General features: G+C 39.7%; 4 protein-coding genes across 9 annotated transcripts; 3 read left to right on the top strand and 1 right to left on the bottom strand.

Annotated features, from left to right (window-relative positions):
* Positions 1 to 21,125: 21,125 nt before the first annotated feature.
* Positions 21,126 to 43,929, bottom strand: OSTF1 (osteoclast stimulating factor 1). The gene is made up of 10 exons (XM_072359716.1): positions 43,595 to 43,929; positions 35,640 to 35,686; positions 35,079 to 35,129; positions 34,927 to 34,990; positions 29,119 to 29,172; positions 27,641 to 27,748; positions 27,154 to 27,203; positions 26,968 to 27,046; positions 26,391 to 26,489; positions 21,126 to 23,886 (listed from the first exon to the last, which is right to left on the bottom strand). The coding sequence occupies exons 1-10, from the start codon at positions 43,626 to 43,628 to the stop codon at positions 23,828 to 23,830; spliced, it is 645 nt and encodes a 214-aa protein (XP_072215817.1). The 5' UTR covers positions 43,629 to 43,929; the 3' UTR covers positions 21,126 to 23,827.
* On the top strand, positions 43,083 to 52,259 carry NMRK1 (nicotinamide riboside kinase 1). 6 transcript variants are annotated; one of them, XM_072359713.1, is made up of 10 exons: positions 43,923 to 43,985; positions 44,617 to 44,755; positions 44,964 to 45,023; positions 45,391 to 45,481; positions 46,125 to 46,173; positions 47,538 to 47,709; positions 48,398 to 48,469; positions 49,494 to 49,600; positions 50,552 to 50,641; positions 51,023 to 52,259. In XM_072359713.1, the coding sequence occupies exons 3-10, from the start codon at positions 44,995 to 44,997 to the stop codon at positions 51,040 to 51,042; spliced, it is 630 nt and encodes a 209-aa protein (XP_072215814.1). In that variant the 5' UTR covers positions 43,923 to 43,985; positions 44,617 to 44,755; positions 44,964 to 44,994; the 3' UTR covers positions 51,043 to 52,259. The 6 variants fall into 6 exon arrangements, with proteins under 6 accessions (XP_072215812.1, XP_072215811.1, XP_072215815.1 ...); XM_072359711.1 differs by lacking the exons at positions 43,923 to 43,985; positions 44,617 to 44,755 and adding an exon at positions 43,083 to 43,198 and having other exon boundaries at positions 51,965 to 52,214; XM_072359710.1 differs by lacking the exons at positions 43,923 to 43,985; positions 44,617 to 44,755 and adding an exon at positions 43,097 to 43,198.
* Positions 52,260 to 52,750: 491 nt separating this feature from the next.
* On the top strand, positions 52,751 to 75,886 carry CARNMT1 (carnosine N-methyltransferase 1). Its single transcript, XM_072359304.1, has 8 exons — positions 52,751 to 53,138; positions 58,381 to 58,576; positions 59,564 to 59,727; positions 65,738 to 65,878; positions 70,315 to 70,493; positions 72,080 to 72,193; positions 72,950 to 73,053; positions 73,338 to 75,886. The coding sequence occupies exons 1-8, from the start codon at positions 52,801 to 52,803 to the stop codon at positions 73,452 to 73,454; spliced, it is 1,353 nt and encodes a 450-aa protein (XP_072215405.1). The 5' UTR covers positions 52,751 to 52,800; the 3' UTR covers positions 73,455 to 75,886.
* Positions 75,887 to 76,044: 158 nt separating this feature from the next.
* Positions 76,045 to 79,985, top strand: CZH9orf40 (chromosome Z C9orf40 homolog). The gene is made up of 2 exons (XM_072359828.1): positions 76,045 to 76,465; positions 78,254 to 79,985. Exons 1-2 carry the CDS (start codon positions 76,142 to 76,144, stop codon positions 78,407 to 78,409), a joined length of 480 nt encoding a protein of 159 aa, XP_072215929.1. The 5' UTR covers positions 76,045 to 76,141; the 3' UTR covers positions 78,410 to 79,985.
* Positions 79,986 to 105,470: the final 25,485 nt, after the last annotated feature.

Here is a 105,470-nt window from a genome sequence, read left to right as displayed (position 1 = left end):
AAAAGTCCTGTTGGTGTCATTGCACCCTCTGACGCATGGACACTTCTCTTGGCTCCCTGTGACGGGAGGCAGCTGACTTGTCATGAGAAGGAAATTAAAACACTCCACGAAGTTACACCTTTCAATTTGTCCATATTTTTCCTTTCTGCTGAACACAGTCACCTTGTTACATTTAGTACTGCTCTCGATCTAAGTGGTATTTCACTTGTCTTGAATTTTATCTGACCAGAGATCTGTTTTGTGGTGACTTATTGCCTGCAACGAACGAACTAGACTTGAGAGGGAAATTTGTCCCTAACGAATGACTTAGATGTTATATTCAATTCACAGTTGTTTGCTTTTCCAAGGTTTTTCATTTGTTGCATTGCAATGGCCCAGGCAGACAGCTCTTCCACAGTATAGCTTTTTGCTTAACAGTTCAATACAGAATTGGTGACACATGGCTTGCAGGTAAGGATTTAAATCAGTTTATGGAAGCACTAAAAAAAGAAAAAAAAAAAAATTAATTTTCTTGACTGTCTTGACTAACACAGAGAGGTTTCTTCTGAAATTACAAAGAGAGGATTTTAGTTAAATTATGGCTGACTTGAGTCAAACTCAAAATTTACATAGCCAAAGATAAAACCACTGCTAGGAATCTTTGTATAAGCAGGCTCCTATGCCCTTGCTGTCCTTATGCTAAGCTTACACAAATTTCAAGCCTATAGGGAAAATATTGATCAGTCATCCTTTAACAGTTACAAATAAAATGCTCCCACAAACCTAAAACTGCTAAATGTCTCAGTACCTTTCAGTACTCAGGTTGTCTGCACAAATGGCTGTATTCCAGCAAAGATAGAACGATGCACAGACCATGGGCATGGGAAAGATCCAAGGGCATAAACTGGAAAGTAAATGTTAGCCTTTTACAGACAGTTCACTTGTGCAGAGACACCAGACGCCATGACACTCATCAAGACAGGTCTCCTGTAATATTAAAGTACTGCATTTTTCTTTTTAAGGAGAGTAAAGGTATTACAAAAACTCTTGTATTAGAATCTCTGAAAAACTAAGATGTGAATCACTTTGAATTGAATATTTTCCAGCATAATGTGAAATCTAACTGCTAGATATGAAGCAGTTGGCATAAGTGCCTTCTCACAGTTTGACAGAAGACTGAAACCATGGATACTTCTGAAATTCCCAGATTGCAAAGATGGAGATGGTTAGGTTGCTTTACCTAACTCAAAAACAATAATCATGATGGTGATGCATACTGGAAATACGCTGGTTAGTCTTACCTCAAGAATGTGTGAATGACCATAACAAAAACAATATGAGTGATATTGCAATTTACCCTATAGTAATCAGCAGTATACTGAGACTCACTGTAGACTAAAATGGGTTCCAAGGTCAATCCCCTTGTCATACTATTGAAGTACCTGTTTGATCACTCTGGAGCAAGATGCTATGATCATGAAGGGATCAAATCTGCACTGATGATTTCCAGGGAATAATGGATCTACAAGTCCCTGGTTCAGTCAAACAGAAAATGCATTACAACCTCTGTCTGATTCTGACTAGGTGTTATGGAAAATATGCTGAAGAGGATATCTTACTCACAAATTCACCAGAGGATTCTGGAGAACTCATATGTTTTAATAGTAATATTTTAAGATTAACCTTAATAAGGGTTACTGTTATATTTAAAAATTAGTAAGATCATTTTTAAGCATAAAAGAAATCAGATTTAGAAAGGTATAGCGGGTTAAGGTAGCATTTTTGTCCACCATCCCATGGCATGGAAACTTTAAGCTCTCTTCAAACTCAAACTTCAGATCCCTAGTATGTCTGCATCTTAAGCACCTCCATTAATTTCAGTGTATGTCCAGTGGAAGGAGAGGCCCTTTGTGATGTATGGTACAATTACTACCTTGAGATTGAAATATGTCTTATTACAGAAAGGAAATTATCTGCCAATTCCATAACTTGCTGTTTCTCAGAATTTAGGTTACTAGGCTTTTTCATGTAAAAAGAATATCGTCACCTTAAATGAAAACAAAACTCTTTTCTTTCTCCCAAAGATCAGTGATAGACTGATGGCATTTTAAGTCAGTTTTGCCATACAATAAGGATATCTCTCACTGATTGTGATTTATATTTTCAGTATTGTGTTTTAGAAAATGAATATATTCATTGGTCTTATTATTTGGCAGATGAGCTTTTGCAATAAATTTGTGGTTGATACACGTACAAGAAATGTACACACAATCTGTGCTGTCTTACATTCTGTAACACGTAATGTTCCAGCTTTTAAAGAGGATGATTATATCCTAAAGATCTAGAAGCGCTATTCCATTTTTCCTCTTCTTCTTTTTTCCCTTTAGGGAAAGGAGAATTGAGTGTTATTTCTTAATCAGAAGAAAAAGCTATTCAGGCATACTCTGAGACTAAATCTCATGTAAATCTGCACATAAGGAATGAAATGCATGGAACATGTTAGAGTTAAAATAGGAACAGCAGATCAAGTGACTTGTTTCTTCCAAAACACTATTGTGTTCTTGGCACTGGCCAAAGCCTCATTTTTCATAAAATGATCAACTGATGTCCCATAAAAACCACTGATACCACATTTGGTTAGCTGCACAGTGTCAGATATTAAGCCTTGAGAGGAGGACCAGATGCTTCCTAAGCTCCACAATTATTGATATATCCCCAGATAAATGGTGTTCACATTTCGTCTTCAATCTTAGATCTGCTTCATACATGACATCCAATATGTTGGTTTCTTTTTGTCTGGCTTTTAATGTAGGTTTAAGTCTGTACAAGCTGAAAGAGTTCGAGTGCGCTGGTAGAAATAACACAGTAAAATGGCAAAAAGCATATAAAAACAAGGAATAGAAGATTAGCATCAGGATTATATAAGGGGGTTTTGTTTTGTTTTGTTTTCTGTTTTCTGTTTTTTAATAAAACTTCTACAGTTCAGAGGAAGACCAAAATAAAGATGGCTTATAAGTGAAGTGACAATCTATCCATGTCAAGTGTTGCATAATTATGTAAAATAGAGATTCTCTTTGTATCATAGTCATGTATCATGCTGCTTCCACAGGATTATTACTTGTAGTGCATGTATTTTAGCCAGAAATGTATTTAGTAGAAAAAAGTAAAAATTTTTACAAGACAAATAATAATTTTATTGTTGCAAAGCTCCTTTTAATTCATGAAGCTAATCCAGAAATCTGTAGAAATCTGATTTGTGCTTCACTTACTAATGTGGATTTCTGCCGTAAGTGAAGAAAAAAAAAATTAGAATAGAAGCAGTTTTAAAATCGTATTCTTAGGATGCCGTGTCAATCAGCATTTTTCTCTCTGAGGGAGAAAACTTTCAGCTGTTGTCGATGATTAACGTTGCTTCATCGTTGCCTGCAGTTGATGTGTACTGTGCAAAATGCCCGCATCAGAAAGCTTGCTGCTCAGTGTCAGTATGTTTCCAAGGCAACTCATGATGCTTCCATGTTAAAGGAAGAAAGGTGCTACAAGAAGAAGAAAAACAAAAATAAAAAAAAAAACAATCTTCCTTCTTAATTATCTACAGAATTCATGGTCTTTACATAGCCTAGCTTTCTTCTTCAGATTGTGTCTGTGGAGTGAAATGAGCCTGATACTGGAGTAGTAAAATTCCAGGCACTATAAAATGCATTCACATGTGACTTAGTATGTAGATGTAGAGGTAAATCAAGACACACTTCAGCTGACACATAACAGCACAATAGTTTATAATTTACAGAGCTCATCTTTGCAGTTCATACTTACATTTTCACCTTTTGCCAGACTTATTTGCAAAGAAAAGTTAGATATAGGGTTAGAGGTTTCAAGATGACACCCTATCCAAGAACAGATCATAAACAGAATTGGCATCTTAGCACTGTGAAAGAAAACTGTTCTAATGAGATTCTGTTAAGAATACCCGGTGCCTACCAGTAGTGGGGTTTGCTTCTAATTCCTACACTGAAACAAATCAGCTAGCTGGGAAATATCTTTGCTTTTTTTCCCAGTTTTTGAATAGAAATAACAACATTTCTCTGCAATTCTCTCCCAGCAATAAGAACTCATGTCTGGTGAGCAGGAACAGCAGGGACAGATAAGACTAGACATTAGTCTGCACAAAACATCAAAGATTCAAAACACAGAGTAATTGCTGTGGAACAAGTAGCAAGGAGAAGATAATGCACAGCTGATGGCCATAAATACTCACTTGTAGTGAAATATACTCAAATAAAGCTGATTTAAAAGCAAGACAGTCTAATGTATAGGACGGAACAGGGAAGTTTTGTTTAGAGAGCTGTTAGGGAGGAAATACCTCCTTTCATGTCCTGTGAATATGAGGCAGAGTGTTCGGTTTAAGTGCTTCCAATAGCAAAATATACTGACAAAGAATAAAGCGCTTGAGTATAACACACTTCTTATACAAATGCCTTGAAAATAAGGAAGCAGCCAAAGCACTACAACCTTTTTGTCTCTGCTGTACCAAACCACTGCAGCAAACCACTGCTGCAAAGTGTTTTGCAGTTCCCATGTTTTGAGACATCAGTGGTCACTGGACAAAGAAGTTGTTAGTGACAATGTCTTATCTATATGGAGAAAGAGATAGCGATATGGCCTGCTGCTGCAACCCTTCATAGAAGACACCTCATGCTTTATTAAGCCTTCAAATTCATTTGGAAGGATATTTCAGTAAAGATAGTCTGGGCAGCTGTAGAACTTCTCTCTTCAGCAAACTGATCTCCATCTGACATGTTGCAATAGTTTCTGAGGAACATCTTTTGCATTAAACATAGCAGTTAGGATAATAACTACTGTCATGATTATGTGCTCAAATGCACTCATCACTGCAGGAATGCAAATTCATTTTAGATGGAAGTTATTGCTACAGCTAGTGTCATGGTGCATTCCCACACATAGAGATGGCAGCAACAGCATTAGGCAACAGAGCCCACAGAACCTTGTTGTAGCTGCATTTCCTTTAGCTAGAATTGAGCAGGTCTGGATTTGAAATATACTTAGCCAGATGGGAGGTATTTTACTTTTTTTTAATTTAACCTTGGTCAGGAGAACAATGTCTGTACCTTTAAAGCCTACAAAATGGCATGACAATTTGGAAGTAAAAGACTTGTATAAAAAATAAACTGAGATGGTGAGTAATAAGAGAAAACAATTCAGGAAAACAGTATTTGCTCTCCAGGAAATGGGGCAAGTGCAGAGGGAATGTGAGGAAGAAGAGAAAGCTGAGGGGAATGTGAAAGCTCTTCTGTGTGTTCAGGTCAAGTTCCAAAATTATTCTTTTTCCACCATCTTCAGCTCACTCCTTCAGTCTCTCTGGCACTTGCAATATGCCAGCAACCTTAGGAGAGGGAAGTCCTCCTTCAGCTGGGGGGCACTCAGAGTACAGACAGAAATAGTGTGAGAATGTTAGACCCATGTTTCATATTGGTACCTGCCAAACAGAACTCACCACATCTTTGCAGTATGTACACTGAATACTCATCTTTGCCAGATCATTTGCTGTACCATTTAAGAAAATGTTTCAGAGTATTATTTCCTGTAATCCAATATTCTTATCCTGGTTGCAAAGTTAAAAGACCAAGTAATGTATTTGAACAGGTGAAATTACAAACATAATGATGCAGCCCTGATTTATTGTAGTTGCTTAGTTTTGCAATTTTTTACCCCTCCAGCTCCACCTCTCCCCTGCGCCCCTCCACCCCCACTCCAAAAAAGTTAAAAAAAAGTCACTTGTATTTCTTTCTGTGTTGTTTGTTAAAACACATTTTCAGGCAGGTTTTTCACTGAAACTAATATATAATCAAAATTTATATTCCTTAATGTGGCTTTGCAAAACGTTTATTTCTTCTGCTTTCTCATTCATGTAAGTTAAAAAATGCAATACAGATGTTCTTTAACATAGGAGATGATGAGCTTTCACAGTAACGTAGTATCAATATTTCATGCATTCTTTACAGAGAAATTTTAAGAGGAGATAGAAAATCAGGACCCATTAAAAATCTGAGACACAAAAGAATATCCTCTCTCACTGCACTTAAGCTTTACTGAGCATTCCTCAAGTATTCAGAAAATAATTCTGAAGCTACTTTAAAGTGTTGCAGGTAGTGAGCTTTAATCTTACAAGGGCATCCGGTAGGTTACACACATCAGAAAGGAAACTTGACTTGGCTTCCAGATTGTTCATCTTCAAGTTCCCAAGCACTCCAGAAGCACAGCAGCTATTGCAAGAAGGTATAAGTTGATACTATTTTTCCTGTCTTGCCTTTCTTTGTTTAGAATTAGTTCTTCAAACTGATGAATATTTGAACTCCCCTCTGTAACACTGGGAAGCTTAGGGGTTTTATTACCAAGGCACTTTTATTTTGTTTGTTTGTTTGTTTAATTATTGTTATTTTTAAAATAGCTACTTCGCAATAAGCATGGAGAAAAATGAGAATTTTATAGATGTTTGGAGCTGCCATACTACACTAACTAAAAAGTCAGGCTACTAAAGGAAGATTTAGATTTAGAAGATGTAGATTTTGAAGAAAATATAGGTAAGCATAGTTCAGGCATTTTTCTAAGCAGCTCTTCTTTTCAATGACCATTGTTGATCTCTAAATAGATTGAAAACTTAGCATCAAAATGATTGCTGATATTGTGTGAGTCTTTGATTTTTGCCTGTCTGCTGTATGATGAGAGAAAAAGGTAGGCCTGTTCTACCATTACCCCTAAGGATGCTAGCAACACGTGCTCAGGAGATAAATCCTAGAAAAAATATGAAGTGTCCAAGTGTCCACACAAACACCAGCAGCGCAAAGAGCTCTAGAAAAAGGGATGAAACTGAGGTGTGCAAGGGTACTTACTGTCTCCTTTATCTCTGCTGGAATTTTGCTCAAGCTTTGCCAAAGAAAGGTTACTTCCAGAAGTCTGTTTTCCTCCTGAATGGCTGTATTTGTAAGGCTTTTCAGACTCCAGGCAGCTGTTAGTATAGGAGCTTCAAACACACTTGGAAACAATAGAGTTAGTCTTTCCTGGGAGGGAAAAGTTATTCTAAAAATGTGTACTGTAACATTAGATGCTGGGAAACATTTAATTAATAGTACATTTGAATAACTTAATTAACATTAAATGCTGAGGAAATCAAAAGAACAACAAAGAATTCAAAAATGAAAGAATCCAAGTCTTTCAGTGGAGGCAGGAAGCTTCTTAGCACCTGTACTGAAAAAGAGAAGCAGGTGATGAGTAGTGAAACAGAGGCAGGAGTGAGGAATGCCCATCTAGGTATAAATGAGTATGCTGGAGACCTAAGCATATGAAAATCAGGAATCTAGCAGAACTGCCTCTGCTGGATGGCCAGCAGATTAAAAGACTATGAAAATTCAACAGGAAAATGAGAGGAATTGCAATTTCCTTCCTCCTTGCTGACCACGGTGAGTGTAAGCAGAGCTGTGGTTCATCTTGAAAGGAAGTCAAACATTAAGTCGCTGGTGTGAAGTGAAACATGCAAGTTCTGTGTGCCAGAGCCCTGTCAGGAAGATGGGTCATTTGGCTGTACTTCTTGTCAGAAAGCCTCAGAGTGTCAGAGCAGTGAAAAGCAGAAGCTCCAGCAGAAATTTTGCCATTGACAGAAGGCAAATGCTGGCTGTGTCACCAGGGGGCCTTCAGGTTTTTTAGCAGGGCAGCACCATGTCTCTGGCTCTGCCATCACTTGTGGTGACTTCAGCCTGGGTTCATCTGGGCTTCCACAGCACTGTGAACGTAGGGAAGGTCTGGCTGACTATGCCCACTGCCTTCAGGCAGTACCATGGGGGTACACATGCATCAGCTGGGAAGCAGCGTTGCCCCCAGGGGCTTCTTTTGACCAAAAAAGGCTCCTCATAGCAGCTGTCAAACTGTATGAAATGCAGAGGCAAGGCCATTTTCCCCAGTCCTCCAGGCCCCCCTTTCCACCAGCACAGGTGCAAATACTGTGTATTAAAACTATTTATCTATCTTGTGTGAGAAGGATATGGGAACGTAAGTATAAATTCACTCATCATAGTCATCTGCAGGTAAGGTGAATTGATTTTCCATTTGCTGTCTCTCAGAGCTTATTTCCTTGAAAAGAGACAAGTCTGGATGCAACCTTGGTGAAGAGTAAATCAAAAAGACCTTTATTTCTTGCCATGGAGTTGGATCAGTTTCAGTGACCGTAGCTCTCACTTTTCCTCATATTTTTAATATTCTTCATAAAAGTATGTAGCCTAATGTCACCCCAGGGATGCTGGGAAAAGCCAGCAAGGTTAAGAGCCCTGATATTCATTGAATAAGATCATGTTCTATAGCTTAGACTTCACTTTTGACCAAAAGTACCTTTTTATTACTTTTAATAGTCCATAAATTCTCCTGATTCTGAAAGCTAGGCTCTTTAAGGACTCTTTATCAGGTTGATTTAAAAAAAAAAAAAAATAAAATCCAAAGTGTTTAGAAATTGTAGCCAGTGCAATAAAAGTCCAATTATCATTTCCTGCTTTACATTGTACCTCACTAGTCACACAGCATCAAGTTCTGACTCAAGCTGTTTATGGCCTAGCCCACACTGAGCAAAGATGGATTACAGGGAACAGCAGAATTAAAAGATCCCAGGTTGCACCAAAGTGCATATCAAAGCATATTTAATTCACTTTTGCTTGAGAGCAGTGTTTCCTACATATATGAGCTCTGAGTAAAGAAGAAGACAGTAACAACACCAGTAAAGCAGACACTGGTAAAGGATAGGAGTTGGGGTCACACAGAAGGACCAGTAGACTGACATCTGATTTGCTAAAAACTTGCAGCAGCTCTGCTGCTCATCCAGAGATCTCAGAAGTTTGAATGCAGACAGACAGGGGACGTGATCCAGGAAATGTATGAGGACACCACAACGTGCCTGCTGGCCAGCACTGCTCCAAAACAAAGACTTAGGGTGTGCAGTTCCTCAGACCCTGTGACATCTAACCTGACTCAGCTACCAAGCAGTCACAGTCCTCTCAAATAAAGCTCTGTCTGTTAGTGACAATGAAATGTTGCATGGCATGGGGTACCCTTAACATTCCTGAATCTTCTTTTATTCCTCCTAAACTTTGCTCCTACACACTGAAATGCTGTCAGCCACTTGGAGATGCAGTCATGTGCAATGCTGAGAGAGACAGGAGAAGCAGCTTGCTGCTATGTGCCTAGTGCTCTTTCTTCAGAGCAGTTACCTTATTCTCATATGGCTTACAGTATAAAGACAGAGGGAAGAGTTGTTATTTCTTTTCTTTTTTCTTTATTTTTCCATTTTAAAAAGATGTTTATTTTCCACATGCATCTATTACTGGCGCTTTGTTAAGTTCATACTTTCGCTGGTCTCCCAGGAGAATGTGATATGTTGCCATACTACAGGTGTTGCAGTAAGAGAAATGACAAAACAAGGGCCGTTATAATTGCAGTGAACTAAATCTGTTCACCATATTATCTAGGATGCTTGTGACTTTTTTTCTGTGATGTGTTAGTGACCGAATCACGAGAAATAAGTATCTTTCCCAAAAGCGTTTGAACAGTCGGGCTTATTTAATAAGATGGGGGCATTCTTGCCAGAAGATTAATATAAACTGTAGATTGTAAAATGGAGTGTAGTGAAAATAGAATGCTATATGCAAATCAGAATATTTCTTGAAGACAAATCAGTTTTGACAAGCTCATGCCCACTCATTACAAGTGTGTGGGTGCTTCTGGTGATGTCAGGATGGTTAGAAAATCAGTCCTCGAAAAGCAGTCACCTGTCATTTTAGGAATAGCAGCTATTTACCAAGCACATTGGGGCAGCGGAGTTTCAGATTACAAGTACCTGACATTAACTGTCCTCCCAGTACACTCCTTAGAAGAATGAGATGGAGTTCTTGACACTCCTTCTCATTCATTTCCTGTTTTGTTCTTCTGGTGCAGAGGCCTTGGACCACATCACAAGGCCTTGGAGTAGTGTAAGAAGGCAAGAATGTGATCTGAAAAATCTGTGCAAAAGAAGTACACTAAAAAAAAAGTGATTTGCACCTTATGAAGCTGGAAAAGTAGGTAGAACAACAGATACACATGGATATGTGTGTGCCTCCGGTGGCGCAGTGGTATAAGTTGCTGCTTGCAACACCAGAGGCCCAGGGTTCGAATCCCCCCTGTGGCATAAGTGGCAGAAATGCCGCTCTGCTACACAGAGGGCTCGAATCCCGGGAGTTGGACTCGATGATCTCTAAGGTCCCTTCCAACTCGCACGATACTGTGATACTATGATGATACTATGATATGATATCTTATAGCTGTAACTTCTCAGCGGTGGTTCAGTCTATTCAGAGCTTTGTCCAAGGACAGAGTGGTTGCTGTAACCCTTTACAAAATGGTGAGAAACATTTATAGCATCAGGCAGCTGGGTCAGTCAGTTATGATTCCAACAGGAAATTGTATGTGAAATATGTTGAAAGTTATGTCAGAAGAAAATATTTGACATCTAGCACTGACTTTACTCCCTGAATCAAACACAGAAATGTCCGCCAGATCAAAACAAATGCACAATGCAGAAAACATGAAGCTTGAAACTGGCATCTGATCTTTGCTTAGATTTGTTTCCATTGGACATTTTTATCAAGTCGTCAAGTTACTGACACTGGTTATCACATGCTGAAAAGCTGAGTACCATACTGGAACAAAAGATAAAATCAATTTTTGTGCTTGGTTCCATTTTCTTCAGGGATCTACAGCTCAAGTCCAAAACATGCAGCATGCTTAGTTTGTACACTTCCCTGGGAGGCTCACAGGAAATGTTGCTTGAATAACTTAGAAATTTCTACAGGAAGGTACACAGAAGTCTATCTCAACTACTAATCTCCAGGTGTGCAAAAGCTTGCTAGAAGATGACATCCCTAGGACATCTGGTGAGGGAAATGCAAACACTGAATTTTTCCAGGAGTATAAAATCTTCAGTTCCATTTGCACAGAAAGGACTGATTTAAGGAAACAAATAAATAAGCAAATGAGGAGATAAACTAGGAGAACCTCAAAATGTGTCTTAGTTCACTTTTATGCCTCTGTGAATTTTCTTATCTCAGAATGAGCAGTAACAATAATAGAGTTGCTACAGCAGAAACAGGTATATCAGAGCAGGTCTGCAAGCTCTAATTCCATAGAAGAAATGAGAAGAACAATTCCTGCTGTAAATGAGTAGAAAATTGTACCTGGAAAAACAATAACACATCACCATAGAAAAATGTCATCTCATTATAAAATGCGAGCAGGAGAGTTTTTTTCTCCAAGGATTTATTTTTGTGCTAGCATTAAACCCTCCATCAAACTGGCCAAATAGGGATTGATTTAAGAGTGTCACTTATCGAGTAGGACTAAGTCACATTTAGTCTTATGGCCTTACAAACCAGGAAGAAAAATGTCAAAAGTTTAGGGTTGTTTTTGACTTGCTTTTTCCCATTTTTATTTATTTATTCATTTGTTTATAACTCTTAAGATTCCCCTTTCTTTTCTCTTTCCACATCTGTTTTCTTTCAGTGCAGATCAACCAGAATAACACAAAATCTGGTTGCTTGGGCTGCAACTGTAACTTTTACCACCATATAAAGAGAGCTCATCACAATGCCTTTGCAGTAATGTTGCTCTTTATATTCTGTAACAAATCATTATATAATTTAGTGGAAACAGAATAAAAACTCATACACCCCTGAACAAAAACTAAGTCACTACAAATTTACCACCCTAGATTGCTGTGTGACAGGAGGTTTCTGGGAGTGACTGATTTATCTGTCTGAATACAGAAAAGATTGGCAAGTAAAAGGCAGAAAGTATTTTTCAATTTCTGCCTTAGAAGAGGAAATTGATTTTAGGGATAGATTATGGCCTGAGCGAACTCACAATTGCCTGCTCTGTAACAACATTCCCTTCATTCCTTCTTCCTAGGGGCATAACTTTGCATCTGGCTTACTTAGAAGTACTTCATGGGAATAGATCCCCATAAATGAAACCTCTATTTTTATTTACTGCTTCACAAGTCGTTATTACATCTGCAGATCTGGTCAACAGTGATTTTAAAGTTTGATGTGATAGATGAGAATGGGAAATAATTCTTAGCATTTAATGGACTTTTTTTCCAGAATATAGATGTTTTGCCAGAACATTGATGTTTTGAGCTGATAGATAGGTAGCAGGAATACCTTGCGTTCTAACTGTATTTGAATTGAGAATATAGTGCAGCATTAATTTTTATATTGTATGTATTTCTGAAGACTGGTTATCTTTGCAGTGGCATCATCAGATCTGTTTGCTCTATAAATCTCTGTGAATTTATGCAGGCTTACTCCTGCTGTGCTGCATTGCTTCCTGTGTATGGGCACGAGTTCTCTTCTGTCTGCCCAAGGTCTTCTAGTATTCAGGATTGTGTTACAGCTTTAAATGCTGATCCGTAACAACATTACTAACCTTTCAGTGCTAAAGAACTGAAAAACATTTTGTTGTGGTGTAGGCATATTATCCTTTTTCACATTTTAACTCCATTTTTTCCTACATCTTGTGCTATGGATGCTCTAAAATGGCCGGCCTCCATACGGTCCCTTGGAAAAAGTCATATTGGCCTCATCCTGCTTGCTCTCATGAAAGATGTCCAGATGAAGATTAAAATACTGAAATCACCATAAAAGAGAAGCAGGTGGGAATGTTGTTTTTTTTTTAGAGCTCCGATACAGCACACCTGTATTTAACATCATAAGATGGGGACAGCTGTGTGCACGGTCCTGACAGTGGGTAAGCAGAAGAGCCTACAGAGACCTCTGAGGTCTGCCCTCATCAGATTTGTGAAAAATGAGCAAAATTAGCCAAACACACCCCTCATCTGCTCCTGCTAAAATCTGTTTACTCTCCAGTGCAGAATTCTCCAGTGCAAAACTGAACTTCTTAAGAATCTGTGACACTAGTTATTTTGTCAAATGGCTGCATTTGAAATGGGCAACAAAATTAATGTCGCTGGGAATGTAATGACCTGTCTTGCCTGCAAACTATATCTGTTCTGCCTTTAAAAACAACAGTTAAGTCTTCTTTCTGAGTAACAGTTAGAAGGCTAGGGAATAAAATTAGTAGGGAAAATATTTTTAATGAAGCGTAGGAGGGGTACAGTATAGTGTATCTTGAAGCACAGGGAAGCTGGAAATTGCTAATCATAAAACTATATTTAAATGCAAACAACACATGTCTTGGTGCTTCCCTGACAGTTTTCTATTTTCTCCTTCATCCTCTGGGCTAAGAAGAAAGTCATTTATATATAATGTTGTATACTTCATGAAAAAGTAGAGAAAGGACTGCAAATTTAGCTGGGCTTTAGTCCACTCGCTACAAGCTGCTTCAAATACACATTCATATTTCAACAGAGAAACCATCCTGAAGCAGGAGTTTCTTGCACAATGTCCATTCATCTTTTCTCTTTTAACAATAATCTAGTATGTTATGCTAATTCAGGCATAAAATTTCCTTCAGATGATCTCTCAGACTCCCAGACTGACCTCATCCTAATTTCTGGATGTAGTTCCATGGTAAACTATTTGAAGAACAAAATGCTACAACTGAATTCAGATCACATCTAGATTTCTGTTTTGATCCTGGAAGCCTCATGATAGTTAATACACTGAGTTATACTTCCTGCTCTGTATCCACTTATGGTTTATAGATATACTCAAGTAGGCCAAAGCAACATTTATTTCATTAGTGAAATGAAAATAAACTACTGAACCAGTTTTACCTCAAACGAAGGCTACACATTCATGTAAGCTGAGATGATTATGTTTAATAAACTGATCAGCACTGAAAAATAGTCTCTGTATTTTTATCATGGGAAAAAAAGTCAGAATGTTCTTTTACAAACTAGACATTTTTCCTTAACATGTAAGTGTAACATTCCTTTTTGCAGAAGAGAATTATGCAAAATTCAAGACAAGAATTTAGTTTAAAGTGAGGAAATATTATTTTGTGCTATCTTAGTCTGCATCACTTAACCATAAACAGAAAAAGTAGGCAAAACACTTCAGCTTCAATTTTCTTGAGTGTGCAAACAGATGGATTTTGTAAAGTCTGTTTGCATAGCTACCTTGTGCAGACAGTAAATTCATCAGCATAGTATAATGATTAGGATCTGGTCAACACTGAAAACAAAATTGCATAGAGCATGTAGTGAAGTCTATACAGGTTTTACTTATGAAATGGAAAGCCAAAAAGAATTCAGCTCTGCTCTTTGAACCGAGGAAGGAAAACCACAATGTTCATGAGAAAAGCCTACTTGGTGTGGAAGTGAAATCAATGCGCTTGGGTCCACCAAGCTGTGTGAAAGATCAGTTTTCAGAACACAGTGTGCAGGAAATCATCAGTTTATATAGCTGCATCTAAAATAAAATTAAAATGATTAAAAAAAAAAAAAAAGAAAGAAAGAAAAAAAAATCACATACATGGGAGCAAACTTAGCAGCATCTGTGACAAACTGTCTTTCACAGAAGTGACAGCTTCTTTGAAAGATACTCTAAATGGCTTCTTCTAGTCATTCAGTGCTTAGCTGATATTAATTTCTTTGCAAAAGGCAGCTTTTGTCCTAATATAGAAGTCAGTGTGACAAATATTGTTGTTAACAAAAGTCATGACAGTTTTGGGTATGTAAAACACCAAATGTGCAGAAAACATTTTTCACTTCTTTCACGTGAGACTCTGAAATTCCGCTTTCTTAAGTAAAGCCAAAGCAAATGTTTCCTGGAAACCAAGAAATAGGTTTTGACAAATAACGGCTTCATTTTAAGGCTCCATATCAAGCCATAAATATGAACATGCTTAAATTATACAGCCACTTACTTATACACTACTTTTATGTTGCTGACATGGACTTACATAAAAATAATGTTATTACACTAGTAATAACGCTGAAGTATCTACCATTCACTGCCCTCGTTCAGATAGGACAGAGTTGCTTTACTTCATTGTAGATGATGCAGTGCTAGTTTGGATTTACAATGGAAACAGTGGTGACAATATGTGGATGTTTCAGTTGTTGTTTCTCAGTTCCTCACACTGTCAGCAAAGGGCTGACGGTGCCCTGGGAGCTGGGAGGGGACACAGCCAGTACAGCTGACCCAAGCTGACCAAAGGGTTTTTCTTTACCATATGGCACCACACTCAGCAATAAAAGCTGGAGAAGAAAAGGCAAGGGGGAGGAGGGGGCAAGAGTTGAGAATGTTTGGAGTGACAGTGTTTGTCTTCCCAAGAAAGTGTAATGCACAGTGAGTCCTGCTTCCCCAGAAGTGGTGAACATCTGCCTGCTGATAGGAAGTTGCAAATTGTTTTCTTATTTTGCTTTGTTTGCACAAGCAGATTTTGCCTTTCCAGTTGAAGTATTTTTATCTCCACTCATGAGTTATCTCACTTTTACCCTTCTGATTCTCTCCCCCCCAAACCACCTGGGGAAAGTGAGCTCTGTGGTACTCAGCTGCCTGCTCAGTTGAACCTCAGTGCGTATGCAGAAAGATACCCTACTGTACAAACTCTTTCCTTTTTTACATTTAGGAAGACAGGTGAGTTTCTACTAAACCACAGTTCATCAGAAAGATTAGATTTATAAAGTACATAAGCTACAGGGTTTGTATTTTGGTTTTTTTTTTTTTTTTTTTTTTTTTTTTCCATTTAAATTTATTAAATTTCAAGATACTGCTGGCATATATATATCAGTCTCTTTATTGTTGAAGAATGCCAAATTGGTTGAGGCTGGCAGGGCCTTTTGAGTCCTCTTGTCCAAACCCTGAAGCAGGAACATCCAAAACCAGGTATCCAGGCCCATATTTAGGTAAATTCTGAAGATCTCCAAGGAGGAGAAACCCTGTCCTTTGAGCAGCCTGTGCCAGTGCTCTGTCATCCTAGCAGTACAGAAGTACTTCCCGGTGCTGAGAAAGAGCCTCCTGTTTTCCAGTTTGTGCCCACATCCTCTTGTGCTGGTACTGAGCACCACAGAAGAGAGCTTTGCTCTATCCTCTTCACATCATCTCATCAGACAGTTACAGACATTGATACGGGGGGAGCCTCCTCTTCTCCAACTCCAGCTTCTTGTTCATAGTAAAGATGTTCCAGTCTTGTCATAATCTCTTTGGCCCTTCAAACTACTCTCTCCAGCACATTATTGTCTCTCTTGTACTGTGGAGCCTAGAAGAGGAACCAGCACTCCAGCCATTCTCTCACCCAGCACTGAGGGAAGAATCACCTTCCTTGGCCTGCTGGCAAGACTCTTCCTGAGGCAGCCAAGAATATCAGCCTTTTAGGCTGGAAGAGCATATTCCTGGCTTATATTAGTCTGGTCACAGAGATAAGGTTACAGTGTTCTTCAGCAGGTTGTCCAGTTCAGACAGCTGGAAAGCTAAAACCAGCACAAGAATATCGCATCTGATTTAAATTTTAAAGTACTAGAGCGAAATGCAAAGAATAACAACAGTCAGGTTCTAGGAAATTGGTGTCACTAGGAAGACTTCGAAGTAACAAAGATTAGCTAATTAGCAGCTAAGCTTAAAATGCAGCATCTCTTAAAATGGTAACAGGATGCTGAACTAGAATTTCCCTAATATAATACAAGTAATACTGGAACAATGGAATTAAAGAAGCCTTGCTGAAGATCTATCTGTCTAATACAACCTGGGAATTTCAATGGAAAGGACTCCTCCTTAAGGAGTAAAGGACTCCATGCTACAGAGTGGAATTGACTCCTTGATAATTCTGTAATTCTGTGATAAGCATCACCAGAGCTTTGCTATCTACTTTCTCTTGTATAAAAACCTTCTTGAGTCAGACAGTAATTATTTAAAAACTCAAACCATTGCAAAGTCTGAACAAATGCAAATAGTTTCTCATCAGTAGAAAGATCTCTGAGGACTGACAGTTTACATCCTCTCCTTCAAACCGATGCTGGAAATGTTTGAATTACTTCAGCAGACATGGCAAGATAATTCAAGATAAGTGAACTTGAAAAGGAAGTTGTTTAGCTGCATGAAATTTGGCTCCATGTAGAGTTTCTTTCTTAAGAGTACTTAAAGAACTGAAACTGAATTGGCCACCTTCTCTGATTAGATGCAGTCCTCTAAGCCCAAGCAATCTCTGCAAGTTTCCAACATACGTAATACCTGCTATTCAACCTTTTCATTAACAAAATGTTTGCAATAATGTTGCTTTTAGCATAACTGCAAGTAGTCCTGACATAATTTTTGTTCCTTTGTTCCTTTTCTGTTTTAAGCCTACAGCTAGGCAGCAGGACGTTAGATCTCTGTGGGTTTTTCTACAAAAATAGCTAGAAATAGAAATCCTGGGGAAAAAACCTAAGTTAACTTCTGTAGAGAAGTTAAAAATTGATAGACTGAGAAAGAAACGTACTATTCCTCATGAGTTTCTGATTATGTGAAATGTGCCATGACTTTACCTACATGAGGGAAATTACCTGAAAAGATAGATACAGTGTTTATGGGTTAGGGTTAAAGTCAGGGAAGGAGACTTTGTAGTGGGAGTCTGCTATAGGCCACATGGTCAGGAAGGCCAAGCAGATAGGGCCAGCTATAAACGCATAGGAGCAGCTTCACAGGCACAAAATGTGGCCCTCATGGTGGAAGTCAGACACCTTGATATCTGTTGGAGGGACAACACAGCAGTGAACCAGAAATAAAAGAGATTCCTAGACTGTGTTGATGATAGCTTCCTCTTCCACATGGTACAGGAACCCATGAGAAAAGGTGCTATGCTGGACCTCATCCCCACCAACAAGGCTGGTTAATAATGTGAGGCTCAAGGGCAGCCGTGGCTGCAGTGATCAAGAAATTGTGGAGTTCAAAATTCTTAGGTTGTCAAAGAGAATGTGCAACAAGCTTGCTACTCTGCACTTCAGGAGAACAAACTTCTGTCTCTTCTGAGTGTTATGGGATAAAGCCCTGAACGGAAGAAAGGCCCAAGAAAGTTGGTCTCCAAGACCAGAAACAGAGCATCCTGAGAAAAACAAAGGCATGCCAGGAGGCCTCCATGAATCAACAAGTAGCTCCTGGACTTACTTAAGCTCAAAAAGAAAGTCTATGGGGAGTGGAAGCAGGAAAGGGTTACCTGAAAGGACTACAAGGCTGTTCAAGAAGCCAGGAATAAAATTAGCAAAACTAAAACCCAGACAGAATTAAATCTAGACAGGGACATAAAAGGCAATAGGAAGAAATTCTGTAAGTGTATCAGTGACAGAAGGAAGACCAGGGGAGCTCTGAGCCCTCTCCAGAAGAAAACTGGAGACCTAGTCACAAGGGATGTGGAAAAAACTTCAGTGCTCAGTGACTTCCTTGTCTCAGTCTTCACTGTCAAGGGCTCTAGCCACACTGCTGAAGCTGCAGAAAGAGAACTCAGAGACTGAAAATCTAACTGCTGTAAGTGAAAATCAGGTTTGTGATCATCTACAGAATGTGAAGGTGCACAACTCCTTACTTATGAGATTCATCCATGTATTGTGAGAGAACTGGCAGTTGAAACTGCCAAGCTGCTATCCATCATATTTGAAGGGTCATGGTAGTGTGGTGAAGTTCCCATTGACTGGAAAAAGGGAAACACAATCTTAGTTTTCAGGAAGGGAAAAAAAAGAAGGCATAGCAAACCTCAGGCCAGTCAGTCTTGCTTCTGTGCCTGGCAAGATCATGTAGCAGATCACCCTGAAAGCCCTACATGGAATTTCCCATGGGCACATGGAAAGTAAATACAAGGTGACTGGTGGGAGTCAATATGGTGTCACCAAGGGAAAGTCATGCCTAACAAACTCATTGGCCTTTCATAATGAAGTTACAGCATCAGTGGATAAAGGAAGAGCAACTAATGTCCTCTACCTGGACTGGTGCAAACCATTTGATACTGTCCTGCACAACATCTCAATGGCTTGAGAGCAGCCCTGAGGAGAAGTATTTGAGAGTGTTGGTTGATGAAAGATTCAGCATGAGCCAGCAATGTGTGTTTGCAGCCCAGAAGGCCAACCGTATTCTGGGTTGCATCAAGAGAAGTGAGACCAGCAGGTTGAGGGAGGTGTTTCTGCCCCTCTATTCTGCTTTCATGAGATCCTACCTGGAGTACTGCATCCAGTTCTGGGGCCCCCAACACAAGAAGAACATAGAGTTGTTGGAGCAGGTCCAGAGGAGAGTCTCAAAGATGATCAGAGGGCTGGAGCACCTCCTCTACAAGGACTCTTCAGCTTAGAGAAGGCTGTGGGGGGACCTTATAGTGGCCTTCCAGTGTCTGAAGAGAGCCTACAGGAAAGCTGGGGAGGGACTTATAAGGGCATGTAGCAACACGACAAGAAGAAATGGTTTTAAACTGGAAGAGAGTAGAAGACAGATAACAGGAAGACATTTTGTACTTTGAGAGTGATGAGACACTGGAACGGGTTGCTCACAGAGGTTGTGAATGATCCCACCCTGGAAATATGGAAGGCCAGGTTTGATGGTGCTTTGCGCAACCTGGTCTGGAGGGAGGTGCCACTACCTATAGCTGGGGGGTTGGAACCAAATCATCTTAAAGGTTCCTTCCAACCCAAACCATTCTATGACTATAATTCTACGACAAAGTGAAAATCTTCAGTAAATAGTCTCAAGTAGATAACTGACACTGTGTACCTGTGCTAAAGGAGTCTGCTGAACACAGAATATACTTGAAAAGTAATTGTAAATTTCGAGAATATAATTTATGTTGAACATCTCCAGAAAACGCTGAGGATTAATATCAGTTTAAGATCTTGTTGTAGACACGAAGTCAAGTAGAGGTGACTGTAACAAAACTGTGAACAAAGATATGTAGTACACAAATCAAGAAGACAAAAATAGTTCTGTTTTGAGCTTCAAGCCTTCTACTTCCGATGTATCTTCACTCATTTACAAACACTCAATTCAGATGATCAATCAGATCAACAACCAGAAATATGATTAACTTTTAAATGTCCAGTTTCCTCGTGGTACTCTAAAATCTTCAAGCCAGCTTCATGTTAAAACTCATTACACTCCTTTAAGTTAAGCCTTCAGAGAGAAGAAGAAATACCAATTTTCATGCTAAGGAATATAAGACATTCCAAACAAACAATAAGAAAAAAGCTCCCAGGTGACGGCAGAGAACAGATACAGATTATTTTTCCAATACACCCATAGTTGTAAGTAGAGAAATGGCTTGATAATTGCTATTAAGAAAAAATCCTCCCAAGTTTTCTTCAGGGCTTTGTTGAAAACTTCCCCACAAGGCAGTGGGGTAAGTTATAGACTCTTTCATAACTACATGAACTCCATGAATGTAGAAGAGCTAAGTTTGAAGACTTTTGCCACAGGCTCCCTCAGCCTACGATATTTAAGTTGCTTGGGACAATAGGAAACCACCCACCTTCTGTAACGGAGAGGATTGGTTTTAGCTGGACCACAGCTTTTTACGTTCACCTGTCATTTGAAGGCTGTCTCACAAAGTGTGTCTTCTAGCAGAGTTCAGACTTGTGTGAGCTCACCCAAAGGAAGACCGCTGAGATTCATATGTGGGTAGAGTAGCAGCTTTCCTGGAGAGGTTGCACTATGGTACCTCATAAAGTTGTTCCTGTCACAGATTTCAATGGCTTCATTAGAAAACAACTGAAATCTTTAACTTGTGGACATAGGCTGCATGCTCAAAAATATCTGACCGAATATCATGTAACCAAATGACTGGGAGGCCACTTTACTTCAAGCAGTCTTTTTCCCTTGGTATAAAACTTAAGCACAGGAAGCATCAAGCTGTCTTCACAAACTGGAATTCAAGAAAGAGGGAAGGTCCTAAACTGCAGACGGTGTTAAGACAGTGGACTAATTAAGTTTAAACATTTCATGTCACCTCAGTTCTTTTAACCAAATTACATTTCAGGCAAATGGTCATTTCAGTGTTAAAGTGGGTTTTGTCACAGTAAAATACTGTAGTAACTTGAAAATTATCCGCATGGAGTGATTGTGTAAGAACTAGTAAAGGACAGTTTAAATAACTACAGAAAACAGGGCATATGGAAAAACAGGATCAAGCATTTGATTGTTGGTGAAAATTTATGGGTTTAAAGAAGCCCCACATAAATCAGAAATCCCTATCCCTGGACAGCACAGCATTTCAAACTGAGACTCAGCCACTTTTCAACAGAAAGGCATGCGCAATTTACAGGAAAGCATTCGAATGTGGAACTAGGAGCTTGGCAACTATCATTTTGCCACTATTATTTTACAGACCTGCAGCTGGCCCTCCTCAGAAAGACTCTTATACTTATCCGTGTACCTGCAGTGACACTTCGGAGAAAACTAAGGGCAGAAAGTAGGTTTGTATAAATGGTACGACACTGTAGCATTTCACTCTGGCTGTAACTTCTAACTATATCAGTTTTTCTTTTTAAAATATATCTTTATATATATGAAAACTGCTATGTAGACAAGAAATCATTTATTTTCACAGTGAGTTTTATTTCACAAGATGAGCAGACAGTTGCATGAGAAAAATGAAGTTCTAAAAAAATTAGCAGGAACTTTAGTTGAAAAAATGTGTTACAGCATTAACTGCCTTTGGACCTATCTCTCCCTCAGGACACTCCAGTAAGGACTTTACAAAGGCAGCATTTGGGCAGATCCACCTTGTATTTCTGACATCAGCCTTCCCCTGCAGCACCCAGATATTGCTGCAGGTGAACAAGCCAGTCTTCCGGCAGTAGTTAAATCTAAAGACATGAGTACAACACACAAACTTGAAATCAAATCCCACAGTTAACTTTCAGGATGAAAAGTAAAAGAAGACATCAGATTTAAGTTAACATAAAATGCCACCCTCTCCATGACGCAGGAATTTTAACCTCGTGAACTTCATTTATGCAGAAAGAAGACACATTATACAGACACAGGAAACTTCTTCCTTCTCCCTCTTTACATGTCTCTGCTTGCATTGTGCCATTGTATGTCAATCAACAGCATCCAGCCAAACAGGAGGCCTGTGCTGCAAATGAGCTAGCAAAAATTACCAAATGAGCTAGCAAAAATTACCAGCTGATAAAATGTGAACCAGGACAGTTTCTGCCTATCGAGTCCTACTCAATAATTATTCTAATGAAAGCTGAGATAGGAAAGCTTGGTGGCTTTTTCTTCTTCTCCTCTAGAATTTTCAATTCCAAGATCACAAAAAAATGAAGTATTGCTTTTCAGATGAACCACAGTATTTCCCATGGCTGGAACATGTTTTAACACTTCAACAGTTTAGAACTGAAACGCTTTAACTCTTCTGCAGAGGAAACTATTCATAGATCACTATTTGAACAATGTCTCAGCCTTACAGTGTTCTGGTCAGTCTAATGCAGCTTTCTTTGGCATGTGTTCATTTGAAAACCCTTACCTGTATTTTTTTCGTTCTAGGATAATGATATGAATATCTGCTTCAATATATCTTAGAACAGTAATTTTAGTGCTCTAGACTACTTTTAAAATCTAAAATACAGTGATTTTCTTTTATCCCCCATCTTTCACTCCTTTTGTTGTTGCCTCGAAGTGACACAGACTCTGTGGTCTTGGAATGAATCTGTCAAAGCTGCTAACAGGGAAGTTAGCAGCAAATTTTCAAAGCTAGGCTGTATTGCAAATACATGCCACACTCCCTTCCCATCAGGGCAAAGAAATACCCCTCAGTATGGTGCAGTCTTTGACTGCAGCTATTTGAACAATCTTAAATTAGTATTTATTAAATTCTACAGAAAATCTTGAAAGTGGCTCAATCCTGGCCCTCTTTTAATTCACAGGAAGAAACCATACTTTTAAAAAAAATGTTTATTCAGATACCTCTCAGGAAGATACCTGTAGTATATTCAATATACATCTTCCCTCATTCCTTCAAAAACACTTAAGCTTTGAGGTAATTTAGGACAAAATATATATAAGAACACTTAAAAAATAAAAGCAAGAGATCAGTAAACAAATTGTAGGCAGGATAAATAGAAAAAATATTCAGTCTTCCTTTCATTACAAACAGTTTCAACAAAATGCACTTCAAACAGCAAAACAGTCACGTCACTAAGTTGAAAATTAAGTGTATTTCTCAAGCAAAACTGACGTAAGCAATTATTACACCTGAGTTTACATTTCAGGAATAGGGCCCATAACAGTACAAAGGAAAGAGCATCCAGGGGCAGATCTTGATCTTCCTACCCCTTATATTTAGAGGGACAGGAAAAAAAATAAAAATATTCAAACCTATAAAATTGTATGCTGTCTTGCTGGCTCCATTTGGGCAGAATACGGTCACTCTGTACAGCAGCATCTCCATTCATGCCTGATGGACTCTGTTTTATCTGCACAAAGGAACCTATTCCTGCATTAGCTTTGGGGAATGTTAGCACGGGTGTTCTGCTGTCCCAGAGGGAACTTTTAAGTTTGAAGAGTATTATTCCAGAGATGCAAGGCACTTGCTGGGAAGGTCTGAGATGAAAACTGTGCATTTGGAAGACTGTTCCTCTGTCCATTCAACAGATAAGAGAGGTAAGGCTATGCCACACATCCCCTGTCAGATAATTCCAAAGGAACTCTGATCTAAAATGTGGCACCTTCTGATATGCATGAAGCTTATTACTTTGGAAAGCATTATTTTGTTCTCATTTATATGCTAAATTGGAAGACTGCAATACTCTAAGTAAGATAATTTTACAGCTGTAAAGATACGCTTTGGGAATGAAATAAGAACATAAGTTGTAGTTCTCTAGGCTGAATGAAGAAAGCTAATCAGAATCTTCATCATCAAGGTATTCCTCTGCATTACTTAATGTTCGAGCTGTACCTGGAAAGAAACAAAGCTTTCTTTTAGTCTGAGACAAAAATTAGACAAAGCCTCGAAGACAACTACAAAACAAAACAACCCCCCCACCAATTTGCAGTGCTTGACAGTTAGTATATGAGAAAACTGATCCCTGTGTCATTTAGTCATGTTAGCTCTGTGGGAATACAAGAAGGACTGTACAGAGCAGCAGCTGTGGAGCAAGACAAACAGCATAAAAACCAAGGACACCTCTAGAAAGAAGAATGGCTCATGGCTCTGACTGGCATGAATGGTTGAAGAGTGTTTGCGGAATGCTCTGCTGACATGTAAAAGTGGATGGGAGAGTTGTACGAGTGAATGGGAAAGCTAGAGAACTTGAGAAGGTATATAAGAGCTGTAAAAACTTGTAACAAATTATTTGGATCATTCACATCTGAGTCCATGCAAACATTATATGGATGTTGAGGCTGAAGATCTGGATCTCAAACACGGAGTAATTCAGCAAGGCCTGCAGTGACGCCCCAGTTCTACATCCAGTGACTAAGCCAGGCCTCACATCTCTTAGATTTAGTCTGCTCTCAGTGACTCTCAGGAGCCATCTTCTGGCTCCTTAGGAGATGTACAGCAGAGCTGCCACTAATTTTATATTCTGAATGTATTGTCTTCAAAGTGCAAACAAAAGGATGCCCAAGTAGACAGATGAGCCCCCACAGTTTTCTTCCAAATGCTTAGTTGGCTGCCATTTTCAACTCAAAACTGAACACACTGCATCTATTGTCTCCTCCTTCCACATTTTTTTTTTTCCTGTTTGTTATTTCTAAGTGTATCTTAGATCTCATTTCTTAGAATATACTTCAACAGTTATGACACAGGAATGTGTGTGTTTATACACAAAACACAAAACTGTACATTTGAGTGGTGGTAAAATAGCCTTTCAAAGAGCAAGCAAAATATTTTCAGACGGACTGCGATATAAGCTGTATCTGAACAGGGAAAGATTTGAAAATGGGGACATGTAAAGTACTACTACAGATCCTTTTCCAAACTGACAGATGCTTGAAATGCTGAAATGTAGAATCAAGAGTCACAGAAAAAAAAATAATTAATACAAATGGCTACGATAATATAAAATAAAAGAAAAATACATGGATCAGTGGTGTCAGATTACAAAAGCCTAAACTAAGAGAGAGAGAAAAGTAAGGAAGCTAAACTGGAACTGCAGTTAAACCTGACATCAGCTCTCACAATAAGGCAATTTTGAAAACACAGTGTGAGAGCATCAGAGATGCCAGCAGAAGTACAAAGGATTAAAAACTAGTCAGCTATGAAACAAAAATAACTAAAGAGTGATGCAAATGCAACAGAAGTAGGTAGTATTTCTACAGCCAGGAAACAAAACATTAATACAATAATTTTGGACATTTGAACTGAGAATACTCCCATGTCAGACGTGTTTCTAACAAACAGGAAAAAATGAAGTCAGTGCTCCTAACAGGATTAGCTATCATTAGAAAAAATATTTGTATCAAAACTGAGGAAAACTTGCTCCTAGTTACAATTGCTCTCTTTCAACTCAAAACTGATGTCAATTTTGTCAGCATTTTCTAGTAAATCCTGGTATTACCTCTTGCTATAAAAAAAAAAAAATGGTTGCTATTTTCACCGCAACTCATCATCAGCCTTCTAAAGCTCCCTTCAGCTGTTCCATCATTTACACACAAGTTAGTATACCTTAAGTTATCATTCCTTCCATACAGTGGTACAGTATCCCCCTGGATATGTGTTGTTAGGTTATTTTTCATCTCAGTTCACCTAGGATTTCCAACCCTATTTCAGTCTTCTGAAAGACATATGTAACATCGCTTATATGACACTAAACAATTCAGACCTTGTTCAGCTTTTTAAAGTGGCCTTGTATCTCCTAAAAGTTTTTTGGGCTTTGTTGTTGTTTCCTGTTTGTTTATTTGTTTTTAAACTATTAAAAGGGATTAGGTGTGCTATTAGAAATGATGAACACAAGTGGGAGACAGTGAGACTATTCTGATAAATAAACCATAAGCATTCTTTCCTTATCTCTCTATTGGAGAGTCAACTTGGTGAAATACGGGAATATGAAATTTAAGGAGCAAAAAGAAAACAAAAGACAAATTTCTGTTGACATTGGCTTAGTTTGGAGTAACAGGTGTGATTAAGAAGGCACATTCCATACTGTTTCACTCTCATACCCTGTTTCTTATGGCATAGTGCTCTTAAAGGAAGCTAGTTTGTTTCCATCCTTGCTTTTCTTCTGAATAGCCCTTACTGTTTCTACAACAAACTCTGACTCTTGCTGACAAAAGGTGGCATTTTGCAGGCCTCTATCATAGCTCTGCTGAACTATCCCATTCAGATAAACCCTGCCAAACCAACTCTTATCCCGTGTATCTCCAAAGCAGATATTACAACTATCAACATATTGATATTTAGTTTAAATTGTAAGTGTCCTATAAAGATGAAAAACTTATTGGAAGAAAAATCAGAAATACCTGCAGTCTGTTTCTTCTTAAGAAGTGAAGCACAAGCTGCATTGGTTGCCATGTCTAAAGCCAGTTTCTTCTCATTGTTCTTCAGATCTGTTCTTGCCCCTTTATAACAGAAAATTCCCATCGTGACTTATCATCCAGGTACATCTTAAGCAATGGTATAATGAGAAGATTTTCTGTAGCGTGGGTAAAACAGCTTAGAGTAATGGACAAGGAAATATCATCTTTGGACTGATCTGAAGCATTCTAAAAGCTAAGGATGTTCTTCCATAAGCTACTTTTGGTTGGGGAAATTGTTGGCTGTTGTTACTTCTGTTTCAGGAAGTAAATGGAACTGCTGTTCTGGGTTAAGTTCCTAATTTTGTCTATAAAGCAGAATAAAATTTATCTGGAGCAGATGCAATGTCTATTTCTCAAAACAGCTGCCAGAATTTTCTGCAAAGCTTATAAAATCAGGCAGGTAAGCTGGCTAGGGACTGTACTTGAGTTACAGGAAAGGAGTTTAAAGGACACACATTTATAAACAATCAGGAAGCTAGTCTGCCATAGAGATTGTTGAAATCTTGGTGAAGATCTTTACCCTTTGCCAGCAGCATCTCTACAATATCTGCATAACCTTTCCATGCAGCAGCATGCAAAGCTGTGTCTCCCAATTTGTTCTGTGGAGTTAGAGGGAAAAGCAACAGGATTAAAACACAGCAAAAAAAAAATCTTCTGGCTTGTACCACAGATGAATAGCAACACATCTTTAGTGTAAGCGTCCTACCTGCTGGTTCAGCTCTAGGTTTGCTTGGGTAAACAGAACATCCACTATATCTGCAGAAAACACAGAAGAATATGAGTTTGGTGGAAACAAATTGTGCTTATTTGCATACAGGATATAGATCTTAGTTAAGACTCAATGAAAGAAAGATTCAATCAGCTAATGAAAATATCTAGCAGCCAGAAAACAATGAAAAAAACAACCATTAGTCACCATGAAACACTACAACAAAATATACAGCACTCTTTTTTGGTCTGTTCTTACCACTCTGCTTCTAACAGTTACAGTGATTGGAATGACCCCTTCAATAGCAGTAACAATATACATAGAATTTGACAGATCTGAACTTCACTTTAACTCTTAAAAAAAACCCACAAAGTAGCATAAGAAAATCCTGGCTTTATTATTCAGTACAGTGGCTTTAGCAATGCGTCTAGCAAACAAATCAAGAAAATCAGGGCTCAGTTGTTTTAAACTAATTATTTCATACCTTTGTGGCCTCCATGGCATGCCCAATAGAGAGCTGTATTTCCAGCTTTGTCTAAGCCATTGACTCCAACTCGGTTATCCAGACACTCTCTCAACCAACTTAGGTTGCCTGAAAAAACAATTCCATTCTACTTATTTCTGTTCTTTAAAAAGTTAACAGAATAGTTGAAAGCACTCAGTTCTCTCTGTTCTATGAACAAACAAGGTGAAAAAATTATCAGCAACAGTTGCAATTTGCAAAGCAATCAGTTTAGTTCCTAACAAACATTTCTTCTTCCATTCTCAAGAGATCTTCAGGTACCTGTATCATTAAATGGATAACATCAGCCATTTTTGCTGTGCATACAATCATACCTTATTTAATGGCAATTCTATCAGGCTGTAAACCAGCTTCTGAAAGCTGCATTGCTTCACTAATTAATTAGGTAAAAACGCCAGGCAAAAAGAACAGACAAAATATCCTCATCCAAAATATCACAGAATCACAAGGTTGGAAAGGACCTATAAAATCATCTAGCCCAACGATCCTCCCTCCACCATACCTACAGAAAACCCCTGAACCATATCTCCTAGCTCCCTATCCAGATGCTTCTTGAACACTGCCAGTGATGGTGACTCCACCGCCTCCCTGGGCAGGCTATTCCAATGCCTGACCACTCTCTGAGAGAAAAAGTTCCTTCTTATGTCCAGTCTAAACCTCATCTGATACAACTTGTGGCCATTTCCTCCAGTCCTGTCTGTTGCCTGGCAGAAGAGACCAAGCTCCTCCTCATCGCAACCTCCCCTCAGGAAGTTGTAAAGTGCAATGAGGTCTCCCCCGAGCTCCTCTTCTCCAGGCTAAACAATCCCAGCTCTCTGAGCCGCTCCTCATAAGACCTGTGCTCCATACCCCTCACAAATTTTGTTGCCCTTCTCTGAACACGTTCCAGGGCCTCAATGTCTTTCTTGTAGTGAGGAGCCCAAAACTGAACACAATACTAGAGATGCGGCCTCACCAGAGCTGAGTACAGAGGGATGATCATTTCTCTGCTCCTGCTGGCCATACTATTTCTTATATAGGCCAGGATGCTGTTGGCCTTCTTGGCCACCTGGACACACTGTCGGCTAATGTTCAGCCGAGCATCGACCAACACCCCCAGGTCCCTTTCCTCTTCATAATCATCCAGCCACTCAGCTCCAAGCCTATAGTGCTGCATGGGGTATTGTGGCCAAAGTGCAGGACCCGGCACTTGGCCTTGCTGAACCGCATCCCATTAACCTCAGCCCAGCAATTCAGCCTACCCAGATCCTTTTGGAGGGCCTCCCTACCCTTGGGCAGATCAACACCACCTCCCAACTTGGTGTCATCTGCAAACTTACTTAGCTTGCACTCAATTGCACTCATTCAGGTCGTCAATTATTTTATATTTATTATTTTAGCGCGAAATGAACTGCCTTTCATCATTAGCATTACACAACTGAAATCCAAATCATGCTTACCTCGCTTGGCAGCTTCATGCAGGGGGTTATCAATAGACTCAGCTTGTTCTGCCACTGAAATGAAACAGATAACAAATTCTACTAAGTCTGAAATAGGGCTTTTTCTTATTTTTGCAATAGCCAATAATGCATATTCAATGTGAATGTGAACAGAGACTTGTGAGTGATAAGTCTAGTCCATGGGTGTCCAAGCCTTTGGCTTGTCCAGGCTGCACTGAGTGAAGAGGAACTTGGCCACATACAAACCATTTAACAGAACTAACGTACATAAATAACAAAACTTTATATATATATATTTGTATTATTCTATTATATTTTTCTATTATTCTATTATTCTATAATAGAATAATACATATATATCTAAAGTTTTGTTATTTATGTATGTTAGTACATAAATATACGCTATTAAAACAAAAAACAACAACAAAAACATGAAACTAGTGAGACATTTGACCTTGCTTTCATGAAACTAAAGCATCAGTGTCTGGTTCAATGGAAGTGGTTGCAGTTCTCAGTGAGCTCTTGCGACATTCATCAGATAGTTCTGAAGAAATATTACTCTTCCCGCAATTCATCCTTGAAAACAGTTGTTCACAAACGAATACATTGCCAAGAAGTGATGATGTGAACAAGGTGAGATTGTGAAGCACAAGACATTTTTCTCTATTAAGGCAGGTCTTATAGAAGTCTAGTAAAGAGACATGTTCAAATTTTTCTTTAACTTGAATGTCTGACTGCAACTATATGCATTCCATTTGAAAATGCGCAGGCAACGTATTTATATCAACTGAAAATGGAGTTGCAAATATTCAAGAAAATTTATCTTGAAAATCTTGAAATACTTATCTTGAATCTTATCTTGAACTTGATCTTGAAGCTTATGCTAAAATCGCTTTATCAAAACTGAAAGCAAGGCTGCATATTTTTCACTGTTCATGGGCCCATGTTTAACCAACACATCAAAATGCATGAATTTATTTGCCATAATCTGATTTTGCCATAATTTATGTTTCATTTTGAACACTGTAACCATTAGAAACAGGTAAGGTGATTTTCACATTGAAAATGCATGTTGAATTTGTTTAAATGAGTGGTCAAATCCATCAAAAATGCCAACTCAATGAGACCTTCTTCATCTTCAAGTTCAGGCACAAGATTTCCTTTTGATTCCATAAATGACTTCATTTCATTTTCCAAATCACAAAATGTTCCAGAATTTTACCCCAACTTAGCCACCTTCCTTCAGAAAGGTAAATGATATCCTGACAATCAGCATCCATACTTCTATCCTGAAGTGACCACACTTCAGTCCACTGGACTTTATGAAATCCACAGGTTTGAAGATGATATGTAAGGCATTATCCATTTTTAAAGCTTTCAAACAAATCCTCTAGACGTGTGACGTGATGACATTTCATCCAACCTGAGCTGCCAGTGGCAACTGCATCATCTACTATTAATCTACTAAATTACTACTTTTCTGCCAACCACTGTCAAGGCAATATTGGTAGCTATACTAGCCCTGTTAACAAGGGTTCAAGAAAATTGCTTTAATGTAGTTTTTACTGCTTCATACAAATAAGGAGATTTAGTTGAGTCTTTTAATGGCACCAAAGAAACCATTTATTCAGTGACATTATATTCATCAACAACGCCTCTAACGAAAACAGCAAGTTCAGCCACATATGTAGCACCAGCGCTTTTACCTATCACCAAAACGCAGAATTCAAAATTAGCAGTTTTGCTCTTTGAATTTTCATAGATGTTCCTATTTCTTCAGTCCACCTGGCTACTGGTAAATCAAACTGATTTTAGAAAAATCTGGTTCTATTTCTGGACACATTGTATCTGACACACTTTTCCAAACATTGCTCAATAAAACTCACCATCAGTGAGGTTTTCATTGTTTTGCAGCCAGATTTGGTACCATGTAAATAGCTTTTGTAACAGTCTTAATTTTCTTAAAAAGCTACTGTTGAGATGGCAGCCACTTCCTGTTCCACCACTTCTTTACAACGCATTCCTCAATATGCATTGAATTTGGCAGCAGGTTTCTGCAGATAATGTCTTTCCAAATTGTAATCTTTGAAAGCCAACAGTTTCCTTACAAAATAAGCATAGTGCTATAGCATTTGTCTTGACAAAAAAGTACTCAACAAAGTATGGACTGACAAACACTCTTCCTTCATTCAAAATGTTTATTTTACTGGGTTTTGCTTTCTTCTGAGATGCAATGAGGCAATTGAAATCACAGCATTTTTCCCAACAAGAAATGCATGTAGCACAAGCACGTGCCATGCATAATACACGTGATGTGGCTCACTGCATGTGGTGGGAACAAGAGACAGATTCAGCACTCTGCCCTCTCTGTGTCTTGGTTCCAAACCTGGCAGGGCTGACCACACATCAGTGGTTTGACTGTTTCCAAGCAATGCGTGTGCACTTGGGGCAGCCTGTCAAGACAAAGCATGATAGCTGCACTGTGAGCTGTACCAAGCCACATGCAGCTTGCAAGCTGGATGGGCCTAGACTAGTCAGATAAAATTCAATTTATTGTGTATGGAAAAGCAATTCAAAGAATAGCCTGTAAAAACTTCAAACAGCAGCTGCAGGTCACTGGGAATTTGGTAATATTCTGCCTCAGCTGTTACATGCCTTTCTACAGTTATAAGATGTTCTTAAGCAGCTGCATGCAGCTAGGCTTTCAACCTATAGATTGCCATCTGTAGTTGTGAGATAATTATTTGCAAGCATTATCTAGAGGGTAGCTAAGAAAACCCATTGTCAATAGCATTACAATTTATTTTACAGAGGTTTTTATTTTCTCTGGAAAACTTACAGGAGATCTGAGGATCAAAACTGCTTCAACAAGGAATACAGTGGAAGTTTGGGTTTCAGTAGATTTTTCCTTCATCTCCAAAGCACCCACTAGTTTCACATTTTCCACATTTGGAAGTCAGGCTGTGATTTGGTAACTCCATTTTACAAATCTTTAAATCTTTTTAGGTAGAAATGTCTGTAATTAGCAAGGGCTCAAGCAAGTATGACTGTAGAATCTGAGATGAATAGGCTCTCCAAACTCCTGCTCTACAGTTTATTAAATAGGGACAACATGAGAGCAGGTTTCTCAGACCAAACTGCTATTACAACCAGGTGCAAAGCAGGCAAACAAAACATACTTTAACTACCAAAAACAGAACACTAAGGACAATCATGACCTATCCAGACCTTTTCTTGCAATTACATTTCACATTTCTGCCTCTAGCTGCAAGTAAAATAAAATATACGTTAGATTCCAATATTTCAGATTTGCGCTAACAGCGAACAGAATCATAATACACAGAATCACAGAATCACCAAGGTTGGAAAAGACCTCCAAGATCATCCAATCCAACCATCCACCTATCATCAGTATTCCCCACTAAACCATGTCCCTAAGTACAACATTCTTGAATACCTCCAGGAACAGCGACTCCACCACCTCTCTGGGCAGCTCACTGCAGCACACAGCCACTCTTTCAGAGATTTTTCCTAATGTACAACCTGTATCCCCTCCTGGCATGACCTGAGGCCATTCCCTCTAGTTAATACACAGCCAAAGAAGCTGGTTCCAGAAAAGACAGCCATCAAACAAGTAAAATGCACCAGTGACACTGAATAGTGCTTGTACCACAAAACATTAGTACTAGTAGCCTTGCAGAAATCTAGAAACAATTCTGTTCTTATAAAACCATTGAAAGTAGAGTAATAAATATTTTAAAGGCAGATAATATTTGATTCTGGCTTCACCTGCTTTTGTATTCAGTGTCTTAAAACATGTTCCTTCAAGCCCAGCAGATGGAGCACAAGACCCCAGAAGAGCCTAAGTACTTCCATGTTTGTCTCCACTTTTCTCAAAAAGATTGCAGAGGAACACAGAATTTCACCAAGAAGGTAGCAATGTTTAATTAAGACTAAATCTAGGCTGTCTTACTGCCATAGCCAATGAAGGAGTCTTTTGTTTAAAGAAGACGTATTCCTGGTATTTTTCATTTTTAGTTTTTGCACAGACTTCTTACACGTTACATTTTTGCAAATGCACACACACCTCTCTGGCCTGAAAAATCACTGATTGCTTGAGGTTGGAACCAGCCTCTGTAAGTCACTTGGTTCAACCTTCCAGCTCAAGCTGGGTGACTCAGAGCAGGGTGCCCAGGCCCATGTTCAAGCAGCTGTTGAAGATTTCCAAGGAAGAGACTACAACCTTGTAGGGCAACCTGTACCAATGCTATTACCCACGCACTAAAGAAGTGCTTCCTGATGTTCAAAGGGAACCTCATGTCTGTGCCCTGGCACTAGGCACCACTGTAAAATACCCAGTTCCATCTTCTTTGCACCCTGATTCCAGGTCTTCATATATATTAATAAGGTCCTACCTGAACCTTCTCTAAGTGAAGTCTTTGCTCCTTAAGCCCTTCCCCATTGTGTGGAGTCCATTAATTGTTTTCATGGCCCTTAACTGGACACTTGCCAGCATGTCCATGTCACTCTTGTATGGCAAAGCCCAGAACCACAGACAGTATTCCAGATACAGTCTCACCGATGCTGACAGAAGCTAAATGTTGCTCAGATAATTTTTCAGCACAAGTTTTCCAAAATGATCACAGTAGAAACACAGATAGAAATAGCAGTTGGTTTAAATATAGCACACATCCAAAGGAAAAATGAACACAGGTAAGCATATTTAAATAATTATCTTATATAACAGCAACTGCTCTAGCAGATGGCAAGAGCACAGCCAGTTGGTCCAGAACATAACAATGTTTTTCTAAAAATGAAATTGCATGCCAGGGTCAAAGCAATTGCACTATGGGCCACCACTCATATCTCTAAGTATTTCTCCTTCAGGGCAGGGAAAAATAGCGCTGCTACCATTATGTCTCCTGGTGAAGAAAGGGAAAGACAAAGAAACCACACTGTTACCAAAATACTAACAGTTATGATGCAATCCGTCTCATGGACATGGCTACTCTGCCCACATTTCCGTGGAGGGCTTTAAAGAATTGTGTTAACTGCACTGGTGGCTTTTCAAAGTGATTTTAGTTAGATGTGAAAAAGCAATTACAATTCTGTCAAAGCAGAATTTTCTGAGGCTGAAAAACAAAGCAACAAATGATGGCAAACAGAACAGTGAGGAGAAAAAACAAACAAACAACAACAACACAACAACTTCCAGAGCATATCTACAAAGTTGCTTACAATCTGCTTTAGCTCCCTGTCCATATACACAGCTTACTTAACAATTTGAGCATCGATTTATTGATTAGCTTGGTAAGAAGCCACCCCATGCTGCATCAGACTTCTTGATCTCCAAGCCACTGAAGGCTCTGCATGACTATCATTACATTTACTTAGAATAAAACAACATACAGGCTGAACAAATATGATACTGCTGATGAGAAAAATCTTAAAAATAAGAATCCAATCATTACAGATACAAAGAATGTAAAGCTATGAGCTTTGTGTGCACCCTGTAGAACTCTCCTCTATATTTAACTGTTTTTCCTCTCCCAGCTAAGAGTGTCTGTTCTCACAAGCACATCCAGAAAAAAAAAACAAAAAAAAAACACATGGAAAACTCTCAGCTTGTATGCTGCTGATGCTTGGTGTTAAGTGATACTGTAGAAATAATCTGAAATACTCTGGTAGAGTACTGTTAAATGCCAGCATTTTTATCAGTTTCTGAAAGTAAACATATCAGTAATCTTCATATAACCACTCCCTTTGACTGTAAATAATCTTACCAAAGGAAAATATTCTAGACATTACCATAGTTGCTTGGAATTAATCCAGTTCTCCCTTTGCAAGTTCCTTTCCACCAATTTGTATCACTCTGGAGAGAAAGGGGAGAAGAGTTTAAAAGGGATATACTGCATCTCAGAAGCATTTAGCTGTATGTGTATGGGATATGTCAGACTCACCATGTCTGAGATGTAAATGATGTCACCTTCTTCAAAGTACAGTTCATCTGGCTTAAAAATAAATAAATAAAGGTAAATAGAAATACGAATACGTGTACTTAGACAAAATAAGCACCTATAAAAAGTAGAGCATATTGACACCTCTAATTTCTTTTAAATTATTAACACCTCTGATTCTACAGAAATGGGATAACTGTCTAACAGTCTGTACTTCGACTTAAGACTGTAGTTTGAGTTGCCTGCAGCTAACCTTTTATATTTTTGATCTTCCTGAATGCTTAAGACAGGCTGTAGCTTTTCCAACTGAGCACTGTGCAACAAAAGCAGTGAAATATATCCTATGTTTGTTAACTTCTTCCCCTTTCTTGGCTGGTCCCAGTTTAACAGCACAGTTCAAAATTAACCTTGTGGCCTCTGGAAGAAAAGTCATATTTAAGAATGAGTATCCATCAAAGACTTTTTCATTGAAACAACAAATCTGATAGTTCAACCTTGTCATAATTACGTAAGCATTATGGATAAGTTTAAAAATAAGTCTCCCCAGCCCCTAGATATACTTACCGTTCTGGGCTCAAATGTATATAGGGCCCTGAACACTTTAACCTGTCCTGAAAAACAAAACAAAAAAGGAAAATATGATTAACATTCTCTAAACATACTGCACCCATACACAGAACCCACACACAAGTAAATTCCTTTCCTTAAGTCTTAAAACTGCTTGGAGAATGAGTCTGTGGCATGCCCACAGCAATGAAAGTGATGATGAAAGCAGTCAAGCAGGAAGCATAGGTTCTGAAAGAAATGTGTCAACTGATCACACAAGTGTTTGTTGTCTGTTCTGGACATCTTACACCGCCTTCATGGCTCATAGTCAACCTAAGTACTGCCACTGATTTCTGATGCAAAGTGTTGTTTCAATCATATGCATATACAAGCTATATATTTTCTTCTTAATAGCATCTCAAATGTGTCAGAATTAAGGAAAAAGAATAAAGAAACAAAACAACAACTGATGTTTGCCATACATTTCCATACTCATTTGTAATTGTTATTAACCAGCAAAACAATGCAATGACACAGAAATCACTGTAAGACTTGAAGAAAAATGACAACTCAGCAAGTCCTATTTATATCAGGTACAGCAGACATGATATTCTGCTTAGATGCAGGAAATATAGTGTTTACAGTACCTCTAAGTATCAGAAACAGTGCCTGCCAACAGGGACAGGGAAGTGATTGTCCCCCTGTACTCAGCACTGGTGAGGCCTAATCTCGAGAACTGTGTCCAGTTTTGGGCCCCTCACTGCAAGAAAGACATCGAGGCCATGGAGCGTGTTCAAAGCAGGGCAACAAAGCTGGTGAGAGGTTTGGAGCACAGGCCATATGAAGAGTGGCTAAGCGAGTTGGGATTGTTCAGTCTGGAGAAGAGGAGGCTCAGGAGAGACCTCATTCTCTCTATAACTACCTGAAGGGAGGTTGTAGTGACCTGGGGATCAGCCTCTTCTCTTGTGTAACTGGTGGCAAAACTAGAGGGAATGGCTTCAAGCTGAGCCAGGGGAAGCTCAGGATGGACATTAGGAAATACTCCTTATCTGAAAGATTGACCAGGCAGAGGAATGGGTTGCCCAGGGAGGTGGTGGAGTCACTGAATCTGAAGGTGCTCAAGGAATGTTTGGACGTCATATTTAAGGACATGGTCTTGTGAGAACTACTGGTGATTGGTGGACGGTTGGACTGGGTTCATCCTGTGGGTCTCTTCCAACCTTGGTGATTCTATAAATAGGCAACATTTATTTCAAATAGGGCAGCAGCATTCAGGCCAAGAAAAAAAAAATAGACAGAAATTTAATTTTGTTAATTGCAAAAGAAGCATCCCTATAAACATTTAAAATACTCCATATAGATTGTGTGTGTATGTGTGTGTGTGTGTGTGTGTGTCTAAGAGTACAAGGCAGAAGATGGGTTCAGGAGAAGAAACAAGTAAGCTACACAATTATATTAACTGAACTCCTGAAATCTACCAATTTCAACTGAGAGCTGTACAGATTTCTATTTGCTTTGAAATGTCTGCAGTCTTAAATATGTAGGTTTCTTCCTAAATATCACAATGATGTAAGTAAACCACACTGTAATCGAGATCCTTTAGCTGTATTTTTACATGTTGTACGGGTTACCTTGTAATCAAAGCAGTTGTTACTTTTGAGTAATACCAGAAGATTTCAGTTTGGCTTTACTGGTGCACTCTCAAACAGCATGTGTTAGACATAAAGGGCTCAACACTTTACAGACCCATGCCCTGGAAACTAAACGCCTGCACTATGGTAGCAGCTAAAAGCATGAAACCCTTTTTATTCATTACCTATGTGAAAATGATCAAGACAACAAACAAACCAGACAGTAATATGTCATGCTCCTAAGAGCTTCAGAATGAAGTGTCCAAATTGTGGCTGGAATTCAATTAAAAACAAAAATAACGACAACAAAACAGACAAGAGGTGACGAACCAAGATGTGTGGCATGAAGGGATAAATGGCACTTGGTACTCTTCCTTCTCCTATGCCTTCTTTTAAAGGTAACAGCACAATTCATGATAGGACTGCACACTACACCCTTTGAAGATTTCAACCATCATTTTCAAGGTTTTATTTAAGTAAAAGAAGAAACTGAAGACTAAGAGGGAAGACAAAAAAAAACATTAAAAGAGGAAATGAGAAGATAGCAGAAGACAAGGAAAACAAGAAATGTGATTTGTGCGTACAGTACACATTTCTGGTAATAACGCACTGCATCTGTAACAGTTTTAGAAAGCTAGAAAAGAAGACATGAAATGCAGATAAAAGTACTGTCAAAACATTCTTTAAACTGAATACAATTTGCTCTATGTGTGTACACTATAATTTACAACAGAAATAAGAGCCACTTCCCCAAATGTCAGACATAGCGTCACAGCACAGCACATTCTAAAGCAGTTCTCTGTATCTATACCTACAGAACTGCAGGCCTGGTTAACCTTAATTTTACAGCACTTCATCTGTGAACTAAGCACTGCTCACTTCTGGCACTTTCAGATGATCTTTTAAATAATTACTGATAAACAGATACTAAAGCCTGCTTACAGTGGTGAATTTAAGAGCTAAGAACAGTAAAACAACAACACTTCACAGGAATAATTTTTAATGCAAAAAAAAAAAAAACAAACAAAAAACAACAAAAAAAAAAACCAATCGGTCTGGAATATTTAAGACAACAAAATATAAGGACTAAGAGGGAATATAAAACTAGTGTCTCTGTTCTGGAAATAAACTGTCTTTTATTAGACCTGTGAGTAGCTCCATTCACTTGAATACAAGTACTTCCACTTAGCGATGCACATCCCCAGGCACATGGACAAAATTACAGCTTTCACTGGCTGGTGTCCTTTGGAATTAATAAGCTCATGGTCAGGAAGTGCCTGAGGACTTGCTAAACTCCTCTTTCCACCACTCACCACTTCATGAGACTCCTGTAGAACAGGGAACTAAGGTATAAGCAGTGATCAGAACTTGGCAAAGCTAACTGAATGTAGCTCCCAACCACGTATTTGTAAGACAAAATAACTAAAACAAGGGGAAATGTATATTTTTGATATTTCAAGATAGCAGGCAAACAGCAATGACTTTGCTATCTAGATAGTTAATGACTATCCTTTCTAAAAATAAAATCAACTGAGGCATAGTGTAGAGATATGTCCCCCAACAAATATTTTCCTAATTGCAGGGACAAATTTGAATAGCCCTTTTCAGTCCTGTACTTCTGCCACAAGCCTGCCTTCTCCCCCTTCTCAAATGATTTGCATTAAACATCTGCATTGCTATTATGTGACAAAAAATAAATAAATAAATAAATAATAAAAAATATTACACATACTACGCTGACATATAAGCTAAGCACAGAAACTCCCCATGCCACAGTTTCCCAGACTCACACTCAGCAATGCAGTGAGGTGAGTCATCCTAAAGCAATCTGAATTCTTTAGGACAACTTCTCCTATAAAACACAGAATAGAAACAGGCAACTTTTATCATTTATCATAAGATTATATGATCACATATATATATAAGATTATATATCATAAGATTAAGATTTATCATATTACCCTCTCTCAGGTGAAACTCTTTTGTCAGCACTATGTATAGCAAATTAAATGCATGAAAATAAAGAAACTGAGTAGCTAAACAGTAACAACAGTTAAAAAAACAAACAAAAAAAAAAACCACAGCTTCTGATACATACTGAGCTAACATGATCACTGTCAGGATTCACCATCTAAAACTTAAAAAAAAAAAAGTTTTCTCAACAACCATAAATTTTGTTTCCTCCTATCAGTTTTGATGTTTAATCTTAATTAACTGCAGCATAACAGAAGGTTGTTTTCAAAGACACACTAAGTTTCTCTGCAAGGAGGATTTCGTTTCTCAGTGATGGATTTCCCCCCCCCTCCTCCCTTCTGTACTTTTACCTCAGCTTCTCTACACTACCATAAAATGCTACCAGTAAAATTCCCCCTCCTACACATAGCATTTTCTACTTTCCCCTTACTTGCTTTCATCTGTGAAAGAAAGAAGGCTTATTCTTGCATAGCAGTATTTATTTAGACATTTGTATGCCAGTTCCAGGATCTATGTCAGTCTCAGAGTGTCCTCCCAGAACACAATCCGTGCATTTTATTTACTCTGAAGCAAGACAGGCACCTTCTTTTTGCTGAGTTCATTGTCAAGAAGTGTACTCAGCGTTGGTCTGAGACCCTACAAAGGAACACAACCTGGCAACAGCATTTGAAAGGCAAGAAGTTTTGTCAAGAAGTAGAAACTACAGATCAGGGTCTTTCATGATACGCTTGCAGTTAGCATTAGTAAGGAAAGGAACGTCCTTATTACAACAGGCATATATTCAGAAACATGCCATTTTCTTAGAACATTAAGGGCAGATGGAAACTTTTTCCTGACTTTTCAGGAACTGAAAAATAAAGTACTTTACACTCAGACCTTCAAGTACTAAAGAGAGGGAGTATGTTTTACAAGACTGCTGCTTTAAGTTTGGAGTTTTGCTCAAGGCACACAGGCACAACAGAGAATGAGACAGCATTTAGGTACTGTTTTAAGTAAGGCGGAAAAGTGGAGGTCCCACTGTTTGGAAAGCCACCTTCCACTTTTTAGCAGTACTTGTTAGAAAGGGGAAGTGCACATAGGCACGCAAATGGGAGAGCAGGAAGGAGGGTGTTTAGAAAAATCAAAAAAGAGAATCCAAAAAGCAGACCACTACCAGAGTAAATGACAAGCTGGGGTAGCCCTGCAACAATCACAGACTGCACCTGACAGCATATTTGTTCTTTCTGCTCCATAGCAGTTGTTTATAGAAAATCAGAATTCAGGGTATTCTCAGAGAAGATGTATGTGGATTTATTCACTTTGCATTTGACCTGGACAGTTTCAGAAATAAATTCTGACTAGTACAGTCTGATGCTGAAATCTACTTATTACTAGTTTAATTTCTGCAAATACAAAGAACACCTTCACTTGTAAGAGGCTTCTTTGTGGCTCTAGAAGCCGGCAGTAAATTCAATGTTCAGATTCAGAACTGCAAATGTAGCACTCATGTTTGTGCTGCTTAAAATTTCTGCTGATCTCCCCCCCAAATGAACTCACAACTGCAGCTTGCCTCCCCAGACTCACACATCCACTTCTCCCTAGCTAACAGAAACCCTTCTGTGGCTACACAAAGGTGACGACCCAGGGTGATGGACTGCTGAGACATTAGGGATGCCATTCAGCATAGATCTTCTGCTCCCATGAATGGCAACTACCACAGCTTCTGCTTTACCTCAGCAATGTGAAAGAAACTTGACTGTGGTTCAAACTAAGTATTTATACTCAGAATTTTACTCTTAACTTAGAAAACTGCAAAGGCAACAGACCAACTTTAAGGTAGCGTCCCTTTATGTTATATACACTGTTTCCTCCTTCCTCACTTCCTCTCAACTGGGCTCATTTTAAACTGTAATTTCCTTCAGACAAAGACTTGTCTTTCTCTCTAAAACTTGTCTGTTGTGCGGACTTTAGCCCAAGATCAACAAAACTTACTTTATCTGGAGAACATAAAAGTAATAAAGTTGGTTTGTTGTTTATGTTTTCATTTCCAGATTCCTAAGAGCTCTTACTGTACACTTCATAAGACCTTAGCCAAAAATGTATGACCACCATTATTCAAGGAGACAACTAGCAGGAGTCAATGCAGCTTGTCAGGTTCAAAAGACTTAAGTAACTTTTGTAATTAGAATTAACATAAGACACAGAATGTTTAGGAGGTTAATGAACTCTACAAAGAACAATGTTGTTTGAGATATCAATAGAGCTTTTGAAGGATGGAGGGGAAATCCTACTCTTGCATTATGCTGATCTAGAAGAAAGCTTCAATTATTTTCAGTTCTCGCTTCACTCTTCCGTATCACCAATGGAAAGTTTGAATAGGGAAAGAAAAGAAAAAAAAAAAAGCTTAAAACCAGTACAAAAAGCTCTGGCAGAAAAGCAAAGTGAGAAGCTTGTTTTAAAGGAAAGTCTTGGAACACTAGAAATTAAAAATTTCCCAAAGCCATGAAATATGCTTACAGCCTTCTTACTCAGGGGCTAACTACAGGCCCCACAATACAGGCTTGAGAGCTGACAAACATTATTAGATGATTTTCTAGAATCTATTGATATCAAAGCCTTCTCCTTCACAGCTGAAACACAATGCACTGCCCACGCAGCCCGATTATTACAATGAAAGAGCCTTCTATCAAATAAAAATCCTGCATGTACTGAAGAAAACCCCACTCACTGCTATACTTAACACTTTTCCCTTAGCACATCCTGTTTTGCACATTTTCAAAGCACTGTCTGGGCATTCATATGTAACTAATCTTCGCCAGTCCTGTGAGGAATGCACTCGCTGTTTCAGAAATGAATATAACACTAAACACAGTTCCCTGCCATCAGCTCTACCTCCTTCCATCTCCATGTAGTCTGTATGTTCTCTTCCTGAACATTTCTTAAAGGACTACAGCAGCCAAAGTCTTATTTTTTATTCTATCTGCTTGAACTGAGGAACAGCAAGCAGAATGCCAGGATGATTTACAGAATGGATACTAGACAACAGTCAAGGTAGAAAAAATAATATAGCTTGAGCAAATGAACCAAGAAGATGTTTCCCCACGTGAAGCCAAGTTGGTAACAAATGGAGCATTGTGCTCTAGTTTCAGCGCATGCAGACGCCATGTTATGTCTTTAAGTCAGTATGCTTTAATGCCTACAACCCCAACAAAACTCAATATTAAAAGCATAACTGATACTACAAAGGCAGACAGACAAAATATTTTGGAGGAAGTCTGAAGGTGGCCTCTTCCTGAAAATGACTTGGGAAAAAAAATACTCTGCAATAGCATCTGTAAAGACATTCCTTCTTCACAAAGGGACTCCACAAAGTGACTTCCGTGACCCCTGTGAGCAACTACTAAGAAAGTCTTATCCTCTTCCTCTTTCTTCTTCAGCCATTTATTTCCACCCATTTCCTTTTGCTGTGTCAAGTGATCATGTGGTAAACCAGATCAGCAAGTTCATGAAACATGAAAATAACCTGAACACAAGCAGAACCCTGCAGTGCCAGAACACCAGCCCAGCCTGCCGTGCCACCAAACTGAAGGACAACGTGACAGCAAGGGCACAGAGAGCCTCTCTGTCTGGCAGCAACCTGCACCTTACCACAGCCTGCACCCCGTCAGGCTGGGGATGCCCAGCATTAGGCACAGAACATCTAGCCTGCCTGATAGCTCCGCGAGGCTGAACAGTATAAACCCCTGAGTTCTGCAAGATTCTTACCCTAAACCTAACCAGTCATTTTGCAAATCGGAGAACTGAGTAACCGCTTGACTGGAAAAAAAATTCTTCTTCCTGCGGATCTGGCTGCTAAAAGCAGCACCACACCCTTCTCATCTCCCGGAAGCCCACACAACTCTTCACGCACCTTCCCAGAGAGCAATCGAAGCGTCGGAGCTCCTATCGTTGCCTTTTTCCTATTTCAGGTCAACTCTGAAAGATGCTCAGTGGGTAAGATACCAGAGGAAACTGTTACGTGGAAGAAGTTCTGAGGCTTTAACAGATCAAAAGAGGGTGGATGATGACGCACTGAGCGCTCCTAAACCTGGTCAGCAGTGTTTTTAACAAGACCCTGCGATTCGTTATGAGTTTTGAGAAACGAAGATCCGCGCGGTGTGCCCGAGGACAGAGCCGCAGCCCGTGCCGCAGCGCTCGAGCGGCGCCGAGGTTAATGGCGGCGGGGCGGGGAGAGGCGGGGGCCGCCGGTTCTGACAGCCCGAGCCCCGCTCTCCCGCTGTCCACGTGTCAGCCAGCAAGGGGCTGCCCGCGCCCATGGTGGCCCCGAGCTGACAGGGAGAAGAAGGGGAGGCGCGGGGGGGGAGGCTAGTCGTGGGGACCCTCCCTTACCTGGCTTAGCGGGCTTGGGCGGTGGCTTGGACATGGCTGCGGCGGGACCAGACGAGCTGCGCAGGTGCCTCGGGGCGGTGGGGCAGAGCGGGGCGAGCCGCTCCGGGCTGCTGGGCACGGTGCGCGGCGACAGCTGCGGGTAGGAAAGGAGGGGGCGGGCGGACGGGCGGCCGCCGGTACCCTGCGCAGCGCCCCACAGCGGCAGCAGCAATCGCTTCAGCAGCACGAAACACCCCACAGCCAATCCTCGCCTCTCTCTCCTTTCCCCGGTGGGAAGAGCACGGGGAAGGGAGCGCGGCCAATCGGACCTCGCTGTGTCGGAGGGGGCGGAGCTGGCGCCGCGGGGCGGCTGACGGCTGGGCCGCCGGAGCGCGGCTAGCGGCGGTCGGGGGTGGGTTTTGTTTGGGTGTGTGGGTCCCGCGGGTCATCTCCTCCCGTGTGGGAGCTCCTGGGGTGGGGTGGCTCGTTTGCATGCTGTCGTTGCAGGTTTAATGCTCAGCCCGAGGCAGCTCTGTGAGGGAACTGCCGTGGAACTTCACTCGGCCCTTTAAAGAGGCCGAGTTAACTTTGGGGTTGTGTGCTGCAACGCTGGAGGCCAGTTTGCCTTCGCAATTTGGGTTGTGCGTTGTGTTCTGAGGGAGGCAGAGTTGGTGGGTTGGTTGGGATAAAGTACTGTATAGCCAGTGACGTAAGTCGAGTCCAAAGCTCAGTGTGTGCGCCCAGGTGTTACTTGGGTCGTGCTGCAGCGTTTTTGTGGGACAAAGGCTAATCCCCCAGAACACAAACCTCAGTGACAGCTTGGTTTGAAGACAGCAGTGGGGTTTTTGCAGATCATGTTTCATCATATCCTGAGAGCAGGTAGTCTGTTTCCTCTCTCCACATAGACAGCCAATGCCATAAACATACAGTGAATCGTGGAATTTGGGAGTTACTGGATTCTTGAAACATTTTTCTTCCCTCAGCACATCACTGGTTTTTGTTTTAATTGGCTTTTTGTTTGTTTGATGGTCTTTCCACCTCAGCACCTGTTTACCCAGACATTTGGATACCGTTAATGATTGAGCTGGGGTTGTGTTTTTTATCCGGATACTTCTGTGCTCATCAGCAGTGGTAGAATTGAATCTCTCAGGGTCCGCCTCAAGCCATTAAGTACTGACTAAGGTAAAACACATATAAATCTGTGATGCAGCTTCTGTGTTGGAGGGTTTTGTTAACGTTTGAACAAGCAGTTGAGGTTCTGACAGTAGGCTTATGGGGAAAAAAAAATGATAGAAAACAAGTATTAGATAATACTAGATAAGGCTGGAATGTCTGAATAATTGCTGTTATATTTGCTGATTTGAGAGTTTTCACTGACTGTTTTTGACAGTGGAAAGGAAGAACTGCAGAGAAAACAAGCAATGAAAATACTGGTGATTGGCCTTGGAGGGTAAGTATGAAAAAATTATTCTCCTGAATGAATCATTTTTGAAAATAGTTTACAAATACAGCATATTATGGACTTTTTGTAAACATGTTACTCCTAGGAAATAATTTCTACCTCTATTGGAGATCTTAGGTACCAATTCTAATTTCTTTCTTGTCACTGTTATATTTACTTTCTAAAAGCTGTTAGAACTTGCCAGAAAAATTCAAGAGTGTATTTCATGTTAATAAACCTCTTGGAGGTGGGGAGAGAGAGGAATGAATGGAATCTCTGTGGTTTACACTATTTATGTATAGGTGCGTGTCCATAGGTGTGTATATGTTTGAAAGAGAGATCTTTTCTGACGCAGTTTCTGTGTTTTCTAACTCAGAGTTACAAATGGAGGAAAAACAACATTAGCAGAAAAGCTTAAGAAACTGCTTCCGAACTGTGATACAATCTCTCAAGATGACTTCTTTAAGGTAATGTTATTGATGGAAAGACCCGATATGTGAAAGTGAACTTGAGTAGATGTTAGTATAATTTCTACTCTTTCCAGTTCTCTGTTAATGAACTTAAAATTGGTGCTGCTTAAAGTGATGTTATCTTTGTCAGCACTCAGGTAATTGAACTTTCAGTGGCCAAAACTACTCAGTGTACTCAACAAAAGAAATTGACTGTATTTGTTATACTATTTCATAGTAAGGAATGGGTGTATGCTGGATACATTTTTGAAGATACTATGTGCTAACAGAATTAATAGTATTGCTTTGTTAACCCTACTGCTATGCAGCAATATGTAGCTCTTCATTTCCTAGATCAAAAAAGGAAAGAAAAATCAAAACTTTTTTTATGAATATCAAAGTTCTGTGCTAAACAGGATGAACATGTTCTTATTTCTGAAAGGTGAAGTTCTGGTGAACTTAAAAGCGATGTTTTGGAGGATTTGTTGTTACAAATGGAGCGTTGTGTCTGCATTATATTTTAATGGCTCTGTGCAGCATTTAAATTTTGAAGACAAATTTATCAGTTAGGACAACCTCATCTTTGTAACTAAAGAAAACAGACTCGTGTAAGCTCTTATAAAAGCACAATTGAAAATTAGGATTTCTTTTTTCTCTTTAGCCAGAGTCTGAAGTAGAAACAGATGAACGTGGATTTAAGCTGTATGATGGTCAGTAACTTTGACTTGTTGTGTTGGTTGTGTTGTGCTGAGCTTTAACACTTGGTTCCCTGTCTCTTCTAAGCAAGCAACTCCCCTGTTCCGTGTCTGTTCTGAGGTCGTAAACAAATGATGCAGAGCAATCCTTACTTCAGTTTCTCTCATTATATAGCAAACTTGTTGAACTAGTAAACTGCTGAAGCTGGTGATTGCCTTCCCCTTTTCCTTGTTTTAATCTTCTAGAGTTGCATTTGGTCCAAGTAGTAAATGGTTCAGCTCAGTTGAAAGTCTCTTGACTTGCAGCCCTGGCATAAGTTAAACCTCATTACCTTCTATGTAGTGATGGGTTTTTTCATGTTAATAACTAACTGATAGGATATCTTAATGGTTATCTCTTACCTTATTATGTTCCAAATCAGATAAGGTTGGATCTGATCCAGACGCCTTTTTCACATGTCAGGTCTTTACATAGAGACCAGAATGGTTCCAAATTCAGTCTTACTGATGGCTCAGTATGCTGGTTTAGTTGTGTGAACTTCTGGACCTAGATCTGCTTTCTGCCAGTGCCATGTTTCAGGTCATGACTAGTTACAAACAGTTGATTATTAGTTGATCTCCTCTGGTACTTGGTGGTCGCAAAATGTATTGCTCTGAAGATTGTCCAGAACCTTGAATTGTTGCTGAAAACTGACTTTCATCAGTTAGCACAGTCTGTGGCTTAGATTCTACACTAAATGAAACTAGAATGTGAAACTGGATGAGAAAGTTCATCTTTCTGTTCTTAAGGCTGCTCTTAAATATTACTTTAAAGTTTGTATCCAAAGTCTGTCTTTTGTCTACAGTTCAGTAACTTATGTGACCTCTAACACTGGACAAAACCATGAGCTACGTTGAAATATTTTACTTTTTATGCCATCCTATCAGTCCAAACCGCCATCCCTCCCTACCATCCAAATTATCTAGAACTTACAGGCAAAGGATTTTTAACCCCATTCCTTCCTTTGTTTAAATGATAATTGACAGTAGCGTAGAAGTCTGGGCTAAGTATTTACAGGTTCTATGGAATATGATAGCAGTACATGCACTTTCTTCCAAAGGGAAAAAGGCTGTGCGGTGAATTCCCACGCTGTTCTGAAAAAACACACCCACCAAATGTATCTCATGCGAAGGGATTTGTTTCAAGGTATCATCAGTTGCAAACATGAAACTACTTAACACACCACAGAGTCTTGTAGGGGTAATAGCATTCCCTTTTGTTTAAACTTTTATGTAGATTGTTTCTTATTGATTAAGGTTAATGAGGGCACTTTAGGGCCCTTTTTTTCTTTTTTACCTCTTTGTTTCTAATGTGCATCTAACATTTTGTATTCATGTAGTACTTGATGCCCTCTATATGGATGAAATGGTGAAAAGTATTCACAATTGGATGAAAAGCCATACAGGCTCAGGCGTTGTGACTGAAGAACCAGTGGACACATCTAACAGTCTAAAGACGACAGAAGATGTTTATATTTTGATTGTTGAAGGCTTCCTGCTGTATAATTATGAGTAGGTAGTAATATGTAAATTGGTATATTAAAAGCTGCCATAAAAAGAAGGTACCAAACATAAGCATCCTGGTTTGTATCAGAAATAGTGTTATCGGCAGGAACAGGGAAGTGAGCATCCTTCTGTACTCAGCACTGGTGAGGCTGTACCTTGTGTACTGTGTTCAGTTTTGGCTTCCCTCACTACAAGAAAAACGTTGAAGCTCTGGAGTGTTCTCAGAGAAGAGCAATAAAACTGCTGAGGGGTCTGGAGCACAGGCCTTATGGGGAGTGTCTGAGGGAGCTGGGATTGTTTAGTTTGGAGAAGAGGAGGTTCAGGGGAAACCTTATGTCTCTCTACAACTACCTGAAAGGAGGTTGTGTCAAGGTGGGGATTGGCATCTTCTCCCATGTATCCCCATCCAGTGATAGGATGAGAGGAAATGGCCTCAAATTGTGCCAGGGGAGATTCAGGTTGGATGTTAGGAAGAGCTTCTCCAAGAGAGAGGTCAGACAGGGGAATGGGCTGCCCAGGGAGGTGGTGGAGTCACTGTCTGTGGAGGGGGTTAAGAAACATTCAAATGTGGTGCTGAGGGACATGGTTTAGTGGGAAATATCAGTGATGTGTGGATGGTTGGACTGGATGATCTTAGAGGTCTTTTCCAACCTTGGTGATTCTATAATTCTGTAATTCTATTTTCCTGTCCTAGGCCGCTCAATGAACTTTGGAATAGAAGATATTTTGTGACCCTTCCTTATGAAGAGTGTAAAAGGAGAAGGAGGTAAGATTATTCAGCTCTTGTTCGCAAATGTGACTATATCCCCTAACCTGAACTGTGCTGTTGTTTTTTGTTGTTGTTGTTGTTTTGTTTGTTTGTTTTTGTACCGGCTTTTCTTTAACACTTGACACATATAAGATGCAAAGATCATCTGTAATCTGTTATTCCCAGGCAACACCCTGTGGGTATTTAGCAAACATTAACAAAAAGATGCAGAGAAGTGTTGGTTGTTTGTTTTTGTTTTGTTTATATATATATAAATGTTAAATTTTTACAAGCTCTAAAACAGAATTTTTTGTCCAGAAAAACGATTCAGATTACCAACTAAATGCTAGAGTTAAGCTAATGTAAAATGAGAAAAACAAACAAACAAACACACAAAACATGCAGTTATACATGGTGATTAATGTTAAAGTACCAATCTTTATACATTTGTTGTTGTTGTTGTGTTTTTCTTCCTCAATATGCTTCATTTTGACTGTATATTAATTAGATTGCAAATTTAATTTGGAATATTGAGCCAGTGACTGACTTGACTCCAGATTTGAAACACTACTGTGTGCTTGGAGCAAGACATTTGCACATCAAAATCTGACATCTAAGTCAAGCAGTTCTCCACTCATTTGTCTTTAGTTGTCTGAACTTTCTTGGTTCTTGACTAGACTTTCCCTTCAGGAGTTTAGTATCTGAATTTCTAGTGAATTAAAATTTGAGAAAAATCTTTGCCAAGAAAAAAAAAAAAAAAAAAGGGTAATTTATTTTGGTAAAACTTCCAATACAGCTTAGTTTATATGTCACATATTTTTCAGTTAAACTCAATTTACCTTGTCTTTAATTTAAAGATTTGCAGAATATTTGCAGAAATAGATTAGTGAGAATACATCTTACAGATTATATTATAACTTAGTGGTTTCCTTTGTTCCCATAGTTATGCAGCATCCTTGTTTCTATGTATTTTTTTTTTCTAACACTGGGTTTGGAGTGTAATGTAAAACTTGCATGGGAAAGCACATATGTTTCTGTGTAGCACCAGAGTCTATCAGCCAGCAGATACACCCGGGTACTTCGATGGACATGTGTGGCCTATGTACCTGAAATATAAAAATGAAATGGAAGAAAGTGCAAGTAACATTGGTATGATATCCTTAATTTTAAACTTATGAAATGATTCAGTGTGTCATATTTCTGGAATGTGTTTGGTTCTCAGTGGTATTTTTTGTCAGGGATAAAATTTTCTTCAAATATTATTGTGACACTTGCACAAAAGGTTTTGACCTTTCTGTTGTTGTGGGTTGTTTTGTTGTTGTTGTTGTTTTAAAGCCTTTAAGGTTGAATCTCGTTCATTTTCTAAATAATTATGAGTTTAAAAAAATATGAACTTTTTGATCACTATGTCCATTAACCAGCTAGTTTGCATGTACATGTGTGTGTACGTCTGTGACTAACCAAGAAACTCTTGAGACAGAACCTGATGTATGAAAATCCTATATGAAGTCCTGTTAAAAGCTACGGGACATTTCACAAGTACTTTTTGGTACATACTACATACAACCACTAGCCTTGTCAAAATAGTGCCAGATGCAGTGGTGCTGTGAGTCTGTGCACTGTTCACACTTATGCAGCTCTTGGGGCTGCCTAATTCTGGGCTGAATCTCAAGGAAAAGAGGTCAGGTGGCTGTTTCATCAGCATGCAAGGCACTGCTGCTTACTGCACAGTGAGAATGAGAACCACAGTGTCCTTCCTTAGCTTGCTCAAACTCTAGAGCTAAGGAAGAACCAATAACTTTCTCCTGCATTGGAAACTTTCTGTTGAATTATTCCAGCTCTACTGTCCTAATGTTATGACCATAACTCTTTTGGAGAATTTTTCACTATGAATATTTGTACACTGTATTACTTTCTAACGTCCAAACTGTATTTGGGAAAGAAGCAGAGACTTGCACTGTTCTTGCTTTTTATTTCTTCTTCTCAGTGCACCTGTAGGAATACTGAAAATTTTGCTAATTGCTACTTCAGATATCATATAATTGCCACAGAACTAATGATTTTTTTTTTCTTTTTTTTTTTTCTTTCTTTTTTTCTCAGTTTATTTAGATGGAACTAAATCCCAACAAGAGCTTTTATCCTGTGTGTATAATGATATAATACAGGAATTAAAAAAGCTTAGAGAAGGAAGTAAGTGATTTTATTGGGAATTGAATTTGCTTATAGAATTCCAAGGTAACTAGAAGCTTACTACTCTGTATGGAAATGCTGCAAGGATTAGATAAATCTATAGTCTCCCTATATAAATATAGACCGTCTATGTGTTTGCCTTGTGCACATGTGCCTTACACATTTTTTCTGTCACAATGAACTATATCTTTAAGTTCCCTGAAATTAGATTTTGTTAAGTAATAGGTGAATTCACTGCTATCTACTAGTAAATCAAAAAAGAAAGGTAAAATGAGAAAAAACATATTGGAAAGGTGTGTCTTGGTGGTGGTAATTTCAAATACATGGTGATGTCACCTGCAAAAACAGAAATGACACAAAGGTGTGTACTTTTTATTTCAGATCAGCAGGTCACAGCATGATAAAGCAGAGTGCCTCTATTTGGACTAATACAAATTGAAAGCCCCAGGATTGTGGTAGTTGGCAAGACAACGAACAGGGCAGATGCCCATGTTTATGTCCATAGTTCATACAACACATGTGGATTTGTAGCTAAGGCATTAGCTCTGTAAATCTTAGATGCTGAGTGCCAACAATGTATTTATTCTTTAGAATTCCCTCCATCAGTTGTGTTTTAACTGACCTTTACATATGATTGTGTATATTGGAAAGAATATATTTTTGTACACAGTACTAAACTGTAAAGATACTGTTCTGCTGGACCAATAAGCATATCTGAAAATTGACTAATGCGATTTGAAAAGCTCATAAAGTACTTGGGAATTACAATGATAAAAAGCTACAAAATATATTAGAGGTAATCACCGATGAACATGGTTAGAGGAAATAGCTACAAGCTGTGAAAATAGTAATTTTAAGATTTAATGAGCAGTCTAACAGCTTGTACCATATCCGAATCTATTGAATGTACTGTAGCTGAATAGATAGATACGTAGAACTGCTAAAGCCTATGTAGTATTTCTCAAGTAATCAGCATATTTGGACCAACTCAGAATGGGTATTTTAGAGATAAAGACTGTTGAGAAAATGTGGAGGAATAAGGTGCCAGAATGCAGATGTATCACTAACAATATTAAGTACATATATCATGAAAAGATAAAGATTAAAATGGGGTGAAGACAATAAAAGCATGTTTCAGAGAAGAGGATATAAGAAATATTTCTTATTAATTTTCAGAACTCAGGATGAAATTTTACTTATGAAACAATTCAGAAAGAGGGTATACTAAGTGTATGTTAAAACTTTATTTCAGGATTTGTGTGTGTATATATATATATATAGATGAACTAGGAAACTAGGAGATTTAATCATCTCCATTTGCAGGATGAATAAGCCCTTACTCTTTCTATGCGATCTCTTGCAATTTTATCAGCTGGAATGAAAATCTATCTGCAGGCATGAAAAGCAAAGGATGGACTATATTAACTGACTATAATTCGGCTAAATTGATCAGAGTGATTGAAACGTATTACTTTACTGTTAACAGTGTTGAAGTGTCTTAAAACTCTGAATAAGAAACACCTTCAAGAGAGCAATGTAAATTTGTGTCTAAAATAAAGAACTTCCAGAGGCTACTTTGTACTGTTGATCTGCAATAAAAATACTTCACGTCCCTTTCGCTCGAGTGCACTTTTGGGCTGTCTGACATTAAACTGTGCCCCCAAGCTGCGGGAGGGCAGGAGGAGCTCGAGGCGCAGAGCAGCAGCTCCCAGCAGCCCAGGAGGGGCCCGCGGAGCAGCAGGCTGTTCCCTGCAGCCGCGGAGCAGATCTCCCCGTGCAGACACGGAGGAGCCCGCGCTGCAGCATGAAGGAGGCACAGCCCACGGAGGTCGCTAACTACCACAGTCCTGGCAGTCCGAAACTGCCGCCTGAACAGCTCGGACGGACGGTGGGTTCCGCCGGCAGCGGACACCTCGCGCCCCAGTTCGGACACAACGCGCAGGCTCCGGCCAGCGCCGCCGCCTCCTCCCAAGGGCGGAAGCGAGGCGCCGCAAGGAGATACGCCACGTATCTGCGCCTGCGCCAGCCGCCCCGCCTCTCTCCCGCCCCGCCCGTCGTTGCGCACCTCTGGCGAGGCGTGCGCGCGGCTGGGCCCGCCCCTCCCCGGAAGTGCCCGACCGAGCGTGCGCGACCGTTGGCGGTGGCTGCCGGCGGGGGGGATGTCGGCCGCGTGCGCGGTGTCCCGTGAGGCGCAGCCGACGCTGCCGCCACCGCCCCGCGGCGACAGGGATCCGCCGGCCAAGGCCATGCGCAGGGCGGTGCGGCGGGGCCGCGACGAGGGGCAGGATCAGGATCAGGAGCGGCTCCCGTGGCCGGCGGAGAGCGGGAGCGGCGATCAGGAAGGAGAGCAGGAGGCCTGGCGGAGCGGCGAGCGGCGGCGGCGGCAGCCGCAGGAACCGAGGGCGCTGGCGGCGGCCAGGGTGGAGGAGGAGGCGGAGGAGGAGCGGATGGAGCGGGAGCATTTCCGGAGAATCATCAACGCCTTCCGATACTATGGGTAACCGCGACTGCCTCCTTACGCTGCAGGCCGCCGTCCGCGTGTGCGGCGCTGCCCGGTCCTGGAGCCACAGGCTCCGTGTGACGGCGTCGTGCTGCGGGCCGCCCGCCGCGCTCTGCCCCCGGCTGCGGCCATATGCATTGCTGCGCCGCGCGGCTGGGCTTGCACCGCCTTCTCGGTGTCGGTGAAAAACAGTGAGGTGGTATAAAAGGGCGCTTTGCTAAGGTGAAAAGCTTCTCGGCTTGGTCGAGTATCGGAAACGGTACCGGCCAGCACCTGCCAGCCAGGAAATGGAAAGGGTGTTTTGTTCGTGTTCAGATGAGCTGTAAATGAGCCTGACGGAGGCCATTTGTGGTAGTGTGGTTTTGTGTCTGTAGGAATTTGATGACTCCAAAAATGGCTGTGTCTCTTTAGGGAAAAGGAAAAGAAAAGGGGAAGAAAGGAGTTGAATCCATTGAATGAAAGGGCAGTAAGTCACAGAATCCTAGAATCACCCAGGTTGACAAAGACCTTAAAGATCATCAAGTCCAACCACAACCTATCCATACTACCCTAACTCTTAACAGCCCTCTGCTAAATCGTAACTCTGAGCACTACATCCAAATGGCTCTTAAACACATCCAGGGATGGTGACTCAACAGCTTTTCAGTTCCAGCATGTAAAGAACTTTTCCTGATATCCAGCCTAAACTTACCCTGGTGCAACTTGAAGCCATTTCCCTCATCCTGTCAACTGTCACCAGTGACAAGGGACCAACCCTGCTCTTGCTGTAAGCATCTTTCAGGTATTGCAAGAGAGCAATAAGGTCTCCCCCCAGCCTCCTTTTCCCCAGACTGAACAGCCCAAGCTCCCTCAGTCTCTTCTCATAGGGCATATTCTACAAGACCTTCACAAGGCTTGTTCCCCTTCTTTGGACCTGCTCCAGCACCTCTGTTCTTTCTGTATTGAGGTGCCCAAAATCAAACACTGTATTTGAGGTGAGGCTTCACCAATGCTGAATACAGGGGTAGGATGTCTTCCCTAGTCTTGCTCACCACAGCATTCCTGATACAAGCTAGGATGTCATTGTCTTCTTGTCCGCCTGGCACATTGCTTGGTCATATTTAGCCAACTGTCCATCAAGGTCTCTTTCCATCAGGCATCTTTGCAGCCACTCCTCAAGCCTGTAGGGTTGCCTGGGGTTGTTGTGACCAAAATGCAGGACCCGACACTTAGCCCTATTGAAACTCACACAATTTGCCTTGGCCCACTGATCCAGTCTGTCAGGGTCCCTCTGCCTTTCTCCCCTTAGGCAGATCAACACTCCCTCCCAGCTTGGTGTCATCTGCAAACTTACTCAACCCCTTCGTCAAGTTCATTGATAAAAATGTTAAATAGGAGAAGCCCCACTACTGAGCCCTAGGGAACAGTGCTCATGACCAGATGCCAACTGGATTTAACTCCATTGACCAGCCTGTTTCACCCAGTGGAGTGTACGCCCATTCAAATTGTGAGTCATCTTCTCCATGAGGATGTTGTGAGGGACAGTGTCAGAGGCCTTACTGAAGTCAAGGTAGACCACATCAACAGCCTTACCATCATCCTCTAAATGGGTCACCTTGTTATATAATGAAGTCAAGTTTGACAGACAGGATCTACTGTTCGTAAACCCATGCTGACTGGGCCTGATCTCCTGGTTGTCCTTTACCTGGTCCATTATGGCTCCTGAGATTATCCATTCCATAACCTTCCTGGGCACCAAGGTGAGACTGGTAGGTCTGTAGCTACCAGGATCATCTTTCCAGCCCTTTTTTGAAAATGGGCATCACGTTTGCCAGTTTCTGTTCTTCCTGAACATCCCAGTTAGCCAAGTCCAGTGGGAAAGGCCCTAGAAAGTAGAAACATCCCTGTCAACTTCATGCTCAGTTGTGCCTCTGGGTTCTTTTTTAATCCTCCGATTTCAGTAAACAAGAAATGAGTGGATATGATTTAAATTTCTGGTATAGAAATTGAAGTAAATTACTTCTGCTTCAGAGAAGTAATGAAGTTTAAGTGGAGTTGCATATATTAATAATTTAAAGAGTTAATAGGAAACACCTGTATGACCATGACAGCAATACATTTTCAGATTGTTCCAGATTTCAGGTTGGAGACAGGCACAACTTTATATTTTTGTAGTTTTGATTTCACATAATTTTCATTTTTTGAAAAGGCTGCTGTTCAGCATTAAAAGGATTACAAGCATTACAATTCAAATAACTTTACTAGCAAAACTTGGAAAATGTTGGTACTGAGCTAAGCAGTCGTTACAGTTTCCATAGAGTAGGCATGTCCAGCCCATGGGCCACATGCAGCCATAACGGAGTCAGAAAAGATGATGCATTTTTGACGTTACTTGGTTTTTAGTGATACTCATGAGTCGATTGCACATAGCTTGAGTACAGATTGCATAGGTGGCAGTGGAATGCTGTGGAGCAGAGAGCAGTGCAGTGCTAACATTTTGCAAGCCCACCACACACCATCACCAATTTTTTTGTATATTTATGATTCAGTTTTTAGTCAACATTACCTGTGAATTTTTGAATGGAATGTATAGAATTACAATCAGACTTACAACTCAAAGAGAAATGTAATTGTGTCTCTCTACCAGACTTCTGTAAGCCCTCTCTTACCAGAGAAAAATATTCCTCTCTTCACAATCATGCTTTATTTATATTATTGCTTGTGGCGGTACCTGCATTTGTAAACAGTTATTTTCAAGGATAAAGCACAGGAAGAGTAAAATTTCATAAAAAATCTCTGATGAGCACCTTGAGAGCTCACTGAATATTGCAGCTACCTCTGCCCCTGGTGGCGCAGTGTGCCCCCGGTGGCGCAGTGGTATAAAGTGCTGCTTGCAGCACCGAAGGGCCCGGGTTCGAATCCCCCCTGTGGCGCAGGGGGTAGAAGTGCCGCTTTGCTACACAGAGGGCTCGAAACCCGGGAGTTGGACTCGATGATCTCTAAGGTCCCTTCCAACTCGCACGATACTGTGATACTATGATCTGTCTTGGTTTCTGCTGGGATGGAATTGCCTTCTTCTGAATGCCTGGTATGAAGCTGTCTTTTTGATTCTAGAAGAAAAACAATGTTGGTAACAGACAGGTTGCCTGATAAGCAGTGCTGTAAAGTGCCAAGGCCATTCTCAGCAAAAGGCCCAAGGAGCTGGGTGGGAACAGAATTAGGACCGCTGACTCAAACTGGCCAAAGGACATTCTGTGCCATATGACATCCAGTGGAAGGAGTTTTGAAAGAGGGTGGGAGTACACCTGGCTCTCTTCTGCTGCTCGGGGGCACTATCTGCGCATCGGTTGGGAGGTGGTGAATAATTACTTGTCTGACGTTAGTTCTGTAGCACTTATATGTGTGTATGTGTGTATATACATAAAACCATAACTATTTTCCTTTTCTCTATCTTAGTAAATAGTTTTATCTCAACCCACATGTTCTACTCTGTTTTTTTATTCTCTCCCCTATTCCATTGGGAAATGAGCAACTGTGTGGTGCTTAGCCACCTGCCAGGTTAAATCACAACATCATCAAACCAGACTGATGTATTAGTTTCCCAGAAATAAGGTCAAATATCTCACTGGTTTTATGTTGTTCTTTCTTTTTTTGTTGTTCTGTTTTGTTTTGTTTGCATAAAAATTATTACTTATGCATTCATGTTACAATATTTTGTGTTTGTAGCCCAGGACAATTCCTTTTCACTCAATATGTCCCAAGCAAGCCAAAAGTTTGGATACCCCATGCTACAGAGAATCAGTTTTTGTTTGTTTGTTTTGTTGGTATTATTCTTTAATGCTTCATTGTTCTTAAATATCAGATAAACTCACTATATATTACAGTGTACATGTCCCCTTTGATAGTATGAATGTAACATTGGAGACTTTACCTGGTCAGGTTTCCAGACAGAGGCTGCAACTAAAATTACAGCAGCTATACCAGTGGTGGACAACTGAGGCTGACACAGCTACTTGCTCACTCCCTACAGTGCAATGAGGAAGATGGTGGGAAAGGTAAAAGTGTGAAAACTCATGGGATGAAGTTTAATAAGTAAAGCAGAAAGTGCACAAGCATACAGAGCTAAATAAATAATTCATGTGTGAGTTCTCATGACTAGACAGATATTAAGCCATTTCCAGGAAAGCGATGATTGATCACAAATAATGGTTGCTGAGGAAGACAAATGCTGTAACCGAATATCTCCCCTTTCCCCTCCTTTGTTCGGCTTTTACTGCTGAACGCAGTGTCATCCAGTACAACATAGCCCTTTGGACAGTTTGGGTCAGCTGTCCTGACTGCGTGCCACCAGCCTGGCTGTCTGGGCAGCATGAGGAAGAGAAAGCCTTGATAGTGTGTGTAGAAGCAATAGCTAGAACTTTTAGTCAGAAATAAACCATCGTATGAGCTACTACAGGGGAGATTAATTCTATCCCATTTAAAAGTAGCACAGCACCTTACAAGTTTACAGCTCTAATACAGTTTGAGAGACTACAGTATGGCTTCATGTGAGAAAAGGATTTGCTCCCATCCAAAGGGACAATATCCCTTGCCCTAGGATAACAACTTTTACCTTCTCTAGTTGCTATGACTGTGCTCAGTTGGCTTAACTTGCTAAACGTTCAAATCAAATAGAACTGTCTGAAAGTCCTCTGTTCAAAAAGTCCTCTGTTCAGTAGCAAGTCAAGTCAGTGTTCAGGCAGGCTTTGTTAGTGCCAGAACTTCAAGACCCTTTGTCTCTTGGCAGTCAGATTACCTGAACTCCACTGTTTTCTAGCCACCTTTGCTGATTTGGTTCTTTCAGAAGCACTTGATTTTAAGGATCCCTATTCTCACTCCATATCCTTTTTTTTTTCTTTTGTGCCAAAAGTTACTACAACATTTGGTTGCTTCATTCAGTGTGAATTGGCTTTGGGAAGCAGTCTGGATACTTTTAATGTGTCCATATGTTGATTATTTATTCAGTTTTGTGGAAGAGCTAAATAAGTAACAATTTTACCTAAAAGTTCCTTGAAAACATTTTCTTTTTTTTTTTTTTTTTTTTTTTTTTTTCTCCTGGTAAGCAGTTACAGTCTATGAACAGTTTTGTTGTTTTTTGTTTTTTGTTTTTTTTTAATTTCAAGACAATAATTCTGAGTGGTGTAGCCTAAAGGAAATTGTTTGTGTTTAGTGCAGTTGTTGCTGCTCAGTATCTAAAGATGTTAAACTTTTTCCTTTCTAGAACGAACATGCATGAACGTGTGAGCAGAACAGAGCGGCAGTTTAAATCCCTTCCAGCTAGTCAACAGAGTCTTCTTCCTCAGTTCCTTCCTCACCTTGACAAGATTCGGAAATGCATTGATCATAATCAAGAAATACTGCAGACCATTGTGAATGACTGCGTTCATATGTTTGAAAATAAAGAATATGGAGAAGATGTATGTTTAAACTGACTTTTTCGTACTCCAGAATCAAATTTTGTACACCTTGGGATTTTTCTGTATTTGTGTTTAATGCCTTTAGGTGTCTGGCTTACTTCTTTTTTTCTCCTCAACCGCTCCTTGTTTGCTTATATTTTCTCAGTCTCATGTTTCACATCTTGTAGGGCTGACAAACAGTGTTAGTCTATGTAGTTGCTTTAGTGAAAGCTAATTGTGAATGTGACAAACTGCAGTAATTACTTGTTTTTAAAAACAAAACAATTAAAAAGAAAACTTTTTGGCTCCATAGTGTGTTAGTTTCAAGTTAATATTTCAGTTAACTATATATAGCTCAAATAGCGTTGTCTCTTTCTGTAGGGTTTTTTGTTGTTGGTGGTTTTTTTTTGTTTGTTTGTGGCATCCTGAATCAGTTACAATTTTAGTTTGTCTAAATATTCTTACTGTTAGCATCTGCAAAACTTTCTCACTGTTGATCTGCTTTTTCACTGTGACATCTCTATTGCAAAAAACAAACAAAAAAACCCACTCAGGATTCAAAGAGTGGCAGAGATGGAAACTGAAGTCCTTTTTGATATCTGCAGCTGAGGTACAGTAATAGGCAGTGCTAGTGTGAGCTTCTCAGCACTGCCTTGTTAGAACCTAAAGAGATCATCTTCTCAGGGTAAACAGTTCACCCTCTGCACTAGTGAAACCCCGGTCCTTTCTTGCATAAGGATGAAAAGTTGAGCTCTGTTTTGTCATGCTACATACTGCTTTTGTGACATGGAGCCTGGTCTCCTAGGTGCTGAACTGAGACCACCAAACTCTAGCATTTTGGGTTGGATGTAAACCCTGGGCTCAGAAGTGAAAATCACGTGCTGGCTAAAGCTCTCAGCAGGCATTGTAGCATGTTATTTGTCTGTTTATGATTTACATTTTATTATTCAAGACTGAAGATACTTATGAATTTTTTCATTAACATTTTTTTCCCCCCACTTTAATTAGGGAAGAGGGAAGATTACACCTGCTTCAACGTTTGATATGGATAAATTAAAGTCTACTTTGAAGCAATTTGTCAGAGACTGGAGTGAAGAGGGGAAACCTGAGCGAGATTCCTGCTACCAGCCAATAATTAGTGAAATTGTCAAGAACTTTCCAAAAGAAAGATGGTAATGGTGTTTTAAGTCTTACTTCTTGTACAGACACATGCTGTTGCACGAATCTAACAAAGTTTTTTTATGCATTAATGAAAAGCTTAGATTTAAAAGTATTGATGTGGATATGGAATTAATCAGAAGTTTTAATAATCAAAAGTTTTAATAGAACGTATTGGAAAAGAGCACAATCTCAAACTTCTCAAATAGTGAGCCAGGATTTTCTTTTCTTCAAGTTGGTATAACAGGATTTCTTTTAACTTTTGAAGTAATAGGCCTTAGGAGATTGTTTAAATTCTCTCAGGTGTGCTCAGTGAGTTAGTGTTTCCAAGCTAGAAGGTTTTTAGAGTGTGTATGCTGCAGATTAAAAAAACAAAACAAAACAAAAAACCTTGTGATAGCTTCAGGCATTAATATTTCCCTTAATGTTGGAAGGAGAAAGGAAGCAGACTTGTAATTGTCATTACAGTTTTATTACAAATATTTAGTTCTAATGTTAGTTTCATACAGATGTTACAAGGCCTGTGTTACTAAAAATTGCTTCACATGTCTGGGTAGGTTTGTTACTGCATTGGCTTGTTTAAAAACAAAAAAACACCAACAGCACAGAAACAGTAGCTAGTGTGGGTTGGTTCTTGTAGGTAAATTTAAGTAAAAGTATGCTGGTGGAGTCCAGGAAGAAGTTACTGTTCTAAGAATTACATAGTTAATAATTGTGCCATTTAGACACAGCAGAAAGTACATTTCAGTTTAAGCTTCCTGCTCATATTTGGAAAAATTGTGAAGGTAGTACTCATAAATCTAACTGGCCAGAACTTAGCTTTACTATAGATGGCTGTTACTGTGGATTTTCACTTTCAGAACGATTGCTAATAATGCACTTATTCCAATTTGTGAATACTTTGCACTGGCCATTTTTCATTTTTCACTTAGTTACAGCAGAACAGAATCTTGTATGGTAAAATGGCAATGTCAATCAGATTGCTTGGTTTCTATTTTGCTTTGGGCTAATTTATCTCAACATGGATGCACCACTGCACATAGCTTATATGAGGGTGAACTTCTTATAGTACGCCTTTGATGTTAACAGTGTTCCACATGTGAATAAAATATTTTAAATTTGCTTATGTACATCTAGAGCATACCGGTAGGAAAAGTCATAATACTGAAAGTAATTATTCTAATCTTCCAAATAGCAGCTCACTTTTTTTCCTGTACACTAGCTTTATCAGTGATCATAAAAAGAAGGAACCTTTCGGTTGTGGTAGAGGTCGCTGTCTTGTCAAGTCTTAGAGATGCATGACTGCAGTTGGAAAGTTTTTTCTTGTACCTATTTGACATAAACAAAGTCAAGTTGATACCAGGAAGACACATACTAATGATAAATCTGAAGTTGATTGCTCTTTGCTAAAGTAATAGGAATTTTGATGGTGGTGGCAGTGATTGTTGGACTAGTGTGACAGTGCTTCTGTCTGTGTTGTGATAACTCTGAATCCCAGAGGTGTTCTTTTTTTTGTGTGCAGGAATATTGAAATACCACTGTATAGATGAAACATGTCTGCTACAAGTTAGAGTTTGAAGTATTGTATTTAAGAAATTTGTATTATCTACATACCTATTTTAAAAGTTTAATATTGGTGACCATCATGGAGCTGTGGTAGTACTTAAGTAAAGCTATGAATTGTCCATTTTGAAGTGACCACAAGCCATCCTTAGCTGCTATATTCTTTTAGACAAGAACTAAGGTAGCAAAATTATCTGTTTTTTCCTGTGCTGCAAGGCTTGTGATCTCGGTATTGGCAAAAAGGTAACCTCCATGGCAGTGCAGGTTGGCTGCCAAGTCTGCCTTATTTTTTAAAGTTTTGGTGGAGAGCAATTTCAGTTTAAACAGATAGACAGAGCCTGAACTGACCATGAGGAAATTATTCTTTCTGTTGTGTTTGTGATGGATACATGGTCTGTTTGCTTCTGAGAGGACTGGCGGTGAGAACCTGTAGATGGAACCTCAAGGTGCAGCTGCGCATTTCTTCGTACTTGCAGTTCCTTTTTATAGTGGAGTGTGTTGAAGTGTCCTGAGATTAAATTCAATTACTTGAGGAAAGAATGCATTGGTGGTGCTTGATAATGATGGCAGCTTTGCATCAATATGTTTTTCACTGAAAAAGATAAATAAATACTTGAAGTGTTGTTAATACAATCCATACTTTATTTGTTAGTGACTTCATCAGAATTGTACATTCAATTTCTGGTAAACATCACTTGTATTGATTACTTGCACTGGAATCATCTGAAAAAAGAATATCCTTTTGAAAAACAACTCAAGTATGTTTTACTCCCTGCATGCTGGTGTTGTATTTGTGGCTATTATTTGCAAGAGTGACCCTCTTAAGTTCTGTTGACAGATAAAAGAACAGGAAAGGAAGTAACGAAGTATTCTTTATGCTTGCTGTTCTGGGATGCAGGAGAGATGAAAACAATGGTTGAAATTAGCTGTACATTTGATCAGTGTTTTGAGTGGGAGCCGCTGTTACCTTGTATTTCAGTCCAGTCTCCTGACAAGACTGTCATGTAAAACTTGAAAAAAAGTAAGCATTTTTTTCTGCACATTGCTCCTCTTAAGGAATAATTCCTTGCTTCTGCTTAGCACAGAAAATGTTGGTTGGATCAACAAAGCAGTTTAAAGTGAAGTTATATTCTTCCTGAAGAAACTGTAGGATTCCTGTGTTGATAATTGAATTATGTCATTTCATTCAGCTTACATAATTGTTCTTCTTTTGGTGAAACTGTCTGAATTTCTTGGGCCTGAAAGAGCCATGATCATTGTTTTCTGCAGGAGAAAACAGTAAAACATATTTTTGTTTCTCGATGGAGTGAGATTGTTGTTTTTTTTTTTTAAGGGGAAACTTAAAGTTGAAAATCTAAGTATACTTCTTTTATCTTCTGTATTCTTGTATTCTATTTGACCGTTACCCATGCGGACACGAGGATTGAATATCTTGCTCAAAAGGAACAAGGAAATGGTTAACCTTCAAATTAGTTAATGTTATTCCATGGCTAAGAACTGTAAGAACTTGGCATATATAAATTTCTGCTCATTAACTTGGTCTTTTGAACCAGCTTTAACTGGAAATTTAAATATGTCTAAATATATTTAGTCCAGCAAGTTATTTTCAAGACTAGAATGGCCTGAAAGAAGTAATTAGTGTTGAGTTTGTTGTTTCTTTTTAACACAGTGATGGGAGTAGGGAGAAAGCTGGGGGGAAGTAAAGGGTAGGTGGAGAAGAATGTTCTTATTTGTCCGGTTAATCTTAGGTATACTTTTTGCATTCTGTCAGTCACATTATAATGACCTTAAAACTCCTGCTTTTTAAGATTTTATTTAACTTGTTATAGAATATGACTGTCTTCCTGGAGTTTTTAATTTAATCTAGATTTATCATTCAGATGCAACTTTGTTTTAACCATTGGTTTTAAGAGCAAAGAGTATAATCAGTGTTATTCCTGTCCACTGAAGTCTTCGCAGGTCTTTATATGGGGTTGTGAGGCCTTAACTGCCAGCTTTGGAGAAGTATTATCCTTCAGGTGATCATGCATTTTAGTTAATTTCATTACTAATACATTATTTGAAAAGCATTTATTTTTATATTGAAAAAATAGCAACAACAACAAAAGCTCTGAACAGTAAAAGAATGAAAAAACTGAAAATTGGGCCTGTTCACTGTTAAATTTGAGGTGGCTGTTCTGTAAGTAATGCCTCCTATTTTAATGTTGGTTCGGGACATCAGAGGTGGATGTTGATGGTATGGTAGAAGAGGCTGAACCTTCTCGGCAGCATTCTGTTACATGTTGTTGCTGTGTGACAGATGGCAGCAGAGGGGCAGTCAGACAAAATGGCATCTGACACAGAAGTGTGTGTGGAACAAAGGTGTGTCATTGCCTTCCTCCATGCATAAAAAATGGCACACACTGACATGCATTGACACTTGCTGGATGTTTATGGTGACTAAACTGGATGTAAGCACAGTGAGGTGGTAGGTGGTGGGTTTCAACAATGGCAGTAGTGTCGTGAAAGATGAGCCAAGTTCTGGATGGCATTGACAAGTGTGGCATGCACGCTCTTGTTCATTGCTGATGAAAATGCATATTTAATATTGTTGACTATGTTGATAAGCAATGTTTTGTCAGTCGAAATTTGCTTTATCAAATAGAGCTGTTATGCTTTATTAAAAAAAAAAAAAAAAAGTAGAAGCCAATTCCAAGCAATTTAAAGTCACCTGGGGTGAACGCAGGTACAAACCGTAAGCGTTAATTAAACCTGTGTAGCTAACTCCTTGTCATTAGGTTATTTTTAAGAAAAATGCCTTTTTTGGTTCACTCTTCTCTTTTACTGTGAATGTCCATGCAGATCTAAACATTTCATAGATAATGGTGAATTGTAAAGAAATAAAGAAATAGATAAGGTAGAAGTTACATCTCGAGAAACAGTGAACAGATACAACACGATTAGTAACCTTCAAGAATGAGAATCTTCTACCTGAATAATCTTTAATCTGAGCTCCTATTTTCAAAAGTTGTGTCTTAAGCAAGTAGTTTATCCTTGAATTAGTCTCTCTGTTTTTTAAGGAGGACTCCCTGGCTAGCTTTCTTTCATTTTTCCCTGTAGAAGAGGCAAGGAAAGCTGTTGCTAAGCAAATCTTAAGTAATTGCAGAGTCATGACATCCTGTTACTTGTTAATCAGAATGCAAAATAGCTGTAAGTATAATTGAATTAAAATGACTTTGATTTTCTAGATGGGATGTTTCAGTAGTTAACATGATTAAGCTAAAAAACCAAAAGGCGCAGTTAAAACTGCTTTGTCAGTTTGTGTGGCTGTTAGACAAGGTAATACTTTCTTCCAGTGTCTGGGTAATAACCTTCTAGAAATGCACTGCTTTTTAGAATTTACTTGTCTCCCAGGCTGAACTTCATAATTGTACAGCAGCTTAGTGACTCTATTGAATCTGTTTTGGCAGTCTGAATTTTTAAGTAGTCACAGGCTTTGTATTTTGCTTTCTTTCATTGTATACTCGAAAGTGCTTATTGTGTCTTTCTTCATTTAATTGTTTATATGACTTGTTTGTCTTTGAAGGTGACATGCAGTGAGAGGTTGGACTAGCATGCTCTATATATGAAATTGCAAAGTCTTGGTGAGGACTGGAAACATGAAAATTATTTTTTTAATGTACCTGTTCCATTTTGTGTGAAAGTGTTTTTCTTTCAGAAGAGAAGATTTGGTTGCATTATGATGAAGTATGTCAGTTAAAATGTATGTGTACGTGTGTCTGGCCTTGTTACCTGAAAGAACAGTTCTAGTTCTGGTCTTGGAAGATGAGAGAAGTTGTTGCAAATCTCTCAGTAGCTACACATTCCTGGTGATGTTCTGATGTTCTTGTACTGATGTCTAGTACTGTACTTTGGTTTAGAGAATCCTATGTCACTTAATAGGCTTACTTAACACACACAGTTTGTGAAAGGGTAACTGCTGTGAAGTTTTTACAGTCTGAATTGCTCATTGGCTCATGGAAGTTTGATTTGCTTTGTGTTTCTGATCCCAAAATGCTTGTTCATTTTCCATGCAACGTAAGCAAGAAGATTTCTAGAAAATGTAGTGGTTATCAGTGATCATCACAGAAACAGAAAATGGTGCTATTTAATCATGTTCTTTATTCCTGAAATTCACTTGAGAAATTATTTTAGCTTAACAATTGTAGAAGTTTTCAGAAGAAATATTTTGTTTTGTATTTATGCACTGTATTCTCAATAAGGGTTTCTTATGTTCTTTTTGATCATTTTCTATGAATTATTTTGACTATATGGCTAAATGATATGACCTTAACTGGCTCCATTTGCCTTTAAAAAGTAAATCATACAGGAAATATTTGTAATATCCAAGAATATGGAAAAAAAATTGTTTGACTGGACCTCTGTAAGCTTTGTTAAGAGGTATCAGATAAACATTTAACTATTATTTTTGTTCTGTTGCAGGGATTTCTCCAAAGTTAATATCCTGGTACCTGGTGCTGGGCTAGGTAGATTGGCGTGGGAAATAGCTATGCTCGGTTATGCTTGCCAAGGAAATGAATGGAGCCTCTTTATGCTCTTTTCTTCTAACTTTGTACTCAACAGGTACATAGCTTATGTTTTACTTCCTGATCAAAACCTGCAGATACAGGGGAGGTGAAGTTATTAATAATAAAAAAAAATTGAATAAATAAAACAGATTTGTAAGTCATAACATGGGACACAGATAACCACTTGTCGGAATGTTTTGATGCAAATAATGATTAGGGTAATTGGGAGAAGAGAAGCTTATATCTGAGTTCTATGGGTAAGTCATTAAGAATACAGCAGGAAGCATGGGTTTTAAGCCGTGAAACTTAAAATGCCTAGATTCTATCACAGATTCCCTATGTAACCTGGAGTAAGTGCTACTGTTTTTATTTTACATCATTTTCTGAAAAATAAATAAATAAATATGTGCACCTGTTTCACAGGTCGTCAAATATGGACTAATTAATTACAGGCATGATATTTGATGGTGGTGATAACAGCGTTAGATTCCATACTAAGATCTTAGGCACCATTTTTAAATGGAAAACAATTATGCGGATACACCGAACCACTTCTTAAGCAAATTTTGTCACGAGATAATCAGTTTATAGTCCCATCAGTTACACTAAGCTTATAAATTTAAATGTAATAGATTTCACTATAAAGGCTGAATTTAATTTTTTTTTTTATTATTATTTTTTTTGTATTTTGTTTTTCTTTTACACGCAGTGGAAATTGCTGATTTCACGAAAAACTTTTTAGAGAGGGAAGAAGGCACCAAGTATAACTAACAGCTCTTGTAAGGATTATGGTGGAAAGATTGGGTATATGATAGAGGCCTGGGTTTTGTTGTTTTCATTCCCAGTTAACTTAAGATTGAAAAATCAGTTACCTACCTTTGATTAAAACACATGAATTATTGACATGTATTTTGTCAATTTGAGCCCTGATTAGCAGCGGTGATTGTCCAGGGTGAAGTGTGATGGTCGTAAATTTACTTATCTTTCAGAGCAGAAGGGGTTGAAAATGCGTTTTCTTTATGGCTGTTGCATGTCTGATTAAAACAGTAGTGATAAATGTAATGAAAACAAGATGTTGCTAGACATATATTTGCTCTCCTTTTGCACTATTCTCCAGTGACTCTCATCTGACACTGAAGTTGCATCTTATAGTTAAGCTGATGTAATACCTTGCAGCCACTGAAAAGAGGTCATCCCCTCCTCCCTAACAGTATAACCTTTCTGTTTCTTTGGAGTTTTTGAAACTATACAAAGTAGCATTAAAGTATTAATTTCCCATTTTTGGGAACATTGTTCAGCAGTCATATTGGTTCAAACCTGTGACATGTTTTTCACCTTCCCGAAGTATGGCATCTTTAAACACTTGCCTGTTGTTTTCTATTTATAGAAAATATATTTAACAAAAAGGCGTGCAGATTGGACTTCCTAACTGTTTTTGATCTTACACTGTCAAATTGGGTGTCGCTGTGTTTCTGGGAGAGTTACCAGTTACAAGTTTTGTTATTTGCAGGGAAGAAAATAGTGTTAACTGCTACGCTAACTGAATTCCAGTCATTTCAGCATTTTCAGCATTTCCTCTCTGTCAGATCTGATCGTGCCTTGGGATATCAGTTAGGAAAATTTTACAGAATTTTGATAGTTTTGTTTTTAGTATTAGGTGTTTATTCCTACTTAGCCTTTGGAAATCTATGTTTACCTTCCTGGCTTTGGAAAGTAAGCATTGATCAGCGTGAACAGAACATGGCGGCTAAGGACAAGTGGAAAGGAAAAAAAGCTTCAAAAATTTTGCAAATTAATCTTAGACTCTGGTTTAAATACATTTCTGGTTTTCATTTGATAAAATTAGAAGGATTTTGCTAGTGTGTGTTTACAGATTCGATCTGCCTTGTACCTCTGGCTGACCTTAGTTTTTTTTTAGGATTATAAGGTACTGCCTTGAGTAGCAAGTCTACTTCTACAGTGGGCCTATTCTACATATGACTAAAGTCTTTTGTGTACAGAGATACCTGCTGATTCAAACAGAAGTAAAAAATAAATTCTCTTAATTTATGATTTTTTTTTCACCTTGAATGAGGTTTGATAGTATTAAATGTAGAAAATGCATCAAGGCCTAGCTATGTTCACTTGTGAATGTTTGAAGTAAAGTATAAAATTAAAAAGCATTATTAGGAAGTTCTAATCTGAAAATACACTAGTTCTGGAGTAGTTAAACTCCAATGGCTCCAAGACTCCCACTTGATTCTGCTTTTTCTTTTATGTATAAAGCTCTTACTGCTGGGTTTTGTTTTTTTTTGTTACATTTAGATGATTTCAGTCTGTAACAGATGGCAGAGGTGATGAACAGACTCCCTGTGATTTTTATTAAGAACAAAAGCTGTTAAAAGCATAACCCGTTTTCCTGCCTCTGGAAGGCATACCAAAAGTTCAGGGGAAGTAACATAAAATTTTATACCCAAATAACAAGAGTGCTTTAAGAAGAGCTCTTAAGTAGAAAGGTATTTCATGCTAATTAAAAATTAGCTAATCCTTGGCCTCATGCAAAAACATCTTTATAGATAAATTTTGACACTCTGAGAAGGCTGCTTAATTCTACTTCTTGCATGTCCATGAATGCCTTAGGCTGAAAGTAGTTAGCATTCTGTTTTGAAATCTGTGGGCAAAAGTAAGGTATGGCCTCGCCATCTTTTGAAGTGCAAGCTTTTCAGACTAAATATTGTACAGTAAATGTTCTGCTCTTTCTTGAAAAGAAATGAAATGTGTCACAGTTTTACTTGAAGATGTTAACTTTATATAACGTGTTTTGCAGAAAGAGGGAAACGTGAAGATCTGCTGTAGTTTTTTTGCTTTGTTGCTTGTTTTCTTGGTTGACTTTTTTTTTTTTTTTTTTTTTTTTTGAGGTAAAAAGGAAGATTTTTCAAGAGGGGCTGTGGACATAGGGACATAGGAATTAGTCTTTTATACTAAAGTAGTAATTCCTTCTGAAACTGTTGGGAAGTCCACATTAGTACAGTTTGTGCTGGAAAAACATATCAAGAAGTGTGTTCTCCCTTATAGCTCAGAAAAAAATCCTTTTCTGACCTATGCAGATTTTTTTTTTCTTTTCCTTGCTTTTTTTGGAAAAATTCATTCTTATACAAAATATTCATAGGTTAGTACAAATTGACTGTGAGCACATGAGAGTGCCAGAATAGTTAGCACAAAACATTTGTTGGCAGATTTAGAAATGTTTTAAGAAAATGATGCCCCTGTGGTTACAGTTTTTTACCTAATTGTTTTTGTTGGCTGATTGCATGTGTCTGATTGTCTCCATACATAGCGGATATATAAACATCAGTTAATGTGCTCAGTATACTGCTGCTCATAGAACAGCAGCATTGTGGGGTATTTCTGGTTTTTACAAATTAAATACAAATATAACACAGTGATGGTAAAAACTGTTATTTCTAGGACTCTGACACTGATTTTTTTTTTTTTTTATCCACCAGCAAAAAGTGCATTTTCTATAACCTGGTGGACTGCTTGCAGTTTACAAGTGTTTGCTGTGTGTTCTGTTGGATACATGTGTCTTCTGTTATCTGAATTTAGTGATGGCGTGTGTAACATAGCCTTAATAATTGGGCTTCAGTGCAGAATACACTTTTTCTCGGGGAATGAAAATTGCTTCATTTTTTAATTAAATATTGATTTTGCAGGACTGTGTGAAAAGGTGTTCTTCATATTTTCATGCTGTTTTTGTCAGTTTTTAAAATACATGTTCTTCTAGTTGGTCATGTCAATCCACAAGTTCAGTTTTACGATGACATACTTATTAGTGTATGCTTATACTTGACATAATTTAAATATTTTAGATTTTGCTGACTTAAAATGGTATCACAAAATTTACGCTTTGCAAAAAGGAATTTTTATATATATTTTTTTAATTTAAATGCATGATTTCAGTTGGCGTCTGAAAAATGCTTTTGTTTTGTTCGGCTTTGAAACCCTTATGGTTCAGGAGCAGGAAAGCCTTGGATGAGAACAGATGTGGTCAAGAAAGTTTAAAACAAGTACAGAAGTAAGAGAATCCTTTCTGTAAATAGGGGGAAAACAAAACAAAACAAAACAAAAAAGTTGCTGCAAAAAGCTTATAATTATTATGGATATTAAATCACAAATGTCAGTAATTCTATGCAAGGAATTCTAGTCGTTTTTGTTGGGGAAACTAGGAATAATTGTAAAAGGGAGAAAAAGAGAAATTAAAATGAAGAAAAGGCAGTTATTGTGTGGTTCCAGTTGATGTGTCAGAGTGAATTTGCTATTTTGAACAGCTCATAAATTGTCAGGCAGTCTGAATTGTTTTGAAGCAGATAAGCTGTAAAACCAATAATAGGTTTAGCATGAACTTCATTGACAAAAAAAAACCATACATGTTGGAAGTTTGTCTCATACATTTCTAGACAATGTGTAAGCAATTAGTTGAAACTAAATTGTTCCAATTTCTATATTTTCTAGATGTTCTGAAGTTAACTCATGTAAGCTTTACCCCTGGATTCATCAGTTTAGCAATAACAAAAGATCTGCAGATCAGATACGTCCAATTTACTTCCCCGATGTTGATCCTCACAGTCTTCCTTCTGGTTCAAACTTCTCTATGACAGCAGGGGATTTTCAAGAAATTTACTCTGAATGCAGTGAGTAAAAGCATCATTTAGACCAGCCGCGTGGCTCAGAGTATTTGTTGTGATTGTAATATATAAATGCATAAATAGAATATAACCAATATCTATGAGTGTTAAGCAAAAAAGTACTAGCTTTAGTAAGATTTTATTTTTCTAAATCAACTTTTCATTTTGGTTATTAAAAAATAAAAATAAAAAAATGGATGCATCCTTTTTTCCTTTCCTAATGAACATTTGTTATGGTCGTGTCTTTTAGAATAAGTCAACAAGGAAAAATTATGGAAAGGTTAACCTGATGGGAAAAGATGATACTATGGGGAAAGAGTCAGTTTTCTTATTCAGTACAAAAAATACAAATTTGTATTTCTTACCGATTTATTTCCTGCTACTAAAGCAGACGTATGTGTGCTTATTGGTCAGTCATGAATATTTCAGAGGTATACTGTGGGAGTGATAGATAACAAAGACTGAGGCTTCTGCCAGTACAGATACCACTTTTTTCTCTTATGATGGTAGGGTTAGTTGTGCTGTTTTCTTTGTGATCAAAGAAGTCTATTATGACAAAGTTGAATTAACCTGCAGATGACCGTATTTAGCACCAACTCCGCCAATTATCTGCACAAGACTTGATCAAAGGCAGCACATACTTCACTTTTATATACAGTCTAACATCTCATTGCTTCAGAAGCTGGTAGAGGTAAATAAATAAATAAATATTAAGCTTATATCGAAGACAGTATTTTATCCTCGCACAGCATTTGATTATCACTTGGAATGCCTATTTTTTGCTACAACTCCCACCCATTCTATTTTCATTGTAGTTTTTCACCACAATTAAATACTTTGATCACTTTCTTTTTTTTTGATGCAGCCAGTCTTCCAGGTGTTTTTATGGTAGTTGCCTTCCTTACAGTTGCTTGCCGTTCTGAAGATGTTATCTTAAGAGTATTAAGATTTTTATTTTTTTTTATTTCAGAAGCTTAAACTTTTACAATTTCAAGGTTACATGTTTAGAGACAAACAGGGAGATTCGTGCTTTAAAAGGTAGTCCTTGAAAGATCTTGCTTGTTATACACTGGAGAAATTTTCAGTTACTGTAGAGCTATGAGATTTGTGAAAAATCCACTCTAGTGTAGAGCATTGTATTGTTTTAGATACTAGTGTGTCTGGAGAGGCCCCAGATCACTAGGTACTTTTACACTTGTATTTTTAATAGTTTTATAATGAACTTTTAGGACTGGTAAGTAATGGTATGCTTGGGCCTTCGTTTATGTCAAATGGTCAAATGTGTTATTGATGTTTTATTTTACTCTAGAGAATGAACTATGCATAAAAACCAAATGCATATGTGTAATATTTTAGAGCTTGTATGTAGACTACAGAAATCCAAACATAAATGTATTTAATATAAAACAAAATGTTCTGCACTTAGCTTCATGTAAACGACAGTTTACTTTTAAACTAAATGAGGTGTTCAATTGTTACTGTTAGTTAAAGGAAATAGTGAGTGTATAAACAAATACTGGTGTTAAATTAGGAATTTTTATAGGGGAAAAGAACATTTAAATTAACATGTACAATTTATTGTTCTTACACAGATACTTGGGACTGCATAGCAACTTGCTTTTTCATTGATACAGCACATAACGTTATTGATTATATTGATACTATATGGAAAATACTGAAGCCTGGAGGCATATGGATAAATGTAGGCAAGTGTGACCAACTTTCTTCTCGCAACATCTGACTTCCCTTTGCTCACATAACAGGCATCTTGTACTATGAAATAGTTGTGGGGATGAAGGCTTCTGTACTAAAGACTGTGTGGAGATAAGAACACCCATGACTTTTAAGTTTTGTGTTCAGCATTTTTTCAAATATTTGTTAGTTACAGTCAAGTTACCAGCATGTGATTTGAAATGTTGAAGTGTATCTTCCCAGTTCTAGATTTCTCATACACGTGTTGCACTTTTGTTATCTGACAATTCTAGCGTTCTGTGTTCTTGCTGTTAATTAAAGCTCCTAAGTATAAGTTTTGGAAATTAGATTTATGGGTATTCTTATCTCAAATAAAGACAGGCTTTATGTTTCCTGTGGTGAGAGACTGGCAGGCAAAACTCCATTATTAAACATTTTGTATGGGATAAACTTGTCAGTCACAGAATGTGAGCATAGGTCTTGAGTAGACCATGGTTTGTCCTGCGTTCTATTTAGTACGCACAGTGATACTAGACTGATAGAATGGAAGAAAGTTTAAGGTACAGAAAATGTGGTTGATGGGAAATGAGACTTCATTCTTGTATACACAATTGAACTACTGTGATTTTGCTCAGAATACTGTATTTCAGTGATAGCAATATGTTCCAGCTTAGTGGGTCTGGATGTTAGTATTCTTCACATTTTCAGTATGTGGTTTTGGTTTTAAAAATGGTTTTGATAGATATTTCCATTTTATGTTTGCACTCCAGGTCCTCTTCTTTACCACTTTGAAAATTTGGCAAATGAACTTTCAATAGAGTTAAGCTATGAGGATATAAAAAACGTTATACTGCAGTATGGCTTCCATATAGAGGTAAGAAGATGATGTAGCTTTGACTGAGCAGTGTTGGTAGAGACCAGATGAAGTCTTTAAATAAAAGTTTATCTTAAAGTTCATTCAAGCTAGTGTCATAGACAAAAAACTTTTAGGAGAGTAGGCTGTGTCTAATTGTATCACAGATTTGCTTTCCTCTTATTTTTTTTTTTAAAGTGTGAGGCTTTGAAATCTATGGGTTATAATTAAGTAGCAGTGTATTTCACTAAGAGAAGTTTGGGTAGTGCTTGAAAATGTTTTGAAAACTTATGCTTTTTTTCCAGGTGGAGAAAGAATCTGTACTGTCAACTTACACTGTGAATGAACTCTCCATGATGAAATACTACTATGAATGTGTGTTGTTTGTGGTGAGAAAACCAGAAGAGAAGTGCTTTGAATAGGTTAGTCAGAAAAGAGTTTGGCCTGAATGCTAGAAATAAAAATAATATGGACTGATTGATGTCTGGACACAACCTCAAATCAGTGGTGCCTTCCTATTCCTAATAAGATTTAGATAGTGTCTATTTTCTTAATATTTCTGTTGCTATCCAGACATGTACTATGCCATACGTATTTGTACTATGACTAGTGAAAATGGAGGATAAAATATTTGCATACACTGTCTTTGTGCTTTGGAATGCATTAAAAACAAAAATGTTTTTTGGGACATAAAAATTGTTTGCCAGAGCCAAGCTAATGTTACAAATGCTGCCTCGTTTTCCTTGGATTTATAATGATTTTGTTCTGCTTTCTGATGTTAGGAATGCACAGAGGTACTTAGTGTACTTACTGCGTCACATTTAAGGAAGTGTTTTTAAACATACATTTGAAGTCAGTTATAAAGTCTGAAATGATTGAAAATTTATGAAATTATTAAATGACCTGTTATTGAGTTGGTAGCAACCTACCAGGGGGGTTTTTGCTAAATGATCATCTCATAGCCTTGGAACTGAAATATTGGATGCGTTGTGGCTTTAAGACACACTGATTTTGAGTCACCTACTTATCGCTTAAGCCAAAGTGTTAAATGTATAATTAACGGAAAGCTATAATAAACCTTTCACTCATCTCTTTTTCAGTGTTAATGACAAAACTGTTATCCATGCCACTTGTAGGTAGTGACAGAGAAAAATCCCTCTTTCTTGAGGAATAAAAAAAAAATTACATGTAAATAATGTGCTATAACTTAGTAAATTTCCTAACCTGGGTCAGCATTGTAGCTTTAGGCACTTTACTACTTAGTGGCTTACTTCTAGGTTCCTTATCCTAATTATTTTTCTGGCTAATGAGGCTTAGGTGGATATTTAATCTGCAAATCCTAGCCAAACCTTTGTAGAAGTAAGGCTGAATCTTCTTTTGCTTAAGTTATATAAATGGAAAAAAAATTACTGAGCTTAGAGGAGGTATCATGGTAGCCATTTGTCCTCTTTAATGTATTGATTTGGTTCGGTACCACCTTTACTGTTATTCAAACTATAAGAACCTTGTGGTAAGGAATTGAGGGTGTTTTCAGGGTCAGAGCGGTGCACTGGACAATAACTTGTTTAAATGTTTACAATTATTTCCGGTCCTTTTTTCAGGGTGATGTCACAATCTCGTAATCGCATTTTTTTGATATTTCCATTGCTAACTTTGGGGTTTTCCTGTTAAGGCTGGACATTTGTGCCTTCATTTCTAAGACGAAAGTTTGCATGGAAGAAAAACACAACTTGTATTTTGTTGGTTTGTGTTTTGAATAATTTTAACACTGCGTATAGAAAAAGAGCGATTGTGGATGTTTCAGTACCGTGCCCCTTTCTGGTCAGTATTTTTACTGAGAATAAAGGCTTCTGGACTACAGAAGTTTTCAGCTTTACACAAAATACTCTTGTTAGAAACTGCACCACCAAGATTTTACTCCTTTAATGAACTGCTGAATTTCTGCTTTGGTCCAAGGATTTTTAAAGGGCTGCTACCGCAGTGGGATTAAAATAAGAGCCCTTCGACACCTTCAAAATAATAATAGTAATCTTCAATTACTTTCATTCTCTTACTGTATTATTTACTTTGGTTGCTGGTTAGACTTTCTTCACTTTGTTTTGTTTTGTTTTGTTTTTTTTGCTCAGATAAAATGAGATTAGCATTTTGGTTTCCAAGTTCCTTGAAGTCAGACAGAGTTAGCTGAATGTCAGTCCTGCTGAGGCTGAGGGCTGCCCTGTTTCCTACCCTAGCAGTCAGTGGTTACACCCAACATGCGATGTTTCCGACACACAAGAAATTGTATTCTTGCGTTCTGGTTGAACATTGCTATCCTTTGTTCAGTTGGGTTTGTTCGTTGCTGCCCCCCATTGTCACAAGTGCCATTTCCAGCACTGGTTATAGGAAGTGGTTTTATCGACTTTAATCATGTATATAGCAACGTGCTTGTATTTCACATTTGGAAAATGCCAGCTGTCCCCTACAGATTTCCTTTTAATGCGTAGCAGCTTCTTTAACAGCTGGAAGCGGCACAGCCTTGTGAATCGGTGGTGTGAGTCAGTGGTGTGGAACCCTCTGCCCTACCTGTGCGGTCCTAGGCTGCTCCATCGCCCTGCTGGGGATAACTGCTGTGCCACACTCCTCCCGCTGCACCCCGTGTGAGTGCGCTCCCAGATCCTGGCCTAACAAACGCTTCCGTGTATGGAGTATGTTTGACAAATGTAAAGCTACCTGTGCTTTTATTTATATGTAGTGCGCACACAGCACAGTCACAAAGATGGGGATTGGAAGCTTCATGTCTCCACGTGAACTTTCCGCTATTTCTAATGTGTGTAATGAACTTGATTTTTCTCAGACATTAAAGTTTGCAGTACGACACGGCGTGCGGTGTGCTTTGTCGTCGCTTTGAGTATGGCTTAGATCCCCCGGGCTCCTGCCCCTGGTTACGCTGGGCTCCGGGCCGCACACGCAGCGGGGCGGGGCCCCACGGCGGCGTGGTCTCGTCTCGTCCCGCCCCACGCGGGCGGCGGGGAAGCGGCGGCGGCGCGCATGCGCGTTCGGCGAGCGGTGGTGGTGCGTTCGCCGCCCGGAGCGTTGCGTTCCGCGGGATCTCCGCGCCCGGCACACCCCCATGGCCAAGCGGCGCGCGGAACCGCTGGTCTGTTACGCGCCCTTCAAGCGGCTCCTGCGGGAGCCGCCGCCTCTCCGCAACGCCCTGCCCGAGCGCCGCCCGCGGAACGAGGCGGCGGGCGCCGGCTCCGCCGCCAAGCGGAAGCTGGAGGAGGCCGAGGCGCCTCCGGGAAAGCGTCCCGGGCTGCGGGGCGGCAGTCCTCGCGGGGAGCAGGGCGATGCGGCGGGCAGGCGACGGCGGCGGGGCGAGACCGCGGCGTCCCAGCACGAGCGGACGGCGGAAGGAAGCGACGGCAGGCGGGGCGAGGAGCCGGCGGCCGCCCCGGTAACGGCGCGGGGAGCGGGGCGGGGCGGGAGGTGCTGCTTCGCAGCCTGGGGCCTCACGCGGAGGCGCTCCGGCACGGCGCTGCAGGCCCCGCAGAGCCACGTGCCCGCGGGCGGCACGCCGTGCGCGGCCGATGGCTCCTTTGGGCTCCTGGTCGTGTATTTTCTGAAGCTAAGAAAGCGGTGTTGTCTTTCAGAAAGGCTGGGACCTTTCTGCAGTAGGAAGGCTGGGGAGAAGCGCTTGCCTGTGTTTACTCTGTCTTCAGTCATATCCCCGTCCAAAAGCGAGGAGGAAGTTTGAAGGTAGTGCCTCGCACAAGTGACAGCCCGGCTGCCCAGACGGTGTTCAACTGAGCGGTGTTGAACAATGGAGCGGGATGGCCTGCCTCTTCTGGCCGCCTTCTGTGCAGTAGCATAGTAGACAACATGTGGTTCTAGGAAGGTTTTAGCTTCTTAAAAGTAACACCTGCATAGAGGTCTGCAGCATGTAAACTCACGCGGACCTTTCAGATGAAAGCAAAGAATTGGATTTGGTGGCCTTATGGTGGCGGGTCTGGTAGGATGGAGGGACGTCAGGCCCATTCTCAGGTTGATCCTTTGGTTGTACAGCACCGCACCGTGACTTGTAAAGACAGCTTTTCAGTGGTCTGTGTGGACAGGGCAAGGGTAAACAGTCATAAACTGGAGCATAGAAAGTGCTACTCCAGTATGTGAAGGAACTTCTTCACAGTGAGGGTGACAGAGCACTGGAACAGGCTGCCCAGGGAGGCTGTGAGGCCTCCTCTGGAGATACTTGAGACCCACCTGGATGCCTAACTGTGCAGCCTGCTGTAGGGGCCTGCTTTGGCAGGGGGGTTGGACTTGATCTCTAGAGGTCCCTTCCAACTCCTATAATTCTGTGATTTGTGACTTCTTTTACCTCAGGGTATTTCTTTTTGTCTGCTTTTTCTGGTGCGCTGTAGAACTGAGGCATGAAGGAAGTGAGGGAAAAATTACGCTATACAAGTATGGCAGATGCTTGTATACTTTGCTATATAAAATATTTTAAAAAAAAAGATTAACAAATACAAACTGGAGTTCACAGTAGGCTTGTATTCCAATGAGTAGAGGAATGTTTTTTTTTAGAGGGAAAGTATCGTGAGTTTATCCACTTAATTTTTTAAATTTAGTTTAAAAAAGGCATGGTTATTCTGGTGGCTGAGAAGGGTTATGGGCAGTGCTTACTGGAATTTATTGGCTATTACGTTATCAGTTACAGAGTCAGCAGACAGAGCATGAATTTGCTCAAGAGCCATCTCAAAGCAGGTGTACCAGTTCAGTTGCTGAGCCGCTTTTTTCAGCGCTTGTTTATGCTGAGACATTTAACATAATGCCTTAACAGTTCCAGTTACAAGTTAATAAAAGCGTTTATTGCTTTCGTATACCAAAGGAAAGTGCCTGCTTAAGATGTAAGGAGTTGCTTGAGAATTCCTTTTTTTCACTTCCTACCTATATAACTAATATGGATACATGCATGGGTTGGCCGCCCAGTCTGTAGATTTTATTCTGTGGTTCAGGATATAAAGTTAGAAACTAACTCTGCTTTCCAACAGAGATTTTTAAAAGTTTTGGGGTTTTTTTTTCTTTCTATTGAAAGATTGCCAGTTGAAGAAATTGATGAGATCACGGAGATGTTTCCCAGAAGTGATGCAGTAGTTGAGTACTTGACAGAAGTTATTTGCTTAATTGATTAATGTGATGTATATTAATATTTTGTTGCCTTTCTTTTTCTTTTTTTCTCTTTTCAAAGCAAGAAGAATTCAATCAGTATAACTCATTCCTTTATTGGAGAGCACCATTGCTTACAATTGATTTATCTGATATTCAGAGCCTGCATGGAGAGACTACATCTGCCAATAAAACTCCTTCAAGGACTGATACCATGGAGACTGAGATGGAGACCTGATCGGTTCTTTCACAGTTGTGCATCTACTTGCAGGAAGCTCGTTTCTGTTTGGATTCAGTTTTTCCTGTGTGGGAGAAAAATCAACGTGCTTCAGTTTTCACGAAGAAACAGTGTTATATCAATCTGAAAAGGCAAATCAGAGCTGTCAGGTTGGTGGAATCATCACTATTAGGTACTGCTAGCTGGCTGGAGATGTGAACTTATTGATTCTGTGTGGAGGAGGCTGTGTTTGTCTGGCATGAAGGCCTGAATTCATGGAAGCAAGGTAGAAGAAAATGACAGAAAATTAGTTAACTTCTGAATGTAGTTGTAAGAAATAGTTGGATAAGTTACACACGGAAAGGAAATGGAAAACAATTTAGCCTGTTCTGAACAAAAAGTGTAACTGTTGTACCAGAATATGAAATTCTTTATTGTAAAGCACAGAAACTTAGTCTTTTTCAGTGGGTTTGGTTTTTGGTTTTTTGTTTGGTTTTTTTTTTTTGGTGTGATAGCTAAGCCAAAAGAAAATGTAAGTCCACCAAAACCAGACAAAACATTCCCTTTTCTATGCAAACCAAAAATGAGTGCGTTGGGGATGGGAAGGGGAAAGGGGATCTATTTTATAAGCTGCCGGTGTTGTGAATGATTACAGTCTTCTTGTGATCACTCAAAGCAGCTCGCCTCTAGATTTTTTTTTTTTTTTCATCTGTTCTTAAGTTAATGATTTTCTTACTCTTTGTGAAATTGAACTACTTGGTAATGTGGAAATAGCAGCTGTGTGCAGGGTCATGAAAGGTTAATACAGTATGAATTGTGTACCTAGTTGACTGAGGTTTAGTTTTTTTGCAGATGTTGTGGATGTTGAAGAAACTTTTTTTTTTTTACAGCAGTTCAGTTTGTGGGCTTTATTGTTTTGTTTGGTGTGAAATATGATTGTAATGTGCTTTTTTGTAATTTATTTACAAGCTAAAAGTACAATTAGAAATACATGTCTTCAGTAATAGGTTGAAATTTAAAGTTGTATTAGCAGCCTGTTGGGCTTGCGAGTGTGACTTGTTTTTAGGTGAGTTTGTCATATTTTTGCTGGAATCATCTTAAAACAAGGAGAACTCTTTTTACTAATGTGTTTGTTAATGGTCAATAAAATTTTTCCTGTGCGCGTTTGAAAGCCTTGGGACTGTTACTGTTTGAAGCTCCTGACTTTTCTTAAGATTCTTTCTGTAACTTGGTTGTTTTATTTATTCAGTGTCTTCATTTAAAAAGAGGCGCCTTGTCCACCTTCTTAGTGAACAGCTCAAGACTTCTTTTTCAGCGTCTGTACTGTACAATGTTTTTATCGTCAGGGTCCCCTGGTGCCTGCAGAAGAGGCTTGCTAAATTGGGTGTTCCATGGTGCTTGTTCAGATGTGCTTCTAATCACATCAGCGAGATACACGTTTAAAACAGTATTAATATTAAGCATGCATTTTAATGTTACATTAAGTCCAAATCTGGTTCTCTTAGGAGATGCTTTGAAAATGTCTTTAAAAACCTAATAGATTTCTGTCAAGAATGGAACCATTATTGTGTACTATAAACGAAGTATATTAGAAAGGAAATAATTTTTTTTGTTTGTTTTATTTATTCATTTGTTTTTAACACTAGTGTACTGCCTTCCTATATTTGCAGTCTATCTGATATTTCACAGCATTCATTATTTCTCAGGATCCACTATTTTGCATTACTAATTAGTATTTATGCAGGTACACTTAGCTCGCCCTGAAAATGATGCCTCCTATTTATTTCTGTGGAAACGACGACAGATTCCAGCCATGAGTAAGAGCCTTCATGCCATGCTTACAGAAATGGCCATCTGGAGCAGGGTTTGTCTTACATGTTGCTGTCACCACTGCTGAAACACACTGCCTAACACCTCCCTATAGTGACACATCTGCTGTTTGGTCTCCAGATGGAGGCCCAGGGTAATGCCTGAATATGTGCAGTTCTGGTCTGAGGGATCACCAACCAACAGGCTGTGATGTTAGCAAGAAGTGACTGTGACCTTGCTGACCATCACTTCATAAATCCAGGTGCTGGCTGAGCCCAGTGTAGTTGAGTGCCTGCACTCCAGTCAAGCAGACTGTGAGACTTGGACCAGTGAACAAGGCTTTGGTTGGGTTGTCCTGTGGTTCTGCTGACAGCAGTTGTTGGTGCCCATCCCACAGCATCAACAGTTTCCCTTAGTCGTGCCTGGCTCAAACAGCTGGGACCCTGCAGGGTGTACTTGCAGCAGTGGAGATGAGTGGTATGGGGAGGGCGTAAAGCCCAGGATGGTTGGTGTGGAGCAGGAGCTGGGAGGGTTTGCTGCTGGGAAACTGGGATGTCACTGCTGCCTGCTTTGAAGATACGGTGTGACCGCAGCCTCTCTTGCAGTTTGTGACAGCTCCTGCCTGTTGAAGCACCAGTGAGGGAGCAGCTTCCTGACTTCACTTCTCCCCCAGGGCCATGAAGGTGGCATCTGACTGGACCTGTCAGTGGGCACAGTTGGGATGATATCACTTGCATGACCCCGTTTCCAGCAGCTTTGCTGTGGCTGTGTGTTCTGGTGGGAAAAGAAATGGAGTTGTTCTATATGCAGGCACCAGATCAGGACCAACTGATTCTTGATGAGATAGCACAATGATTACCAGTAGTGTCCTGTCCTGCAACCCACACCATGCTCAGATTCTGAACTGCAGAATGACCGTGGGTCTGCTGGTGTTTGTTGCTTCTGAGCACAGCACAGCACAGCTAGAGATCCGTGGTCAGTGGGACCACTGGGATGCCTGTGTTGAGGAGCACAGGAAGACAGCTTCACAGTCACTCCCCTCCACATTCTATCACAAGCCTTCTGCCCCTGGCCTCGGCCACACTGCCAGACTTGCATGCCCCAGTGCTAAGGGGCTCCCCAGCATCCTTTATGGGCATCCAAGGCACACCACCACCACCATTGTGTTCTCAGAGGAGCTGCAAGAAGAGCTGGGGCAGTTGGTGGCAGTGGCCCCCTCCATCCAGGGTAGAGACCACTTGTTTGGCAACCCTGCTGCCCATCAAAGAGGAAGGCACCTCTTTCACTATATTGAAAGGAATACTTTTTCTTAACAACTGAAATAATACTTTGAAATCTAGAGTCCAAAAATCATCATATTGTTAAGTATGTTAAACATGTTACAGAGAAAGGTGATCGCAAGCTTGGAGTCTAAATGCTTCTACTAGATTGATCACATCTCAGTTTTTCCTTAAAGTAAACAGGGCTCATCAGATTAATTATTAGAACAGGAAGGAACAGGAGATTATTTCAAAGCTGAAGCATGAGTTATCTTCACCAGACATGCCACGGTAACTGAAATTACCCTACCAGAGCAGATGCCATGCTTCAGAGTGCTCCTCCATTGTTGTCTGTCATACAGCAGCAGCAAAATGTAACAGGATATTGGCAGGAAGATTAGCCTCTAATGCCATGCCAACATCCGCCTCTGGATTCATAGGCTAACATAATAAAATAGGAGGCATTACTTTTGGAGCAGCCCTTCTACTATAGTCTTTTAATTTATAATCTGTTGAAACTTCATATACAGTAAATGCATCCCAGTAGTAGATTGAGTGTTAATGTTAAAATCCATCTCTAATTTGCCCTTATATTTAAAGAACAGATTTTATGATTGCCTTTAATGTACATATTTCTGCTCCTGAAAACAAAGAAGTCCGTTACAAAAATTGAGCTTGCATAATGCTGTAGTTTGTATATTTCCTTAATTTACAATTATGCTGCAGGCTAGCACTTTCCTCTCACTTTGTTCCATTCCTGGGCTCTGGGTTATGGAGTGGAATGTTACAGGTACTTTCAGTGCAGTTGCTGATTCATTTTTTCCATTCATCTGTTTCCAAGTAGCCTTGGAAAAGCTTTTGAAATGAGACTGAGATTGTAGGTTAAATACAAGGCTGGGCAAGGTGAGAGTGTGGTCAAATTACATAACCTTTGCATTAGAGCTGCCAGAAGGCACAATCAAGAGGCATCTTTACCAAACATCTCAATGTCTTCAGATAGCTTGTGTCACTGTGGACCACCACAACACTGATCTTGAATTCTGTCGGTGTTCTTCAAGACAGCTGTGGTTCGGGTGAACCATCAACTATAAGTAAACCTACAATCTTTTAATCTACACGGTTGTTGAAATGAAACAAAAGTTTTTGTCTAATTAATGAGCACAAGGAAATCTGAAGGCAACTCATGAGAAGTATAACATTTACCAGTTGAAAGTCTTTGCTTGATTTGTTCACATTCGGAAGAAATCTGTCTATATTCTCTCAGAGTACCTGGGAGTTTCCTCTATTTTTTTTCCCCTCTCTAAAGTGAAAGGAACCAATTTTCGAAAGAGCAAGAAAATATATGATGTAATTACAGAGATCATACAGAGATCTCTGTGGTAAGCTGGGTAAGCATTGCAAATGGAGCAGCACAATTAGGATATGGGAATGCTAATAAGAACCAGGTACAGGTACATTGCTGTTTGAACCTCTGCTGAAGTATTTTTCATTCCAGCAAGGTCATATTAGCAGCATGTCCGCCTATGTAAGTTCTGTGTCTCATTCTAAACTTAATGCATCTTTTAAGAGGTTTGCCTTGTGTTACATGAAGGCTGGCATTTGCTTGTATGTGCTGAGGTTTTTATGGCTCCTTAGATAAGCCTCCAGGAGAAGGTTGAAGGTCAGTCCAAATTAGGTGAGTGCAGAACTGCTATGAAGAGTAGAGTAAGAGCAGGCAGGCAGCAGAGCAATGACATGAAGCAATATTTTCATACTAGTGTCTCCATCTTCAGCATAAACAACATTAACAATAACTTGAACATGGTTATTGACGGTATATTTATTAGTTTTCTCATTGTTTTGGCAGTTAACTGCTTCATGTTTTTTGCTTCATGTCTTGCTGGCATGATTAATAATTTAATGGACTTTAAAGAGTGTACACATATATGCAGGTGGTTGAAAAACCTTAGTGAGGAACAGAAGAGTACAAATGCATATTTCCAAGTGGCATGAAAGATAGTATGTCTAGTATTTGGTGGCTAGATCTGCTCATGGCAGATTCACTGTGGGGAATTCACTTGCATTTTTCTGAAAGTACCTGCTGATAGTTGGGGTAAGAGATGTTAGTCTGCATAGGCTAAGTGTTACCGCGCTTAGAGTTCAAAGATGCATTTCAAAATTGCTCTTAGGGTTGGCCAGGCTTAGTTTTTTCCATGCCTACCTTCATTTATAACCTTGACTCTAGGTGGCAATAGATGAACACAGTAAACTACAGTGATCTGGAAAATGTTTTGGGTATGCTTTTGTTCTGAACTACGGCTAAGAATTCAAGCAGTGACATCATGAATGCTAATCATTTCCTGACCATGATACATAAATAAAGCACATCAAGCCACGAGTTCCTGATCACAAGGTGACAAAAAGTCTTCAGCATAATTATAGTAAAAACATTTTCTCAAGAGTTTTTGGTTCATCTCTTCTTTATAGCTTCCTTCTTCCCCACCCCACCAAAAAAAAACCCGACCAATTTAAACACATGGGAATTTGTTGCCATTGCTCCTTAACGCTGCTTCTGTTGGTTGTAACTGGAAAGCAAGCTTCTTCTGATTGCAAGTTGGCCCCGTGGGCTGAAGGCTGCTTGAAATGTGTTCGTTAAACATGGGGAAGAAGGAGGTAAGTACGCTAACTCTGGAGAATATAACTCATGCAGTAGTATTTACAATGTTAGCATATAGGTAACAGCACGTTGGAAATGCGCGGGGGAAATACCAGAGGATTTTTCTAGCTGTCCTATTAGAAGGCTGTCTGTTTAAAATCCTTACTTCAAACCTTACATAGAAGAGATTTTGATGCAGCAAACAGTGCATTTTAATTACTGGTGTTACATTTGTAAGCAAACTTATTAGTATGTTTTAAACACTCTTGTTCAAATATTACAGCACCCTTCTGGACCAGTAGTGACTTTCTGCTAGTCACTTCTAAGGACTTAAAAAGTTATTCTTTTTCTCTTAAGGACACGCAGTAATGAAAAAATATATTATTTTAGGGATAAAATGCTAAAAAAAAAAAGCTAAAATTTTTTGCTGCTTACTTAAAAGAATGTGAGTGGTTTGTGCTCAGCTGGAATATGACAAAAAAGGTGGCTTATCAAATATGGGAGAACCAAGTAAAGAAAACAGTACTGTACTACCTTCAATAAACTTCATATCAGAGTAAAGAATTCTTATTTATGCTAAAATATGAATAGGTATGAGCAACTTCTCTCTGTTTCCTTGCACGGGTGAATTTTGTAGTCTACTGCTCCCTGCTCTAATTAAATAGGATCATGATTAATTCCGTAGAATCTACTCTGAAGTATCAAATGTGTTCTCTCTGCAGTCTGATGCCATAAAAAGTGCTTATTTCCTTTCAGTGCTCCCACCTGTAGAACATGAAGCGTATTGTTTTTATTTTCCTTTATGTTCTGCATTCTGACAGCTCTAACACAAAGTTCATGTAATCTGAGCACCATTTTAAACAAATTAGATTTGCTCCTTATTGCATGAAAAGCATCTAGTATGTGAGAACTACCATGGCAATAAGCTACCAAAATCCTATACTTTCATGATTCTCAGCTGTAAATTTCAATGTTTTTTGATCAAATAATTACAAAATGTTGCATGCTCCTTAATAGTTACTGTTTTTGTGCTTTTATCTGTTTAGAATTAGAGAAACCTGTCCAAAACCAGAGAAGTACACTTCAGACATACCTCTATGTTTCCCAGTATATACTGTGCAAATTAAGAGACACGCGTGATAGAGGAGGGAAAAATACTACAGTTTCTCACAGATTAAATGGAAGCCGCAAAATAATTCTGAAGTGTGATTCCAAACCGTAGGTTGATATGAGATGGAAGAGAATGGCTAACAGGCAAAAATTTTTATGCTTTGGACATTGAAAGTTAAATCAGTAAATATAAAACAGGCTTAATTTTTATGACATGGCAAGGCTCCAAAGCGGAATTAAAATGGTTTCAGTCCCCAAAATATGCATTTATTTTTTTTTTTTCTCTCTTATGAGTCCATACATACAGCATGTGCGTGCTGAAAGTGTTTTTAAAGAAAACTTGGTCTGCCGTGTTCCTTTGCATCAAACAAGCAGGTAGTGAGAGTGCCTGTTTTGAGCTGGTTTTGTGCCATCAGATAACATAAAAGGCAGAATGGGCTCCCCAACACCCTTCATTTCACCCAGCACCCTGCATTTCAATGCATTTCTTCCTCCTTTTCTGTCAGAGCTCCTCTGTTCACAGCATGTATGTAAGTAAAAAACAAATTATAAGACCATGCCTCCTAGGCTGCTCAGCTTTTCCAAGGAAATTTGGATTTTATTTTATATTTTTATCTAACTTTTTAACTTTAAATGTAAAAATACATAAGGTATTTTCATATGAGGTAAGCACTTACGAGGGTGATTTCTGTGACTTTTAGAACTACCATTTAAAAGCAGAATATAACAATTAGCCAGTACTTTGGTATAAAAATAATATAACTTCAGAAAGGGGTGCCTGTACCAGACAAGAAATCACCCCAAATCTTGATAATCTGCGGAATAAAAGTAAACATACTTACTCTGCTTTCCTCTTAGAAGGTGAAACTGTCGAGCAATCAGCAACAGATCAGTTAGACAGACTCAACATTGATGATATGCTGTTTTTCTCTTATGTAGCACTTACTAGCTTCTCAAAGCAGTGCAAAAGCAGTAACAATCATCTCAGAGCCCTGCCTAACTGGTACAAGTATCTCTGTATTTTTAAGTGAGACTGCTGCCAACTGTTTACTGCTTGCTGCTCCCAGCAGAGTGGTCCAAGCAATGGCCTGCAGACCAGGACCAGCTTCAGCAGTTCTGTGTGGTCACTGGCCTCTTGTGCCATGGCTGTGACTGATGGGGAGACACTGCCTAGTAAACCGAGTTTCTAAAACACTTCCACTGAAAATGAATACAGCTGCCTGTGAAAACCAACAGTGAAGTTGGAATTACTTGCAGAGCAGTCAGCACTTGTGTCTTGAAAGCACAGTATCAGGTGCACTGTGGAGGTGTCCTCAGCTGGCATCTGGCCTCCAGCAATTGCGACTTGCCTGGGACAATACTACTCTCTGTAAATCAGCCCATGGCTTCAACTTCTGCTCAGATTATGCCACTTAAACACTGAGTACACTCAGGTGCACTCAGAGTGCATCATGTTTGACTCTTGCCTCCAGTCATGAGTCACTAAAGGACAGAGTTCTTTCTTTGAAGTGGTTATCTGATGCCCCCTGTACTCTCATTCTGTTTAACCCTTGATTTTTAAGTAAATAGGTTTAGATTACTTTAAAATAAGGAGATTGTGGAGACTAGATTTTTTTTTTTTTTTTTTTTTTTTTTTTCCTCCAGCCTGAAGCAGGAAGTTTTTTGTGCTCTCTTCTCTAAAGCTTTATTGCTTTAGAAATTTTTGCTTTGGTACATCGCTGAGTGCCAACACAAATCTCTACCCCATCAGCTATCTTCTCTACAAGCCCTGTGAGGTAAACTGATTATATCTAGTATGAAAAAGATGGAGAATGAGATTTTGAAAATTGTTTAAAGAGGAAGATTTGGAAGTCCTTGGGTCATAGCTGAAGAAAGTCTCAGAGAATCCTTATGACTGTGTTTGACACAGGCAAGGGAGACAGCAAGTCAGAATTCACATTCTCTAGGAGTTCTCAAAAAAGCAAGATGTTTGAAAAACCTGTTAACTAAGCTGATGAATGCAAGGAATGACAGAGAAAACTGAAGAGAAGAATCACAGAATCACAGAATCACAGAATTGTAGGGGTTGGAAGGGACATCCAGAGATCATTGCGTCCACCCCCCCTGCCAAAGCAGGTTCCCTACACCACGTCACACAGGTAGGCGTCCAGGCGGGTCTTGAATATCTCCAGAGAAGGAGACTCCACAACCTCCCTGGGCAGCCTGTTCCAGTGCTCCGTCACCATCACCGTAAAGAAGTTCTTGTGCACATTCGTGTGGAACTTCCTATGCTCCAGTTTCTGTCTGTTTTCCCTTGTTCTGTCTCCACACACTGTTGAGAAAAGTCTGGCCTGTCCGCTCTGTCCCCCACACCTCAGATACTTATAGACCTGGATCAGGTTCCTTCTCAGCCTTCTTTTCTCAAGGCTAAACAGTCCCAGTTCACTTAGCCTTTCTTCATAGGGCAGATGCTCCAGGCCCTCCTTTATGGCCCTCCACCAGACTCTTTCCAAGAGATCCCTGTCTTTTTTTGCACTGGGGAGCCCAGAACTGGACACAGTACTCCAGACAAGGCCTTACCAGGGCAGAGTAGAGGGGGAGGATCACCTCCCTCGACCTGCTGGCCACGCTCTTTTTAATGCCATTGGCTCGTGGCCAACCTGTCATTCACCAGGACACCCAGGTCCCTCTCAGCAGAGCTCCTCCCCCAACAGCAGGTCATCCCCCAACCTGTACTGATGCATGCAATTATACCTCCCTAGGTGCAAGTCTCTACACTTGCTTTTGTTAAACCTTATCTGGTTTCTTACTGCCCAGCTCTCCAGCCTGACCAGGTCTCTCTGAATGGCACCACAGCCTTCAAGCGTGTCAGCCAATCCTCCCAACTTCGTATCATCAGCAGAGAGGAAGTGTCCCAGAACTATGAACTACTCTACAAAAAAGTTGAAACTTCGTATTCTTAGAAGCAGAGATTGTATTAGGGATCAAGGAAGGCTCCTTGGATACTTAGAAAATTCTATGGGGTTACTGTTGAGCTAAAAAACTTAGGAATCATCTCACAATGAGCTATGAACAGAGACAGAACTGGTTATCCTTTGATACTGCCATCGTTGTCTCTGTAATTGTGGGGAGGTCATAGTGAAGGTAGGATAATTCTCAAGAGATGGAAACTGCTGCCTCCTAAACAGACTCCTGCCGTGAGACTTCATAGGTCTCTTAGGAAAATTGAACAGATGAGACCAATGACACCATCTGAAATGTTATTTCTCAGTACCAGACAGTGACATCCTGGCTTAGGAAGCATTATGCTGGTTTTTATGGGCTTATCACTAGAAGCATCTATCATTACAATGAGAGAATGCTGTCACATTTTGTTCTTCCTTAGGTTTGCACTGACTTCAAAGGTATTTACAGAATTTGTCTGGGGAGAACTTGTGGTTGGGTAGTTTATGTGCATGACCATCAAGCTGACAAAACATAGCTCACTACATGCCTGTCTACTTGCAGATCCTAACAACTCTTCTTTTGTTCCCAAATAGAATAAGTTCTTCAGACAGTCTTACTTTGAATAATTCTTCATTCAAATACAGAGATGTCTGAACTATCATAAAACAGCTTGAGGCATGCTTAGGTACCACTAACTACTTGTTGCAACCACTGAGTGGTCTGACTGAGTAAACATCATGGACTCCACCAACACATGACAAACTGCCTGTGTACGATTCAATATTCAAGGTCATTATTTTTCTTAACTTACTGAAGCACAAGTATCATGTGAACTGATACCTAATGAACATTTATACAACTGCTTGAGTTCTATCATCCTTAATTTGAATGCATGACAAAACATTTTATTCTTCATGAGGGAAACCATATTCTCCTTCCTGGAAAAGCTTTTGTTGATGAATAATGCTCCTCAGAAGACTTTAATGTCTTTATTAATGAGATAAATAGTGGGATCAAGTACACCCTCAGCAAGTTTGAGGAGGGCACCAAGCTGAGTGGTGCAGTTGGTATGACAGAAGGGTTGCCATCCAAAAGAACCGAGACAAGCTTGATAGGTGAGCACATGTGAACATCATGAAGCTTAACAAGACCAAGTGCAAGGTGTTGCAGCTGCATCTGGGCAATCTTAAACACAAATACGGGCTGGGCAGAGACTGGATGGAGAACCGCCCCATGGATATGGACTTGGGGGTACCAATGGATGAAAAACCAGACACAAGCCAGCAGTGCACACTGCCAGCCCAGAATGGCAACTGTATCCTATGCTACAGATTAGATATAAAGAGGAAAACTTTCACTATGCATGCGACAAGGCACTGTCATAGACTGCCCAGAGAAGCTGTAGATGCCCTGTCATTGGAGCCAGGTTGCATGGAACACTAGGCAATCTGATCTACTGGGAGGCAGCCCTACTCAAAGCAGTGGGTCTGGAACAACAACACTGGGATACAGTGGCAGCATGAGAGCAATTTTGCTACAATCAGATCTGGAATCATTACTGCATATTTACATACTCTGAAATAAGCAATAATTCATTACTTGAACTCAGTCCAATATGTTGCTTCTGCACCATAGAAGTTGAAGGGGAAGACCAAGACAAGTTATTCTGTTCTTTTGTAGTACGGAATCTGCATGATAAATTCTGTACTATATTGACAAACAGCCCTATTTCTGCTGCAGTACTGCTACACAGCATGATAAAGCAGTAGCGCAGCCATCATCTGATAAATATGCGCTCACTGTACTGGCTGCCAGCCACAGTGTTGGACTGTCTTACGAGTCTTCTTAATTTCTATCAGAAAATAAAAGAAATAAGCCTAATGGAAGGCTGATCTATTGATGAAGAAGTGAGACTGCAGGGTAAGAACTCTAGTAACAGTCTTTAGCAGTTTCATGCTGTGCTTTTCACTGCTCCATCAGTTCTTGAAGATCTACCAGTATGCTAAGAAAAGACAAAAATTGAAAACTTTCAGGTAGTCTCATTAAATTTGATGTTTTCAATGTGTGTTTGGAAATGACAAATCAGCAAAACTACTTAAGAAGTCCCCTCTTAAGTAGATTGGTTCTTAAAATGTAGATTATTTTTGGCTTTTTCATTCTAAAATCTTGATAATTCTTCAGTAGATCCTGTCTGATTAAGTACGGTTGATAGAAAACCTTTTTCACATTCTTGATGGATGGAAAGTATGATCTAATAGAACACACTGAATAGAATGGGCATGTGGGTGCTAATCCCTTTATTCCAGGCACCCCAAGAAAACAAGAGAAACAAGGCCATTTCTGTTTGGTGAAAGTTTCTGTTAGGCACATCATCCTCCTTCAAAATCTGTTTTTGGTAGAAGTTTCTTGGACTTTGAATAAAATGGAAGGTTCTGTATGAATTAATGCAGGCATACTTTGACAAGCATGTGTGTGCTTTCTTAGGGGCATGAAAAGTGGGAGATGTGAATTTTTGTCCCTAATGGGCATCCAGAATTGAGCTGGTGTCATTGCTGTTTTTTTAACACCTTGGATACTGGGAATATAGAATTCATGAAGTAAGAAGCGTAAAGAGTAGACAGGAAAGAAGTCCCTGATTGTACGGTAAGGCTGTAGAAATAGGTCTGGCTGTCTACAGTAGGACTGCAGGAGAATACATACTAGCAATTCTGATTTCTAGAGATAACAGTAGAAAGAGTAAATGTTAGTTCTGTGGACTTTGAAATCTTACAGTGTCTGTTATAAAACACATCACACGTATTCATATTTGTGAAGTGCTAGAGAAATTTGCAGCAGGGGAATTGGTTTGCACGCCTTTGCAGAACAGATTTCTAGATCTTCATATTAATTACAAATGATGAGACTTGATTCCAGATAAGACAGGATTTTTGTGCCTGAAAGAATACTCACACCTTAGAATTAAAAAAAAAAAAAAAAAAGCAGAGATCTGCTATTAAGAAAATGCTTGAAATCAGAGCAATATGAACACCTTACTGCATTCCAGTTAAAGTCCACTGTGGCATCTGCAGGTGCTGGCATACACATATCTCTGTTTTCTTACAAGGTTCAGATTCATACAAGGATGGGACCTGGTAATACTGGCTGATACGTTCATCTAATATGTCTATTAGAAGAACACTTCTTATTCCATTTAAAAACACTGGTGAAACTAGTAGAAGGAGCAGGAAGTTGCTACCCTGACTCAGGATTATATGTTTGCAAAAACTGAAAATAATTGAAAAAAGGTGGCAAGAAAAAGAAATAACTTGCTGTTTATCACCTGCTAAAATTTCCTGGAATTAAATGCAATGTAAGAAGTCTAAAGACAAAATAGAAACAATGCAAGAAGTATAAATGAATGTCATGCAGGGGCACATCTTATCCTTTTTGACTCTGAAAGAGCTGTTTATGTGAACCCACCACTAAGTTCAGCATCAAGGCCCCAAGGCACACTCTGGGGCTCAGCATGCATTTCTGCTAGGATTTACAGAGCTGTGCAGCCTGGGTACTCAACATGACCTGTGCATGCCCTTGAGGAAGGAGAAAACATGGTCTGAAGGCAGAGTTGTCCTGCAGGACAGGAGAGGATGACAAGCTTCAAGGCACCAAGGAGGAAGCTGAGATTGCCTGCTCAGGAAAACTGAAATGGAAAGACTGGAAAATGGAAAAGTAGATGGGAAATGCAGACAGCATTCAGAGACAGGTAATGAGGCTTACAATAAATTCAGTCACACAACTGACCAACTTAGAGCACAGAAAAGAGGCATGTTGGAAAAAATACAGGAGAATGGAAACAAATGGAGCTCAGAATAAAGGAAGAATAACCATGCCAGATGTGTTAGATCACATTAGGTACAGCCAGCTATAAGTGCCAGATCCTGCACTGGGTTAGGGCAATCCTTACTTCCAGCACTGTGTGGGTGATGAACTGGATGAGAGCAACCTTGCAGGGAAGCATTCAGAGAAACTGGTGGATGAAGGAGTGGCCAGCAGGGAGGGGGAAGTGAGGAGGCCTCATCTGGAATGCTGCATTCAGGTCTGGGGCCCACAACACAAGAGAGATGTGGAACTGCTGCAGTGGGTCCAGAGGAGGGCCGTGAAGATAATCAGAGGGTTGGAGCACTTCTCCTGTGAAAGCAGTCTAAGGGAGCTGGACTTGTTTAGCCTGAAAAAGAGAATGGGAGACCTTACCAAAGCCCTTCAGTGTATAAAGGGAGACTGTAAGTAAGATAGAGAGGGACTTATTACAGGGCCCGCAGTTACAGAACAAGGCGTAATGGTTTTAAACTAAAAGAGACATTTGGAGGAAATTCTTTACTCAGAGGGCAGTGAGGCATTGGCACAGCTGCCCACAGAAGCTGTGAATTTCCCATCCCTAGAGGTGTTCAAAGATGGGTTGGATGGGGCCCTGGGCAGCCTGAGCTGGTGGCGGTAGCTCTGCCTGAGGCAGAGAGGTTGGAACTGGAATGACTTTAGGATCCCTTCAGTCCCTACAAAGCTGTTCTGTGATTCAGATTGCTGTCAGATCTTGCTGTGGTGCAAGGGCCTTGGGCTTTGCTGTTTTGAAGGTCTCCAGCCCAGCAGAAGACAGTTGGTAACTGCTGAAGGTGTGCTGCGGTTTCTGCATTCATTTTTATTTGTCAGTGTAGAAAAAGTGGCACAAAGTTTTGTTACAAACCTGAGCATTCAAAAGTTTGGGTTTATATCCAACTGTCACCCCTCTGTGCGCAACCAGGGTTTAAAAACACACGGATAAATGCACTGGTTTTCTTGTACCGTGGCTGTTTTTTGTGGTCATGAGCCATAAAACAGGCACTTCTTCACCTGCTGCTTCTCAGCGTGATGGTTACATATGATTTAAGTCTCCATAATCCAAATGAGAATAAAAAGTTTCCACTTTGACTTTTCCATTAGGTTTACGATGACTGCTATAACTTCATCTCCCACCACGAACTTATTTTCACAACCCCCTAATAAATAACCACACAAAAAGCACCTCCAGTTTCAGGGGGGATAACCAAGGAGCGGACGAGCTGGAGCCACGCGCGTGTTGCCCGGGTCGCTCGACACGACGGGTCGGACCCGCGCAGATCCGGCCGGGATGGGACTGCGCTTTGCGGGACCTCGCCGGGCGGAGCGAGCGCTCCACGCCGACCATGCCGGAGGTGAAGGCCGGCGCCCCGGGTGCCGCCGCGCCCCGCAGAGGCGCCGCCCGCCTGCCCCTCTGCCGTGGGACGAGGATCGGCGGTGCCGCGCGAGCATGGCGGCGTGGCGGGACCTGCTCCTCTCTCAGCTCGGCCCCGTCTGCCGCGGCAGCAGGGACTGGCCGGGGGGAGGCTGGCGGCACCCGCGACACCGCGGCCGGGCCGATGGCAGCCGCGAACCCACAACCTCGGTGCCGCATGAGGTGAGGGGCGGGCGGGCGCTCCCGGGGGATAGGGTGCCTTCCTCGGGCTCCGGCGCTCCGGCGTCGGAGCTCACCGGGACTGCTGAGCAGGGCGAGGAGAGGGCGGGTTTGTTCGACAGCCCGTTAGGAGCGGAGCCGGGGATGGATCCCCATCAGCTGGGTGCGGGCTAGCCCGCTGCCGTGCCCGGCTGCCGCCCCTCCTCTGGTGGCCGCGGGACGATCCCCAGTGGCAGGGTGAACCGCCGTCGGGCTGCACGGTGAAGTGTGAGGTGCGAGAGCTGCCCGTGGCTCTGCCAGACCTGCCGTTCAGTGTACCGCCGGCTGAAGGCGTTGTTTGGGATTGGGAAATCTAATGGTTCGGATGCCGGGGTTTTGGGAAGACAGCTCTGCAGCTGTAGAGGAAGTTGTCAGATGGGACAGTTTTATGCAGGCTGTGCTGCAACCCCGACTATCCATTTCTAATATTTTGGTGATAGAATTGCATCTGCCGTGGGTATTCCAGTTTATGGATGTGATTTCTAAGAGACACAGTATCTGCCTGAGCATTGAGAAAGCAGTGCGCCCAGTTATTAAATCGCAGGCTCATTTCTTGGTACCAAAATGGAGCAACTGGTTTTATAGATTTATTGCATGTCGGACACCATAGGTAGACAAACCAAGAGGGATTGCTGTGCTACCTGCAAGAATGTGTTCATACTTGTGTAAGACTAACATGAGTTTTATTTAAAAAGGACAAGGAAAATATTCTCCAGTTGTGAAATCGCTTTACAGGCTCTTTCTTCATGCATTTATGTGATGCTATAACAACCTCACATAAAGTCATGGCAGTGCTATTAAAAACATGATAAGCAGCAAGTGGATTCGATTGTATTTGAACTTAAGTTTCTTTAATCACCCTTAGGCTTGATGAGGGACAAAGTGTCTCAGCTGTTACAAGGTCAGAGGCAAAGAAGTTGCGCAGTAGTGAATGTGCTGAAGTATGCTTTCCTAGAAGTAACCGACATCAGGGGGAATCATAAGAACTGCAGAACTGTACTGGAGAAAGATATTTCCCTTTGTGCTCCACCCTTTCTTTTTCTTTTCTTTTCCTTAAGTGTTGCAGGACTGGGTAAGGAAGTTATCTTGCGGTCACCAAAGTAAGATCTAAAAGTCATGCTTTAAAATTCTTGCAACTCACAGAAGAAAATGAGGTCTTTGTAAGCATCTGCATTCATGTAAGTGTGCAGAGCTCATTGTGGGGCTGCAGGTAACTTATTCAAAGGCACACAAATTGCCTGCATGTGGCCATAGCTTGCTACTCCTTTGTCAGAAAGAGTTATTGTTTACCTGTGTGTAACCACTATGGCAGATGCTCAGAGATAATTGAAAACAAGCTGCAGTCACTATGGGGCCAGAATCATCCTTGTTTTAAAGTACTGTCTTTAAAGTGGGGTTTTGGTACACAATAGCTTGTCAGGAGAAGGTTGCAGGTGTAGGAGAGAAGGTTGGTACCTTCAGCTTGTTATCAGTGCCACTCTGAACATGGCTGATGTTAACAAAGTGATGGCAAAGGTCATGGAGTACTGCTGTATCCTATCAGCATGTGTCTGGTCTTGGTGAAATGTGCTGTACCTGAATGAAAACTTCCCAGGAAAAAAAGCTTGAGCAGAAGGGGAAAAGGACCTATGTGTAATATTGTTCCTGTATCCAGTACTATTGGAGAAAGGTGAAGCACCAGAAATGTCTGACAAGCAATAGAAAAAAGCAAACTATGTAATCTCTTCTTTCATTTTTAGCATTCTTTGGAGGAATGCATGAAGAAACTGACAATTATTTGACTGACATATAAATTATGAAGTAGAAGTACTGGGATAAGTACGCGGATGATCTGTTACAAAGTACTTCAGCTGCCTTTAGCATTCACAGCTCCATACACTCTTTTCCCAAAGAAATTTTCAGTGGGAGTCTGACTGAGCAGTTTTGAGCCTTGAACTGAGATCATTTTGATGAGAGCCAGGAAGATGGTTTGCTGTTTTTTCTGCAGGTGGTCAGCTCTTTCAGAACACAAAAATAGGCAAATGGATATTAAATCTTCTAAATATGTTTATTACTTCTATTTTCTTGCAGTAGCATAACACATAAATCAAGAGTATTTTATATCAGACAGCTATTTCCAAGAAATATTAGTTCATTTATCCTGGAGGTGAATTGTATCGGATGAGCATATGATGTGAGGAGGAAAGGCCTGGAATTACAGCAGGAGCTAGATGAGCTAATCAGTTTCAGCTAAACTTGAATATGGATGGCACTGAGATCCTCCTTGGACTTGGTCTTGACATGGCAATTATGTGTCTGGTTCACACTTCTGTTTATGTCTCTGAAGGATTAAACTAATTGTCAGGGCCTTCTACAGTGTCTCTGCTATTTTAATTTGGTTATAGAGAGCTAACCAGTTAATGAGAAGCTGATTCTTGGGTTAGTATTGAAAGAGACACCTTGAGCGGGACATAGCTGTAAGAAAAGTGCTTACACACCAAGAAGGGCAGGATTTATCAAGCTTTTGTTATCATGATGATAGATTCAGTGATATGATTCTGTGATTCCGCAGTATGATTGTATAGTTGCTTTGCTTCTCCCATAGTGCAGTTTCTGGTACATAGTATTCTGAGCTGTCTGGTTTCCTCTGTCCATCATGCAGGCATAAAAGGAGGCATCTAAGAATACTGTCTGGGCTTCTTACTGCTCTTGTCTTGGGACAGAAGATATATAAACTGATGTAATCCAATAAGAAGGGTTTTTAACATCCATCTTGATGTTCCAAGTCATGCCATCAAGTTGCTGATGGAATGAGTACTTCTGTTTTTCACTAATTAGTAATTATCAATGATAAGAACAGAGTTCAGTCCAGTCCACTTGTGCATTACTGCTGTTTGTGGCTCCTAATATAGTGGTCTGGAACTGTGTAAACAGCTGGCCTGTGCCATGATGCCAGTCAAAAAATGACACATTTCATTACAAAGGTGGGTTCCTAGCTGTTGAGTGGCACTGGTGAATATGCCAAACTAACTTGGTCACTTTCATGAAGAGTTTGTCTGTTTGTCTCCAACTGTGACTTTAATGTCAGTTGGATTAGGCTGTGTTTCTAAGGTTGGATTGTGGTTATAGATTTTTTACCAGTCCACTATAAAATGCTGTTCTTGTTTATACTTCACTGGCACAATTTAACAGATAAAGGAGCTTGTACCAGCAGACCAAATACTTAAAAGATATATCTGCCCACCATCTCACCAGCACTCACCAGAAAGGCTGAGTGCCAGAACCAAGCCTGTGGATTCAACTGAGCGGAGGGTGCAGGATGTGCAACTAGAGGACGGGAGGTATCTGAGAGCACCTGGACTGTACAAGAGCCCAGCCAGGGCTCCTTCTGCTGCTCGTGCAGCAGCTTGGATGAGGGCTGGTTGTTGTAGCAGCAGCCACTTCTCACTCTCCAAACCCAGGAGAAAAGCCCTTTGCCTGCTCTGCCAGCCTCTGGTGCACAGAACAGCTGGCAGTGCTGGAGTTACAGTGGGTGTCTTTTGCATATGAGGCCAAGGGATATGTTTTGTCAGACCCGTGAAAAACCAGAGTGTGTGCTTAGGTGGTCTCTGTGGCAAAGAGGCAGGATGATGCTCCTATCGCCATGGCCTCACTCATGCAGCTGCTCCCCAGCTTCATACTAGGATTTAACACTGAGTGAGATTTGTATTTAAAGGCAAAACTGGACTGCAAAGGAAACTTTTTTTTTCTTTTTTTCTTTTTTTCTTTTTTTCTTTTTTTCTTTTTTTCTTTTTTTCTTTTTTTCTTTTTTTCTTTTTTCTTTTTTTCTTTTTTCTTTTTTTCTTTTTTTCTTTTTTTCTTTTTTTCTTTTTTTCTTTTTTTCTTTTTTTCTTTTTCTTCTTTTCTTCTTTCTTTCTTTTTTTGTGAGAGGAGTGCTAGGCTAGGGTGGGCTTAACTGAAGAGAGCAGCAGATGCTAGGCTGGAAAACGTAGTACAATGGCCTTAGCCTTTTTGACCTTCCTGGGGGTCATCAGAGCTGTGTTCCCTTTCTTTGTAAAGTGGGATTTTGGCACTGTGAATCATAGAATCATAGAATCATAGAATCATAGAATTACTCAGTTTGGAAAAGACCTCAAAGATCATCAAGTCCAACTGCAGCCTAACCATAGTACCCTAACTCTAACAACCCTCTGCTAAATCATGTCTCCGAGCACCACATCCAAATGGCTCTTAAACACATCCAAGGACGGTGACTCAACCACCTCCCTGGGAAGCCTATTTCAGTGTTTAACTACCATTTCTGTAAAGAAGTGTTTCCTAACGTCCAGCCTAAACTTACCTTAGTGCAACTTGAGGCCATTTCCCCTCATCCTGTCCCCTGTCACCACTGAGAAGAGACCTTCCCTGCTCTCACTGTAAGCACCTTTCAGATACTGGAAGAGAGCATTAAGGTTTCCCCTCAGTCTCCTTTTCCCCAGAATAAACAGCCCCAGCTCCCTCATAGGGCTGATATTCCAAGCCTTTCACAAACCTCATTACCCTTCTCTGGACCTGCTCCAGAACCTCCATGTCTTGTGGAAAATAAGTCTTTCTCACAGCGTGTGTACAAGTCAAGCCATAAAGTTTTATTAGGGTGTGAGACAAGCAGGGGAGCAAAACAAACAGCAGTGTCAGCAAATGGCCAAGTGGCTTCAAAAGCCAGTAGTCTAGGTAGTTCATGTCCTGTAAACTTTGTAGTATTGTGTTGTAATGCGGACTGCTGTCAAACTCACTTCTTGGCACCTCACACCTTCAGTGTGACTTTAAATGTAGAGACTAAATTTCTAGGCAGACATGGAATATTTTAGAGCAGAGGAGCTATTTTAATTGAATGAAAAATGTGCCGTGAACTTTCCTGGGGGAAAATTCTTCAAGAAACATGAATGAGGTTTCATGGTTGTCAGGAAGAAATCTTTGTCTATTGATCAGTGGCTTACAGTATTTACTTTAAAGCTGTGTTCAGGGTTATGAGTATAGAAAAAACACTTTATAATTTCATCAAGTAAGGTGTGAGCCACAGTGATATAATGTAATACAAATGATGTTATAGTTGGTTTAAACAAGCAAGACTATATCTAATTTTGAATCTTTGGTGGATGTAGGTGGTTTAGCATTGTGATTCCTCACTGCCAGGAAGGAGAGAGACAGTTTCAGTTACCACAAGTTGATGTTGTTCGTATTAAGTGTAAACAAACAAAAAAGCATTGGCTTAGCTTCTGCTGTTCCCAAGGTAGAAATCTGAGTAAGGCTTGAAGTATTAACCCTCTAAATAATAATCTGGAAGCAACTTTTTCTTATGATTGCTTGTTTTTTTACTGCCTTAAAATGACTTACAACAAAATAATTTAAAAGTGGATGTGTGACTTGCTTGAATTTGTGGGATTTTCTGATGATGCTATGTTAGTGAATACAGGAAGACTAACTGCTTTACTTTCTCTGTTTTGCCAACACTACTGTCTTCAGAAAGATTGCCAGTGAGTTGGGCAGGGCTATTCATTAAGGAGTCCTCTAAAATAAATGTAGAAAAGCAAGGCCATTATTATATTTTAGGATTTATAATTATTTGCAAATACTCTATTATTTGTTCCTTCTCTTGTCTATCATTGTCTATCAAAAGTTCTTTTTTGCCTTTCATAATTTACTCTGCAATTTTGGATTGTTTTCCATCAATTGAAATCATTACAAGATATCTTTATTTGTGACTAGTTGGTTTAATAATCTATGTTTTAGACACCTTATTGAACTGGCTTTGTAAGAGGAGGTGATGCATTATTGATGATAGCATTATACTGTGTTCCAATGCTAGCAATGTGGGGCAGATGTCAGTGTTTGGCAAGGCAGCTGCTATCAGCTTTATGCTTTGTTGTCTGTGTAGATTACAATTATGAAGCATAGCCACATCCAAACTTTCTCAGAAACACCACTCTGCTGGTGTTGTGGGTTTTGGATTAGCCTATTTCAGCTAAATTACATTCCACGTTTCATTGCAGTTGTGGAGTATGACGAGGAAATTTATTTATTTATTTTATTTTATTATTATTATTTTTTTAAATATGAATGTGTAATACGAATAGAAGATTTTAAGTAATACTTCTGGGGCCAGCTTCAAGGTCTGTTCTGAGGAATATGACTTATGGATGTAGATTTCCTGTTTTTAGCTCATTTACAAATGCCTGGGCTTATCAGAAGTGTTATGGTGCAGACTTCTTTGGCCTTTCTCCCATGAGGCTGGGTGCCACAGGCAATGCAGTCAGAGAGGAAGGCTTGCTTAGAGCCTCTCAGGGCAACTGTGCTATGTGCACTTGTAGGGCTGTGTTGTTTTATATATTTTTCTAAAATGTTATGTCTTTGGTATAGCGGAGGGGCTTACTTGATTAACCGATAAACTTAAAATAGTAAGACTTAACTATTAATCAAAGGCCTAGTCCTTCATTCTATGGGCTAAGTGTTTCATCAGCTTGCTAGTTCTTTGTTCCAGGGGTCAAACTAGAGCTTCTTCAACAGCAACAAGGAGATAATTTTCTGTTTAGTATTTCCTGTGTTTTGTTGCCACGGCCCGACTGCTATTTGTATTCAGAAATGTTCTTCTGATTGCCTTGCGTGGTCCACTCCAAGTTTAGAAGCGGTGTGTTGGAAAACGCATTACAGTCGAAGGGGTTTTCTTTCATTGGCTGGGTTTGGGATTGTAGTTTTGGAAACATTTTTATGAGCCTTCAATTTAAGACTGCAATCCAGAAAGGCACTTAGGCATGCATACTTTACTTTTATGTGCAGTTGACTGAGTGTGAAAGTAAATGCCACAGTATGACATTGGTTGAAGACTGAGTTTGTGTATTACTGAGAAGCTGATATACTCCTTTTGTGCTATGAAAATTGTCTGAAATCTCTTTTCAGCATGGCTGAAGATTCTTTGCAAGTTCTTTTGTCTCTCCCTAATCGGGGTGTGCATTTATCCTACTAGCACAGGTGACTTATTTTCCTGTAAGTATCAACAAAGAATTGGGAATTAACAGCCAATTTGATTAAATGGACTACTAGGAAAAAATCACAGAAATTCTGCTGAAATCATTCTTTACTTTTAACAAGGGAGAAAAGAGAATCTGTAGCTATGGAATTCCTGCAAAAGTGGCTTGGGAGTAAATGGTGGTTGTCTTTTATAATTGAGCGTTGCATTGTTGAACAGCAAGGCATTTTAATGGAGTGTTCTGCACAGTACTTCTGAGAGTCTTCTCAAAGTGTAGTGATGACAGTTTTCTTACAAATTCAGTTACTTATGATGTAGTATTTTCACAGATGTACGGAGTTCTGAACACTTGAGCAGAGGAGTGGGTAAGAAGAATTGTAAAACCGAAAGATACTTGTTAGTAACAGATGGACTGATGTAATGCAGTGATGAAAGTTGAGGAGAATCATGGCATTTCTGTGTTGCAAAGCCAGGCTGCTGTCCTTGAACAACTTGGCCTGAACAGAAGGAAATTTTAGAATGCCTGGATGTTTGTTGGAAACCTCATGTTGGGTTCGTATTACACACTCTGGTGTTTTACAATACGCTTCTGCCCTATGTGAATCTAAAGTGGTGTTCTTTGTTATGAACAGTTTATATGAGCGTTACTTCATACCATGAGTGTGTATGTAATGGAAACTAAGGAGGAGAATTCCTACCCCAGGACAGCATGTTGAAGTTTAAAATCTTTCAGGCTGGTGCTAATTTAGACATCACCTTGGGGAGTGGAAATATTGCTAAAGTCCTGTGTTTCACATAAGAGTTTTTATGCACAAAATTACAATACCTGTAAGACCACTTTATCTTTTATAGCTCAATAAGCATTCCAGGTCTAAGGGTTGAAAAAGACATAAAATTGGCTGACAGGCTGAGCTGTTGTGAAACACTTTTGAGTGTTAACTTACAAGAAGCCTGGCTACATTTCAGGTACCTGGTGTTCTTGCCAGTGACTTGCTCCACATCTAGTTAATTTTTAAAAGGGTTTAAAATCTTTTAGGATACTGTGCCGAATGTGGAGGCTGTATTCCTGTGGTGACAATGCTGAGAAGTTCCTCTTTCTATCCCCTCACTTTGTGTTTTAGTGAAGTTTGGTCACAAATTCCCTTAGGTTAATTTCTCACAGCTTTCACCCAATACTGGTAGCTCCCTCCTTACTAGGCCCCAAAAATCACTTTTAGATCTTTTGTGTCTATTTCTTGACATCAGTTATAACAGTTCTTTGCAGATACTGTGTGGGTACTCTGGAGTCTGGTGCAAATGTATCAGCCCTGTAACTGTCTGTTGCTACTAAATGAGTATTTGCTATCACCACATCATTTTAATGATAACAAAACATTTCTTAACTGGAAACAGCGCAGTTATATCTTGTTTTGCAGTGATTCTGCTGTATCTGCTCAGCTTTTTAAAATCTTTGATTCTAAGAGTTAAGATCTTTAGGGATGCCTTTTGAGCTTATGAGTCATTGTGATATGACTCAGAAAGTGGTTGTATACAGTGGGTTCTGTGCAGAGCAGAGGTGCAGTGTCTGGCAACGCTTTTCAGATTTAAATAGTGTTTTGGCTAAGACACAAAATACAGATCATTGCTATTTGTGATGCCAGTACCAATTTGTTGCAGTGTAGTATGTAAGTGATTACAAACTTGATTGTTACAACCAGTTTTCAGCATGAATGGATTTTGCTTAAATGACTTTGCATACCATTACATGAATTGTCATTATATAATTTATATTATCTTCCCTTATCTAAATCTATAATATGCAATTAAAGGCAGATGTTGCTGTTTTGTAGAGAAAGTGGTTATATTTCATCAATGGATGGAATTCTGAAAGAGAGATGTGTGTACCTTTCAATTACTTTTTGCAGGGGATTTGAGGGTGTGAGGAGTAGCATGTGGTGTCTTTTGAAGATGTGTGTATCTGTGCCTTTCACCCCAAAGTGGACATTATTACACCTAATAGTCCTAAATAATCATTGTTTAGTATTCTCAGTGTAACCTAGTTTTCCCGAGTATAGTACTTAACTAATGAATGGTGCATGGTGTCTGTTCTTGAAGAGCCTGACTGTTTACAGCAGACCTTGGCTTAGGAAAGCTCATTCTAAAGCAGGAAAATTGCACATTTGCCACTGCTTGTTAGTATGTAGTTGGTGCAGCGCTTCTAAGAGGTTTGGCTTTGACAAGCTGTGTATGAGTAAGCAGGGTGAGCATGGGCCACAGACAGCTGGAGCAGTGATCACAGTGTTTTTCTGAGGACCAGGGACAACGCGTGGTGCCTGGGTGATTCCCCTGCTCGTGCTACCTGACCCCCAGTCATGAGGAATTGCTGAATGCCCTGAATGAAGACCCAGTTGTGGCGGCATATCACAGGTGTCACTGCTAGGCTTTGGAGGACTGCTTGCCATCCTGCTGGTCTGGGTTTTTAGGTTTTGTCTACTTGCATCCCCAGCTGAAAGGAGTTTGAAAGAAACAAGCATTGCAGGTGTTTTCTGAATTTTAGTCTCTTGATCTCTTTCTTTACTACTGGAAACCTTATTTCTGTGTAACCAAATTTGACCTGAGAGTGTCCCTTTAATTCCATGTTATGTAAGAATCTCAGACACTAAATATACTGGAGATGTGATTAAAAGTGGTTTTCTAAAAACTACTCATGTGCCTTAAATTTCAGCGCCAAACTCTTCCCACTCCATTGACTAAATCAGGCTAGAAATCTCCAAAGCCTCTTCTGTGGCAAGGAAGCATAAGCAGCAATCCTAATCCTCAGGCTGGTAAGAAATGAGAAGGCAAATCTCCCATATAAAGGTCTCAAGATTTTCTAGAAGGAAAATTGTAATATAAACGTTGCTTTCAGTCTTCACTATATGAGAAAATAAATTTTTAAATCATAAACAATAGGTAGATTCGTTTTTGTATTAGAAAGGGTGCTTGCTGATACTTACTGAGATATGTATATACACCTCAGTTGTAGTGAGGGAAGAGGTTTTAATCTGATGTTGAAGTTTAACTGAATGATGACACTTTTGAAATGTTTTAAGAGAGAGAGATATGTATTAGAGAGGTGTTTCACAAAGCTGGGAACCAAGATCAGACAAACAGCAGATGAGAAGTCTCCTCATTTCATTTTTACTTGCCCATTCCTGAAGTCACAGATTGCTGTAGAGAGCATAAAGGTTAAAAACCCTTTTCCTGTTTATTAATTTGGTCACCTTAGAATGAGAAATGGATGTTATTTTTATGGTATATATTATACATTCAGTGAAGATTTCATCTGAATTTTATATAATAATGGTAAATGTGTTGCATCTCATGGTGTTTCAGTTTTGAAACTTGCTCAGAACAAGATGAAATATAGTGGTACAAAGTTGTTTCATTTTTTTCCCTATGACTGATTGGAGTTTCAATTTATTTATGTATTTAAGTAAAACTATCTGGAATTTCATTAGGAAAGAAATGACAGAATTTGCAAACCAGGTTTTTGGCTATGTTTACTTGCTTTTCAATAGTTATAAAAATAAATATTTAAGAATCTAACTCAGGTGAGTGCGAGGCTAGGGGTATCTTAGAGACACTATGTGAGGTGCATCTTTGGTGCATTAGTATTCAAGGATCAAATTAATTGAATTAAGGCCTTGTTCATCTAAATTAAATGGGAATCATTGATCCAAGATTGGATTCATGGTATATCATCCAAAGAATCAGTAGGATTTTTCCTCTGAATTTGTTATACATTGAGTCCAATGCACTGGGATTACAGTGACCTAATCAACTGTAGCACATGTTAGTCACTGCCTCAGCTACATTAGAAAATGTGTTTTTGGACAAAATTGTAAAATGTTTTTACAGAATTTTAGGCATTGTTACTTTTGTCTTAACTCCCTAACCTCTCTTTTTGGATTCTTTAGAATCTAAACAAAATAACATTTGGAACATGGCATATTATTTAGGAAAAAGCCTAGATGTTCAAAAATATCATAGTAATGAAGACTTTTTATCTCCCATATCACTTCCTTCAGCAAACTTTATTGTCACCCCTGAAGACTGTAAATTATATTTTGGTTTTAAATAACCACATCTCTGCCTGTGGCAGGAGAGTTGAAACTTGGTGATCCTTGAGGTCCCTTCCAACTCAAGCCATTCTATGATTCTGTGGTCTAAAAGAGGTAGTATTCCACATGACCTCTACCCTCTTTAAAATTACTCAGTGATGTTGTAAGTTGTATAATGCAGCTTTTTGCTAAGGAATGTTAAATTTTGGAGGAAAAAACTTCTTTGACACCATTTTTCAAATGGAGTCACAATTCTGAGCACCTGTGACACAGGTTGCACACTTGACATTATGTTTTGCTGTTGCCGTGTAGGTTTGTGCAACACACCCAGTTGATTTCTAGAATACATCATACTGGAGATAATATAGCTGGGGGGAAGATTGAATAATACCAACAGCTTGTTCAAAAGTATTTGGACTGCTAGTGTTGTTGCTAATCAAAATGACAGCAACGTGAATGCTCTTCTCTCACAAAGCTGAACATTTTTCCTTAGCAAGTGCTGTGAGGCTTGCCAACCTCTTGGCAATTCCATTATATCTTCTCCTGTTAATGAAAAATTTAGATTTAATTTTGTTCTTCTGTCTTCAATAGGTGTATTCCTGAGATAATTAATTTTTCTGTGTGCCCACGCTCTGTCCACCCCTAAGGATCTTCCACGCTTATTCTTCATTCTAAGCTCAACCACACACAATTAGATTAGTTACTCTTGGAAGAGTACACTTGCATATCAATACCTGCAAACTGTTTTTAATAAACTCTTTCATCTTTGTCAGTGGGGGACTCATTCAGACTACATTA

Source organism: Excalfactoria chinensis, chromosome Z (genome assembly GCF_039878825.1).
Source record: "Excalfactoria chinensis isolate bCotChi1 chromosome Z, bCotChi1.hap2, whole genome shotgun sequence".
Lineage (NCBI taxonomy): Eukaryota > Metazoa > Chordata > Aves > Galliformes > Phasianidae > Excalfactoria > Excalfactoria chinensis.
Note: the sequence above shows the minus strand (reverse complement) of the source record. Positions and strands in the feature narration are given on the sequence as shown.

What these genes read in the sequence shown, in the direction of transcription:
- NMRK1 (XM_072359710.1), top strand. An exon ending in CTGGTGATTGGCCTTGGAGG is followed by an intron (nt 45,024 to 45,390) that starts GTAAGTATGAAA and finishes TTTCTAACTCAG; the next exon opens with AGTTACAAATGGAGGAAAAA. An exon ending in TTCCTGCTGTATAATTATGA is followed by an intron (nt 47,710 to 48,397) that starts GTAGGTAGTAAT and finishes TTCCTGTCCTAG; the next exon opens with GCCGCTCAATGAACTTTGGA.
- OSTF1 (XM_072359716.1), bottom strand. Translation starts at nt 43,628, where the DNA reads ATGTCCAAGCCACCGCCCAAGCCCGCTAAGCCAG. An exon ending in ATACATTTGAGCCCAGAACG is followed by an intron (nt 35,130 to 35,639) that starts GTAAGTATATCT and finishes TTTATTTTTAAG; the next exon opens with CCAGATGAACTGTACTTTGA. An exon ending in TCATTTACATCTCAGACATG is followed by an intron (nt 34,991 to 35,078) that starts GTGAGTCTGACA and finishes CTTTCTCTCCAG; the next exon opens with AGTGATACAAATTGGTGGAA.
- CARNMT1 (XM_072359304.1), top strand. Translation starts at nt 52,801, where the DNA reads ATGTCGGCCGCGTGCGCGGTGTCCCGTGAGGCGCAGCCGACGCTGCCG. An exon ending in AACTTTCCAAAAGAAAGATG is followed by an intron (nt 59,728 to 65,737) that starts GTAATGGTGTTT and finishes GTTCTGTTGCAG; the next exon opens with GGATTTCTCCAAAGTTAATA. An exon ending in AGAAATTTACTCTGAATGCA is followed by an intron (nt 70,494 to 72,079) that starts GTGAGTAAAAGC and finishes GTTCTTACACAG; the next exon opens with ATACTTGGGACTGCATAGCA.
- CZH9orf40 (XM_072359828.1), top strand. Translation starts at nt 76,142, where the DNA reads ATGGCCAAGCGGCGCGCGGAACCGCTGGTCTGTTACGCGCCCTTCAAG. An exon ending in AGGAGCCGGCGGCCGCCCCG is followed by an intron (nt 76,466 to 78,253) that starts GTAACGGCGCGG and finishes CTCTTTTCAAAG; the next exon opens with CAAGAAGAATTCAATCAGTA.